General features: G+C 53.1%; 6 protein-coding genes across 11 annotated transcripts; 4 read left to right on the top strand and 2 right to left on the bottom strand.

Annotated features, from left to right (window-relative positions):
- Nucleotides 1-7,171: 7,171 nt before the first annotated feature.
- On the top strand, nucleotides 7,172-33,707 carry ASIC4 (acid sensing ion channel subunit family member 4). Its single transcript, XM_064286652.1, has 9 exons — nucleotides 7,172-7,795; nucleotides 28,601-28,745; nucleotides 28,843-28,970; nucleotides 29,128-29,290; nucleotides 30,719-30,872; nucleotides 31,935-32,026; nucleotides 32,108-32,187; nucleotides 32,549-32,653; nucleotides 32,861-33,707. Exons 1-9 carry the CDS (start codon nucleotides 7,214-7,216, stop codon nucleotides 32,972-32,974), a joined length of 1,563 nt encoding a protein of 520 aa, XP_064142722.1. The 5' UTR covers nucleotides 7,172-7,213; the 3' UTR covers nucleotides 32,975-33,707.
- A 386-nt stretch (nucleotides 33,708-34,093) lies between these two features.
- CHPF (chondroitin polymerizing factor) lies at nucleotides 34,094-39,575 on the bottom strand. The gene is made up of 4 exons (XM_010601769.2): nucleotides 38,946-39,575; nucleotides 37,372-37,945; nucleotides 36,089-36,268; nucleotides 34,094-35,790 (listed from the first exon to the last, which is right to left on the bottom strand). The coding sequence occupies exons 1-4, from the start codon at nucleotides 39,257-39,259 to the stop codon at nucleotides 34,531-34,533; spliced, it is 2,328 nt and encodes a 775-aa protein (XP_010600071.2). The 5' UTR covers nucleotides 39,260-39,575; the 3' UTR covers nucleotides 34,094-34,530.
- Nucleotides 39,576-39,776: 201 nt separating this feature from the next.
- Nucleotides 39,777-45,657, top strand: TMEM198 (transmembrane protein 198). The gene is made up of 5 exons (XM_003406046.4): nucleotides 39,777-40,086; nucleotides 40,372-40,576; nucleotides 42,715-43,290; nucleotides 44,345-44,547; nucleotides 44,881-45,657. Exons 2-5 carry the CDS (start codon nucleotides 40,411-40,413, stop codon nucleotides 45,016-45,018), a joined length of 1,083 nt encoding a protein of 360 aa, XP_003406094.1. The 5' UTR covers nucleotides 39,777-40,086; nucleotides 40,372-40,410; the 3' UTR covers nucleotides 45,019-45,657.
- Nucleotides 45,658-46,520: 863 nt separating this feature from the next.
- Nucleotides 46,521-68,955, bottom strand: OBSL1 (obscurin like cytoskeletal adaptor 1). 2 transcript variants are annotated; one of them, XM_064286650.1, is made up of 20 exons: nucleotides 67,817-68,955; nucleotides 65,786-66,055; nucleotides 65,451-65,702; nucleotides 64,987-65,289; nucleotides 64,569-64,865; nucleotides 62,955-63,227; nucleotides 61,377-61,649; nucleotides 58,794-59,066; nucleotides 54,456-54,728; nucleotides 53,076-53,351; nucleotides 52,714-53,001; nucleotides 52,266-52,541; nucleotides 51,342-51,611; nucleotides 50,913-51,185; nucleotides 49,673-49,939; nucleotides 48,697-48,809; nucleotides 47,980-48,136; nucleotides 47,653-47,814; nucleotides 47,232-47,336; nucleotides 46,521-46,935 (listed from the first exon to the last, which is right to left on the bottom strand). In XM_064286650.1, exons 1-20 carry the CDS (start codon nucleotides 68,826-68,828, stop codon nucleotides 46,658-46,660), a joined length of 5,691 nt encoding a protein of 1,896 aa, XP_064142720.1. In that variant the 5' UTR covers nucleotides 68,829-68,955; the 3' UTR covers nucleotides 46,521-46,657. The 2 variants fall into 2 exon arrangements, with proteins under 2 accessions (XP_064142720.1, XP_064142719.1); XM_064286649.1 differs by lacking the exons at nucleotides 46,521-46,935; nucleotides 47,232-47,336; nucleotides 47,653-47,814; ... (7 more) ...; nucleotides 53,076-53,351; nucleotides 54,456-54,728 and adding an exon at nucleotides 57,385-58,424.
- A 193-nt stretch (nucleotides 68,956-69,148) lies between these two features.
- Nucleotides 69,149-73,001, top strand: INHA (inhibin subunit alpha). Its single transcript, XM_003405885.3, has 2 exons — nucleotides 69,149-70,194; nucleotides 71,574-73,001. Exons 1-2 carry the CDS (start codon nucleotides 69,924-69,926, stop codon nucleotides 72,431-72,433), a joined length of 1,131 nt encoding a protein of 376 aa, XP_003405933.1. The 5' UTR covers nucleotides 69,149-69,923; the 3' UTR covers nucleotides 72,434-73,001.
- Nucleotides 73,002-85,699: 12,698 nt separating this feature from the next.
- Nucleotides 85,700-111,578, top strand: STK11IP (serine/threonine kinase 11 interacting protein). 5 transcript variants are annotated; one of them, XR_002784265.2, is made up of 26 exons: nucleotides 85,700-86,008; nucleotides 88,166-88,371; nucleotides 88,559-88,633; nucleotides 88,911-89,006; nucleotides 89,348-89,455; nucleotides 89,632-89,703; nucleotides 90,068-90,194; nucleotides 90,461-90,564; nucleotides 90,696-90,791; nucleotides 91,015-91,056; nucleotides 91,252-91,398; nucleotides 91,582-91,666; nucleotides 92,211-92,570; nucleotides 92,780-92,985; nucleotides 93,305-93,412; nucleotides 93,522-93,699; nucleotides 95,926-96,147; nucleotides 96,264-96,367; nucleotides 97,452-97,549; nucleotides 97,643-97,821; nucleotides 98,041-98,122; nucleotides 98,375-98,445; nucleotides 98,995-99,242; nucleotides 99,932-100,114; nucleotides 101,098-101,256; nucleotides 101,465-111,578. XR_002784265.2 is itself a non-coding variant. In XM_023541195.2 (25 exons), exons 1-24 carry the CDS (start codon nucleotides 85,948-85,950, stop codon nucleotides 100,079-100,081), a joined length of 3,225 nt encoding a protein of 1,074 aa, XP_023396963.1. In that variant the 5' UTR covers nucleotides 85,700-85,947; the 3' UTR covers nucleotides 100,082-100,114; nucleotides 101,098-111,578. The 5 variants fall into 5 exon arrangements, 4 of the variants coding, with proteins under 4 accessions (XP_023396963.1, XP_023396969.1, XP_023396955.1 ...); XM_023541195.2 differs by having other exon boundaries at nucleotides 101,098-111,578; XM_023541187.2 differs by lacking the exons at nucleotides 101,098-101,256; nucleotides 101,465-111,578 and having other exon boundaries at nucleotides 85,708-85,736; nucleotides 85,923-86,008; nucleotides 99,932-101,089.
- The last annotated feature ends 9,086 nt before the right edge of the window (nucleotides 111,579-120,664 follow it).

Raw genomic sequence — 120,664 nt, 5'->3', positions numbered from 1 at the left:
GTGGGGGTTCTCCCCACCAGAGGCCTCGTGTGTCTGTCTCCTGCTTCCCTGGCAGGCAGGGAGGACAGGATTGGTGCCAGTCTCCGGAAGCACAGTGGGAGGCACTCAGTTCTGGGAGGGCCCCGGCCACCTCTCGCCACCTGGGCTCAGCCCTTTGGGAGGTCTCAGCCTCCTGTTCACATTCCAGAAGCCCCAAAGAAACTCACCCATCTATCATGTGTGCCCATGACCCCCACGTGCCCCTTTTGGTGCCCCCCCCTTTCCCCAGCTGTGGGTGCAGAGCATCCTTGCCAGATGAGCTAGTAATGATCGTAATCTGCTAATTGAGAGGAATCTAATTACCCGGAGAGAATGGGGGGGCAGGGCGTGGGTGGGAGGGAGAAGGGGGTCCTGGCAGCAGGCAGAAATGGCAGGCAGCAGGGTGCTGGGGCCTTGTTATCAGCACCCTGGGTTGGGGTAGGACCCAGGATGTCACAGCTTTGTAGCGGGGCTGGGCTGAGGGGAAATGGGCCAGCCCTGTTCAGGCCCTGCAGGCTGGGTGAAGCGTTGTGAAGTGACCCAGGGCTGAGCAGTTGTGACCTCTAATGTGGCCCCCCTCCCCTGTGTCCTTGCTCCCACCTCTAGGCTAGACCTTCCATCATCTCCCTGCGGGGGTGGGAGGGGCTGCAGATGCTGGCTCGGGGCCTGGGGTCTCCTCCCAGAGGAAGGGGTGGGGAGAGAGTAGGCCATGGGGCCAGGGGCTGGATCCCTTCCTCCTCCTCCCCCACACCTGACCCTTCTGTTCCAAGTGGTTGGCAGAGGCCATGGCAGCTCCATCATAAATATGATAATTTAATTATTTTCTCAGCAAAACACCGTGAAATCCAATAAGTCTGTGTCAGGCCCTGGCCCCTGGGACCCCCCTCCTAGGCCTGGGGGCAGTGGGGACTGGGTGTGAGGCACTAAAAGGGGAAAGGGTCAGTGTTTGGGGGAGGGGGCAATAAAGCTGAGGTCTTCGTGACATGATCCCCCCCCAGGGTGGTAGAGTCACTGTTGTGTGTGGAGGGGTGTCTAAGGAAAAAGGAGGTTGTAGTCCCCCCCCCATCTCCAGCTCTTGCTGCCCTGGGAGGGCCCTGGAGTCTCATCCATCTCTGAGGGGACAACCAGGGCCCAGAATGTGGAAGTCCTGCCTCTGGGGAGGGGACAGCAGGGGGCCCCCCTCCACCTCAGGGACCCTTCCCTCAACTTCATTGGCCCTGTAGGGGTAGGAAGGCGCTGGCCCCTGGAGGGGGTTGAGGTGGGAGAATCAAGAGGGAACTGGGGTGGAAAGTGGGGGTTGAGCAGGGGGAGGGATGCGGGGGAGGGGTGCGCTCCTGCCATTAGCGCTTTTTTCGGTTTCCATAAAAAGATTATTCTGTAAAATCAGCCAGGGGGAAAGAGCTGGGGACCGGGGAGGGGGCCAGGTCCCTGGCACCAAGCTGGATGGGGCGACAGGGGAGGAGCGCTGGGGAAGGGGACCTAGTATGGAGAGCGATTTGGATGGGCTTTCAGGAGCCAAGAACGCATATGGGGGAGGCTGGCCAGGCCCGGGCGGGGGTGCCCGGGGCCCCGGCCCCATCCCCAGCTGGCTCCCCTCCCCTCCCCCGGCACTTAGCAGCCATTATCGGGGGAGCAGATTGCAGCCCCCCCCCCACTCCGGGAAGCAGGCACAGCTGGGGCCCCGCCACATCTGCCTCATCAGCACAGAGCACAGCTGGGTGTGCCTAGAACCAAGCTCCCCAAAACACAAAGGAGGGAGGGCGGGGACCAAGGAGAGCCCAGACCCCCGAGATAGATACACTGACGCCTCTGCCAACAGACACGCACTCCTCGAGGCGCAGCTACACCCACCAATACACACGCTCCCTCGTGCGCAGACAGGAGAACTGACAAACACGCAATTACTCTGCCCCGCCCGCCACCCCCGCTTCCCTTTCCCCACCCCTCTCCTCCTCCCCTTCCTTCCCCTCACGCTCCCCACCACCAGCATGGCCACCTCAGAACCGCCGTCGGCTGTCATCTGGAGGGAGCACGGGCCTCCCGCTTCAAGCAGACCCTTTGGGAAGGCTTGGAGAGCAGGAAGGCAGGGCTTGGAAAGAGGCACCCATGTTCAAGGCACAGGCCCTAAGGAAGCCACGTGTCCTCCCTCCAAGCCCACACCCGTCCCCACAAAGACCCCTCCTCGGGAACTCCGACACTCGCCACAGCCTGGCCAGGTGGGCTGGGCGCCCTTCGCTGTTCTCTTTGACCCGCCTGTATACCATGGGCCACCTCAAGAAGGCGCAGCGAGCCATCGGTCTCTAGCCGTCAGCTGCCGGCCGGGGCACCACCCCTGCCACGCCCCCTCCCACTCCCAGGTACCCTGCCTTCAGGAATGCACCCCTCCGCTAGGCTCTGCTGCCCGTGCCATGCACAGGGCTTGGGGGCTCCGTCAATGGCAGGAAAGCCCACCTCCCACTCCCTGGAATAGGGCCTCCCCAGAACAGACGACCAGGAGTTCCTTCTTTCCTCCCTCTTTCCAGTCAGTGGTCACGTCTTGGCCGCCCGATTCCATCCCGTCGCCTTTGCAGCCCTCATTTTGCCCACTCATCTCCTTGGCCGTGGTGTCTTGCCCTCAACTCTCTCCTCCCTGTCCCCCCACCTTGTGTCCCACGCTGCGCCGGCCCCCCTCCCCCGCCCCTCGGTGCTTTAATCCCTCCGCCGCTGTGCGGCCTTATCTGCTCCCAGCAGCTTTAGCTGCAAAAAGCCCTCTCCCCCTCCTTCCCGGGATCCTCTCCCCCTCCTTTTCCAGGCTCTCTCTGCTCCCTGACCACCCCACATCATCCCCGCTGGCACTCAGGTCCTATCCTGGCTCCTAGCTGCCACCAGACCTGCACCCCAGTGCCCTTTGCCGCAGCTCATAAGATTCACCCAGGCCCACCTGGCCTCCTCTCACCCGCCCTGCCCCGGCAGATTCAGTGTCTGGCCTCTACAGCCCCACAGACGTCGTCGTTCTGTCCGGCCAAGATTTTTCTTCTTTCCTTGCCCTCCTTTTCTGGCCCCCTCCCCAGTTCTTCTGGACGTCGTCCATCTTAGGCTTGGTCCTGTCCCTTCAGTCCCGGTGACCATTACCTTGGCTTGGGAGTATATCTTAATGGGGGCGTGGGGGTAGAAGCCACACACAGGAGAGGTTGCTGGGCTGGACTTGCCCTAGGGAGACCGGGTGGGGGGTGTGCAGAGTGCTGGCGGGTAGTGGGGGCAGGGCCTGGCGCAGGACGCTAACCCTCTCCAGCCGCCTCAGATCACGTCCGGGCCTCCCCACCCCCTCTTGCTGGGACTCTCATTAACCGCTTCTCCTGACTCGTCCGCGGCATAAATAACCCAGATAAATCAGCCACCGTCCGCCCCCCGCCCCTCGGCCCCCGCACAGCCCGTTTGTCACAGCCGCTCACTCACCAGCCAGGCCTGGCCCAGCCCCGGCCCCCCCCATCTTTGTCCCTGCCAGCCTACGTCTGCCCCACACTGGCTCATCCCCCTTTCTGTACCAGGGCCAGGTGTCTGGACTGGGGAGGGTGACAAGTGGGTGTCCCCCGGGAGCAGGGGAAGGCTGGGAACTCTCTAGGGCAATGCTGTCTAGGTGTTCGGGGTTCATGTCCTTTATGAGTCTGGGGCTCACAAATGGCACAACGGGCTGGCGCACGGGTGGCGGGGGTCCCAGTACTGGGAGAAGAGGCACAGACCCAGAGAGAAGGTTGCTGGGGCTCCCTTGGAACCCCAAGCTGAGTCCTGGGAGGTCTGTGGTCTCCCTTTGGAACATTTTGCCCCAATAAAACCTCTAGACCTCTTCCCAGGTACCCCGAGCCAGCGCCATACTGCCAGTCTCCCCTCACCCTCAGCCCCCCAATTCCCACGCTCTGCCTTGTCAGGCTGTGCCAATATCACCCTAAAAGCTCCGCTCCCAGTTCCTCTTCCCTTCTGTCAGGAAGCCTAGGGCATCCCTGGGGGAAGGAAAGGCAGAGAATTGGACTGTGAGCAAATCTGGGGAATGGGGACAGTTGGAGGGCAGAGGAACCCTGGCTGAGGCTTCACATCCTGACCCTGCAGGGTGTGAAGACCGCACCCCCTCAGCCCCAGGGCCATCTACCCCTACACACCCAGTTTAGGTTGAGGCCAGCCACACTTGGCCCTGATACTTCACTAAAGGGGCAGCTGGTCCCCTGAGAGTGAGGGGGAAAGCAGGGAGAGGATGGGGGAGCCTGGGCATAGGGTTGGGGATGGGGGTGGGGAAGAAGCTGGGCCGGGCCCCAGGGACCAGCTGGGCAATGAGCCGGGGAAGCAGCCGGGAGGCTAAATGAGGGAGATTATCACCCAACTGCAGCCGGGCAGAGAGGGAGGCAGGCAGGGAAGCGGGGAGAGGGAAGGGAGTGGGAACGGAGGCCAGAGAAGGGGGTGTAGAGAGACAGGCTGGCAACCAGAAGAGACTGGGGAGGAGTGAGGGGAAAGGCCAAGAAATGGGCTGAAAGGGTAAGGGGGACTCCCACTAAGCATAACCAGATTGCTGGGGGCCTGGGAGACTGGGTAATGGGGACTTGGGGACAATCAGAGACAGTTGGCTGCGGGGCAGTGGAGGGGGTGGGTGGGAGCAGGTAATTGCTGCTCCATTTCCTAGTGGCTGGAGCTCCCTCCCCCCATACCCGGTTGCTACCCAACTTTATTCCTGGTAGAGGTCAAGGGCTCCCTGCCATTTCCTCAGGAGGAAAGAGTGTGATTTGGGCTCATGATGGAGGCCAGTATGTGGGTGGGACCCTGAGATCTCCATACGTGGCAGGAAACTTCAGGGGCATGTGTGGACTCCAGGGCAGCAAGGAGTGCTGGGGAGAGCTTGGGGGGCAGCTCCCCATTTTCTTGGCAGAGCCCCAGACCGAAGTAACCTTAAAAAAGCAATCAAATCACCAAAAAAAAAAAAAAAAACCTAGTAAAGAAAAATCAATACTAGGAAAAAGGAGAAGAGAGAGAAGGATAGGGAGGAGGGGAAAGTGCTAGGACTGCTGGGGAACCTACCCGAGGGGGGAGCTTGGGAGGGTGCTGTTTGGGCAGGGGGCAGTGAGAGGGGGCTGTCTGTGCCACTTGTACACTCTTAGCGCTAACTCAGCAGCTGCTTCCCGTTCCAACCCCACCTTCCTCTGGGGGAGGCTGAGCCCAGCTGGATGCCACCACTGACCCCAGGGGTCTCATTCCAGCTGGGGGAGCCGATGACCAAGGCTCATCCAGAGGCTTGTGGGAGCCCCGATGTGGGACCCCTGGGGAACAGCCACTTCGCTGAACACTTGGAGCAACCCAGGCAGGGTGCCAAGCGTGGCCAGGGCTGGGTTGCATGGTGAGTGCCCCCTGAGGGGGACCTGACCTGGCCTGAAAGCCAGGGTAGGCAGAGTGGCTCCCTGCCCCCCAGAGCCACCCCTGGGCCCCTCCCCCGGGGCCAGGCCAGGGCTGCGGTCTCGGTGAGCCCAGCCTTACGTAGGGGAGGGGTGGCCGTTGGGCAGCGGCGGGTAGACCTCAGGCTCTAATCCCCAGCAGCTGCCGTTTTCCTCAGATCGATTCCCTTCTCCCTTTTTTTTTCAGCTGCTGGTTTCGTGGCTCCGATCGATGGAGCCGCCTCCCCCGCCCCTCCGAGCTTCCTCTCCCTGCTGCTCATTAGCGCCCCGATTAATCAGCCCCCCTTTCCTCCAAGGGACAACTGCTTCCTTCCCCTGGAGGGCTCATGCTCTCACGCCGGTCCCCCAGAGCACAGCTGTTCACTCTTTCTGCCCTCTACCCTGGGGGCACCGATGTCGCCCCTCCTGGCCAGCCAAATGGGCTCCCACCCCTGTCTGGGGTAACAGTCCCTGGACCTGCTTCCCCCTCCCCAGGAAAACACAGCCTGCCAGGGCTTCCCTGCCCCACTCTGCCAGGCAGCCAGGCACCCCTACGTCTGGTTCCTTAGGACAGTGCCCCCTTCTGGGAAAGCCCAGCACCTCTCCCCACTCTCCCCAGTGTCCCCACCTTGTGTCATTCCTCTCCCTCCATTCCACATCTTCTCCTCCCCATGTGTGAGGGCTCCCCTACGTCTTTTCTGCTCCCTGGCCTGTTTCCCTGACACCCTCCCCAGCCTGGCTGTGACAAGCAGTTTGGGGACATTTGGGGAAGCAAAGTGGCCACAGACATGCAGGTCAGCCAGACAGCCCTCTGTCTCTGATGCATAAGTGACTGAGATGGGGGTTGGGGGCCAAGTTGGAGAGCAGGAGGCCAGCCTCACTGAGGGGCAGGGGTATATGGTAGGTGTTGAAGTCGGTAGTCAAGCTCTAGAGCAGCTGAGAATCTTGGTGGAGTCAGAGTTGTCCCCTTGTCTGTCTTGCCTGCTCTCTTTTCCCCTCTGCACCCTCATTCAAACAAGTGGCTCTCCCAAGGAGTTTCTGGAAGCTGCTTTGAGCGGGCTAGTGAGCTGAGATGGTGGCTGGGTGCTAGTGAGGAGTCAGGGATGCCAGGAGGTGTGGTGGGGGGTGGAATTGGCTGACCCTCATAGGGCGTGGTCCAGAAAAGTGGCAAAGAGGAGCCGAGGACTCTGGGTATGGCACTCTTTCCTGGGTGGCCTGGGAATGGGGCCAACTGGGGTCCCCATGAGTGGCTAGGGTATAGCAAGAGTTTTGGGGGGCAGCCCGACAAGGTCTTGGGCAGGGATGACCTGGGATCCCTGTGCTGGGCTGGGGCTGCCCCCTCGCCAGCCAGGCTCCTGCAGCCCGTGCCGCCGGTGAAACGCTGTTGACATGTCCTGAATTATTAAGCATGGGGTGGGCTCCGGAGCACATGCTGAGTGGAGCGGCTGGGGCTGCGCGGCGTGGCGGAGCAGCGCTCTCGCTCCCTCGCTCGCTTGCAGGGACACACGCAGGGGCTGACAGCTGTGCTGGTGCTGATAAGGGAAGCCACAAGGAGACGATCGAGGAGAGAGACAAGCGGCAGCAGAGGCAGCAGCGGCAGAAGCAGCACCAGGGCTGCGGAGCTGTTGGGAGTGGGAGTGACTCCCCCAGCTCAGGCCCCCACCCTGTCCCCATCCTCCTCACGCTTGCCCTGAGTTTAGAAGAGCAGCCGCTGCCACCACCGCCACTCCGGAGGGCACCGGCGCTGCTGGCCAGGGAGGGACAGGGGCAGGGTGGCTCTGGCCAGTCCCAGCAGCCAGGGACAGATGCCGATCGAGATTGTGTGCAAAATCAAATTTGCTGAGGAGGATGCGAAACCCAAGGAGAAGGAAGCAGGGGATGAGCAGAGCCTCCTGGGAGCCGCACGGGGGCCCGCAGCCCCCCGGGACCTGGCCACCTTCGCCAGCACCAGTACTCTGCATGGGCTGGGCCGGGCCTGTGGTCCAGGCCCTCATGGACTGCGAAGAACCCTGTGGGCACTGGCACTACTCACCTCTCTGGCAGCCTTCCTGTACCAGGCAACCAGCCTGGCCCGGGGCTACCTCACCCGGCCTCACCTGGTGGCACTGGACCCGGCTGCCCCAGCACCAGTGGCGGGCTTCCCAGCCGTCACCCTCTGCAACATCAACCGCTTCCGGCATTCGGCACTTAGCGATGCCGACATCTTCCACCTAGCCAATCTGACCGGGCTGCCCCCCAAAGACCGGGATGGGCACCGTGCAGCCGGCCTGCGCTACCCAGAGCCTGACATGGTAGACATCCTCAACCGCACTGGCCACCAGCTTGCCGACATGCTCAAGAGCTGCAACTTCAGTGGGCACCACTGCTCTGCCAGCAACTTCTCCGTGGTGAGTCCTGCCAGCTGGCCCTCCCTGCCCGGGGTGGCCAGAGACTGGCGGGGAGGGAGGGTGCGTGGGAGCATCCTCAGCAGGGCTTCCCTTCCTTCTGCCACCAGAGGCTGGCCTCGTGTCTCCCCCAAGTCTGGTGTTTCCCTCTGGCTTCCCAGCCATGGAGCTGGAGTTGCTTGGAGGGGCTTACCCTGTCGCTGCTCCACGTCTTGGTCCTGCTGCTCCTGCAGTGCCAGGTCTGGGGGCCTGGGGGATCCTGGGAGTGGGCCCAGGGGTCCTGAAGCTGGTCAGTTTGCAGGGAAGGGGTGCACCCTCCCAAGGCCAGGCCAACGGACTCCCACCTTCCTCTTGCTCCCTTTTCTTCTGCAGCTATGGGATCCCTCTCCCCACCATGCAGAGAGTGATAGAGAGGGCGTATCTGGGGGGCTTTAGCTGGGGAAGGAGTCAGGGCTGCCCCGACAGGCAGGGTGGCTAGAGAAGACCGTGGTGGACACTCAGTGCCACTGTCTCTTCTGTCTCTGTGGGTCTCACAGCCCCCTTTCACAGACTCCCGCACACATCCCTCTTTCATGCTGTCCCTCCAGCTCTCTGCTTCCCAGTCCCTCCCTCTGGCTGCTCCCTTGCCCGTCTCCAGCTCTTACACTGAGAATCACTCATTCACTCTCATGTGCATAACTCACCCTGGCTGCTGCCCAGTGCTGGCACATACACATACACACACACGTATACACATCCTGCTCAGGGACAGTTTCTTGCACACTGCCTCTCTCATACACTCTCAGTGTCCCTGTCACTACACTCATGTGCATACCTGCACACCCACACACCGCACACCCGGAGAGCTACTCATCTCCATGTTCACATCCCAGCTCTGACTTCACTGCCAAGGGTAGGGCTGCACTGTTACTATCCCCTCTTGTGACACCCCCGGCTCCCCATGCAGGGGTTGCTGGTACCAGCTGCCACACACGTGTGGATACAGCATACACCCTCTGCACTGGGAACGAAGTGTCAGCTTGGGCTGCTTGCCTGTACACACCTCACACCTTCAACAATTGGGCCAGGGCCCTCACCCATGTGTGTGAGGGTGGGTGTGTACGTCTTCTATGTTGTCTATCTGCCAGGGCTCCATTCACCCACAGTTACAGGGCATCTATTATTCATGGTGCTGGAGACGCCTGTCCCCAGCCCAGTTTACTCCCACCATTGTGTATGTATGGGTGTGTTTGCATCCTTGTCACCATTGCCCACTGCATATGCAAATATGTGGCGTCAACATGGTGCCCACTTGGGCCCAGCCTCCAAGGCCAGTCCCAGAGGTGGGAACTTTACCTGCTTTCTGCCCAGTGCCCCCTACCCCATCAGACCCCAAGTTCTCACTCACCCACTGCCCCAGCTTCACCAGGAAACAGGCTCCAACTAGGTTCCTTGCCACCACCATGCCTGCCCCTCTGGGGCTTCCTGACACTGGGTGGGGGGAGTTAGGAGAAATGGAGGAAGGGAAAGGAAGGAGAGGATTTGCTGGGAGAAGAGTCAGCCTGTTGTCCAGCTGTACTCATACTCCCTCTTCTAGGAAAAACCACCGTTCCCCAAAGCCAGGGCTGGGAGAGTCCCCAGGGAGGTGGTGTGGGGAGTATGAATGTGGCCTCTAGGATCCCTAGGCTCTCTGTCCCACATTCTCACCCCTCTGAGTTGGGAGGGGGCAGAGCCCAGTCTCAGCAGGTGCTGATGGGGCAGAAATCAATGAGATCTTTGTGTCCCTGAGCAGGAGTTTGTGTCTCAGGCCCCTGTTGGGGGTGGGCAGGAAAGGGGAAGGGTGATGAAACCTCAGTGGGAGAGGAGGGGGGAAGAGATGGAGGAGAGCAGTGAGGGAGAGGGTGAGAGAGTCAGGGGTTTCCTGCCTAGCTTCTAGGAAAGGAAGGGGTGTCTGGAGGATGTGGGAGCAGGGATTCCCCAGATCAGGCTGGTGAGTCCCTCTGCATCTTGGGGGTGGCTGGGAGGAGGAGGGGGACTTCCCTTTGATTCTCTGGGAGCTGGAGAGAGGAAGTTTATGGGGCTCAGCTCAGGGGATCCCCTCTGGGAATCCTGGTCTCCCACCTGCCCTCAGCCCAGCCTAGTCCCCTTACTCTTTGCCCACGTCCCTTTCCCTATCTGCTGAGTGTCACACTCCCTTGGACCTGGCATTCTTGGGCTGAGTCTGCTGCAAACTCAGAAACTGCTGGAATCAGTGGGCTAGGACGAAGGCCCAGGAATGGGGAAGATGGGGTGTCTGATGGGGTGAGATTGGAAACGGGGTGTAGAGATGAAGGTCTGGGGTCTGACGAGGACACAAGCCCATGATAGACTCTGTGATGAGGAGCTGGGGTCTGTGATGGGAAGATGGGTGCATGAACCGTTTGGTGGGGAATCATCCAGAACGTGGGTTGTGAGCTAGGCAGTGACAGCGACAGCTTTGGGTAAGGGGCTATTATGTTTTCTCTTGCTTTCCCCTGTTTCCTTCTCCCCACTCCCCACTCTGCTGTGACCTTTCCTCCAGAATCCAAGTTAATAAATGTCACATTTTCCAGCCTATTTTTACTCTGGGTAATGCACCCTCCCCCAGTCCCCTAAGCTGCTGCTCTTGCTTCTGCTATCACTGCAATCACTCTCACCCCCACACTCCCTAATAGCCCCATCAGACAGTCAGCCAATCAATCAACATGATGCTCAGCGAGCCTACTATGAGCCAGGCTCCCTGCTAGGTACCGTGGGACAGAACAAAGAAGGGAAAGCCCCAGTCCCCCATATGTCCCTGTCTTCAAGCAGCCTACAGTCTTGTGGTAGAGTGGGGACAGGGACCCTCAGAAGCTTAACCAACCATGCAAGAGTTAACCAGCCATGCACACCATGTCATAAGGTGCCAAGATTAATTGCCAAACGAGGTGCATGGTTCAGAGCCTGAGTTCAGAGACAGAGACCACTCTGGGCTGAAGAGAGTTGTGAAGGCTTAAGGGAGGAGGGAGGCTGGGGGAGGCTTGAAGAGGAGGAGAAGGAAAGGGAGAGAGAGAGAAGAGGGCTCCCAGTGATGGGGAAGGATGGGGACGTGTTCTCTCTCCCTCTCTCTCCACCCATGCTCCCCTCCACCCAGGTCACCCTAGCTATTCCTTATCTCTTTTTCTCCTCCTGTTTCCCCTCCTCACCTAGCCTCATACTGATCCAGTCCTACCTACACCCCCTACTCTCACTTATCAGTGTCTCTCCCTTCCTTCCCACCCTACCTTCATCTGCTCCCCTACCCCAATGCTCCAAGCCCCATCTATTCTTTACCCAACTTGAGGCTTGCTCTCAGTCTGCCCACTTAAAAAAAGAAAAAAAAAAAAAAAAACCCATTGCCTTCGAGTCGATTCTCATAGTGACCCTATAGGACAGGGTAGAACTGCCCCACAAGGTTTCCAAGGAGTGGCTTGTGGATTTGAACTGCTGACCTTTTAGTTAGCAGCCGAGCTCTTAACCACTGTGCCACAAGGGTCCACTTACTAGAAGGCAAAAAATTCCTCTTTCTCCCTAGGCTTAGTTTCTTCAGTTGTAAAATGCAAGAGTAGCCCTAAAATTCAGCACTTCCTCTCAGCTGGAATCAGTACAGCAAGCGGGCTCTGGAATCAGACTGTCTGGATTTGAACCTCGGCTCTTCCCTTTAAGCTGCGTGGCTTTGGGAAGTCAAAAGGCTTCCATGAGCATCCGTTTCTGCAACCGTTAAATAGGATATTTGCTGTTAGCTGCTGTTGAGTTGGCCCCTGAATCATGGTGACCCCATGCACAATAGGTTTTTGTAGGCTGGCTTTTGGGAAGTAAGTCACCAGGCTTTTCTTCCTAGTCCTTCTCAGTCTGGAAGCTCCACGGAAACCTTTTCAGTATCATAGCAACACGCAAGCCTTCACTGACAGGTGGTGGCTGCACTTGAGGCACACTGGCCAGAAATCGAAACCAAGTTTCCAGTATGAAAGACGAGAATTCCACCACTGAACCCTTAAACCCATTGCTGTCAAGTCAATTCCGACTCATAGTGACCCTACAGGACGGAGTAGAATTGCCCCCTAGGGTTCCAAGGGGCAGCTGGTGGATTTAAACTGCCAACCTTTTGGTTAGTAGCCTGAGCTCTTAACCACTGCACAGCCAGAACCTAACAAATCCGGGTTGTTGTGAAAATTAAAGAGAGGATGCCTGTAAGGGCTGAGCACACTGCCTGACATGTAGTACACACTCTGTAACAAGTACCACCGCCCCAGCCCTGGCTATTGTTAGCCTGACTGTTCTCAGCACCACCTACTGCTTTCTGACCCATGCACTGGCATCACCTGGTCTCTAGACCCACCTCCTCTACCCTATCACAGCATTCCTATTCTATCCAGCTATCCAGCGCTCCCAACTATTCATGCACATGTGCGTACGTGCAGGCGTGTGCACACACTCTAGCTCAGTGCCATCCGATAGAACATTCTGTGATGATGGAAATGTTCTGTACCTGTGCTGTTCAATGTGGTAATCACTAGCCACATGTGGCTATTGAGCACTTGAAATGTGGTTTATGTGAATGAAAATCTGAGCTTCTCATTTAAATGGCCACATGTGGCTAGTGGCTACCATATTGCACAGTGCACCTCTAGGTGGTCCTGGGAGTGAGACCCCAAGTGCTTGGGTTGGGCGGGGCTAGGAATTACAACTCGGACCAAAGGGTATAAGGCGATGACCACAGGCTGTGACTGGAATTTTGGGCTGAGGTCCCCATTGGGCTAGGATCAGTACAGCCTTGTCTGGGGAAGGGGGTTGAGGTATCCGGAAACACCATGTGAGCAAACACCCTCCTTCCCAGGTGCAGGCCATGACCTTGGTCTTTTTTCTTGTATTCCACTGTCTGGAAAATTGAGGCGTGGAGGAGGTAGAAAATCCCTGAAGGGGGAGCGAAGGGCAGGACCCAGCCCTTCTTGGTGTGGCATTCAGGGGCCCAGGCACCCCCTAGTGGGGCAGGGGCCCAGGGAACAGGGACCTGTGGGTGCCTCACTGTCTCCGTCCCCTCTTGGCTGTCAGGCTCTCGTGCTTCTCTCCCCCCGCCCACACGCTGGTGACTGCCGTGCCTATTAATCACTCGCCCTGTTCTCTTCCTCTCTACTAATCAGGCACAATTAGACAAGGCCTCTTCCAGCTGGGCAGTCCCCCTCCCTGCCCTCTTCTCTCCTCACCAGCCCCTCCCAGCCCTCATCCACGACAGCTCGGAGGAAGCGGAGCAGAATGCCCGTTATCACTCTCTGCCCCCTCCCCTACCCCCAGTCGGGGCTACTCCGCAATCTCTTTCCTTCCCTCCAACTTTGCCCTTGGCCCCTTCTCTTCCCTGGTGTGGTCAGGCCAGGATTGATAGTCTCAGCCCCTCCTTGGTCATGGGAGGGGCTACTCACACTCCACCCCAGCTCTATACCTTTCCCATTGGGTCAAGGGTCTGAGGGCTGCCCCTTGCCCCTTTGGCTCTGGGAAGAAGGGAGTTCCCACTGAGGTTGGTGCAGGCCTCTTATTCGCCAGATGACCCCCACCCCCTGTCCAGCCCTCTATTCCCTTTGGTCCCCATCTTCTCCTGAGACATAAATCTTGAGAACATTTAGTTCAACATCTAGTTCAGGGTTGGTTCTGCCTTCAGGGGACAGGCAATGAGGAGCCAGGGCACATCATAGGGGGAAAGGTGGGGTCTGAGGAGCTGAGATCACCCATCCTTGAAGGGTGCAGCTGCTCCTTAGCTCCAGCTAACTGTTGCCCTATGGTGAGGGATGCCCAATGTTGGCAGGCCTTCCAATTGGTCAAGAGAAGCCTCAAACCTTGATTATTTTAAAAACACTTTTCCTCATTTGTAAAATACTCTGAGGGCTGCCTAGAGCTCAGACCAGGCTGCAGTTCTGCGTCCACACTCTCCCCACTGCCTGCCCTGCCACTGGCTGTTGCCCTTCAGGTCACCTGGAGGGGGCGCTCTTACCTCTGGATGCTTCCAACTTGGCAATGGAGTTGATGGAGGGGCATTTATCGTGTGGCCCAGCAGGGAAGGTACGGCTGTTACTGTCACAGAGGGCCAGTCTGCAAGGGCAATGGGGAGGGCCATGAGGGAGGTGCCCTACCCGGCCCCACTCAGCAGCCCTGTGGCCTCTTCATTAATCAGGAATCGGCCCCGAGCTGGGCTCATTATCAGCTCAGCTTCTGGAAGCACTGCCGGAAGATGCTGATTAGCATTTGAAGAAATGGCCCCCATGTCCCCCTCCCAGCCTCCTACTTTCTTCTCTCCTACCCGTGCTCCTTCCTGGACCCCTACCCCTGCCCTCCTGTTCCCAGGAGGAATCCGTTCCCTCTCGGGGCTGCCAGGCTCAGGCGGAGGGCAGAAAGGACATGGAATGGCAGGCAGGGAGGCAGGGGCATTCCAGGGAGCTCCAGAAATGCTGAGTCTCAGGCTGCTCTGGCTGAGGCCCCTGAGTCAGTGGGGTCCTGCTGGGTGGGAGGGGTGAGTGAGCTGGGTGGTCCAGGTGAGATGGACAGCCAACCTAGCCAAGAGGTGAGAGGGCAGGCTGGGCTGTGAGTTATCAGTGCTTCCCTGCCCTTCAGCCTCTCCGGCAACCCCACCTCCTTAGAGCAGCTGGACAGAAGGGGGTGGGGACAGCGGGAACAGCAGACTGGAGGACTGAGAGGAGGAGACCTGCCTGTTTTTGGCAAATCATGGTGGAGGCTTAGGGTACTCAGAACCAGCAGGTCCAGCCCCGATGGATGGGGGCGAGAAGGCAGGAGGCCAGAGACCCCGGGGGTGGAGACAGGAGGGTTCAGAGTTCTTGCGTTTTCCAGGAAGGGGGAGCCGGAGTCTGCACTTCTTCCCTGGGCTCCCAGGCAGGAGGCGGGGTGGTGGGGGGGGGGAGCCCTGAAAGCCAGCCCCCCTCCCAATTTTCCCCATGCCCTTGGGACTCCCATTTTGGGTCGGAGGGGGACAGTTCCAGAGAGATGGGCAGAGGCTGCAGCAGCCGAGGCGGCAGCCAGAGAGTTCAGAGAGGAGCCACGGGATGATTAAGGGGAAATGGAGGATTGATTTAGGAGGAAAGATTAAAGGAGCTAAATCCGTGGCGCTTGGCTCAGCGGTGACTAAGCGTGGACAGGATAATAGCTTACAAATGTGTGAAAGGTGTAAATACCAAACGGGGGGAGGGGAGGCGCTTGGCGGGCCCGGGGAGCCGGCACTGGGGTTGCACAGGCCCCCCGGGGGGCTGGGGACCCCTGGGCGACTGCCCGGGAGGCTGGCCCTCTTCCCATTGGGGGCGTGGGGGAGCCGTGGGCTCCAAGTAGGGGTTTCGTTCCCGGGCCGCGGCTGCCCTGGCCTGGCGCTGACCTCCACGTCTCACTCCCGCCTGCCTCCTCGGAACTGAGGGCCTGGGTTCAAGTCCCACCCCGAGTCTCTCAGCGCCTCTCCACACCCAGGCCTTTCGGCCGTTCCCCAGGCCCGCCGGTCGCCCTGGCTCGGCACCCATCCCCTCTAGGCCCCCGCCCTGCGCCGGAGCCCCCGCCCCGCGCCCCTCCCCAGCTGTGGCGGGCAGCGGTGTCCCCATCCGCCGTGGAAGCCTCTGGCGCTGCTGTGTGCGGAGGTCACTTTGCCGAGGAGCCGGGAGCCGGGGGAATGCAAATGAGGCAAACCGGGAGTGGAGAGTGGTGGAGCCCGCGGAGACAGAGGGAGGGCGCGCAGCGCGGTGATGGATGCCTGCCCCGCGGGAGGGAGCGGGCGGCGGGGAGCGAGCCGTGGGTGCGGCCCTGGGGTGCTGGCAGGCAAGGCCGGGCTGCCGGGGGATGCGGGTGGGGGACGCTGGGGGGCTCCCACTCACCCACCAGCACCGCTACCACCACTGCAGGCCGCAGACCCTGAACTCCCGCCCGGCCATGGGGGTGAGCTCCACAGTTTTAAGCAAAACTCTTCCCCAAGAACTTTGCATCGAGGGGCGGGAATGTCAGGGAGGGACTCTGTTGTAAATTAAAAACATTCCCGCCTGGAAAATTGACTTTCTACGGTTTGAGGCCTAAGCGGTCGCTACCTAGAAGAGGCTTGGTTGTTTACCTGGGGGCCCTGAGGGCTTCTCCTCGCCTTTGGAGACGCTGCTCAGGCCTGAAACCACCGCCTTCTTGGACGCCCCAGCCCTCCCCGGTTCCCAGCTCTGGCCTCTGCCAGAGTCACGGACACTGACCCAGCCTCCTACTTCTCTTCTGCCTCCCCTCCCCTGGCCACCACAGCTCATACATTTACATTTGAACACCGCCACCATTTCCTCTTAGGCCCACAAGCACCACCCCCGCCAAAGGCACGCAGGTGCCTGTGGGGTGGAGGCTGAGCGACTGCGTTGATCCCTGGCAGAAGAGGGTGGGGAGATGTATGCACGTGTAGACGACAGACCTGCTGGGGAGGGGGCATCCCCACTGTCCTGACAGTGGCCCGAGCCCATACCCTTCCTGGGTGGGCAAGGCCACTTGCTGAGGGAGGCTTTTCCTGACCTGTTCCCGTTATCACAGCACAGATGGAAACTGGTAACCATCCATCTCTTTGTTAGTTTTGTGTGTTTGGTTCCCGGCTGTATGCCCAGCACTTAGAACATGCCTGGCACATGGTGTAGATGCTCAAATAGCACTTTTGAATGAATGAATGCCTTGGCAGCCAGACAGCACATGCCTTGAGGGCAGAGACGGGTCCATTCTGTTCTCTGATGCATCCCCAGCAGCGAGCATGGTGCCTGACACGATACACAGACTCAAAGACAAGTAAGTATTGTTGGAACAGTCATGATTTCTCGAGCACCTACTATTTGTAGGTTCTGTACTAGGTTCGTATCGCACAATAGCTGTGAGAACAGACTCCAATGTACCTACGGTATAGGGTTTTTGTGAGGATTAATGAGTTATTTTATATAAAATGCTTAGGACTGTGCCTAGCGCAGAGTAAAAAAAAAAAAACCAAACCCACTGCCGTTAAGTTGATTCTGACTCATAGCGAGTCTATAGGACAGAGTAGAACTGCCCCATAGAGTTTCCAAGGAGTGCCTGGTGGATTTGAACCACTGACCTTTTTTTAGTTAGTAGCACTTAACAACTACGCCACCAGGGTTTCCTAGCACAGCCCAGTAAAACCCAGTGCCGTCGACAGAGTAGGCACAATATAAATGTTGTGTGCCATTAAGTCGATTCCAACTCATAGCAACCCTATATGACAGAGTAGAACTGCTCCACAGGGTTTCCTAGGCTATAATCTTTTTTTTTTTTTTAATTTTTATTGTGCTTTAAGTGAAAGTTTACAAATCAAGTCAGTCTCTCACACAAAAACCCATATACACCTTGCTACACACTCTCAATTGCTCTCTGCCTAATGAGACAGCCCGCTCCCTCCCTCCACTCTCTCTTTTCATGCCGATTTCGCCAGCTTCTAACCCCCTCCACCCTCTCATCTCCCCTCCAGGCAGGAGATCCCAACATAGTCTCAAGTGTCCACCTGATCCAAGAAGCTCACTCCTCACCAGCATCCCTCTGCAACCCATTGTCGAGTCCAATCCATGTCTGAAGAGTTGGCTTCGAGAACGGTTCCTGTCCTGGGCCAGCAGAAGGTCTGGGGGCCATGACCACCAGGGTCCTTCTAGTCTCAGTCAGACCATTAAGTCTGGACCTATGAGAACTTGGGGTCTGCATCCCACTGCTCTCCTGCTCCCTCAGGGGTTCTCTGTTGTGTTCCCTGCCGGGGCAGTCATCAGTTGTAGCCAGGTACCATCTAGTTCTTCTAGTCTCAGGATGATGTAGTCTCTGGTTCATATGGCCCTTTCTGTCTCCTGGGCTCGTAATTGCCTTGTGTCCTTGGTGTTCTTCATTCTCCTTTGATCCAGGTGGGTTGAGACCAACTGATGCATCTTAGATGGCTGCTTGCTAGCGTTTAAGACCCCAGATGCCACTCTTCAAAGTAGGATGCAGAATGTTTTCTTAATAGATTTTATTATGGCAATTGACTTAGATGTCCCCTGAAACCATGGTCCCCAGACCCCTGCCTAGGCTATAATCTTTATGGGAGCAGATTGCCAGGTCCTTTCTCCAGCAGAGCAGCTGGTGGATTCAAACTGCCAACCCTTCACTTAGTGGCCGAGCGATTAACCATTATACCGCTATTCATGTACATTCTCTTTCCTCTGAAGGGTGCATATTATTATTCCCATTTTACAGACGGAAAATGGAGGCTCAGAAAGGTTAAATCCCACAGACAGTAAAGGGCAGGGCTAGGGCATGAACCAGGTTGGGCTGCAGGCCTGCGCCCTCTGTGCTGATTCTCATTTGGTAGGAGAGCCATGTCTCAGAGCCTCAGGCTGTCGTCTGCCAGAGCTCTGTCCTCTAGGAAACACCAACCAAAACCAAACCTGTTGCCGTCGAGTTGATTCCTCCTCATAACGCCGCTATAGGACAGAGTAGAACTGTCCCATAGAGTTTCCAAGGAGTGCCTGGTGGATTCGAACTGCCCACCTTTTTGTTAGCAGCCGTAGCTCTTAACCACTACACCACCAGGGTTTCCTTAGGAAACACAGTGGCGCTCACACTACAGAGAGGCTTTACCAAGGTGCACGATGCCCTAGGGGGTTGGTGCAGTGGTGATCCAAGATCAAAATGGCGGCCTTATCTTGGCAGGAAGCTCTAGCCCTCAAATGGGCTGCCCTCTCTTAAGCATCTGCCATACACTACTTTGAATTTATCTCCAATCCTCACAACTCACCTTAAAAAAAAAATGAAAAAACCATTGCTATCTTTTTTTTTTTATCAAGTCGATTCCTACTGATAGCAACCATATAGCACAGAGCAGAACCACCCATAGAGTTTCCAAGGAGCACCTGGTGGATTCAAACTGCTGACATTTTGGTTAGCAGCTGTAGCCTCTTAACCACTAGGTCACCTGGGTTTCCTCACTTACCATTTCCCTTTTACAGATGAACAAATGGAGGCTCAGAGAGGTTAAATCACATAGCTAAGGTTTTTTAAGGTTAGCTAGTGGCAGAGTTAGAATTTGTTCCCCTTTTGCTGTATCACCTATTTCCAGCACACATCCGATGGTCAATCTCTGCCCAGCTTGGTTCTCATCATTGGTCTCCACAACACCCTCGTCACTAATATTGAGACCTTGTATATGGGATTTCAGTTTGCAAATGCCTTTCACAGACTTGTCTCTTTTGAGACTTACAACTACTTTGTAAAATAAGTCAGGAAGGAATTTTTATCTCCACTTGACCGATGAGGAAACTGAGGTCCAAAAGAGTTAATAAATCACTTGGCGCCCTGGAGGCACAGCAGTTAAAAGCTTGGCTGCTAACCAAAAGGTCAGCAGTTTGAATCCACCAATTGTTCCGTGGAAACCCTATGGGGCAGTTATACTCTGTCCTATAGGGTCACTGTGATTTGGAGTTGACTGGATGGCAACTGGTTAACCAAGGTCACACAGGCCATCACTGGTGGAGCTGGAGCTGGGACCTGGGTCTACTGACTCCCAGGGAGGAGGGCCCAAGGGTAGTGGAAGATGTCTGGGACAGTGGGAAAGGGAGCTGTGTTCTATTTCTGACCCAAAAAAACAAACCAAACCCGGTTGCCTTTTGGTTAGCAGCCTAGCTCTTAGCCACTATGCCACTCTTCCTGAAGTTGCCCCTATTTTCTGTGTGCCTTTGGATATGTACCTTGCCAACTCTAGGCTTCAGTTTCTGCCTTTGCACCACAAGGGGTGGGACTGAGTGACCTGGAAGCTCTGACCAGTGTGGACACCCCAGGTGTTCAGAGTTGCTGTTGCCTTCTTCCTGGGCCCTTGGAAGAGCAGGAGGAGCCTTTGAACCTGGGCTCCAGGCTACATCTGAGTAAAGCTGGGAGGGAGCTGTCCAACCCCAGGGGTGCTAGTCACAACCCAGGGTGGATGGAAGTGCACCCCCCTCCACTGGCCCACCCTGGACCCCTGGCACTGCAGGGATACCAAGGAAAAAAAAAAAAAAACCCTTTGCCGTGGAGTCGATTCCGACTCATAGCGACCCTATAAGACAGAGTAGACCTGCCCCATAGAGTTTCCAAGGAGCACCTGGCAGATTTGAACTGCCGACCTTTAGGTTAGCAGCGGTAGCCCTTAACCACTAAGCCACCAGGGTTTCCACTGCAGGGATACAAGGGTTCATTTCAGGGGCCCCAAGTGAGACACGTGGTGGACCAGCTGTTGGATTTGGGGGGTGGTGCTGCCATGGAAAAGCGGGGTGGGGGGTGCCAGGCCTTGGCAGAAACAGGGTGCACAGAAGGAGGGGAAGATAAAACCCAGGCCGGAGATTAGCTCTGGGATTAGCCCAGACTCGGCTGCTCCTGGCTGCTTCTTATCTCCTGGCAGCCTGGAGCCCTCTTCCCCTACCACTTCAAGCCCTGGTCCTGCTAATTGCCTGTTAACCCCGTGGGCTCCAGGACTACAGGGAGGATGAGGTGGGGGAGGTGGGGAGAATGTAAGAAAGGCAGCCAAGGAAATGGGAGCTGTGGATAGATGGAGCCCAGGGGACTGAGAGGAGCCACCAGCGGGAGGAGCGAGGCCTGGACAGATCTCTTCCAGCCCCTTTGCCCTAGAGGAGGGAGAGGGGGAAGGCGAGGGAGAGCCCCTGAGAAGGGCCCTGACTCTGGAGGACAGGGAGACAAGAGACAGAGACTGGACACTCAGGCTAAAGGACATAGAGATGCAGGGGCAGAAATACTGAGAGGCCAGAGGCAGCCAGGCCAATGGGAGAGAAGAACAGAGGCCGGGGGATAAACAGAGTGACAAAGAAACAGAGGTGAGATGGATAATCAGATGTCAGGGGACAGACAGGCCAGGGGAACAGAGAGGGGCTTGAGAAAGGATGAGATTAGGCAGCAGAGGCTGGGGGGTGGACACATACCCAGGCGGGGTCCAGGGCAACCTTAGAAGGTGGTCAGAGAGCCTGGCAGGGGGCTGGCTGGAGGAAGGTGGTGGAGTGGATTGAGGGCCTATTGCTGCGTCCACAGAGTTCTGTCTAGAAGCTGCCCAGCCTGAATCCAGAGAGCTCTGGGAGGCCACATGCTCAGGCTAGGGCCAGGAGGGTGGGCCTGGGGGCTAAGGCACAGGGCCAGGGAGGGCTGGGAAGAGGGGGGAGCTGAAGTAGGGGTGAATCTTCAGGTGAGGCTGGTCTAAAGGCAGAGGGCCTATGGTGGTTGACCTGGAGCTAGCCTCTCAGCCCATGAGCACTCCCTGGACTGGGACCTGCTGCTTTCTATGACTGGGTCCTAGACTCTCAACTCCTGCCCACACCCCCTCCAGGCCAGTCCATGGGAAGGGAGCAGCAGTGGACAGCCAGTGGGACCTTGTGGCTGAGCGGCGTGCCGTCTCCATGGAAGAGGCTGTGGGCTGTGCTGCCACCAGAGTTCTGCCACTTAGGAGCTGGCGGCTCCACCCGCCGCTGCCTGCTTGGCCCAGGGACCGTCTCCAGGGCAACAATGTGCTCTGCCCAGCAGTAGGGCCTGACCTGGGCTGTGCAGGTGGCCTGGCACCACAAGGCTGTCCTGTCTACTCCCTGCCAATTGTCCCTCAGACCCAGACTACTTCCACCCACCGCCATTTGTCACTCCCATGCTCCACAAACCAAGGGTAGAGTGCTAGGTAACCCCTTCCCCCAAAGTCAGGCATTCCCCATTGGCTCTGGACTCATGGGTCTGGGCTCAGTTTCATGCAGCATGTGTCTGTGTGTGTCTGTTGGAAGTAGGAAGTGGGGAGGCAACTCCAACCCCACCCAGGGCCAGGAGCCTACCAAAGTCATTCATTCACTGACCACCCATCAAGTGTTTTATAAGCACCAACTGTATAAATGATCTTTGGCATTGGGCTCAGTCCTGTTTGAGTGTCAGCCTTCACTTATTTGCTGTGTGCCCTCAGGCAAATCATCTTCCCTGTCTGAGCTTTAGTTACTTCATCATGAAATGGGGGCAACAGTACTCACGTCACGTGGTTTTCTGGGGAGGCTCAAAAGAGAAAATAGATAAAAAGCACCTTGGGCAGGGCCTGGTACAAAGCATTTGCTCCATGCTCCATCCCACCTCTCGCCTCTTTCTGCACATCGTGCTGGGCTCTGGTGGTGCCTCAGGGAGTTCCCGGTCCTGTGGGTGAGGCTAAGCTGTGGAGAGGCCAGGCCCTGTGGTCAGGGCCCATTGAGGTGGTGCTGAACGCTGAAGGGACATGAGATGGCAGCTCACAGGCCGTGTTCACCATGCAGCCCAGGCCTTGTTTAGCCTCTCGACTAGAAAGTACACTCAAAACTGGTTGTATCAGCAAGTGCTGATTCCAGCATCTCCTCGGCCTGGAATATGAAGACGGTGAGCATTTTGAGATTTTTGACAAATATTTGTGTATCCCCTCCATCTTCCTTTCCCACACCAATAGGGACCCAGGAATCCTGCACCCAGCCCACCTCAGAGTCCTCCTCTCTCCCAGTGATGTGTTGTGAGAGCACACACAGGCCTAGAGTTGGCTGTCTCCCTGGGCTTTTACCTTTTTATCTAGGGCCTTTCTACTTAAAGTGGGGTCCCTGGATCAGCAAGTTGTTAGAAATGCAGAGCCCTCTGCCCAACTCCCATACACATCTACTGAATCAGGATCTGCATTTTAGCAAGACCCCGAGGTGAGTCATGTGCGTATTAAAGTTTGGGAAGCATCGATCTTACAGACCTTGGCAGATCAGCCTCTCTGAGCCTCCATTTAGTTTCCTCATCTGTAGAATGGGGAGAAAACACCAACCTCCTAGAGTGGCTGTAAGGATTCCATTTAATTAGGTGTTGTGCATTTAGCACGTGCCTGGGGCATAGCGATGCCCACTCCTGTCCACAGGTGGACCCAGCCTCACTGGCTGCAGATGCTGCTGTGAATGAGGTAGAAGGGGTGACAATGTGTTCTTCTCTCCAGCGGGGCCATGATGGACAGGGGCCTGGGGCAGGGGCAATTCAGACAGGGTCAGGGACTAGAACCCAGAATCTGGTGAGGGTGCAGTGGGGAGGAGGGAAGGGCAGGTGAGGAGCTGAGAGGCAGCAGATACGGAGACGAAAGAGTGAGGAAGGTACAAAGGAGTGGAGTGGAATGGCAGGGGAAACAGGAGCAAAGGCGGGGAAGGTATTGAGCCACACTCCGTGCTGGCTTCAGCTGGATGGCCGAGGAAGGAGCTGGGTTTGGGTGAGGTAGGCTGCAGTGGGGGCTGCCAACAAAGGGTTGTGGAAAGGGCTCTGGAGCCTTGCATCTAGGTGAGTTCCAACTTTCTCACTTGCTGTGTGACCTTGGGCAAGTCATTTCACCACTCAGCTTTGGTTTCCTCACCTGTAATAGTTGGGATAATCATCAAACCTACCTGATACCAGGATTGTTGAGTGGATGAAATGGGGTAGTACTAGATGGGGACACATTTTATAAGGGGCTTGTTATGCCTGTGGTTTTGTTTTAGGGGTCTCAACAGGATGCTGGGGGATAGAACTGTATGAGTGGGGAGGATCCTGGTCGCTAACTCAGCGGGGGGTGGAAGATTTAACCCTATCCCACAACAGAACTCCTCACCCCCACTGCCCTCAACTCAGCCGCTCTCCCTTCTACACTGTCCTTCAAAACCTAGGCATTTAGGATATCTTTTCCCTTCAGCGGAAACCCTCGTGGTGTAGTGGTTAAGAGCTCCGCTGCTAGCCGAAAGGTTGGCAGTTCAAGTGCCCCAGGCGCTCCTTGGAAACCGTATGGCGCAGTTCTACTCTGTCCTACAGGGTCGCTATGAGTCGGAATGACTCGACGGCAACGGGTTTGGTTCTGGTTTTTCCCTTCAACACTGCCCCAAGCCGTTTCTCCCAGCTTTTACCAGAGTGAAAATGTTCCCGAGGAGAGGGGAGGAGGAGTGAGAGAGAGTGATTGAGTGCGCCAACCCCTGGCCCCGAGGGAAGGTGCTGCCTGTGATGGGTTTGACCCGGGGCTTGTCTCTGCGGGGGTGCGGCTGGCTGGGGATCTAGCATTCGCCTCTCCCCTCAACCTCTTCCCACCCCTGCTGCTGCGCAACTCTCCGGCCTGGAGCCTCAGCGCCATCTCCTGGGCCCCGGCGCCATCTGGTGCCCATGGGGGAGAACTCTCCACCACGGAAAAGGGAGCTATGCCGGTTCCATTCAGGGTTGTAGTAGCCTCTTAAAACCAGAACCACCTTGCCTTGGAGTCAATTCTGACTCATAGTGACCCCATGTGTGCTAAGACTAGAACTGTGCTGCATAGGGTTTTCTTCTCCTTCCTTTTTTAAAAAGATTTTTCCGCTTCCTGTGTTTATTGACCATTGAAAATTTATGTCATGACAGAATCAATTATCAGGGTAATGTGAATCTCTCAACATTTTAAAAAATAATACTTTATTGTATTTTTGGTGAAAGTTTACACAGCAAATTAGGTTCCCATTTGACAGCTTCTACACAAGTTGTTCAGTGACATTAGTTATCTTTTCCACAATGTGTCAATATTCTCGTTAATTATATTCTGGTTGTTCCTACGTTTTTTTTAATTTTAATTGTGCCTTAAGTGAAATTTTACAGATCAAGTCAGTCTCTCATACAAAAATTATATACACCTTGCTATATACTCCTAACGGTTTTCCCCTTAATGAGACAGCACACTCCTTCCCTCCACTCTCTCTTTTCGTATCCATTCGGCCAGCTTCTGACTCCCTTTGCCCTCTCATCTCCCTTCCAGACAGCAGCTGCCCAAATAGTCTCATGTTTCTACTTGATCCAAGAAGCTCATTCTTCACAAGCATCATTTTCTATCCCATAGTCCAGTCCAATCCCTGTCTGAAGAGTTGGCTTTGGGAATGGTTCCTGTCTTGGGCTAACAGAAGGTCTGGGGACCATGACCTCTGGGGTCCTTCTAGTCTCAGTCAGACCATTAAGTCTTGTCTTTTTTAGGAGACTTTGAGGTCTGCATCCTACTGCTCTCCCTCAGGGGTTCTCTGTTGTGTCCCCTATCAGGGCAGTCATCGGTTGTAGCCAGGCACCATCTAGTTCTTCTGGTCTCAGACTGATGTAGTCTCTGATTTATGTGGCCCTTTCTGTCTCTTGGGCTCGTAATCGCCTTGTGTCGTTGGTGTTCTTCATTCTCCTTTGCTCCAGGTGGGTTGAGACCAATTGATGTACCTTAGATGGCCGCTTGCTAGCTTTTAAGACCCCAGATGCCACTCTCCAAAGTGGGATGCAGAATGTTTCCTTAATAGGTTTTATTATGCCAATTGACATAGATGTCCCCTGAGACTATGGTCCCTAAACCCCTGCCCCTGCTATGCTGGCCTTTGAAACATTCAGTTTATTCAGGAAACTGCTTTGCTTTTGGTTTAGTCCTGTTGTGCTGACCTCTACGGTATTGTTTGTTGTCTTTCCCTTCACCTAAAGTAGTTCTTATCTACTCGACAGCACTGGGTTTTGGGTATCTAATTAGTGAACATCCTTCTCCCCTCCCCCATAACCATCAAAGACTATATCCTTCTGTTTAAACTATTCCTCAAGTTCTTATAATAATGGTCTTACACAATATTTGTCCTTTTGCAACTGACTAATTTCACTCAGCATAATGCCTTCTAGATTCCTCCATGTTATGAAATGTTTCACAGATTCCTCACTGTTCTTTATCCATGCGTAGTATTCCATTGTGTGAATATACCATAATTTATTTATCCATTCATCTGTCGATGGGCACCTTGGTTGCTTCCATCTTTTTGCTATTATAAACAGTGCTGCAATGAACATGGGTGTGCATAGATCTGTTCGTGTAAAGGCTCTTATTCCTCTAGGATATATTCCAAGGAGTGGGACTGCTGGATCTTATGGTAGTTCTATTTCTAGGTTTTAAGGAGGTGTCAAATCGATTTCCAAAGTGATTGTATCATTTTACATTCCCACCAGCGGTGTATAAGTGTTCCAGTCTCTCCACAATCTCTCCAACATTGATTATTTTGTGTTTTTTGGATTAATGCCAGCCTTGTTGGAGTAAGATGGAATCTCATTGTAGTTTTGATTTGCATTTCTCTAATGGCTAATGATTGTGAGCATTTCTTCATGTATCTGTTAACTGCCTAAATGTCTGCTTTAAGGAAGGGCCTGTTCGTATCTTTTGCCCATTTTTTAGTTGGGTTATATGTCTTTTTGTCGTTGAGTTTTTGCAGTACACTTCGTGTAGATTTTAGAGGTCATACGCTGATCAGAAATGTCATAGCTAAAAACTTTTTCCCGGTCTTTAGATAATCTTTTCACTCTTTTGGCGAAGTCCTTGGATGAGCATAGGTGTTTGATTTTTAGGAGCTCCCAGTTATCAAGTTTCTCTTCTGCATTGTTAGTAATGTTTTGTATACTGTTTATGCCATGTGTTAGGGCTCCTAGCGTTGTCCCTATTTTTTTCTTCCATGATCTTTATCGTTTTAGATTTTATATTTAGGTCTTTGGTCCATTTTGAGTTGGTTTTTGTGCCTGGAGTGAGGTATGGGTCTTGTTTCATTTTTTTGCAGACGGATATCCAGTTACGCCAGCACCATTTGTTAAAAAGACTGTCTTTTTCCCATTTAACTGATTTTGGGCCTTTGTAAAATATCAACTGCTCATATGTGGATGGATTTATGTCTGGAGTCTCAATTCTGTCCCACTGGTCTATGTGTCTGTTGTTGTACCAGTACCAGGCTATTTTGACTACTGTGGTGGTATAATAGGTTCTAAAATCAGGTAGAGTGAGGCCTCCCACTTTGTTCTTCTTTTTCAGTAATGCTTTACTTATCTGGGGCCTCTTTCCCTTCCATATGAAGTTGGTGATTTGTGTCTCCGTTTCATTAAAAAAAATCTTTGGAATTTGAATTGGAATTGCATTGTATCTATAGATGGCTTTTGGTAGAATAGACATTTTTACAATGTTAAGTCTTCCTATCCATGAGCAACCTATAGGCTTTTAATAGCTGATTTTTCAGAAGTAGATTGCCAGGGCTTTCTTCCGAGGTGTCTCTGGATGGACTCAAACTTCCAACCTTTCAGTTAGCAGCCCAGTGTGTTAATCGTTCACACCACTTGGGGACTCCAACTTCATACTAAAAAAAAAAAAAAAAGCGCCCCTTTAATAAGGGATTGGGCAAGGTGCTCATTGCACCTGGGCAGCACACACTGTAGTGAGTGGGGGAAGATGGACAATGAGGGAGGAGGTGAATAAATGGGCAACAATCTCAGGTGGTGAGAAGTACTTTGAGCAAATCAACAACAGGAGGAAGAATGGAGGATAACCTCATGAACGCGTATGTCTGAAAAAGCGACACATGATCTGAGGCTTAAAAGATGAGCAGCTTGCCATGCCCAGGGTGGTGGTGGTGGGACCATTCCAGCAGAGCGAACAGCATGAACAAGAGCTCCGAGGAAGGCAGAGAGCAGCCCATGGGTTTGGATTGTCACAGAGATTTTGGGCTGAGTGACTCTCCGTGAAGCAGGAGAGAGTGGCAAGAGTCACTTCTTGTGGAGACTTTCAGGCCTTCATTCTGAGGGCAATGGAAAGCTGTTGTTAAGTTTTAAGTGGGTAAGTGACTTGACTGACTGTAAGTACTTTAAGGGAAGTCCCTGGGTGGCGATAATGGTTAACGCTCAGCTACTGACAGGAAATGTTGGTGGTTGGAGTCCACCCAGAAGTGTCTCGGAAGACAGGCCTGACAATCTGCTTTTGAAAGATCACAGCCTTGAAAACCCTATAGAACACAGTTCTACTGTGCACACGTGGGGTCGCTGTGAGTCAGAAACAACTCCACAGCAACTAACAAGTACTTTCAGGAGTCCCTGGGTGGCACAAAGGGTTAAGTGCTCAGCTACTAACGGAAAGGTTAGAGGTTCAAGTCTACCCAGAGGTGCCTTGAAAGAAAGGCCTTGTGATCTACTTCTGAAAACTCTATGGAGCACAGCTCTACTTTGACATACACGCGGTCGCCATGAGTCAGGATGGAATCGATGGTACCTGGTGGCGTAGAAGCGCTTTAAAAGGAGAATGGACTGGGGCAGAGACAAGAATGGGAGAAGGGAGGCCAGTTAGGAGGCCACCACCATGATCCAGGTGGAAAATGATGGTGGTTGGGGGCTCTGGAGATGGAGAGAAGGTGGATGGATTCTAAATATATTTCTGGAGTAAAATTGTTCCAGATAGCTGTTGTATCGGATGTGGGGGTGAGGGAGAGTGAAATTTCAGGGTTTCTAGCTTGAGAAACCAGGTAGGTAGAGGGACCCTTTACTCAGAAGCAGGAGACTGGTGGGGGACAGGGTTTGGAGGGATATCAAGAGTTCTGTTATTGATGTAATTTGGAGATGTCTTTTGATCATCTCAGGGAGGATGAAGGAGCCCTGGTGGTGTGGTGGTTTAGTGCTCCGCTGCTAAACAAAAGGTTAGTGGTTCAAATCTACCAACTTGCTCCTCGGGAGAAAGGTGTGGCAGTCTGCTTCCATAGTGATTAAAAATATTACAGCCTCAGAAATCCTATGGGGAAGTTCTCCGCTGCCCTATAGGGTCACTATGAGTCAGAATTGACTCAACGGCACAGAACACACACACAAGGGAGGATGTCAGTAGGATAGATGGCAATCAAGGAAGAGGCTGGGATATGGGACATGGGTGTCCAGGTAGGTCTGGTGGAGGCCTCTGGGAGCCCATAGGGAGATAGAGAACGCTGAGATGTCCTTAGCTCCTCCTTCCATCTCTCCCCCTCTTCTTCTTACCTCCAGGTCTATACTCGCTATGGGAAGTGTTACACCTTCAACGCAGATCCACAGAGCCCACTGCCCAGCAGAGCCGGGGGCATGGGTAGTGGCCTGGAGATCATGCTGGACATTCAGCAGGAGGAGTACCTGCCCATCTGGAGGGAGACAAGTATGCAGGCGGACAAGGGACAGGACCCACCTGGGGGCTCAGTCCCAGGCCCTCTGCCTGGGATGGGTTTCCACAGGTCTCCATCTCCCCTGTACAGACGAGACTTCGTTCGAGGCCGGCATTAGGGTGCAGATCCACAGCCAGGAGGAACCACCCTACATCCACCAGCTGGGCTTCGGCGTGTCCCCAGGCTTCCAGACCTTCGTGTCCTGCCAGGAACAGCGGGTATGCACCTCCCATTGGGCCCTGGGTTGGTTGCAACCAGACCTTCCCTCCAGAAGCCCATAGTCCACCAGCTCACCCATCGACTCTGCTGGGGCTGTGGATGCTGGAGGGCTGGTGAGACTTCTGGACATGACCCCATCCTGCCCTGCCTCTGCAGCTGACCTATCTGCCCCAGCCCTGGGGCAACTGCCGGGCGGAGAGTGAGCTCTGGGAGCCCGAGCTTCAGGGCTACTCAGCCTACAGCGTGTCCGCCTGCCGCCTGCGCTGCGAGAAGGAGGCCGTGCTGCAGCGCTGCCACTGCCGGATGGTGCACATGCCAGGTGGGCACCCAACCCCAGCCAGGCCTCTGGGCACCGGCTAGGCTCAGAATCTGGGGGAGAGCACTGCTGATGTGCTCAGGCAGGTGCATAAGCACAAGAACGTGCGTGAGTGTCTATACACGTGTGCATGCATTTGTGTTTGGGATTCTATGCATGTTTCACATACGCATATGGGAACGCACACATGCATGTGTTTGTGTGCATGCTAATACGTATTTTTGCACACATGTGCTGTGCACTTATGTGCTTGTATGTGTGTGGGGGTCGTGCTCATGTATTTGAACACCTGTATACAAATGTGTGTGCATACACATATGCATGAAATTGGGTGCGTGCTGTCTGACAGATCCATGTGTACATTTTTGCGCTTATATGCATAAGTGTGTACAAGTTCATCTGTGCATGTGTGTGTGTGCCCACATATGGGCGTGTGGTTGGGGAGGGGGAAAGTGACCATAGAGACCCCAGAAATAATCTTCTCTTTCCTTTCAGGCAATGAGACCATCTGTCCGCCCAACATTTACATCGAGTGTGCTGACCACACACTGGGTCCGTGCCGCCTGCTCCCTTCCCTCCCCCTCCCTCATCCTCCTCTTTATCTCCCAGTCCACCTTCTCCTCACTGCCTTGGAGCCTTTCCTCCCAGTCTCCCCTGGAGGGTTCTTCCTGGGTGGGGGGAGAGCCTTATCCCATAGCTCAGGGGGTCTGAGGACCTGGGCCTCTGCAGGTGTGGACACTTAGGTAAGTGGAGGTGGGGGGGTGGGTGGGCAGCAACCCAGGTCTGGGAGTGAAGGGCTGGGCTTCTTGCCTTGGTTCAGCAAATGAGCTTGCCCTTGCTGGGGAAATGGAATCATTCCTTTCTTGATCTCAAGAAAAATGCAGTGCTGGCTATCCATGTGGGTAAGGCAAACCCCTCTGTCCACAGACCTCACCTGATCTGCCATCCACCCACCCACCCACCCATCTACCCATCCACCCACCCACCCACCCATCCATCCATCCATCCGTCCGTCCGTCCATCCATCCATCCACCCATCCATCCATTCATCCTTTTATCCTTCTATCCATCCACCTAAGCCCCCTACCTGAGCCTCCTTGTGTGTCTGAGGCCTCATGTGGTGGCTCTGGTGGATGGGCTCTACCCTCTCTCTGAGCTGTGAGGGCCTCCCTGCCCCAAGAGGGCTGCAACTGCAGAGGAATAAGCATGGGAGGGTGCTGGCAGTTTCTGCCTGCACCCGCTCTCTTGGGTAGTCTGAAGCTGGTCCAGGAAGGGCCCCCAGCCAACCTCTGTAGGCAGTACCAAGGCTGTCCAGTAGAGGCCCTCAGTGTGGACGTGCCCGCCTCAGGGCAGCCACTGTGCCTCCTCCTTGCAGCTAGTGGGCCAGGACTCCTTCCTCCCGCCACTGCAGTTGGTGTCTCTGTGTTGCAGACTCCCTGGGTGGGGGCTCTGAGGGCCCGTGTTTCTGCCCTACCCCCTGCAACCTGACCCGCTACGGGAAAGAAATCTCCATGGTCAGGATCCCCAACAGGGGCTCAGCCCGGTACCTGGCAAGGAAGTACAACCGCAATGAGACCTACATACGGTATGTGTGCATGTATGTGCGCATGCATGCATGTGTGTGGCAGAGACTAGGGGTGGGCTGCACCTTTCTTCACGGTGAGTCCCTGACAGGAATGCCTTTCACACTCCCTTTCTTCTGAAGAACCCCTACTGAGCCTTCACATCCAGGTCTTCACCTCCAGGAAAGATCCTTTCCTCTGAGCCCCACAGCACCCTGCACATATCTCTGTCACAGCTGCATTACCCCATTTAGAACCCTCTGCTTTGTGTCCCACCCCAGCAACTCAGGAGCCAATAGATGCAGGTCAAGTGACAGCGGTGCTGGGGGAGGGGATCCGGATGGGATGAGGGTGGAACAGAGTGGTGTGCAGGGCCGCGGGAGCCCTGGGTTTGGTTCCTGCCACCAGGCAGCAGATGTGGAGCATCCTCAGGCTGCCTGGCCAGTGCTGGGCCCTGTGGAGACACGATTAGGACCTCAAGCCCATGAACAAACCTACTTCTGATGGTGCAGGACTGATTCTCAGACTCCAGGGTGGCGCAGAGGATGTGGGGGAGACATGAGCTGAGGACCCCAGGTTTAGATCTGTGAGAGGAGGAAGGAGGGGAAGCATCTGGTTAGAGAACTGTGGGATGGTGCAGAGACCAGCCTGAGCAGAGGGCAGCAGAGAAGAAAGCACTTTGGATCAGAAGGAGCAATGGAGCAGGTCAAGGGCAGCCTTGAAAGTTTGGAAGAGACACTTTGGAGTGGACTGTTGGGCAACAGGGAGCCACTATATGTTCTAAAGAGGCGTAAGGATGAGACAGAGTGAACACTATTCGCTGCTTTAGAGAGGAGGCAGAAGGGAATCCTTCAGGCCCAGGGGTTTTACTTTGCTCTCGGGCCCTCTGCTTTGACTCAAAATCTGAGGTGAATGTGCATCTGGGATTGCCTCCCCTCACAGCCTCTGGGAGCCTGAGGGGGTGATCACCAGCTTCCTGGCCCAGGGTAGGGGTGTCAGACCAGGATCTGCTGGACCTGGGATGCCCGTCAGCCACTTTCTAAGGAAATGTAGTCCCATTGATACCCTGTTTCTGGCCTCCATAGGGAGAACTTCCTGGTCCTAGACGTCTTTTTCGAAGCCCTGACCTCTGAGGCCATGGAGCAGCGAGCAGCCTATGGGCTCTCAGCCCTGCTAGGTGAGACCTGGCCCCTGTTCTGACTCTCCTGGGGGTGGGTCAGCCCAGCCTCCTCCCTCTGACCCTGCTCTCCTGCTCCAGGTGACCTCGGGGGACAGATGGGCCTCTTCATCGGGGCCAGCATCCTCACGCTGCTGGAGATCCTTGACTACATCTATGAGGCAAGGGTGGGAGGTCTGGCATGGGCCACCCAGCCAGGGGTGGGAGGAGGAGTGGAGAAGGGCTGTGGGAAAAACCAAGGGGGCAGGGCAGGCTTCCTGGGCCGAGCTGGTCTGAGTGGGAAGTCAAGCTCAGGGTCTTTGCCAGGGTCCCCTGACTGGCTGGAAGGGCTGGGCCCACTTCACTTCCATGCTAAGGCCTGAGGGCTCTGAGGAGCCAGGGAAAAAGGAAGGGCGGGAGGATAGGGGAGTTAGGGTGGGGGCCTGCTGGGGTAGCAAGTCCTTTAAGGTAGGCCTGGAAAGGCCCTCCTTTCTCTACCAAATTCCCTGAGCCCCTTGCCATCCCCCCACCCTGAACCCCAAGGTGTCCTGGGACCGACTAAAGCGGATGTGGCGTCGTCCCAAGACCCCCCTGCGGACCTCCACTGGAGGCATCTCCACCTTGGGGCTGCAGGAGCTGAAGGAGCAGGTGAGGAGGAACCTGCAGAGTTGCAGCCCAAGCCCCCTCCCCAGGATGGATACCCCCACTCTCCCCAGGACGGGATCCTCCCATCCCTACACCAGAACCAGCCGGGGGGGGGGGGTCCCTGGCCTCCAAGGACAAGGAAGGCTGGCTGAGCCAGGCTTGGAGGCACCTCTTGAGCTCTCCCTGTTCTGTTTCCTCTTGGCCTTGCAGAGTCCCTGCCCAAGCCGAGGCCATATTGAGGGTGGGGGAGCCAGCAGCCTGCTCCCCAACCACCACCACCCCCATGGTCCTCCAGGAGGCCTCTTTGAAGACTTCGCTTGCTAGAATGGTGCTGTGTCTGAAAAGACCCAGGAGTCTGGGACCCCTCCCCAGGCCCCCAGCATCTACTCTCACTCCTGGGACCTTGAAGGCCTGGGGGCAGCCTAAGGCTGTGGGGGAGGGGAGGTGCTCACTGGGAGGGTGGGGACTCAGTTCCTGTTCTCTCCCCCCTCCCTCCGCCAGCTGCTTTGCACAAGGGTCCTTCTTGTCTGCACCCCCCTCCCCCAGGCTGGTGCCCAAGGGAGGGCTGGAGATCAGGCCTTGGGCCCCATGGAGGGGATGAGAGGAAAGGAGAGGGAGGTGGAGGAAGGAGCCCACCCCAGGAGGAGTAGAACCCTCTGTACATTTGTATATATTTAGGGAGGATAGGGTGGGGGTGGGGTACAGATGTAGAAGGCTGGGTGGGGCTGCAGGGAGGGGTGATTCAGGGACAGCCAGGGTCCCAACCTGAGTGTCAGCAGGGGAGGGTGAGCCCCCACGACTCAGGAGTGCTGAGCCACCCTGCTTCCTGCCCCTCTCTGAGCCCAGCTCCCCTCTTGGCAGGGGGAGTGGGTGGCCCAGCAGGCCTGGCCCAGCTCCCAGTTCCCCCTGCACCCACCCCACCTCATCCCAGCATCCCCTCCATAAGGAGCAGACAGAACTTTCAGAACCTGGCAGAGCTTGAGGGGTGGGGAAGGGTGCCTCCTCAGGCCTCCCTCCCTCCCGTCTGGTTTTATAAAGTGCTGATGAAATTGAGAATAAAGAGGCATAAAGAATTTGTGTGTGTGTGTGTGTGACCTAGCACGTGCAGGGGCAGGGCTGGGAATACACATGATTTCCTGATAAGAGGAAATCCAGGCCCAGAAAGGCAAGTGAGCCTCCATCCTCACCCCTGACCCCACCTCGACTAAAACCAAAATACCAGACCTTATAACCACCAAATTGACTCCGACTCATGGCAATCTCATCTGTTACAGAGAACTGCTCCACAGGGTTTTCTTGGCTATAATCTTTACGGAAGCAGATCACCAGGCCTTTCTTCCCAAGTGCCACTGAGTTGTTTTGAACCACCAACCTTTATGTTAGTAGTTGAGCACAGACCATTTTTGCCACCCAGGGTGCCTTCCACAAACTCAGAACCACTAGTCCACGCTCAGCCTGTTTATTCAAGGCAGGGAGCTTCATCAGGGGTACAGAAGGGAGAAGTTCAAAAATACACCTACTCTATTCTCTCAGCTCCCCCTTCCCTTACAACTCATCTGCAGCCCAGCCCCCAGGGCCGACCCAGGAGGTGGGCTGGCGTTAGGCAGACTGAACTGCATAAATACGGAGACCACAGCCGGAATCAGCAGTGTCAAGGGGCAGGGAGGTCGACTGGGGTGGGAAGGGGTGGCTCAGAGGGCTCCTTCCCCAGGTCTTGTCCTGAGCCTGGGGACCCACAAAGCCAGAGAGAGGGGGCTAGTGGCCGCCCTGGGGTCTGAGGCTGGGGCCAGCCCTGTCCGGCGAGGCTGGCAGGGGGCTCCAGGATGTTGGGGAGGAGCTCGGCGGGTGTGGCTGTGCCAGGGCCTGGGGGCCTGGCGGGGTCAGGTGCTGTTGCCCTGTTCCTGCTCAAAGAGCAGCATGGCGAGCTGAGTGCGGGAGCCGAGGCCCTCAAGCACACTCTGGCGGCAGCGGTGGTACAGGTCCTCGCTGAGCCGTGCACTGCACGGCTGGGCCCGGTAGCGCTGCAGCAGTGCGGGTTCCACCGCCCGCAGAACGTGCAGGCCCGAGAACCGCAGAAACAGCTCATACACGTCCAGGCTCTCCACCAGCTCCTCCTCCTGTTCTGCAGCTGCCGCCAGCCGACTGCGGGCTGCCACGTAGTCGGAGTTGTAGAAGCAGGCCTCACTGGCTGCCTGGTGATCGAAGCGGCCTGTGTCACGGCCCAACTCTGGTGGCCCAGGACCCTGTGGTGGGGCCACGGCCGGGTGGAAGGCCTGGAAGTGCATGGGAAAGAAGGCCTGCCAGCCGGAGATGGCATGCATGCGGCAGCGGTTCAGGAAGTCAGGAGTGAGCACTGTGTCTGGCCCGGCCAGCAGGAACAGCGTGTCCAGTGGGTGCTTCTTGGAGAGCAGGTCCATGAGGCGCAGGGCTGAGGGGGCTGCTGTCTGCACGCTGAGCCAGGGCACCCGGGCACCAGGGAAACGCCGCTCCAGCTCTGCCACATGGGCTTTGACAGGCGCAAAGACATCTGCGTGGGCTGCCCGCTGGGCCTGGCGGGGCTCGTACAGCAGCAGCAGAGTCAGGGCTGCTGCAGCATCGCCAGGCTCCAGTGCTGCAGTGGCAAAGGCCTCCAGGAAGCCAGGAGCCAGGTCACGCTCAGCTGCAGCCAGGGGCAGCAACACAGTGAGACGTGAGGCCTCAGTGACATAGGGTACAGGCAGGATCTCCACGCGGCTCAGCGGCCGGAGCAGCTGTACTCGGCGGGTGAGGGGCCAGCGGCCACCCTGGGGAGTCAGCGCCTCTAGCTGCAGGTCCAGTGTGTACTCCATACCCCGGGCAGGATCAAAGCGTCGGTAGCCATTAACCAGCTGCTGCTTCTGGAGCCGCAGTGCTGGATGGTAGCGGCGGTTCAGCTCCTCCAGGGCTGCCCCGAGAACATCAGCTACGTCGGCTCGGTCAACCCCACGGAGCGGGCAGCGGGGCGAGCCATCAGCACAGGAGAAAGCATGCTGTTCTGTGAAGTATTCCCAGCGCAGGACCTCAAAGCGGGAGGCCGGGCGGGAGGGAGCTGGAATACCCACAGGCCAGGCAGCTGCTCGTTCGCCATCGGCTGCCAAGCGGCTGGTGTTCTGGATCTCCCACTGTGTCAGAGAAATGGGCCATGAGCAAGGCAGAGGGCAAGGAGGCCAGGCCACGGGTGTACTGGGCAGTCCGCAGGTGCCACTCAGGATGGCTCCCCAGTCCTCTGCCAACCTCTACCCAGCCAGACCTTCCACCCATCCTCCCCCTAAATGGAGGCAGCCTAAGGGCAGGGGTAGGGGGGATAGTTCTGGAGGGGGTCCTCAGAGGAAGGTGGAAACACACAGGGGCTGAGAGGCAGGTTTGCTCTGTGATTCTAAAGCTCACTTTGTATCTCCCTGGGGTCTGCCCAGACCATACCTGCAACTCCTGGATCTCCTGGTACGTGCGCTCCAGCTCAGCTCGGGCAAAGGCCTTGTGCAGTTGGTACATGTGCACAGGGTCACGCACAGGATGGGCTGTCAGGGTACTGCGGAAACGAGGGTCCCCCTCCTGTACAGGTTCCCCAGGGCTCAGCTCCAGATAGCTATAGTGCACCCCCTGGGAAGAGGAAGGGAAGGGGTCCATAATGGGAAGAACGATAGGACATGCTTTCTCCTTGCCTCATGGTGAGTGTTTCATCTCCATGACCTGTTGTGGACTTGGAGTCAGAATTCAGTTGGATTAAGTTTACCTTGATCTGTTGTGAGCTTGTGTGACCTCGGGCAAGCCTCTGCTAGCTCATCCGTGAAATGGGCGTGCATACACCTAACCTATCTCACAGACACATCGAGGGGCTTAAATAAAATAACATCTGACACCAACACCTACCATGTTGCTGTTCTTAGGTGTCGTCAAGCTGATTTTGACTCATAATGAGTCCATATGACAAGAGTAGAACTGCCCCATAAGGTTTTTTAGTCTGTAAATCTTTACTGGATCAGACGCCAATCTTTTCTCCCTTGGACCTGCTGAGTGGGTTTGAACTGCCAGCCTTACTGTTAGCAGCTGAGAGCTTAACCATTGCACCACAAGGGCTCCTTGATACCTACTATACCAAAACACCAGAACCACTGCCGTTGAGTGGATTCTGACTCATAGCGACCCCACAGGGTTTCCAAGGCTGTAAATCTTTTTGGAAGCAGACTGCCACATTTTTTTCCCATGGAGCCACTGGTGGTTTCAAACCACTGACATCTTGGTTAGCAGTTGAACGCTTTAACCACTGCACCACCAGGGCTCCTTGATACCTACTATAGAACCAAAAACCAAACCCAGTGCTGTCGAGTCGATTCCGGCTCATAGCGACCCTATAGGACAGAGTATAACCGTCCCATAGAGTTTTCAAGGAGCACCTGGCAGATTGGAATTGCCGACCCTTTGGTTACCAGCTGTAGCACTTAACCACTATGCCACCAGGGTTTCCGATTCCTACTATAGGCCCCTTTATTTCCTTATAACAACCCCAAGCAATAATTAATTCTGTTGGCATGGATGAGGATACTGAAGCTCAGGAGATTTAATCATTGGCCTGTAGTCACAGGGATAGAAAATGACAGAACCAGCACAGAAATCCAGGCCTGTATCTCCACTGCCCTTTGCCTTTGAGGGGGAAGTATACAAGCCCAGCTAGGAGGCACCAATGGGGCAGCTTGTCGTCCCACCTCGTGGTCTCCTGTGCAGCCCACGCCGGTGGCATCGAGGATGCAGCGTCCCAGCCACTCGTCTGGGCGCGCACTGACGATGTCGTTGCGGCAGCCTTCCAGGTGGGGGCGCAGCTGCTGCAGCAACGTGCGAGACAGCAGCACCCCAAAGCTGCCGTGGCAGTAGCGGCCTGGGGCGGGCTCCCCGCCAATGAAGTCCTGGGGCCGGCCCAAATAGAGGTGCGTAGAAGTGGCCAGGCTGAGGCGGCCAGCTAGGCGCACCAGTCCATGTGCCTCGGTGTAGGTGGCATCGGGCACTAGGAAGAACCAGTCAAAGTCGTCACTGTGCTGATCCAGCAGGTGGCGCAGTGCCAGGTGTAGGTGGCCAATGGGCCGCTCCTCACCCAACGTCACCACGGCCATGCCTGGAGGTGCCCGACGCCCCCGAGCACCGGTCAAGAACACCACACGCTCTAGCCGATGCCCCAGCGTGCGGTTCACAGCCACACCCAGAGTGGGCAGCGTGGCCTGTGAGGTCAGCACCGCCACGAGAAGCCTCTGTCTGATGCCCAGCTCTGTGCTGATGTAGCGGGTCCTGGGAGAGGAGACAGCACAAGGTTATGAAAAGGCAACAGGGCAGGCAGGAGGAAGTATACATGGATTCTGGCCTGGGGCAAGTTACGTCCTCTCTGGGCCTATTACCTCGCCTCTGAGTAGGGTCATAGAATTTAAATAAAATATTAGCCTTACCTACATAGTGCTTTGCATTTGGGATATGGAAATATTCATGCGGATATGAGAAATATGGTGTGGGTTTAATTTTTGGTTTCACTACTTAGTAGTTATGCATCCTTGAGCAAGTTATTTCACCCATCTGAGCTGCGGTAGTCTCGTTGTAAAATGTGGATGACTGTTAACTACTTAAAACACTTAGCCAAACTCTTGGTGCCTAATAGCTACTCCATATACTCATCTCTGTATAAACATACCATTATACCATAAATGCACTGCATAAATGATATAAAGGGATATATGGCACTGAATATGTTCGGGGAAGGGGCAGTCTGAGGCTTAGGGGGTTCCAGCAATTTACCTGCCATAAGGCAGAACGCAAGTTGCAGAACTGAAATTTGAACCCAGTGTTACTTAGGAGAAATTATTTAAACTCATCAGGAGAGACATGAATGGGATGGGTACCACCTCCCCTTCAGGTGGCCCTTGTAACCTATCCAGGTACAAGAGCTATACGTAAATCCTAGGCTTTTCTTTCTCTCTCTATACACCCACCTTATATACCGGTAATTCCTCCAGCCCAACATTCCAGCCAGGGAGCTAAGAGGATTTGGGGGGCGGGGGGACAACTGAGGTCCAGCAGATTTAGGGCAAAGGCGGCCAATTTCAGCCCAGCCCGGGACAGAGCCTCAGACGGGTCCCACAGTTCCCGGGGAAGCAAGGCATCGGAAGTTATCGGAGCCCAAAGACTTCCTGGCTGGCCAGCCCCTTCCTTCCGGAGCCTGACCCGGCCTCGATGGCCTCCCCGGCGCGCGCTCGCCGGCCGGTGCCCAGGGGGCGGGGCGGCCGGGGCTGACCCCTACCTGACGGCCTTTTTGGCAGCCTGGCCAGGCTGAGCAGGGTGGTAGGGCAAGACGCGCGGCTCCCAGTTCTCCCCGGCGCCTGCGCCGGCCCCGGGCCTCTCACGCTCCCCGCCAGGTTGCACAGAATTGGGCCGGCGGGCCGCGTTGGTGTTGCCGCGCTGCGGCAGCTCGGAGTCTCCAGGCTGGGGGGGCCCTGGACCGCAAGGCTCCTCCACCCAGGTGACACTAAGCAGACTCAGAGTGAAGCCCAGGGAGATGCCCACGGCCACGGGCCCCGCGGGCCGCAGCACCGACAGCAGCAGCGACGCCCGCATGGCGCCGGGACCGCGGGCCCCTGGCCCCGTAGCAACCCCAGAACAGCCGGGGGAGGCTCCGAGGGGGCGGGACCGGGGAGGGGGCGGATCCGGGGTCCGGGCCCAGCGGGCGGGCCCGCTCCCTCCCTGCCGAGCCGAGCCCGCGGCCCGAGCCGGATACACCGCGTCGCGCTCCGATCCCCCTAGCTGCCACTCTGTGCCCGCGCGGTCCTCGACTCGGCGCCCCAGCCGCCGCCGCCGCTTCTGTCCGACGTGTCACTGCGCGAACCCCGCCCCCGGGGTGGGGTCTCGGGCTCCGGCTACCCGGGAGGGAGGAGAAGGAGGAGGTTAAAGGCGAAGGGCCCCCGGAAGTGCCCCCTCCCCAGTGAGGGAGAGGGAGACGTCGGGGGTGGAGTTCCCTACCTCCCCCTGCGTGGTTGGTGCGTCCCAGGTGACGTCAGAAGCAACCCGCCCCTGCCTGGATGGTGCGCTCCGAGTGACGTCAGGAGCAGCGGCCGGAGCTGTTCATCAGCACCAAAGGCCGCGGGCGGGCTCAGGGCATGGGGCCGCGGCTCTGGGGCAGCCCGAGCCCCTGCTCCTCTTCTTTTCCCTTCGCCAGGAGCCTGAGTCCCCGGACGCCGCGGGACTGGAGTGCCAGCCGGTGTTGGAGGCGGAGCAGCGACGCCGCCCCGCAGAGACCGGGCCCTCTGGCCCAGCAGCCCCTGTCCCAGCACGGTGGACTTTTTCCGGACCCCAGTCAGTTGGGGGTTCTGGCGCCCCGCATCCCCGGACTCTCTGGCCCCTGCACCGCCTCTTCAGCTCAGAAGCTCAGGTCACCTCCAGCCCAGGTAGATCTTGGACAATCCCAGACCGAGCCGCCCACGAGTCTCCCAGCTGCACACTACCCTCATCTCCACCACTCTCAGTTCTCCTTTTAACTTCTCTGCCCAGCTCCCTCTAGCCAGGCACTTCTGTTTATATTTCTTTTGCACCCACTCCAGGGATGCTTCCAGAACTGCATGATGTGGGCACCCTTCCTTTGTCCACCGGGCCCTGGCCTAGTTCTCCCACTCCCACCCTCATCTCAGTGGAGACCCAAGACTCCTCCTTAACCCCAACTTCCTCTCTCTCAGGTTGACCTGGGAGGGTGACTCCCCTCGGTTCCCAGCACTATGCCGGGCACTGTGGCGACACTGCGGTTCCAGCTACTGCCCCCCGAGCCAGATGACGCCTTCTGGGGTGCACCCTGTGAGCAGCCCCTGGAGCGCCGGTACCAGGCGCTCCCAGCCCTCGTCTGCATCATGTGCTGTCTGTTTGGAGTCGTCTACTGCTTCTTTGGTGAGATCCCCATCTCAACCCTTACCCGGGCTCCTCACTGCTTCCCTGAGTTCTTTTTCTGGGGCACCCCAATCTTCTCTGGAACCACCACCACCATGAATAACTATTTCTTATACATATTTATAGATCAGGTAGGCCCTAGATTCTAGAGAACACAGGTTTTCTAATTAGACATGCTTAAGTTTGAACCTGGCTGTGCACTTTACTCATTGTGCTACCCTGAGCACATTAACCTCAGTTTTCTCATTTGAACAGTGGGAACAAAATTTGTCTCACATAAGGCTGTTGTGAAAATTAGCAGGTGCTCAATAAATAGTAGCTACTATGAAGAAGATAATAGTGTTTGGGTCACTGCACTAGATAGACTCTGAAACCATTTAGCAGACTGAATAAACATGGCCCCTTACAGGGGGAAAGACTCCTGCAACATTCACACCTGTGATACATATTAGACTGGGCTGGTTGAGGGCTGGATGACACTCACACACATGGAGTTTGCCTACAAGCAGGCTCCAGTAATCACGGCTGTCGTGAACAGTTGTACAGGATGTGTACCGCACAAAGGAGCTCAACTGATTAGGAAAGTGGGGGCAGAAATCCAGCCCATGCTCCACTCGCCAAACTCTGGGTCTTAGCACAGGGCTTCTTTGGCCTAAAAAAAGGCAGCTTGGGGTAAGTACCCAGTGATTCTACAATAGGGGAGTGAGTTCTATAGGTTAGAGACCCAAATAAAGCCTCCAAGAGGAAGATTATGGGCTACTAGACGCACTGGCAACAAAAGAGGATAGGAGGTTTGGGTTTCAGGCTGGGCAGAGGTGGGACAAAGCGTGTTCTGCAGCCTCCACATCTCCCATCCCCCGGAATGGCTGAGTAGGCAGGAATGGAAGCCAGATGGTCCCTCCCCTCCCACCCCCAAATTCTGGGCTGAACAACTGCAAAGTGGGCAGGAGGAAGTGCCTGCCCAAGGGTTTGGGACACATTCTGGGCCTCCAAGGACTGTGTATCACCTCACCCCTTCCATTGTCTATACCCAGTACCACTACATGGTGCTCAGTGCAGCCTCATATTCCCTCTCCTGGGCTGCCCTGACACCCCAGCCCTCTTGGATGCCCCCACTCCCAGACTCTTGGACTCTGACCCCTGATTCATGCCCTGCTCTTTCTCTGATTCCAGAACCTTCTGGATTCTGATACTTCCCCTCATTTCTGGAACTGAATTTCACCTTTATGATCTTTCTTTGGCTATCCCTGACCCCTTGGTCCCCATCTCTGACTTCCATCTTCCCAACTGCTCTGGATCCTTTCCAGGTACCTCATTAGCCCCATAACTTCCATTTTTCTGAAACTCCACAACCACCATTTGCTCTATAAACCTCTTTGACTGTCTACGACCCCTTGTAAGACCTAGTCACCTCCAATTTCCCCTGCACACTTATCTCCTTACTTTCCATCTCTCTGGCCCCCTCTGTTACTCCTATCTCTGATCCCTGGTCACTCCTAACTCTCTGATCCCTATGACCCCACTGTCTGCCCCTCCTCCAGCATGATCTCCAGTGATTCCATTTCTGACTTCAATGTTCCTCTCTCTCAGAAACCCTTTAATACTCTCAATGATTCCACCTCCGTCAACCCGCCTGACCTGCAAAGACCTTATCTCCCAGAACCTCTCCCCAGTAACCTTGCTTCTCTGTTTTCTAACTTTCCAATGATGCCAACGGTCTGAACCCCTGTGACTCATCAAAGACCCCATCTTTCCGACTTCCAAATACCTTATCTCTCTGAACACTCCCTCCCCAAAGACTCAACTCTCTGACTCCTGTGATCCCAAAGACCCTATCACCCATTCACGCTTGACTCCAATGATCTATCTCTGACTCCTCTGACCCTCAACGACCCCAATCCTCTTGTCTCAATGACCCTGTTTTCCCAGTGACTCCTAATGATCTTATTTCTGTGACCTCCTCTAACCTCAATGCCCCCATCACCAATGCCCCCATGACTCCAATGACCCCCAAGTCTCTGATCTTAGTATCCTTGTCTCTGATTCCTCTGTGACCCCATGTTGCTGACCTCTCTGACCTCTTCCTTCCAGCTCGGTGTCCTTGTTTTGGCCCCTCACTAGCCCCTGTTCCCCTCCAGGTTACCGCTGCTTCAAGGCAGTGCTCTTCCTCACGGGGTTGCTGTTTGGCTCAGTGGTAATCTTCCTGCTGTGCTACCGGGAGCGGGTGCTAGAGACACAGCTGAGTACCGGGGCCAGCGCAGGCATTGCTCTGGGTATCGGGCTGCTCTGCGGGCTGGTGGCCATGCTGGTGCGCAGCGTGGGCCTCTTCCTGGTGGGACTGCTGCTCGGTCTGCTGCTTGCTGCTGCCGCCCTGCTGGGCTCTGCACCCTACTACCAGCCAGGCTCCGTGTGGGGCCCACTGGGGCTGCTGCTGGGAGGCGGCCTGCTCTGTGCCCTGCTCACACTGCGCTGGCCCCGCCCACTCACTACCCTGGCCACCGCTGTGACTGGTGCTGCGCTCATCGCCACCGCTGCTGACTACTTTGCTGAGCTGCTGCTGCTGGGGCGCTATGCAGTGGAGCGGCTGCGGGCCGCCCCCGTGCCCCCACTTTGCTGGCGGAGCTGGGCCCTGCTGGCACTCTGGCCCCTGCTCAGTCTGATGGGCGTCCTGGTGCAGTGGCGGGTGACGGCCGAGGGGGACTCCCACACAGAAGGTGAGAGGGCACAGGTCAGGGTGGGCATGAAAGGAGTGGATGCCCAGGGATGGGTGGGGGACTAAGCAGTTGGGAAGTAGGAAACAGAGGCCTCAATGGGGTGAGATAGCTGACTCCTCAGGGCCTGGGAGGATAGGACAACAACATACGGAACTTAGGCTCTGGGCTGACCCTATTCCAGGCACCAGCAATAGAGCAGGCAAAACAGAGAAGGTCCCTACCCCTGTGGACTAACATTTGGGCGGGGGGCGGGGGGGAGACAAAGAACTCAACTCCTACGTTGCCACATAAACAAACAAAGTAATTCCCACTGTGTGGAGTGACATGAAAGAGATGCACAGTATACTGTGAAAGAATGACCTATTATAGGTGGGTGGTCAGTGAAGGCTACCTGGAGGAGGTGACATGTAAGCAGAGATGTGAAAGATGAGGAGTCAGCCATGTAAAGAGAACAGGGAACAGCAAGGGCGAGGGCCCTGAGAAAGGAATGGGCTTGGCTTGCTTGAGGAGGTGGGGCTGGAGTGTAGTATGTGAGGGACAGCAATCGGGCCAATCATCTGACCCCTCTGGGCCATGATGAGGACTCTGGATTTTATTAGAAAGGCAATAAGAAACCACTGGCCGGCTTAAAGTAGGGGTCGACAGAATCGAATTTAGCATTTGGGATGGTCATTCCAGCTGCTGAGTGTAGAAAGAATTGGAGGGAGGCAAGTGTAGAAGGGGGAAGTAGGAAGTAGGAAGCAGCTGTAGTTGATCAGTTGAGCAGTGATGGTGGCTGGCCCAGGTGAGTCACCTATGGCTCAGGCCTGGAAAAGGGATAACAGCCAGGAAAGAGGTGCCTGGAAGTCCAAGGATCTTTCATAAAGACCTTCCAAAGACAGGAGTGGGTGCAGAGAGTCCCATTTAGAAGGTGGGAGACCAAGAAGGGGCGGGTGGGGGAACAAGGACAAGGGGAATGTGGGAGCCTGGAGCACCAGGTAGGAAAAGACATGGAGGTCTGGGGGAGATGAGGCCCATGGGCTTTGAGACCCCTGCTCTACCCATCCCCTCAAAGTGGTCATCAGCCGGCAGCGAAGACGTGTGCAGCTGATGCGAATTCGGCAACAGGAAGAGCGCAAGGAGAAACGGCGGAAGAAGAGACCCTTGCGGGCCCCCCCAAGAGGTCCCCGGGCTCCTCCAAGGCCCGGGCCCCCCGACCCTGCTTATCGGCGCAAACCGGTGCCCGTCAAACGCTTCAATGGAGATGTCCTCTCTCCGGTGAGTGCCCCAGCCTCTTCAGCCCAAATCAGCGAGAAGGGACTGGCTGAGCTCTGTCCAAGCAGGGCTAGCCTCTTCTGGGGCTGGTCACTGTCTACAGTCAGCCTAGTGTTTGTGCACCGATCGTCACCCCTATACCAGGAACCTGGTGGGTCCAGGTCTGGGGCTGGGGGAGAGGTGTCCCAAGTATGAGTTTTAAATGGGGTGTGGCGTGTGGTCTTGGGGATGTGGACTACAGGTGTAGTGAGGTACTGGGTCTATGGCTGTCTGCTTTATGGCTTTCAGGGCAGGGTCTGCAGTCGGACTCACACATCTGTGTTTACTTCCCCACAGAGCTACATCCAGAGCTTCCGGGACCGGCAGACAGGGAGCTCATTGAGCTCCTTTATGGCCTCACCCACTGATACAGACTATGAGTATGGGTCCCAGGGGCCGCTGACGGCCTGCTCAGGCCCTCCTGTGCGAGTATAGCAGGACAGATGCTCCCCACCTGCTTAGACTCTTGTTACCAGCTCTGCCGGACTGGCCCTGTGGCCCTTGGCTGTCCCTCTCCCTAGACTGGAGAGGATTGGCCTGGCTGCAAGAAGGAAGACCAGTCCCAGGCGAGGCCTGGCCAGAGGTGACAGCCCCCTCTAAAGCTCCTGAGGGGCTCCCGAGGGATGTGGGGTGTGAGCCCCACTGGGGTGTGCTCAGGGTTCTTAGTGTGTTGCCTGTGTGTGTGTGTGTGTGGAGAGGGTGGGCTTGGAGGGGACACTGGGACCCTTGCCTTAGATTTCTGATTGGTAGGGCCTCTCCAAAGTTGGCCTGCCTCCTCTCCCCCTCTGGGGGCCATGGGCCACTCTCCTGCATGTCTATGTGGAGGAGACCTGCCTTCCCCCCACTATCTCCCACCTCTCAACCAGACTCTCCATCTAGGGGTTCTCGTCCTTGTCCATGGGACAAAACTGCAGCACTCCTCACCTGATCCTGTCCTCTGCAAAGCTACCAGTCCCAGAGGGCAGTGGCAGGGGATGGGTGTGGGGGTTGCTGCTCTGGGCTGGGCTGGGGAGGGGGGCTGGAGGGAGAAGGGTTCAAGTGCACGGTGCATGTTTGGTGTCTGTCGTGCCACCCTGGACACCTCATGCTTCTGTCTTCCCCTGCCCCACCCTCTTTTACATCTTTTATAAATGTGCCAAACTGCATGGCCTTTGCCAGTAGTGGTGGTCTTTGGTGGCTGGCCAAGCTATAAGCACAGCAACCCTTGATCCCTGTGTCCCATACAAGGGCTCTGGACAAGGTCTGCCTTCCCATATCACACAGAGAGACAGGAAAGGAGGCTGCACCACTTTTATTGTCTCTGACACCTCTGGCTCCCCTGCCACCACCCCCCCCCCCCAGGGTAAGGGCCTCTCTTTCCAAGTTGTCTGAGGCACCGCCTGGCCAGCTTCAGTCTTCCTAGCTCCCTACAGAGGAATGACTCCATGTGGGGCACAGAACAATGCCCCTTCCTGTCCCCTGGCATAGCCTGGGCACCCACGTGGGAAGTGCTGGCCCTTACCCTCTTCCACACCCTTTCTGCGCTTTGAGTTCTGTCTGTGGGGATCAGGAGGTGGGTCAGGTGAAGGGTGGGGTGAGGCCCAGCATCTGGAGAGATGTGGGGTAGATGGTGGGGCATATCCCATGTTTAAGAGAAAAGACATGGAACCACTTCAGGAGCCCTCTGCCCAGGCCGGTGTGGAACTAGCGGAGATAGGCAGAAGCCAGCTGGGCAGAGAGCAGGAGGGAGGGGAGGGACAGGTGAGGGGTATAGGCCAGTGGGGGATAGTGTGGAGGAGAACTGGGGCATAAATGGGGAGTGGGGTTGGAGGAGTTCAGGAGAGACAAACCGGAGGCAGGAAGGGGCCTAGGAAGGGTGGCTTGGCCAGGACAGGAAGGGGCCTAGGAAGGGTGGCTTGGCTAGCCTATAAACAGGGCTCCCTCCTCTCCTCAACCCTACCCCCAATACATCCCAGAACAGACCTGCCTTCCAAAACCTGCAAAACTCCCTTAGGTGTGTCTCAGCCCACCCGTTACCAGGTGCCCTCTCCTGCCGCCTCAGCGGCCTGCCCCTCTGACCTCTGCCCAGACGGTTTTACTCACCCTCCACCAAGAGTCGAGTGTGGGCGCTGTCCTGGCCGGCCTGGCAGCAGTAAGTGCCCTGGTCCTCGGGTCGCACGTCATGGATGACCAGGCTGTGGGTGGGGCCGTGGCTGCGCAGCTCATACTTGTCTCCAGGGCACAGCTCAACCCCCTCCCGCAGCCAGCACACGTGGCCCCCCAAGCGGGACACAGTCACCTCCAGCACCGCCCGGCGGCCGACCAGAACGGTCTTCTCGCGAGGGGGCCGGCGGCACATCTGGAGAGGCAGTGCTAGGGTTGGGGGGCGGGGGCTCAAGTTAATGGGACACGCAGGACATCCAGGAGGAGAGGCGTATCTTCCCTCCCTGCGACCTCCACTTCCGGCTGCAGGCTTATGCCACCGGCCGGTTCCTTCGTACCTCAGTCCCAAATCTTTCCCTCCCCACCTCTGCCTCAGGAAGCGCGCTGCCCTCTGCGAACCACCCTCGAGGGCAGGGAGGCTGGGCTCCTAGGACCCACTGCCAGCCGCCGGTCTCAGGGCAAGAAGTGATGGCCACTCCCTGGCCGCCCCCGCCCCGGTGGCTTACCCTCCACCTCCAGCTGAGCCGCGGACTGGGCGGATCCCGCCTGGAAGCGTACTTCTCCGGCGTCCTCAGTGCGCAGCTCGCTCAGCACCAGCATGTGTTTCTTCCCTGGGTGGGAGGGGGGCGCTAACAAGGCCGGAGCCGCCTGGGAGAAGGGCTGGGGGACGAGGGCAGGGCCGGAGCAGACCCCAGCTAAGCGTACGCTGGAGTGGGCGAAATGGGGAGACTGTGGGGGACCTGGGGGTGAGGAGCGGTCGGGCGCCGCAGGCTCAGAGCCGGGGGACGTGGAAGATGGGAGATACGCTCGTGGGTCAGGGGCGGAGCTCATTCGAGCCGCAGGTGGGGCTTATCCTAGTGGGGCGGGGTCTGCCTGAGCCCTGGACCGGGCAGCACCGGGCCTGAGAGGATGGAAAGGCAGGCAGACCTTCCTGTCGGATGCGGACGCGGCCTCCAGGTCTCAGCGAGCGGCCTCCGAGCTGCCAGCGCCCCGTGGTCTCTGCCTCCGACACAGTGCACTCGAACGTGGCGCCGTCGCCTTCCCGGGCGCACACCGACCGGAGTTCGGAAAGGACTGCCACTACGCGCTCTGGGGCGGAGCCGAGGGTGTGAGAGGCGGGGCGGGGGCGGCACCCACCACTCACCACGCCCACGCCCCGCCCCTCTCCTGTAAAAGCAGGGTCAGCCCCCGGGCAAGTCTCGACCGCGGCTCCGCGACCCCGCAGTGCCCGGCTCCCGCATCGCCCATACCCACCGCGCACGGTCAGGCGGGCGGGCCCGGCGCGGGCCGTCCCCACCGCGCAGCTGTAGGTCCCAGCGTCCGAGGGGCCGCAGCGCCGCAGCTGCAGAAGGCGGCGCGCGCCCAGGGCCTGGAGCCGGAGCCGGGGGCTCGGGGCAAGTGCGCGCCCGTCCTAGGGGCGGGAGTGGCAAAGGGTGGGCGCCCTGTAAGGCGGCGGCGCCCTCTGTTGGTGCCAAGCGGCTTCGAGGCGCTTTTTCTCGTCTTGTGTCCCCCAGGCTGGGTTCGGGCCTGCCCAGGGTTGGGTCCGCCGGCCATGGGCCGTCCCGCGCCTTCAGGGCCGCTCCAGGAGCCTCATTGGGAAGATGTCACCCTTCAGGGTCGAGATGGGGTGCCATGGGCGCGGGAAGCCCAGAGCCATGTCTCGACGGCACGGGCCTAAGTCAGGATGCTGGAGATAGGCAAGCCTGGGTTCAAACATGGGCTCTACCCCTGTTGTCTGGCCCTGGGCAAGCAACTTCACAGCACTGAGCCTGTTTCTTTATCCCTAATATGATGATAGCAAGATCTACTTCATAAGATTGTTGTAAGGATTAAAGGATTAAATGTTATGTACATTTAGCACAGAGCCAGGCACATCGTTTTCAATGAGTGTTAGTTGTCCCTGTTCCAGACCTTACTATTGTTGTTACTGTTATTATGATGAGGTGGTTTGGGCTGGGGCTGGGCTCTGACCTTCTCCCAGGTGACATCAGCCAAGGCCTGGGAAAGCTTGCACTCAAACGTAGCTGTGTCGCCCTCAGTCACCTCTAGGTCCTGTGGTCCCCACATAATGGTCACTGGGGCCTCTGGGAGTGGGAGGAGGACAGTGCAGAAGGAGCAGGGGTAAGGACAGGTGGGAATACAGTGAAGGACAGATGTAGACAAGGTGATCATCGGGGGACATGCTGGACCAAGTGGTCCAGGAGGGTGTTGGTCACTGGGGGACACAGCAGGATCAGAGGGGTCAAGAGGACGAGAGTGGCCAGCTGGGGGGTTCCACTTTAAGGTGGTCACAGGGGGACATGCTGGGGCTACAGGGGCATAGGGGAGACTGGAGCAGAGAGCCCGGTGGACTATTGGCAGGCATGGACAGTGGGGGCCACACCTGGCACAGTGAACAGTAGAAGACACAATGTCCAGTGGGGTACACAATGGGTTCAGAGGCACAACGGGGGGACCCTAAAGCAGGTGTGGTCTGTGGGGAACACAGTGGGACTGAAAGCAAAAACTGGGGAGACTGGATAGAGCAGAGCTGCTGGTGGAGCCCCCCTTAGGCAGGCAGTCAACAGATCACAGGAACAGGAGTGGCCAAGGCACCACACTCAGGCAGGCAGCAGGCAGCAGGCAGAAGGGGTCATAGAGGGCAGGCATGGTCAGTGGGGCCACACTCAAGTGGTCAGTGGGGCGGTGCTCAGGAAGACAGACACCAGGGTCCATGCTGGCACAGGCATGCCCACAGTGGCACTGTCAGTGGGTCCCACAGGGATGGAAGTGATCATATGGCCACACTCAGGCAGGGCTGCCACTGGGGGGGGTCACCTGGGGTTAAAGGCTCAGGGGAGTCCCACTCTGGTAGGGAAGTAAGCAAGGGCCACAATGGGACAGGCATGGTCAGTGTGGACAGACGGGTGGGGTCAGTAGAGTCACACCAGTCAGCAGGCAATCGCACCTCTCACAGTGAGTCTGGCTGCACAGCGTAGTGAATCCGCAGTGAAGGACACGCAGCCAGAGTCGGCCCGGCCCAGGCCACTGAGCACCAGGCGGTGGCTGTGGCCCTCTGCGTGAATGTGGCACTTGGGCCCCGGCTCCAGCCGGACTCCACCCCGGGCCCACTCCCCTGCCACGCCCTCCTGGGACAGCTCCAGCTGGAAGGTGGCACTGCCCCCCTCGCTAATGGTCACATCCTCCAGAGGCTGAAGGGCTCTCAGCTGCTTCGCTGGTGGGGGAAGGCAGGGAGAAATGGAGGATGAGGGCTCTGGCTCAGGGTGGGAGGCTGTGGGGGAGCTCACCACCCCTTGGCCCTGCCTGCACCACCCCCAACATCCAACCTGCTGACAGGAGTTCAGAACCAGGGTGCAGGAAGAAGGGAGCACAGTATATTGGGGTTAGGAGAGGACAATGAAAGGGTGAGGTGTGGTTAGGAGGCTGGGGAGTTTGGGGAAGGGGGCTGTGACTCTGGAAGGAGCACGGAATTTGGAATCGGGCACACCTGGACTGGACCTTGGCTCTGCTGTGTTATCTATATGCTATGTGACCTTTGGCAAACTGCTTGACCTCTCTGGTCCTTAATTTTCCCACTTGTACAAGGTGAATGGTGTTGAGACAGGTTTATTGTGAGGATTCAATGAATGAAATAAACGGGCGGAGAATACATATCACCACCAACAACCATTTACTAGGCTCTGTGCAGGCGTTTTTCATACATTATCTCAGTTAATGTTCCTAAAGGCCCTTGAGGTAGAGGTCAGTCCTTGTTTCAGGCAACAAGACTTGGCTCAGAGAGGTTAAGTAACTTGCATGAGGTCACACAGCTAAGGGGGGGGGCCCAACTTAGGGGCCAGAGGGTGCTATTTGCCTGCTTCTCAAATGGGCACGTGAATTCCTGAAGGCAGAGGGTAAACAGAGCAGGTCTCTCTGGAGTAGCGCATTTATGTTTATAGCAAAGCCAACTTAGAAATAGGAAATGGAATGCAAAATCCACATGGACTTCGAAGGCAAAGTAGAAAACATTAGAAAAAGACAAGTTTTGCTTTGGGTAGGCAGCGTCGGGCCACACCCCTGGACCAGGACGGCCAGGGCTGACTGTCCTCAGCGCTGAGGGGCACTTTGGTGGGGTGTGAAGGGTCCTGGGCCAGCCGGGCAGGGCTGTGCCTCAGGCAGGCGATGTTAGGAGAGGACAGGGCACTCACGCCTCACGCTAAGCCTGGCCAGGGTGCGGTCGTGGTGGCTCTCGCAGCCATAGGTGCCCTGGTCAGCCAGCACAACTCCGTGAATGAAGAGGCGGTGGATGTGGCCATCCTGGGCCATGGACAGGCGAGCATCGTGGGGCAGGGGCTCCCTGCCTCGCACCCAGCGCACAGCCCCAGCTGCGCCCACCCGGCCTGTCTCCACCTCGAGGCACACGTCCTGGCCTTCCTCCACTCGCACATCCTGCAGCCGCCGAAGAAAGAGCAGCTCGGCCTCTGGGGAAGGGAGGGAAGGGCCATGGAGTCTGGTTCGGGCTGAGGCTGACCCCCCCAACTCACTGATCTGTCCTTGGGCAGAAGGGTCACGGCTAGGGCCAGGGCTGGGAGTACAAGGGCGGGGAGCAGCCCATTCTGTCCCCATCAGGACCAAACCTCGAACGTGAAGCCGGGCACTGGTGGCCATGCCCCCTGCCCGGGCAGTCACAGTCCCTGCGTCTTGGAGCTGGCAGCCTCGCATGGTCAGTGTGTGGCTCAAACCATTCTGGGTGATCTCCAGCTGCGGCCCTGGGGTAACAATGGCCCCATTGCGCAGCCAGGTGACATCGGTGTCTGGTGGGGAGACTTCACAGCGGAATGTGGCGTCATCGCCCTCATGGACAGTTAGTGGGGTCAGCTCTGAGACCAGCTTCATGGGTGGCGGTTCTGGGGGTAGATCAGGCAGTGAGCTGCCTGAGTACCCGCCTTCCTTCCTTTGCACCCTCTCCTCAGGTCTGTACCCTCCTTCCTGTCACTTAACTACTGTGTGTCAGCCATGAGGGTGTCCCCAAAGTACAAGATGCCAACTCCCTACCACCCCTTACTCAACCCCCTCAACCCTGGCTTAGCGCCCACCCCAACTAATAATAATAATTTACCATGGACCCTATTTATAGCATTTAATTGTCACCATAGCCAATAAGACATGCACTGCCCCTGATTTCAGAGCTGCGGCTCAGAGAGGTGAGGCAACTGGCCCAATGTCACACAGCTACTGGGTAGCAGAGTCAAGATCTCAATCTATTTTGAAACTGAGTAGGTCACCATGAATCAGAAACGACTCAGTATCAGTGGGTTTAGGTTGACTTCAGGGACCGGTGTAGGTGCCTGGCTTGGTGCCTGGGAAGGTTCCTGCTTTTAACTACTGGGCTATGCCTCCTCCTATCTGAGGGTTCTGGAAGGGGAGCCCGAGCCTCCTCTGAGTAATCCTTGTGCATGCATGGGTTGGAGCCAGAGGCAAGGAGGAGACGAGGGAGTGCAGGGATGGGGCATGGTCCTTGGGGGTGTCAGGGCCCAAAAGGTGTGGGGGTGCACTGTTACCTTCCACGCTGACAAGGAAGATGCGGCTGTCCTGAGGTGCGTCGCACAGGTACTCCCCTGCATCCCCAGTCCGTGCCTCCTGCACCCGCAGCACCTGCCTGGCCCCGGCCTGCTCCAGCTGCACCCGCCCGTGGCTCGCCAGGCGCTCCCCATCCTTGTACCAGCGCACAGGGCCTCCTGGCCCAGAAAGGTGCACCACCAGCTCTAGGTCCCCACCTGGGGTGCTGCGGACTCTCGTCTGGGCTGCCTCGGGGGCCACCACCCGGACGGGGGGCTCTGTGGGGTCAGAGTTGGGGGTCACTGGGCAGGGAGAGGCTTAGGGGCTGCACAGAGGGTGAGGAGGAGGGATGGGGAACAGTACTGAGAGAAGTGGGGTGAGGGATGGACAAGGCATGCTAGACAAGTAGGGAGACCCATGGGGTCTGGGGTGCTGCTCTCATAAACTTACCAGCCACCTGGACGGTGAAGCTGAGGCTGGGGGCCCCTGGGGCTGCCCTGCACTGGCAGGTATAGAGGCCTGCATGGGCCAGGGTAGCAGCCCGGATGCACAGGACACGGCGGGGGCCCTCTGCCTGCAGCTCCAGGCCCTCGCCCTCCTGTACAGGCCTCCCGTTGTGGCTCCAGAGCACGGGGGCGCTGGCCCGTGACAGCTCACAGCTCAGCACCACCAACTCCCCGGGGGCCACACAGAGAGGGCTGGGGGCCGTCTCTGGGGCTAGGAACTGTACGGGGGGCTCTGGACAGAGAGAGGAAGGTGTCAGCCTGGGTTGGCTCCCACCTCTCCCACCCGCGCTGGCTGGGATCACCCACCAGCCAGGCTGACGTTGAAGGTGACAGCCTCATCGCGGGTCTCGCACACATACTCCCCAGCGTCCTCAGGCTGGGCATGGGGCAGGGTCAGGGTGCGGGCGGGCCCCTCAGCGCCCAGCTGCAGGGTGTCCGATGCCTCCACCTCCAGCCCATCTCTGTACCAGCGCACCTGTGACCCAGCTGGGGCCACTTCACAGCGCAGCTCCACACGCCCTGGAGCCCGGAACTGCAGGTCCAGAGCTCGGGCTGCGGGGTGCACGATCCTCTCTGGGGGGGCTGGCGGGGGTGGGGGGCAGAAAAAGCGTGTGTGAACTCGGCCAGCAGGCCTCTCCCTGCCTCCTCCACCCATTCTCTGACCCCAGCAGCATGGCTCCCTTCAACCTTGGGACCAGGACAAACTACAATCCCTGGGCACGAATTGTATACCAGGTGCTGTGCTGGGCTCACTGTGGCCCTTTTCTTGATGGCTCCTGACCACTCCCTAAGAAGGGCATTGCTGTTGGCTTCACTTTCCAGATGAGGACACTGAGCCTTGCCTCTGCCCAAGGCTGCAGAGACAAGGAGGTAGACTCACACCCAGGGCTATCTGACCCCAGTGCATGGCTTGCCACCCCCCCCACTCCCTATCCCCTTTCCCTTCTTTTGCTCCAACAAGCCATGCATTTTACTCATTCTTTTTGTAACCTACGTGAAAACAGGAGGTTTGGTCTTATTAGTTCACTACTGTATCCCCAAGGAGCCCTGGTGGTGCAATGGCTAAGCATTTGGCTGCAACCGAAAGGTTGGTTTGAACCCGCCCAGTGGCTCTGCAGGAGAAGACCTGGTGATCTACTTCTGGAGATTCACCTCCACCACCCGCTGCTGTCGAGTTGATTCCAACTCATAGTCGCCCTACAGCACAGAGTAAAACCGCCCCCTAGGGTTTCCTTGAGTGTAATCTTTACAGAGGAGCCCTGGTTGCACAACGGTTAAGAGATCAGCTGCTAACCAAAAGGTCGGCAGTACAAATCCACCAGCCACTCCTTGGAAACCCTACAGGGCAGTTCTACTCTGTCACGTGGGGTTACAACTGTAACTACAGCCTCAAGAATAGTGCCTAGCACATAGTAGTTGCTCAATAAGTTTCTATTGAATAAATGAACGAATACTGAATGCTCCTAATGGCTGGGCTCCCTCCTGCCAGACGTCTTAGCACTGTCCCAACCTGGTTTGAGCAAGGCAAGGCTCTCTGATGGCTGAGAATGAGGAGGCTGGGAGCAGGGCAGGCTGGAGAAGGAGAGGGCTGTGTGGGGCAAGAGGCTGGAGGAGTGGCTATGGGAGGTGGGGGAGAGCTTGGGCCCCTGCCTTTCTGCCTCCCCGGGGCACCCAGAGGATGCTCACCTGTGACAGTGACAGTGAAGAAGGCTGAGTCATCTCCAGCATCACACACGAACTCGCCCCCGTCCCCGGGCTGGGCAGCAGGCAGCACCAGGCGGCGGCGAGGCCCGTCGCTCTCTAGGACCAGGGCCTCGCTCTCCTCCACCTCCAGCCCATCCTTGTACCAGCGCACAGGGGCGTTGTCCCTCGACAGCTCGCACAGCAGCACCACACACTCCAAGCTCACAGCAATCAAGGTCACCTCATCCCGGGGGTATATGATCCGCACCGGGGGCTCTGCAGGGTGGGGGCAAGCACAGCTGTCACAGACTCATCACCCTCCTCCCCGGAGGCACACGGTTACAACAGTGATAATGACAATAATAAGAAATAATAGGTCCCCAGTTCAGTGTTTGAACTCCCTGAGGCCAGATGTGTTTCAGACTGTCCTGGGTTGCAGGAATGGTGCATTTATCATGTGTCACATACCACCCTCAGCCCCCACCAGGACACTCCATGTTCAATCACATTAACATTTCAGCAGGGTAACATAGAGTCACCCTAAGCAGGACAATTAAAGAGAATAAATACCTTCATGTCGGTTAAGCTCAGGTTTTACCAAAATGACTTTGGATACCAAACTTACAAAAAGTCTTTTGATTTTGAGAGATTTTTCGATGTTGGAATTTGTGGATAAGGGATTGTGGACCTGTAATAGCAAATGAAGGAGCCCTGGTGGTGCAATGATTAAGCACTTGGCTGCTAACTGAAAGGTCTGTGGTTCGAATCCACCCAGTGGCTCCACGGGAGAAAGATGTGGCGATTTGCTCCAGTAAAGATCAACCCGTTGCCGTTGAGTTGATTCCGATTCATATAGTGACCCTATAGGACAGAGTAGAACTGCCCCATAGGGTTTCCAAGGAGCTGCTGGTGGATTTGAACTGCTGACCTTTTGGTTAGCAGCCGGTCTCTTAACCACTGCCGTCACCAGGCCTCCCCTGTAAAGATTACAGCCTTGGAAACCCTATGGGGCAGTTCTCCTCTGTCACATGGGGTTGCCAAGAGTTGGAATCGACTTGATGGCACCTAACAACAACAACACCCATTGTTGTTGATTCTGACTCATAGAGACCCTAGAGAACAGAGTAGAACTGCCCCATAGAGTTTCCAAGGAGCAGCTGGTGGATTCAAACTTCCGACCTTTTGGTTAGCAGCCATAGCACTTAACCACTACTCCACCAGGGTGTCCACAACAATAGCACACCTTTATTCACAGCTTCCCAAGGAACCTGGCACAGTTCGAAGCACTTTGTTAACTCATTTGATCCTCACAACAATTTTGTTGCTGCTGCCCAGTCGATTCCAAATCGTGGTGACCCCACGTGTTGCAGAATAGAACTGTGCTCCACAGCGTTTTCAACGGCTGTGCTCTTTTGGAAGCAGACCTCCAGGCTTTACTTCCGAGGTGTCTCTGGGTGGGTCTGAACACCAACCTTTCATTTAGTGGAGCCCTCATGGCACAGTGGTTAAGAGCTCGGCTGCTAACCAGAAGGCCAACAGTTCAAATCCACCAACCGCTCCTTCGAAACCCCATGGGGCAGTTCTACTCTGTCCCGTAGGGTCGCTATGAGTCAGAATTGACTTGACAGCACACAACAACAACTTTGGTTTAGTAGGCCAGTGCTTAACTGTCTGTGCCACTCAGGGACTCCTACAGCAATCCTATAGCAATCCTAGGAGGTATGTATTGTCTTAACCCCATTTTTCAGACTAGGAAGCTGAGGCAGTGTTTCAGCAACTTCCTTAATGTCACAGGTAGTTACACCTACTCTAAGGCAGGAGGGAGAGTCTGGCCTGTTAAAGCAGCTTTGACTGTGCTGGCAGTAGCGGATTCCAAGCCAAGGCTCGCAGAAACTCAGTCACACTCTTCGCATCTGGGTTTGTGAAATGCCTACACCTGTCTGAGAGCTCCCCAGGGATGCGAATCCCTGATCCTACCGGCTCATTTCCAACTGTTCAAAAGTGGCTCACCCCTTCACAGAAAGGGAGCCGTGTCAATATGGGCAGTGACCAGCACACTGAGCCCCCGGGGCCTACCCGTGCTCCCACCCACCTGGGAGGTATCCTAGAATCTTCAAGCTCCAGGACACTTTAGAGCTCAGGTTTGTTCTTTTTTTTTGGTTAGCGTTTGGCCCCCTTGTGGCCAGGCTGGGGAACTGCTGGATTCCCAGGCTTGGGTTTGACAGGGGCACGCACCAGAAGATGGGCACGCAGGCCCACATGGGGCCTTCGGCAGAGAGCCCAGGAACCCCACCTCCCTAGCTAAGCTTGTTCTAAGATTCTGGAGGTTCCAGGCTGGTTCTCTGGGGCTTAGCAAGGCCTGGGGATTGCAGGAGGCAGCTGGCTGAGGTGTGAGGCAGGCGACCAAGGCAGTGGGTGAGAATAGGGGGTACAGCCGGGGTGGATGACCCAGTAAGCAATGTAAGTACAGGCTTACTTGTGTGTACTTAGTAATGTGTGGTGAACAATTTCATGGTGAAAAATGTGAAGTTGTTCACTACAGATTAGTCAGTAAGCATAAGTAAGTCTGTGCTTACCTCGCTTACTGGGTCATCTGTTCCTGTCAGGGGCCATAAATTTGAAAAGAGGCTTTGATTCTGTAGGAAAGTGCTGTGCGATTGGGAGAGAGACAGATACCAGCCATACCTAGAAGCAGAATCTTGATGTGGTGAAAAAAAAAACGTGAAATTCTTCACTACAGAGGATTTGGTAAGCAAGGTAAGCACCATGCTTACCTTGCCTATTGGGTAGTCTGGCCCTGGGTGCAGCCATGGGGCTGGGGTGCCCTGTACAACCCTGGGACCTCAGCTTGGCATCAGATTTGACTCTCCCTGGCCCACAACCGGAGTGGTGTTTGTGTGAACTTCTCCACAAAGAGCCTGGTGTTTTCTGGGGAGGCCAAGTGTGGGCTGGGATTTGTGTGGTTATGGCCCTTACGTCTGGCCAGGATTTGGAGAGTAAGTGGGTAAAGGTGACTCACTCTGGGCAAGAACACATGTAGTGGCCTTTCTGTGGGCTGTGTGTGCCAGGCTGCATTTTCTGGGGCACGGGGGGTGGCAGGTCCCTAAGAAGCGCAGCCTGAACTGGGCGCTACTCCTAGGGCAGGGTGGAAGAGAGGTTGACAAGACTGTCACAGCAGATGGCCACTCCAGTGCAGCAGTGGGTTCTTCTGTGCCATTTAGAGCTGCCTAGGTCCTCCCCCAATCCCAACAATGGAATGGGCGCTGGGGGTACCATGCCACTTTTACTTCCACAGTCGTCCTGTGCTTTTTCCACTTTGAACATCCTCCCCGCTACTGCCACCACTCCCACCCCACTTAGCCAGCTCAGCCGTGTCCTATGTACCAGCTCTGAAGGCACTTCCTGTCCCCTTGACCACGTCAGCAGCCCCACTGCACCCTATCATGACCCTTGACACCCCATGCTCTAAGACCTTTTCCTGTGTCTGGCTTCCTGGTGGACAGTGTGCTCCAGGAGGGAGGGGCTAGGTCTGTCTGTGTGCTGCTCAGTGTCCGCAGCACAGCCGGGCCGCTCCTGTGTGGAAAGGCGGCTTTCTCCAAGGCCCTCTCTGCCCTCTCCTGTTCTGTTCTTTCGAGCCCTCTGCCCCTTCCTTCGCAGCGCTTTTCACGAGGTGTCACTGTACATTTATTTGAGTGTTTATTGGTTTAACACAGGGGTCGCAAACTCAAATGCCCTTAAGGACCTGGGAGGTAAGGTCAGTGGCTGAAGCGGTCTGGTGAGAGACAAAAAGGAGTGGCGGGGAGGGTGAGGACTGTGGAATGCGGGCCCCATAGGATGGGGGCAGCTGCTACTCAGCGCCTGCTGTTCGTCGCCAAGGGGGGAAACGGGACCAGAGGCGCCGGGTCTTCGGCTTTTTCAAGAGGACGCATAAATCCGGATTGTTATTTGAACTGTCCTGACTTTGGTAAGACTCTGCAGGCCAAACACAACACATCTGCGGGCTGGAAGGGGCCCTGGGACTGCCCATTTGCGACCCCTGGTTAACAGCTGCCTCCCCAGCTAGACTGTAAGCTCTGAGGGCAGGGACCACGTGTGCTCAGCCTCCTGCACCTGGCCCAGCTCAGCACACAGAAAGTGCTCAGTGAACGAGCCAGGGGAATGTGGCTGTTCTCGGCCTTGGGCCCTGGGGAAGAGCCACTTACTCAGATAGGCCCTGGGCCTTCTGTGCAGGGACCCTGGTGCATGCACCCATGAATCTGCCTCCCTCCTCCCCGTGTGCCATTTCCCCCAGGGCTCAGGAGTGTCCTCGGGTGGGGCTGGGGGTCTGGGGTGGGCCCACACCTGTGACAGTGACAGTGAAAGAGGCCGACTCGTCGTCGATTTCACACAGGTACTCGCCGGAGTCCTCGAGCTGGACAGCAGGCAGCACCAGGCGTCGGACTGTGTCCTCCTTCTGCAGGAGCAGCGCCGGGCTCTCCACCACCTCTTCCCCGTCCTTGGTCCAGCGCACCTCAGCCCAGGGCCGGCACAGCTCACAGGTCAGCACCACGCGCTCCAGGCGCACGGCAGCCACATATACCTTGCCACTTGGGTACACGATCCATGAGGACACATCTGAAGGACAGGGACAGCCACCACTGAGTGTGAGGGGCTGGGCCTATGTGCCTGTCTGCCTGCCCTGACTCAGGCCTGTCTCCTACCCCAGGAAATGGGCCATGTGTTGAAGAAGAGAAATCCCCCCGCCCCGCGACGGTCTCCCTGCAGCTCAGTTACGCACAGCTGGAGACACACTCTCCCCAGGGAGACACAGCCATAGTCACCCCCAACACACACCAGATATGCTGGGCAAGGTGGGGACCAGTCTCAGGTGTGGGAACACTCCATATTCTAGGGGTTGGCCAGAGAAGGGGGGAGCTGGGGAAATGAGGGTTGGATCCTCAGATGGAGCTGGGGTCCCTGCAGGGAAGAGCCAGGTGCTCAGGCCCTGATATCTCCTGGCCTCTCTAGTGCCTGGGCCTACCCACCGCAGACTCTGCCTTGAAGTAGAACTGCCATGCCCAAAGAGTGCCCTTGTAGGGTATTTTGAGAGCTTGGGAGAGCAAGGATCCCCTCATGCATGCTAGCTGTGTCCAGTGTGTTTATGACAATGCATTTCTGGGGGTTGGGGGGGGTGGCTGAGCCTCAGGGTACAGACTATAGGTGGGAGAAAGGAGGGTGTTATGAACTGTGTCCCCCAAAAATGTGCTGTAAATCTTAACCCCTATACCTGTGATTGGAAACGCTAGTGGCATAGTGGTTAAGAGCTATGGCTGCTAACCAAAAGGTGGGCAGTTTGAGTCTACCAGGTGCTCCTTGGAAACCCTATAGGGCAGTTCTACTCTGTTCTTTAGGGTTGCTATGAATCTGAATCGACTCCACAGCAATGGGTTTTGGTTTTATACCTGTGATTATAATCCCATTCGGAAATGGGTTTCCTTTGTTATGCTAATGAGGCTGTATTAGCATGGGGAGGAGCCCTGGTGACTCAGTGTTTAAGCACTCAGCTGCTGACAGAAAGGTCAACGGTTAGAACCCACCAGCCACTCCTTGGGAGAAAAATGTGTCAGCATGTTTCTGTAAAAATTAAAACCAAAAAACGGTTATGAAAGCAGAGACTGGAAGGAGGAAGCGGGCTGACTCATTAGGGGGAGAGTATGTGGGAGTATGTAGTAAGGCATATACAAGTTTACATGTGAGAGACTGACTTGATTTGTAAGCTTTCACTGAAAGCAAAATAAAAATTATGAAAAAAAAAAGATTCCATAGACGACGCCTGATCAAAAGGGGGGAGATGTAGAACAGAATTTCACATTTTTATGAACTCCAGGCTTCCTGTAGCCATAAAGGTTGGATGAAAACTATTGAAACTATTGCCCTTAGATAACCTTTAAACCTTAAGCCAAAAATATTCCCTGATGTATTCTTAAAATCGAAGATGAGTTTGGCTTAATTGGTAAAAAGTAAGCCCGAGTTGAGCATTATGGTCTTTTAAAAACTATCAATACGGGATCAAATTGACAATAGCAACTTAAAAGATTAGATAGGAACCTTAGAGGGTGGTGAATCTATACTAATGGAGTAGGAAGTACTCAGAAAAGGAGGGTGGAAATGGTTATACAACTTGAAAAAAAATGTAATCAGTATCACTAAATGGTACATGTAGAAACTGTTAAATTGGTGTATGTTCTGCTGTGTATATTCTCAACAACAACAAAATAAATAAAATTATATTAAAAACAGATAAAAAAAATAAAACCACACCCACTGCCGCCAATTCCTACTCACAGTTTCTTGATGGAGGCAGACTGTCACATCTTTCTCCCGTGAAGCGGCTGGTAGGTTTGAACCACTGACCTTTCAGTTAGCAGCCAAGCAATTAACCATTGCACCAACAGGGCTCCTTTCCATAAAGATTACTATGGGGAAGTCAAAATTGACTCGGCAGCAACAGGTGTCAGTGTAATATGTGTCTTGAATCAATCTCTTTTGAGATATAAAAAGAGCAGATTGAGCAAGCAAGCAAGCAAGTAAGCAGAGATGGGGGAAGGCAGATGCCAAGCCACATGAAGATGACCAAGGAAAGAAGCTCAAAAAGAGACAAGGACCTTCCTTGAGGGCTATCAGAGAGACAAAGCCTTCCCCTAGAGCCAGCACCCTGAATCCTAACGTCTAGCCTCCTGAACTGTGAGAAAATACATTTGTTTGTTAAAGCCACCCACTTGTGGTATTTCCGTTATAGCTGTGCTAGGTAACTAAGACAGATGGGGTCCAAGCAGCTGGTGGAAGGGAACAGAGGTTAGGAATTGTGACCAAGGAGCAAGAGCACAGCAGCTACTCAGGCGGGACACCTCCCTCCTTGACCCTCCAGGCCCTCCGGACCCCCACCTGTGATGGTGACAGTAAAGTAGGCACGCTCCTCCCCAGCGACACACTGGAACTCCCCGCCGTCCGGGGGCTGGGCGGCGGGTAGCACCAGGCGGTGATGGGGCCCTTCGTTCTCCAGCACCAGGAAATCGCCCTCCTCCACCTCCTGCCCGTCCTTGTACCAGTGCACCTCGGCGTCCTCCCGGTCCACCTCACAGGTCAACATAACACACTCGGAGGTTATGGCGTGTACGAACACGTGCTCCTGGGGGTCCAGGATGTGCACTGGGGGATCTGGTGGGGGGGGCAGAGAGGGAATCACAGAGATATCACACACATGAGAGTCTAAACTGGCTGCTTGGCCAGAAGACACTCTCTCCTTGTGGTGGGGGGGGGTGGGAGGGTTAAGGCTGTGCTTTGCAGGGGCCACAGGGCAAAGGCCTCCCCCCTCTGCACCCCCATGGGACTCCGAGGGCATGGCAGGAGGCACAGCAGGAGAGCAAGTGGCACCTGAGTGCTCGCTCGCTGGGTCAGAGAATCAGAGGTGGCTGGGTGGGGACATGGAGGGAAGGGAGGCACAGAGAATTCACACAGTGGCAGCGGCCGTTTGTTTAGGCTGTGGGAAGTCATTCCTACAAGCCCCATCAGGGCCATGCTTGCTGCTGCTTTTATAAGGAAGCCCATGTCTACTGTCCCAGGATGGCAGGAGGTGCAGCAGTGGGATGGCCGATGCCTATGTGGTAGTGAGCTCCCTGTCCCTGGGAGCATCCAGGATTTCTAATAAAGTTAGAAGTTGAGCTAGATCTATGGTTCCCTAAGCTGCCCACTCAGAGTCTGCGTTTGTGAAAACAGGATCCCCAGGCTTCATCCTGCATGTTCTAGTTCTGCAGGTCTGGGGGTGGGGTGGCCCTGGGATATACATTTACAACCTTCTGAGGCAGGTCTGAAGCAGTCAGACCATGGACCAGCTCCTGAGAACCACTGGCCCACTGCACTCAACACTTCTAAACAGCTCTGCTTCAACTGGAAAGCTGCAGGTGCCAGTGCCAGCTATTGTTTGTTGGCTGCAAGACGATGGGGAAGTCACATATCCTCTTTGGGACTTGTGTCCTTATCTGTCACCTGGAGCTATCATGCCCTTCATCTAGTGAAGATTAAATAAAAGAGTGTATATTTGAAGTACCTAGCATAATACTTAGCATAGTTTGAGCAAAGGGCTCAAACATATGGACAACTATGAAGATGATGCAGGATTGGCCACCGTTTTGTTCTGTTATCCGTAAGGTCGCCATGATTTGAAGCCAACTCAACAGCAATTAACAACAAGGTGCATAGTACTTGGCTCACTGTAGGCACTCAGCAAATGTTATTCCCACCTCTCGTTCTCTTAATATAGGTCCCTCCCCTACATTCAGCAGATGGTATGTATGGGGAAGTGTGCATGGGAGGGTTAAGAATCAAGTGCAGAGTGACATAAAAACATGTCCCCTGGCCACTAGGTCCTCCCTGTAACGACCCCCAAGCAGGCAGACCAGGGGCAGGGCATGCACAGCCCTTAATCAGCCTCAGCTGGAAGCGCCCAGGCCACATGATCCTGACCTTGGACAGTGACGCTGAAGAAGGCTGAGACCCCTTCTGTCCTGCACTCAAACTCGCCGCTGTCCCGGACTTCGGCTGCTGGCAGGATGAGGCGGTGTTTGCGCCCATCCACCTTCACCACCAGTGACTCGCTCTCCATCACCTCCTGCCCGTCCTTGTACCAGCTTGCAGGGAAGTCCAGCCTTGAGAGCTCACAGGTCAGCACCACCCGCTCTGAGGTCGTGAAGGTCAATGATACCCTGTCCTGGGGGCTCAGGATGTGCACTGGGCTCTCTGCGTGGGGAAAAGCATGGTCACACGCCTCACTGCAGCACGCTCTGGCTCGGGGAGCACCCCTACTCTGGTGTGTGCTCTCAGCACAAGAGCTGGGCACATCAGACCAGACAACTGCTATCAGTACAGGGGACACTGGTCAGTTTTAAAAAACAGGTTTGTGCTTACACACCAACTCTCAAGAACAGTGGTTTCAGTGTGCATAAGAATAGGGGAGCCTGCTAAAAATGCAGATTCTAAGATCTCGAAGTATAGAGGTGCCAGGGAATCTGCAAGATAAACCAGCCCCATGTGATTCTGATGGTGGCGATCCCCGATCGATTTTGGGAAAGCTGCACTCATCGCTGGGTATTTCCAACCTGGCCCTTGGCCTGCGGTTCTGGCAGCTAATGGCTTCAAGGCCTGCGCTCAGGTGCCAGTGAACTCCTCAGCTAGTCTTACCAACTCCAGTGATGGTGAGACGCAAATGCTAGTGTCCCCCGAACCTTCAGGCCCCATCCCCACTCTTCTTCAGGGTTGCCTCCTTCCCTCTCCTTCCCCGTTTCACCAGGTGGCACGGTGTAAGACTTGGGAGCCAGACTGCCTGGATTCATAATCCAGCACCACCACTCACTAGCTATATGGCTTTGGGCGCATCACTTCGCTACTCTGTGCCTCCATTTCCCCATCTGTAATATAGGGACAACAACAGAACCTATCTTACTGGACTGCTGAGAGAATTAGAATAATCAGTATAGGTAGAGTGATTAGAACTGTACCTGGCTCGCAGGAAGTTGCAATGTAGGTGTTAGCTATTTAGACAATAAGGCAGAAAGCAGGCAAGGACTAGGAGTCAAGGACCGAGTCTCTCAGATGAAACGACAAACGTGATAGAATTATGTAACCCCTAAAAGCACTTCAGTGGTGCAAACGGTTAACGTGTTCACTGCTAACCTTAAGGTTGAAAGTTTGAGTCCACCCAGAGGCTCCTCGGAAGAAAGGCCTAGCAACATATTTCTGAAAAATCAGCCACAGCAAACCCCATGGAACACACTTCTACTCTGACACACATGGGCTCGTCACCAAGAGCCGGGGTTAGCTTGACAGCAACGGGTTAACATTTTTTTAGAAGTGCTCCAGAGAATTTGGATACCATGCTGACGGAGGTAACAATGGGTCCCCTGGCTCTTACATGTGCATTGAAATAGCCCCTCAGGACCACGGGGTCCTCGATCTCAGCCCACCATGGATGCCCCATGCTCTCCTGGCCCAGATGTGAGGAGGGGGAATAGCACCTGCCTGTTGGCCAACAGGACTTGAGTCTTGACCCCACCTGTGCACCCTGGTCCTCCCTGTACCCACCTTGGATGGTGAGGGCGGCCGAGTCCTGCACACCAGGGCAGCTGAAGCCAACCAGGGCCCCGCTGTCCTGGTGCTTGACAGATTGGAGGATGAGCCTGTGCTGCAGGCCCTTCTGCTCCACACAGTACCGCAGGGCCCCAGGCTCCACCTGGCCCTCCGGCTCATCACTCTTGAGCTCTTGCCCATTGAGGAACCAGGTACCCTGGATGATGGTGGAGAGATCCAGGGAGAAGACGGCATCCTCCCCATCGTATACCTGCACATCTTCCAGACCTGCCACCAGGCGAGCTGTGGGCACTGGGGAGGGGACAGAGGGCACAGGTTGGAAGGCATCTAAGAGGACTGGGGGCTGGGAGTGCAGAAGGGCTGATGGGGAGGGCATTACGCTGGTGGGCAGGGTCTGGCAGGGCCAGCTCACCGAGGTGGGCAGAGCCCTGGAACACCACATGGGAACTGCGGCCGTGCTCGCTGACCGTGCAGACACGGAAGCGGTAGTCGCCCTCAACAGGCACACAATCTCCTGGCACCTCCACGGCGCCAGCTTTCTCAACGCTGAAGCACTGGACCCAGTCTTCAGAGCCCACCTCCTGCCGCTCCAGCCTGTAGATAAAGGGGGTCTCGGGAGCCGGCTCGGGAGGTTTCCAGGTAAGCAGGACCGTGTTCTTGTGGCCCTTGAACATCTCTGCCAGCACAGGAGGGCCTGGTGGACTGTGCTTGACGCCTAAGACAAAGACAGGGTTTGCGTTCGGACCCCGGGCATACCTCCCACAGCCCTACTACCTTAATCCACTTCGCATCCCATGCTCTGGCATCCAGTTGCCTTCTTGCCCTCTTCCTCCTGTCCCACCCTGGAGAACTCTGCCCCTGCCTCTATACCCTCACATTTGACTCTGAGCAGAGTGGTGGTTCGGGAGTTGCCCACGTTAAAGGTGACCTCGCCAGCATCCTCTCGGGTGACCCCCGGCAGGACCAGGGCATGCATGTGGCCAGAGCTGCTCTGGCAGGTGGCTGGCAGGTCCTCCCCGTCACGGCTCCAGTGCCCCTCGCTTCCAGCCTCGCGTGTTTCCACCAGCAGTACTGCGTTCTCTCCTTCCAGGACGTCGAGCTTCCGCGGCAGCCGCTTCAGGATGGGCCCTGGGATGCGGACAGGACTCCATCAACCCAGGGTCTGGGCACCTGCCTGCCTCAGCCTTGCCTCCTCCCACTGGCCGGCTGACCTTTGACCGTCACGTTGGCCACAGAGCGCACGCGGCCGCGCATCTCGCACAGGTAGACACCATCATCATCGGCCTTTAGCCGGTGGATGATGAGGCGCCGGACGGTGCCCTCCTCGATCTGCTCGTACTTGCGGCAGGGCAGCAGCCGCTGGTCCTCACGGAACCAGGCCGTGGGGATGCGCGAGTTGGGCACTTTACATTCCAGCACAACAATGCCGTGCTCCCGGCCCTCCACATCCTGCAGGGGCCTCGTGAACCGGAGTCGGGGCTCTGTGGAGAGGGTGAGACAAGAGAAGGCTGTGGAGCAGGGCCAGACCCGAAGGAGGGCTCCTCCTGCATCACCTAAGCACACACCAGCTCACGCTGTTGGCTGTGTTGCCCCAGCCAGCTGGCACTGTGGAATCACAGCAAACCCCCATCAGAAGGCCCCGACACTGACCAGCTGCATCCCCTTGAGCTTGTCCACTTTAACAATCCTGGGCCTCAGTTTCCTAACTTGTAAAATTGGAAATGGGAGGGTAAAGGGGCCAGACCAGGGATTTTCAAACCATTTCCTAGGTCCCTCAGATGTTGTTGGTTGCCATCGACTCGATTTCGACTCCCGTGTGTGCACAGCAGAACCACTCCATAAGGTTTTCAAGGCTGTGACATTTCAGAAGCAGACTGCCAGGCCTGTCTTCTGAGGCACCTCTGGGTGGGTTCGGACTGCCAACCTTTCGGCTCGCAGTTGAGTGCTTAACCATCTGTGCCACCCAGAGGGCACCTCAAATTCTGTGAGGGTCTGAGTTGGATTTCATTTTTGAAGTATTTTAATCATTTTCAAAACTGCCTTTAAAAAAGAAAGCCTGATGGCAGAGATGCTCAGTGGGTTAACCTGAGCGGCTGGAGAAGCAAGTTTTTACACAGCTCTGGGCAGCTTCGCTTGCCTTCCCACAGGGCAGCACTGGCCTGGCGAGTTTGCATACATAAAGGTGCACCAGGGAGAGCATACGGCATAGGTGCAACACACTTGACTACGTGCCGGGCAGGGCGCAGAGGAATCTGCCAGCTTTTTCTCCTCCGAGGGAAAAAATCTGGCAACAACTAGTGAAGGTATAATCCTGTGATGAAATTCTATTAACGAAGGGCTTTAACTTCGAGTGTGAGTTTTCGGTATTTCTTCTCTAAACATTCTGCTTTTAAGTAATACAAGCATTTATTAGACATAGCTGGTGATGCAATGTTGAAATGTAAGTTTCTTTTCCTCTGACTTCTTTCAAACCTGGGAAGCAGTTTAATTCTATAGCTTTAAAAAAATGCAGGATAGTTTCCCTTTTTCAACGTTTCTTTTACTATAAGGAGCCTGGTGGTGCTTGGCTGCTAACAGAAAGGTTGGCAGTTCAAGCTCACCCAGTGGCTCTGCTGGAGAAAACCCTGGTGATCTGCTCCCATAAATATTACAGCTTAGAAAACTCCGTGGGGCAGTTGGATGGCCACATGGAGTCACTATGAGCAGGAATCGGCCTGATGGCAGCTAACAACAACCTTTAGTGTAAATTAGGTATTTTTCCACAGGATGCTATGTAGTCAGGCCTTCCCCACAGGGGTCAGAGACTAAATGGGGTTATGGAGGCAGCCTCCGTTTAGAATGTTTGTATTCAATAAAATAGCTCCTTTGTTCTGACTGATTAGCTTTACAAGTATACGTTAGAACTGGGACATATATTTACACCCGTAAAATGCTCCTTTCATCTGTTTTGTACATTGGGGCTCCAGACAGGATTTCAATGGGGCAGGGGGAGAGTAAAAAACAATAAGGTTGGTTGGAAACCACTGGACTGAAGAGGTCTATCCCCTCTCCGTTTGCATAGCAACCACTCCTCCAAGCCGTTTTTTTCAGAGTGGTTTTGCACTTTCTGCCTCAGACTCCCTTGAGGAGCTTGTTAAGAAGTTTCCAGAATTCCTGGAAGGCTTAGTCTCCTGCGGGTTGGGTGGAAGACAGAAAAGGGTATGTTAGCATTCCCCTCCCGTCTCCCGGGGGCGCCGCCGCACCTTTGACGTGCAGCCGCACGGCGCTGAGCGTCTGGCCCGCGGAGTTGCGCGCGGCGCACACGTAGAGCCCGCGGTCCTTGGCCTGACAGTAGAGGACCTTGAGCACGAAGCCGCCGTCGCGGTCGCGGTACATGAGGCGACGACGGTCAGGCAGCAGCGGGCGGCCCTCCCAGTGCCATTCGATCTCGGGCTCGGGCTTGCCCATGACGTAGCAGCGGAACTTGGCGTGCTTGCCCTCGTTCACCCAGAAGGTTTTGGGCGCGCACTTCAGCGGCTCCACCACGGGCGGGGGCGCCTCGTCGGGGTCCGCGGGCGGGCTTTCGGGGGGCTGGTGCACCTGCAGCAGCGCGCCGGCCTGCGCGTGGCCGTGCGGGTTGCGAGCGTGGCACACGTAGACGCCCGAGTCTGGTAGCCGCGCCGCCAGGATGCGCAGCGCCAGGCTCACGCCTCGGCCACCCTCGGCGCGGCCCGGCACGAGGGCGAAGTGGCTGCTGTCCCACACTTCGTCCAGGGCCATCCCGTCCTTCTCCCAGTACAGCGTGGGCTCAGGCAGGCCCCCCACCTGGCACGTCAGCACCACCTCGGCCCCCCGCAGCACCCACTGCGACCCGGGCCCCGTCAGGAACACCGGGGCGCCCTCCCCGGCCCCGGGCTGCGGCAGTGGGCGCTCGGCGGCCTGCGGCTCGGGCTCGGGCGCTGGCGGCTCGAGCACGGTAACGGCGGCCGCCGCGTAGGCCTCGCCTGCGGAGTTGCGGGCGCGGCACACGTAGACCCCCGCGTCGGTGGGCAGCGCGCCGCTCAGCAACAGGCCGTGCTCGGCGCCGTCGACCGGGAAGCTCAGGCGCTCCGATGCCGCCAACGGCTGCCCGCCCTTCTCCCATACCACAATGGGTGGCGGCTCGCCCAACACCACGCACTGGAGCTCGGCCTCGCCGCCGCTCACCACCCGCACAGGCCGCGGGAAGCGCAGGAAGCACGGAGGGCTTCCCTGGTCCCCCGAGCCCGCCTTCATCGCGGCGGCCTGGGACAGCCCGCGGGGACGCGGAGGACTCGCGGGCGGCTAGCACTGGCCTGCAGACGCGCGGAGCCCGGGAGGCGGGGCGCGCGGGGCCCGGGGCGCGGAGACCGCGGAGCTCTCCCTGGCCGCCGCTCCCGGCTCGCCTCCTTACCCTCGGCCCGGAGCTGCGTTTCTGCGCGGAGACTCCCAGGCCTGAAGCTGCGCTCAGGGGGGAGTGTTTCCTGTTTGCCTGTGCAGCGGGGGCCCGCAGCCTCCTCTGCCCGCGGCCTGGCTTCCTGCTCTCGCAGCCTCTCTTCCCAGCCCCCTCCCACAGCCGGGGCCTCTTTCCCCTCCTCCCTCCCACCTCCAGCCTCCAGGTCCCCAGCGGCCCGCCTGCCTTGGGCCTGAGTGGCAGAGGCGCCTGCAGCTGCCAATCCCAAAAATATTCTCTGATGACACAGCTGGAGGACAGGAGCCCAGGCTGGCTCCTCCAGGCTAAGTATAGAGCAGGCGGGACCACCTGCGCCCCCCTCTCCCTCCACGGCCTAGCCCCAGTTCCAGGCCTAGCCCCAGTTCTAGCCCCAGCTCCAGCCCCAGCCCCAGCCCCTCCCCCCAGGACTGGCGGAGCAGCTGCTTGGTTGCAAGGGGCCCTCAGAAGGTGTGAGGGGCTGGTCAGTCTGTCTCTCTGACAAATAACACCTTCAGGAGCTGGCAGACCCCACCTCCCGGGCTCTTGTCCCACTCGATGTCACCTGTGTGCTGGCTGCTGGCTGCTCACACCATCTGTGTAGAGGGGGAGGGGTTGTATGTGTCGGTCAGGTCACTTGGGGTGAAAACCCTCACCAGCCCCCTCCCCCACATTCCTGTCCGGAGTGGGAGATAAGGCTCAGGGCCACAGACGTCTGTGTCAGAGATAGGAGGTCTCAATGCCATGGGCAAGGGCAACTGGGACAGCTGGGCGTGGGAAGGACTGGGGAAGACTGGGGTGAGAAGGGTAGAAGAGGGCGGGTGGTGGGATGGGGAGGGGAGAGTGGGAGGCCCTGGGCAGACCCTGACAAAAGGGGCACAGGGCAGGGTGTGGGTTTGCAATTGGCAGGAGCCAAGTGAGCCATGGTGCCCCCAAGGCCACTGCTCTTCCTCTTGCTACTGGCCCTGCAGGATGGGGACGGCTGCCATGGGCCAGAGGTAGACCGGGAGCTTGTTCTGGCCAAGGTGAAGGCTCTCTTCCTGGATGCCCTAGGGCCCCCGGCAGTGACCGGGGAAGGTGGGGACCCTGGAGTCAGGCGGCTGACCCGAAGACATGCCTTGGGGGGCTTCGTGCGCAGGGGCTTGAATCTCGAGGAGGAAGATGTCTCCCAGGCCATCCTTTTCCCAGTCACAGGTAACGAGGATGGGGAACTGGCAGCGCGACTTTGAGAGGCAGCGTGGTATGGGAGCCAGGCAGACCTGGATTTGAATCCCAGCCCTGCCACTTCACTGGCTTTGCAGCAATGGGCAAGTTACTGATCTCGCTGAATCTCTGTCTCCTCATCTGTACAATGGGCTGTAACACCTACCTCTCAGAATTAAATGAGACAGTGTATCTAGAGTACATCTGGGAGCTATGTGGAAGACCAAGGGTCTCTAGAAAAAGAGCTGCCTGAGGTTGGGCCCCTTCCTGCCACCTTTTCCTCCTACCTCTGCCTCTGCTCCCTGCCCTAAACCCTGTATTTTCAGCCCCAGGTGCCTGAGACTTGAGAAGACTTTAGGGATGCAGGAGAAAGAATAGTTGGGAAACTAATCTACCTCCTCTTCAGCTCCTGTCCCACCTCCTTAAGTATTTCCCCATGCTCCACTGATTGCACAAAGGAAGCTCGCCTCTGGGTGAGATTCTTGTATCTGGCCCCCATTTCCCTGGGAGAGATTCCTTGCTTCCCTGCCCTTCAGCCCCATGTAGCACAGTGGTTAAAAGTGTGGTTTGGGGGTTTGGCAGAATCCCAGCCTGGCCACTGAATAGTTGAATGCCACTTCACCTCTCTAAGTCTCAGTTTCCTTATGTGCAAAATAGACAGTTGTGAGGATTCTAATGAGAGAATTCGTTTAGCCCCATGTGCCAGGCCTTTGGCTGGTGCTGGTCCATGGTTAAGTGTTCAGTAGAGCTTTAAGAGCTTGGCTGCTAACCAAAAGGTCAGCAGTTCAAATCCACCAACCACTCCTTGGAAACCCTATGGGGCAGTTCACCTCTGTCCTGTAGGATCTCAGTGAGTCTTACTTGACTCGCTGGCAATGGATTTGGTGGGTTTTTTTTGATGTACATGCCAGAGTAAGGACCCAACTGCACTTTCTTGGAAAGAACTGCCTTCTACTCTGAGTTATATTTTTTCTACTTTTTTTTTTTTTTTGGTGTTAACATGTGTTTTTAAACATGGAGTTATCTTAAATAATTTATCATGCAATATTTCTGACACGCAAAAAGATATTATAAAGAGTAAGATAAGAAGCACCTACGTACACATCATTCAAGTACCACTGTATGCTATCAGATGGACAAAAGAATAAGTCCAACAATTGTCAGTGTTGGTGAAGGTTGAGAGGGCCAGGGCCTCTTAAGTCCTTTAATGATGAAATAAATGATGGGTAGCTTATGTCATTTCCCCAGGACCGTGGAGTCCCCAAGTGTGGTGAGGTGTTTAGCAGAATGCTTGGCACATGGTCAGCACTCGGGAATGGAGAGGTCCCGGGCCCCTGCCATCAGGGCTGTCCTCTCCCTTCCCTCTGCAGGTTCCAGCTGTGAGGATGAGCCAGCTGCTGGAGAGCTGGCCCAGGAGGCTGCCGAGGGCCTCTTCACGTATGTGTTCCGACCATCCCAGCACATACGCAGCCGCCAGGTGACCTCGGCCCAGCTGTGGTTCCGAACCGGGCTGGACAGGCAGGGCCCAGCAGCCTCCAATAGCTCTGGGCCCCTGCTTAGCCTGCTGACACTGTCATCTGGGGGGCCCATGGCTGTGCCCATGTCACTGGGCCAGGCGCCCCCTCGCTGGGCTGTGCTACACCTGGCCTCCTCTGCTCTCCCCCTGCTCACCCACCCAGTACTGGTGCTCTTGTTGCATTGTCCCCTCTGTTCCTGTTCAGTCCGGCCTGAGGCCACGCCTTTCCTGATGGCCCACACTCGGGCCATACCAACCAGCGGAGACAAGAGAGCCCGGCGCTCGACTCCCCCACTGCCCTGGCCTTGGTCTCCAGCTGCACTGCGCCTGCTGCAGAGGCCTCCAGAGGAACCTGCTGCCCATGCCAACTGCCACCGAGCTGCTCTCAACATCTCCTTCCAGGAGCTGGGCTGGGACCATTGGATCGTGCATCCTCCCAGCTTCATCTTTCACTACTGTCATGGGGACTGTGGGCTGCCCATCCCACCCGGCCCGCCCCTGCCAACCCCTGGGGCAGCCTCTACCCCTATCCAGCCCCTCTCTTTGGGACTAGGGGTCCAGCCCCTCTCTTTGGTGCCAGGGGCCCAGCCCTGCTGTGCTGCTCTCCCAGGGACCATGAGGTCCCTACGTGTCCGCACCACCTCAGATGGAGGCTACTCCTTCAAGTACGAGACGGTGCCCAACCTTCTCACGCAGCACTGTGCCTGTATCTGAGCGCTGCCTGCCTCCTGACCCCTTGGCTGCTGGATGAGCCACATCATCCACTGGGAGGCCACTCTGGAGGAAGTTCCAAAGATGGATGCTTCCTAGTTTCTCTGTCCTTCCACTTGTCTGCCTGAGGGCTCACCTTGTCCCTCCCCCATGCCCCCTGTCCCATTGGTAACGTGACAATAAACAGCAAAGTGCATATGACTTGGCATGCATTCTCAGGCTTCTTTAATGTGGGGTGGGACAGTCTAGGACCCAGGAACATAGGACTGTGGGACCTCAGGACACCCAGCCTCACCTGACCTCAGAGACCTGGGGTTCAAGAGCTGCAAATGGATGTGTAGCTTTTGGGAAGCTACAATGCTTGGGGACAACACAGATGTCTTCCAAGCACCCCAGACAGCCACTCTGTAGACAGAACTGGCCCCGTGCAAGCCGAACCTGACATGACATTCAGATGGCTTCCCCTGCCCCTGCCACACCTGAAGGAACTGCTTCACGCACAGTGCCCACACCCAAGGCTTCTGTCCCCCCTCCCTGCCATTCTCTGCTCTAGCTGATGGACACCCAGCCCAAGGTCAGCAGATTCAGAGACTGGCCAGAGATGGTGGCCTTTGGGGCCTATGAAATGGTCAGATTTTGGCATCTCTTGGGAACTCAGGTGCGGAATAAAAAAAAGATGCATGAATCGCAGGGTCAGAAAGAAGTCTACCAGATCAGAGGTGGCTTTGTGTTAAGGTCAGATCACCAGGTGAAGACCTGTGAATGTCAACTTGCCGAGGGTCCTGGGACTTCTTTGAATCTATCACTGGCTCCTGAGGTAGTCTGCGTGGGGCCTTGTTGTCCTGGGATTTTGATTCTCGAGCCCTTTGGCTCCCTCGATGCTCCATGTGTGTTGTTGTAACCCCTTAATGTGAGGAGGGTGGAAAGGCAGAGTCCATTGCCAGGACAGAGCTGCTCCTTTGTGATTATGTACTCAGAGAGTGAATAGGGTGCAAAACAGTGCTTTTCTCTTTGCATTTCCTGTCAATCCAGTCTGTCTCCGCCTTGATTGGGGATCTCTCTTCTCTGACCCTAAACAACAAAGCTAGTTGCCGTCAAGTTGACTCCGACTCATGATGATCTCATGTGTCAGAGTAGATCTGTGCTCCACAGGGTTTTCAATGGCTGAGTTTTCCGAAGTAGAACAGCAGGCCTTTCTTCTGAGGTACCTCTGGGTGGACTTTCAGTTAGCAGCCTAGCACGTTGACCGTGTGCACCATCCAGGGACTCCCTTTTCATTCTCCTGCCCATCCTAAGGTCCTGGCTCTCAGTCAGTTGGTTCTAACCTATCTCCCATTAAGGAATGTGGGGTGGGGTGGGGTGGGGGTGAGGATATTCAGGTCCTTCAGACCGAAACTTTAGGAGTACTTTCTGAGACTGACTGCACAGCTCTAGTGTGTATTTATGCTAACAGGGTCTGTGACTTGTCAAAGAGTACCTTCTATTAGCCAAGCTTGCTGGGGTGGGTGGGTGGGTGAGGCCTGCCCCCGGAAGCAGATGTGGGAGGGGAAAGAATCACATCCAGTCACATTTGCGATAACACCCTTTCCCCCACTTGAGCTATCCTGAATGAGGTACTGTTCTTTGCAGCCACAAGAGCCAGCCAGAGCAGCCCCACACATGCCACAGTCTCTGTTGACACTGAGTCCCCAGGGAGGCTGTTGCTGCCCTCGAAGAGGGAACGTGCCTGTTGGCAGCCCTGAGGTCCCCCAGCACCTTTATCCAGACCCTGTGTTGGAAGCTGTCTATGCTCTGGGCTCCTGGGGGCCCCAGGCAGGTGGTGAATGGGCAGAGCACCAGTTGGGATGGGCAGTGGTGGGATGAGAGATTTCCTTCTAGACAGCTTGTGTTCTGCTATTTCTGCCCGGCTTCCCTTGCTGGATCCTCCTACCCTAAGAGTGAGGCCTTTCCCTGGGATCTTCGATCTTTTTATGAGCCATGGAATACGCATCCTGCTGGGACCCATAACTGAGGGCTCTGTGTTGTCCAGATGTTCTATGTCCCAGGGATGTGATGCAGTCTAAGGCTGGGAGCACTCCAGTGCTGAAGGAGTCTCCATTTGGCCACTTAGCAGATTGGCGTTGGTAGTAAAAAATTTTCACAAATTTGAGACCCAGGGAGAAAAGCAAGTACAAAGAGAGAATCCTTCACAAAGCCAAATGTACTCATTTTAAATGGCTGTCCTTTATACCAAAGTGATCCCTTTTTTAGTGTGTGTGTGTGTGTGTGTTTGTGTGTGTGAAAGTGTTATTTCTTTTATGATATTGTGGTGATGGTGGATGGTAGTATTTTGTTCTGGTCTTTAAGTTTTCACTTAACAAAATTAAAACTTGGAAATTCTAGTTTGGACCCTAAGATTTTTCTTTGAAATTTGGCTGCTTTGTGAAATCCTAAAGCCTGGGAGTCACCGGTCTGGCTCACCCCTCCGAGGGTCTCTAAAGACTTATTGTTGGGTGTCATTGAGTTGGCCTATAGTGACCTCATAAAACAGAGTAGAAAGCTGCCCTATAGGGTTTCCTAGACTGTAATTTTTAGGGGAGCAGATCACCAGGTCTTTCTCCCATGAAGTCACTGGGCAGGTTCAAACTCCTGACCTTAGAGCCACCAGGACTCCTAGCTCTAAAACCTTTAGGTTCTGCTAGATTAATAACTCAGGAAGCTAAGTCGGCTTCCCACTAAGACAGGCCCTTTGCCATGAGACTAAGAAGAGTAGGCTTCAGAGACGCTCCCCCTTCCCAGTGTTGATCGTTAGGGGTACTCTGTGAATACTCTCAATTCTGGGTCTCTCAGAACTTAGACCAAAAAAGGAAAAAAAAAATCACTGGTTCGTCTTAAGTCCATGGGCACAACTGGCTAAGGCTTGGCTTGGTTCTGGGCTCTAAAGATACTACCAGGGTCCATTTACAAGCTCTGCTTCCCCTGCGTTGGCTCCTCTTAGGACCACTGTGGCCCTGGGTGGCTCCAGGCTCCCATTATCACACCACCTGGTCCAGCAGGAAGAAGTTTGTTTACAAAAGTTCCAGGAGGGTCTTGATGGCCTGATACGCCTGATTAGGGTCATGTCCTTCTCCTTAAAAGGTGGCCTGTGGAAACTCTATGGGGCAGTTCTACTCTGTCCTACAGGGTCGCTATGAGTTGGAATCGACGGCACCGGGTTTGGCTTGTTTTTTTTTGGGGGGGGGGAACAGAATGAATTAATGACTTAGTCTAGATCGTGTGTCCTACCCCTGGAGAACAGGGCCTAAAACACAAGGACTAAAGGCAAAAGACAGTGGTACCCCCAATGTAGGGTACAGCTACTACAAAAAGTTGGGAAAGGGTAGATGCTGAAAGGGAAGAACTATTAGTTCCACTTTCTAATTATCTCTTAAATCATGCTTTTTTTCTCCACCTACATAGACACTTTTTTGTCGTCTAGGGACTTACTCTTGATTCGGCAACTCAACAGCCTCCTTAACGAGTCTCCAAGCATTCAGTCTCCACTCCTCCAGTTCATCCTCCACATGGCTGCCAAAACCACCCGTCTGATATGATCATATCCCTTATACCCAAACCGAACTAGTTGCCATTAAGTTGGTTCCAACTCACAGCGATGCTCTATGACAGAGTAGAACTGCCTATAGGGTTTCCAAGGCTGTGTGTCTTCACGGAAGCAGACTGTCAAATCTTTCTCCCGTGGAGGGGCTGGTGGGTTCCAACCACCAACCTTTCAGTTAGCAGCTGAGTACTTAACCACTGTACCACCAGGGCTCTTTTAATGTCCCTTAGGTGGCCTAAAAAAAAAAAAAAAAATCATCCAAGCAAAGTTCAGCCTTCTTCGTATGGTACAAAAACCCTTTACAATCGACCCTAAACCTATCCTTGCAACCTTATCTCATATCCCATTCCTCCCTTCCTCTCCCTGCCAAACCACACACACCCAAACTATGTTGATACAAATTCTGGCCATTGCTCAAGTACATCATTTTCTTCTCAAGCTGTCATATCTTTACCATGTGTTGTTCCTTCTCCTCCTTCCCCGGCAATGCCTCCTTCAAGAACTAGTTCTGATACCATCTCCTCTGTGTTTCTTTCCTTCACTCCCAGATGGCAAATTTAGCCACTCCTTCCTCACTGCTTCTTGGAACCTTATTTTACTTGTTGTTGAGAATATGCACAGAAAAACATTCACCAATTCAACAATTTCTGCATGTACAATGCAGTGACATTGATTACATCCTTAGAGTTGTGCAACCATTCTCACCCTGCTTTTCTAAACTGTCCCTCCGCCATTAACATAAACTCACTGCTGGGCCCTTGGTTTTTTAATTTTCAAAATATGCTGTTTGTATAATTTTATAAGTAACATACAGATACATTCTCAAAGTAAAGATTAGAATAGTAAAGGTAAAGCTGAGGCTCCGCTTGACCATTACTCCAATTCCAGTCCCTTCCAGAGACGTATGTATCCTGCCAGACATATTTCTATGAGTTTATGTAAATATATATCTTGTAGAAAGTCTTTTTTTCTTCCACAAATGGTATCATACCATATATATTGTTCTGTAACTGTTAGCTTATATTCTAAAAAGTTCGTTTGACTTTGTTTTCCAGTGCGTATATTAGATTTTCTTTTTAGCAATTACACTTTTAATCTCTGAGATTTCTTGTTATTTTAATGCATCCCCCCCCCAATTTTGTCTTACTGTGTAGTTTCAAAAATTTACTAAGGTCTTTGCTAGCCCTTTTTTTTCTTTTTTGCTTTTTCTTCCTCTTGGATTCCTTTTTCTTTGTGCTGCTGTGTCTCTTTCATTGTTTCTTTCAGAGCAGGTCTGTAGGTGATAAACTTTCTGAGAACTCGCCTAACTGAAAAATCCTTTTTATTTTCACATTTGAATGGTGATTGGGCTGTGTATATAATTCTAGATTCAAAGATATTTTTCCTCTGAAATCAGAAAAAAACCTCTTCCTTTTCTTCATGCACCTCGTTTCTCAATGAGAGATTTAATGTCAATATGACTCTCATACCTTCATATTTCATCTACTTTTTTTGCTTATTAGAAGTTTTCAGGATTTGCTCTTAATGTCTGAAATTGCATCGTGATAGGTCTATGTGTTTAGCAGGTTTAAAATATGGATCCTGCTTTAGTATTTGCTGGGCCTTTTTCAAACTGAAGAATCATAAAAAAAAAACATAGTTTTCTTTAATTCAGGAAACGTTTCTTCTTTTATTTATTTGAATGTAACATCCCCTCACATTCTTTCGTTTTCTACTCAGAACTTTTATTAACTGATATTGCAACTTTTAGATCAATTCTCTGCATATTTTATCCTTTTATTTTTTAATATGTTTTGTATTTTGTCTTGTGCTATGTGCTAGAAAAATACTTTTTCTCAATCCTCCAGATCACGCATTGCGTTAGTTACCTAGTGCTGCTACAACAGAAATACAAGTGGATGGCTTTAACAAAGAGAAATTTATTCTCTCACAGTCTAGGGTGCCAGCTCTAGGGGACGGCTTCCTCCCTCTGTCAGCTCTCGGGGAAGGTCCTGTCATCAGTCTTCCCCTGGTTGAGGGGCTTCTCAGTGTAGGAAACGGGTCCAAAGGACGCACTCTGCCCCCATGTCTCTGCTTATTTCTCTCTTTTATATCTCAAAAGAGGCTGGCTTAATACACAACCTAATTTTGTAGACTGAGTCTTGCCTCATTAACATAACTGCTGATAATCCCACCTCATTAACATCATAGAGGTAGGATTTACAACCCGTGGGAAAATCACATCAGATGACAAAATGGCGGACAATCACACAATACTGGCAATCATGGACTAGCCAAGTTGACATACATTTTTTGGGGACACAATTCAATCCATAACATACACTGTCCTTTAGTTGTATCCATTCTGATAACTGAAGGCTTTTGTTGTTTATCACATTTGATTTTTCAGTTGCCTTTTTTTTTCAAAGATTATAAAAAATCTTTTTGCATCTGAGAATATTAATTATAATTATTCTAATGTCCTCTTCTTATTCTATGAACTGTTTCACTGGGTGAAAGTTCTTCCATATGTATATTTTGGATTTAATGTCTCTCTTTCACAATGTTGACATTCTTCAAATTTGGGTAATTATTGGCTGGAAGCTCAACCTTTAGCTGAGACTGCCTGTTATGGACTGAATTGCATTCTCCAAAAATATGTGTTGAATTCCTGGCCTTTGCACCTGTGGTTATAATCCTGTTTGGAAGTAGGGTTTTCTATGCTATTTTAATCAGCCCCAACTCATGGTAACCCCATGTGACTCATTGCAAGCCCATATGCAACAGAAGGAAACACCTATGCCAGGTCCTGCACCTATGGTCATCGGTATGTTTAAGTCCATTGCTGAGACCACTGTGTCAATCCACCTCACTGAGGGCTTCCCTCGCTTTCACTGGCCCTGAGATGGAAGCTGTGCGGTTGATATTTCAAATACCTAATGGCAGGGTAGTGGTGGACAGTTTCAGCCAAGCTTCTAGACTAAAACTAGGAAGAAAAGCCTGGAGATATACTTCTGAAAATTAGCCAATGAAAACTCTATGGATTGGCTCAATACCAAGTAGGAAAAAAAAAAAAAAAAAAAAACCCTTGCTGTCAAGTTTACTCCAACTCTCTAAATCCAATCATTTCTAAATTATAAAAAAAAGCAGATTAGACACAGAGACAAGTACACATGGGAGAAGACAGGCGCCATGTGAGTATTGCCTATAAGGAATGTAAGGAACCAAGGAATGCCTGGAGCTATTGACAAGGAAGGGATCCACATGGCCAAGACCCTAATTTGGACTTTTAGCCTCTAGAATTGTGAGAAAATAAACTGTTCTTTAAAGCTACCCATGTGTGGTATTTGTGTTATAGCAGCACTAGGAAATGAAGACATTTCCTGTTAGACTGTTTGCCCTCTCTGTGCACTGCTTAGTGGAAGGGGTGTGCGATAATGCCAAGGCATAGGTCATGGTCTATTGTCAGTAATCATTGGAAAGAAGCAGAATATGTTGCTGGGTGGGATACTTTGGAAGTTCATCTTCTGAAAGCAGTGCTTCCATTTCTTCTTAGGTGTCACCTGCCACCAGGAACGCTGTCTTTTCCACTTCAAAATCTCATATCCATTGCTCCCATCTGAAGACAACCATATTGCTGGAAGGCAAGAAGGCGAGTGTGGAGTGGTTGACATGCTTGGTGGTACCTGGTATGGAACGCTAAGTCATCATCGCCCTCTTGGTTTCTCCTGAGCCTTCCCCTGCTCCCTTTGGGTGTGTGGTACTCTTGGTGGTGTTTCTGTTGCCTGTGGCAATCTACTCCTAGGCACATTTTGGGCTGTGGGTTTCTTCTCTGATCAGTTTCCACCTTTCATCCATCTTTCAGGGATTCCTCATGGCTTCTGGTTCACCAAAGGCTCCCTTTGTTGTCCAGAAAGTTGTCCAGAGTGGTTATGAATTTATTTTTGGATCTTTTCTGTTATTTCTAAGCATTTGGGGGTGGGAAGGAGAGGTTGCAGCATGCACTCAACTTTCAGTCTTGGACTGGAACCAGATCCCACAGTGCTGTCTCTACCATAACACGCATCATGTTTGTGGTAGGCAGTAACGCCCCCCACAGATGGTCACATCCTAATCCTATCCTACGTTAGGTAGGTGGTAAAGGGGAATTAAGATAGCATCTGACCTTCAAATAGGGAGATTATCCTGGATTATCCAGGTGGGCCCAATATAATCATTGTTCTTGTTAGCTGCCGTGGAGTTGCCTCCGACTCACGGTGACTCAATGCACAACAGAAAGAAATGTTACCTGGTCCTGTGCCATCTTCACAATTGTTGGTATGGCTGTGGCCATTGTGTATTCTGAGTGCCTTCCAATCTAGGGGGATCATCCTTAGCATTCTATTGAACAATATTCTGTTGTGAGCTATAGGGTTTTCATTTACTGATTTTTGAAAGTGGATTGCCAGGCCTCTCTTGCTAGTCTTAGTCTGGAAGCGCCACTGAAACTCATCTGCCATAGGTTACCCTACTGGTATTTGAAACATAAGTGGCATAGCTTTCAGCATCATAGCAATGCACAAGCCACCATGATATGACAAATTGACAGACAGGTGGTGGAAATGTAATCACAAGGGTCCTTAACTGTAAAAGAGGAAGGCAGCATTGTCAACGTCAGAACATCTCCATGTAAGGAAGACCTGACCAACAATTGCTGGCTTTAAAGATGAAAGGGTGCCATGAGCCGAGGAATGTAAATAGCCTCAAGAAGCTGGAAAAAGCAAGAAAAGATTCTGTCCTGGAGCCTCCAGAAGGGAAAGCAGCCCTGCTGACACCTTGATTTTAGCTCAGTGACGCCCATTTCGAACTTCTGACCTCCAGAGCCGTAAGATGATAAATGTTGTATTAAGCCACTACCTTTGGAAATTTGTTTCAGCAGCAATAGGAAACTATGACAATGTTGCAATGTGATTGTTGGTGCCTGTCTCTCCCTCCAAACTGTGAGCTCCTTTGTCTCCTTTATTGGCCCAGAAGGTAGCACAGGATCTGGGTACTAGTCAGGGCTCAGTAAATATTTGCTTAAATGACTGAAAGAATTAAAGACTGCCCTGATTTTGAGCTTCTACAGAGACTCTTAAGATTTCAAATTCCTCCCCCAGCCCTGGAGACCCTAAATCCTGTGAGCTCAGGTTTCTCCTGCTTCCTTTTCCCCACTAATTCATGTTTCCCGTTGCTGGTCTTTCTCCTATTCATTTGCAGCTTTCTCCCTCCTGTCTCCAGCCCTGTGTGCAAGGAAAATTGACAATGGAAGACATGTGTCACATATACATCTATGTGACTTTGCTCACAGGCCTTCTGTGGGGTATGCCTGGAATGGTGTCTTTTTCTTCCTCTCCCGAGTTCTGACTGCTTTCTCTTTTTTCCCTCCACCTACATTTCCTATCAGAGTCTGCTATTTTCACAGCAGCTTGGATGGGGAACATAGCCTTCATCCCTCTTCCTTTTCCTTTTTGTGTCCTGAATTAAGCATGCTGTCCTGGTCTTTCTTATAGCCCTTCTTGGCCCCGGATTCTAGAATAGACAAAGAAAAGGTACTCTCAGGTTACCTACTGCAGGTTTATTGTAACGACAGTCAGTAAATCCTTCAGCTTGTTTTGTGCAGAATGGCAAAGTCCTCTCAGATTGGGTGACCAGAGCTACAGCTGCCTCGGTGTGATACTATCTCGTAGCTGCCTTTTCAGCCAGCCATTCTCAAGCCCCCGTTTTTCTGCTTTCCCAGTGCACGTGGCTTCAGCCTCTCCTGCTTTCCCTCCGCAGGCCTCGTGTTCAGGCTTGCCAAGAGCCAGGCTCAGGGGGACTTGCTCAGTTACAGTCTAATGCACAGTTCACGTGCTAGACTTCTCCAGTGCTGCTGATGCGGCCCAGATGTTTGACTTCAGTGACCGGCTAATTCCTGGGCTAATCTTTGATGGCCGGTCCTGGTGGCAGAGTCAAGAGACACAATGTTTGGTAACTTATGTGGAAAGAACTGCTCTGGCCACTCAGCCCTGGGGCTGTGAGCGTGCCAGGTACATGGGCTTCTCTACAACAAAACCTCTTACCAAAACTGTTTGGAGGTAATAGTCGTACCTCTTCATTCCCCTTGTACCTGCCTGCTTTTCCCACTCCACGAAGATAAACCTATTGATGAAACAAGTAGATCATTCAATTGCATCCCCCGAATCCAAACTTAAGTGGGGCATTTTCATTTGGGAAGATCCTTAGGTCTCACTCGGTATCTGCTGTAGATGGCTGTAGCACCAGTGTGGTGAGGTCCAGACCCAGGACAATGGCTCATGTCCTAAAGCTGAAGTATCACTTCTGTTCTCCCATGGGCAACAGTCCTGGGCCTAACACCCCCTGAGATATCAGAAACAAAGAGGCTTTCGAGCTGGACTCTGAGAACTCTGAGAACATCTATTCTCCTGCAGGTGACTTTGTCATCCTTGTATGATGATAGGCCTTCTTTCTATGCCTGCTACCTAAGGTTAGTAACCAGCATACCTTTTCTTACTCTTTGTATCATAACCATTTTGCAGAGGTTTTTTTTTTACTCCAGGGAACTTAGGGGTGGCAGGGAAGCTACCAGTGGCAGGCTGCTTGCAACCCCACTCTCTCCTCACATGACGACATGGAGGTGGAGCCTGAAGCAGATGAGTTGATCCACTACCTCGCTGGGAGGTCTTTGTTATGTGATTGGCTGAACCAGCAGCTATTTCTAATCTGAGGTGGAGTGTTACTCCTGGGGAGTAAAATTCAGAAGAGTGTTTAAAGTTAAGAGCATAATATCATAACATTTCTTTGAGAAACACAAGTTAATTCATGATATTAAATTATACAATAACAGGGAATACACATTGTTACCTTCTAAAGACAGCATTTTTTGAAATGACATTGTATGTCCTTTTAAAAATGGTAATTCTTTGAAAAGTGGATTTGAACTTCAAACTTAAAGAGTGTTTAGATTTAATTAAAACAATGTTTAGCTCCTTAATCCTTCTGGAATTTAATGTGCATGCTGTGAGGGAAGGAATTAGTTTTTTTTTTCCAAACAGACAGCTTGTTGTCCCAAAACTATTGAATAACTCATTATTGTTTCCTTATTTTGTCTCACTGATGTAGCAGTATTTGTCTATTTCTTTGCCAGTATCACGCTGTTTTCGTTACTGTGGCTTTAGAAGACATTTTGCTATCTGGTACGGAGGTCCCCTGTTAATGCCTCTTGTTCTTTTTATTCCTCAAAATCTTGCGGCTGTGCTCATGTGTTTAGTCTTCCAGATGAATTTTAGAATCAACTTGTCAAGTCCCAAAAATCTTCCATTGGGATTTTGGTTGAAACTGCATTAAGTTGACATCATTCCCACTCAAAAACATGGTATCTTTTCATTTATTTAGATCGTTCTTTAAAAAAAAGTCTTTAAAGTTCTCTGGTGGTCTTGAATATTTCTCAAAATGTTTTTTATATATTATATATATTTTTCTGTTATGGTAAACAGAATACTTTCTCAGACTTCATTTTTTCATGATTTTTATCTTAGGCAAGGTTCATTCTTATGATAGCAACTCACAAAAATAAACTCAATCTAACTTAAGCAAAAAAAAAAAGACAGTGGGGGAGGGGGGAATTCTTCGGAAGGCTGCCAAGGGCTCTCCTGGAGGCCAAAGACAGAAAGGGGAGTGGGCCTCCAAAGGGGGCTGGAAACAAGAGCCCTTCAGTCTCCTGCTGCTGCTTCTCAGCAGACCTGTTTCTCTCCCTCTGCAGTTCAGCTTTCTTTGCTGCTTCCTTTGTCCCACTTTCACATTCCAGGAAAGCAAGGGGATGTAGAACAAACCTGGCTACAGGGGCCCATCATATGATTGAAGCAATTCACTGGGCAGGCATGCCTGAAACAGGTTTCAAAGCACTGCAATGTCAGGAACTTCCAAAGAATCTGTTTCTTTCCTGAGGGGTAGAGTTGGCAGTTAAATTATGGTAGGAATCGGCCCCAATTCCAGGTGATTGATAAACATGGATTGACAATCATCACGGTTATGGGATTAGTTAATTCAATAAAAATATATTGTGCCCCTGCTCTGACTTTACGCTCGTATACTGCTTTGCTGTTCACGGAAGCCCAGGTGGTATAGTGATTAAGAGCTACAGCTCCTAAACAAAAGGTCGGCAGTTCGAATCTACTGGCTGCTCATTGGAAACTGTACGAGGCAGTTCTACTCTGTCCTATAGGGTCGCTATGAGTTGGAATCGACTCGATGGCAATGGTAACGGGCTGCTGTTCACGATGTGCATCCACTTACTTAATTTAACTTTCCTTTAGGCTTTTGGCTCAGATCATATTATGTCAAAAATGCTAAATTATCTAGATTAAGGGCATAAATTGTCATTTCAAATATTTAGTCATTAGGAAACGTTGTTGTTGTTAGTTGCTGTCGAGAAGATTCCGACTCATGGCGATTCCACATGTACAGAGTACAACTACTCCATAGGGTTTTCAAGGCTGTGACCTTTTGGAAGCAGATCACCAGGCCTGTCCTCTGAGGCTCCTCTGGGTGTGTCTGAACCACCAACCTTTCAGTTAGTAGTCCACAGTTTAACTGTTTCACCCAGGGCCTCCCACCAAGAAATATGATCCTCCAAATTTGGCAACTTGAGATAAAGATGAATAGGACCCTACTCCTACCCTCAACTGGCTTACCATATGATTAGTTCTGATTTTCCTCTTAGAGTAGCACCTCATAAAAGAAACTCTCCCACGAGAAATTCTGTTAAAAGGCATTCGTCTTTACTTAACCTAGTTCTGTAGTTGATGTTAGTATTTGACTGCGAAACTGGGAAAAGTTACAATGGGAACTTAGAATCATGAACTTGGCAGTCTTGGCTCTGTTGGTTACTAATTAAACGACCTTCACAAGTAATCTAACCTCTGTGAACCTGCTTTCTCATTTTCAAACCCGGGATAATACAGGTGTTATGAGAAAACACAATAAAAATAAAGGACTAGGTACGCACACAGCATTCTCAATCGCTGATGCGGGAGCCTGATACTACATACTAGTTTGGACGAGACTAAGAAAAAAGAGGAGCCCCGGTGGCGGAGTGGTTAAGAGCTTGGCTGCTAACGAAAGGTTGGTAGTCCGAATCCACCAGCCGCTTCCTGGATAAACCTATGGGGCAGTTCTACTCCGTCCTATGGGGTCGCTATGAGTCGGAACGGATTCGACCCGCAACGGGTTTGGTTTTTTTGGTTTAAGGAAAAAGAGGCAAAGGGCCCTCAAAGGTGACACCCCTGCCAGCTTCAGCTCTTTCACACAGAAACTGAAAAACTCCTCCCTATGGCAGACACGCTCTCCTTGGAACACTTGGAAAACAAGTGTTCGCTTTGGACGTGTCTTTTCCTGAACATTCCATTTCTCCAAACTCTGCTTCCCCACCCAGTCTACTAACAACATGTCAGGTTTTCCTCACTGCCCAGGGGGCCTCCGCGAGCCGAGCAGGCGCCCAGGCGCTGCGGGGCCCAATAGGCGGGGCTGAGGGGTCGGGGGCCCAGCTCGGGGCCTGAGTTCCGGACCACAGCAGCTGCAACAGCCGAGGGACCGCCCCCATCCGCCACGTCCACATGACTTGGGCGTGGCTTTCGGGAGCGGAGGCGCGTCTTCCGGTCGCGCATCCGCCTCGACATTTTTCCGGGGCGGGATTTCCTGTCCATCATTGTTAGTCGCCCGGCTGCCGAGCTGGTAGGAAGGTCAGACGGGAGGGTCAGTCTGGCTGGCGAGGCTTCATGTCTCTCTAAAGAGAACCCGGGAGGACGCTCTTCCTCACTCTCTTGCTTCTGCCTCCCCTCGAGGCCTCGGTTTGCGCGGACGCCCTGCGTTTTTGGCACTACCACTCACCCGAGGTCCTTCCGCTTCCTCTTTCCCTAGGCTCCGCCCCCAGCGTCCCGTGGCCATGACGACGGCCCCGAGGGACTCCCTGGTGTGGAAGCTAGCGGGGCTGCTGCGGCAGTCCGGTGAGTGGACTTCCGGTTGGTCTGGGGCGAGGTGGGATGCTCTCTTCCTTCCGGAATCACGCCCCCATAAGGGTCACGGAGTTACAGCTTTTTCGGGTTACTGGGGTCTGGGTGTCAGAGTTCACTTATTTCTTTAGTTCTCCCCGGTGTGTTCCTGTGGTCCAGCTGCCAGCAGTGTTCTTTGTCTTTGACATTCTGAACCATAGCTATCCTTCGAGGCCAGACTCCGGTGCCACTTTTTCTATGCATTCTCTGGTACTCTCAAAGGGAAGTGATTATTAGTCCTTTACTATAAACCACTTGGAGCCAGGAACTGCTCATAATTACTGTTGGGTGGGAAGACATTAAATATAGCATAGTTCAAAGTAATAGATCTGAACTCTGACCTCCCTGGGTTGGAGTACCAGCTCTTTCAAACTTGGCCAAGCTGTTTAAGTTTTTGGAGCCTCATTTTTCCTGAGCAGACAGATGGCATAACAATTTTTTTTTTTTTTTTACCTCAAGGGTGGCTGTGGGGATTGATTTTAATTCACATAAAGCATTTAGTACAGTGTTTGCAGTATAATGAGGGTTACCAAATTGCTAGCTATTGTTATAGTTTCTGCCCTCAGTGCCCGGGCACAGTGGGGCCTTGGTAGTTGATCAGTCAGTACGTGGTCGGTATTAGTTGTGGTAGAACAACCCTTGACTTTTGAGTTAAGACGGAAGTAACAACTGCCTACTAGCTGTATGATCTCAATGGAGATTCTTAACTTCTCTGAGCCTCAGTTTTCATGTCTTTCAGAAGGAATTAATAGTGCTGGCCTGTCAGAGATTCTGATGAGGTTTAAATGAAGAAACATGTCAAGCTGCCTGGCAAATAATACTCAGTTAATGTTAGCTGTCTTCCACCACTCTGCACATTGGTCGTATCTGTGGAATTCCTTTTTATAGCACTTTTACTTTTTGGCTTGTATTATATAAATGTGCACATGTTTTATCTCCTTTTGTAGACAGCAAGAGTCCTTGATCCATGTCTGTATCTGCCATACCCTAGTGTCTAGTGTGTAGAAAAGTCATTCACACAAGGTCATAAGATTTGTTAACTTATTCAGCAAAAATCTGACATGGCTCCAGGGGCAAGGGATGGTGAGAGGAGAGTGTGTGACTATAAAGGAGTAGCCTGAGGGAGATCTTTGAGGTGATGGAATAGTTCTGTACCTTGATCGTGGTGGTTACAGGAATCTACACATTTAATAAAATGGCATAGAACTATACGCACAGGTATCAATGCCACTTTTTTGCTTTTGGTGTAGTGGTATAGATATGTGAAATGTAATCATTAATGGAAACTCAGTGAAGAGTATATGAGATTTTTCTGTTCTATTTCTGCATTTTTTGGCTCTATAAATTTTTTTAAAGCTAAAAAAAAAAAAAAAATCAGACATGTCTACCTTGTACCTGTATTCTTAGGTGCAATAATGTCTCCCAAGGTGACCAAAAGATGAGCTAAGGGATGGCTGTCTCATGAGAGAGCAGTTTTAAGCAATAACAATACTTTAGTGCTATAATCTGTAGTTCTATCCGTGATATGTTTTTTAGTATTGTTTGAAAGTTTCGGTAAGTGTGCATATTACTTTTCTAATTAAAAAAAAAAAAAGACAAAGCATCTAGTCAACTTTTATGTAAAGTGAGTGAATACAGTGTAAAGATTGAGCATGTTGGCTATTGAGAAAGCTTTCTGGAGGAGGTAGCTGTTGAGCTGGTCAGAGCAGAAGGAGATGTATCAGAAAGTGAAGGAGCTGTGAACCAAGCTGACTGTATTTCCAGCACTGGGAGTAGATCAGACTCTCTTTAGCAGAAGGTTCATGTTGAGGAGAAAGTAGGAGAAAATTTGGAAGGGGCTGTTGAAATCATAATGAAGCAGTTTCATATATCAGCTAGGATTCTTTTTTTTTTGAAAATGAGGGGACCTATTGAAGACTTTCGAGCAGGGGAGGGATGGAAAGTTTGATCCTTCAGGGGAATATCTACAGTATGGGTTGGAGTAGCTAAGTCTTGGTCTTGCAAGGTCTAGAATTAACGTAAAGATCAGCTGACAGGCTAGGATGAGGTCCATGGCCATCCCATGATGAAGATCCATTATGCCCTCCTTCCGCACTGCCCCTCTCCCCTCAGGGGATGTGGTCCTGTCTGGCTGCAGCACATTGAGCCTACTGACTACCACCCTGCAGCACCTGAACCACGTGTTTGAGCTGCACCTGGGACCATGGAGTCCTGCCCAGACAGGCTTCGTGGCTCTGCCCTCCCACCCGGCCGACTCCCCAGTCATCCTCCAGCTTCAGTTCCTCTTCGATGTGCTGCAGAAAACGCTTTCACTCAAGGTTCTGGGGTTGGGAGTGGGGCAGCATGTGTAATGGTGGAGGCAGGGGGTAGGGCTGGGGGGGGTGGGTGCAAGAAGTCGTGGGGCCAAGGGCTAGAAGCTGTCAGAGCTACAAGTGGTGGCTCTAAGGAAGGGATTCTAAGGAGAGAAATCTGGTGTGTCCATGACCTGAGTGCTGTTTCTTTTAGCTGGTCCATGTCCCTGGTCCCGGCCCCCCAGGGCCCATCAAGATTTTCCCCTTCAAGTCCCTTCGGCAGCTGGAGGTATGGGGGCCTTGGGAGCTGTTGGTGCACAAAACCCGGCTTGAGACAGCCATTTGCGGACGGGGAAGGAGAAACAGCCTCATTCTCTGGGGAGGCCAGGCCTGAGTGTAGCTGTTGCCCTCCCATAATGTGGTGTCCACTTCCTGTTCCGATTACTGCTTCCTTGAACTGTGGCTGAGCTTTGCCATCTTCTTCCTACTCCCACCACCTGGGGGCGGGCATGAGGCCTTTGTCTTGTGTGGCATTCTGCCTGCCTACCTTCCTTTCCTTATGCCAGCTCCGAGGTGTCCCTGTCTACTGCCTGCGTGGCCTCCGTGGCATCTACTCCCAGCTGGAGACCCTGATTTGCAGCAGGAGCATCCAGGCATTAGAGGTAAGCAGGGTGGGGATGGGCCCAGATGCCTCGTCCTGAGAGACACGTGGAACCAGGCTCTGACGTTTCCCTCCCCTGTAGCCTCCGCTGCCTTCTGCCTCCCTCCTCTGTGCTTCCATGGCACTGGTACCCTGTACCTCCCACATATTTTACCATAGTGTAGGAAATCTTCCAGCATCTGACTCCCCATTTGGGGTCAGGCATCTGGGCTTTCTTTAAGCCTGCACCTCCAGACCAAGCCTAGTACATGAAGAATGAGTGAATGACTGGGTGATTGAGCAGGGCCATGGTGTGGGGAGGGCTGAGAGTGGAGGTGGTAAAGCCCCCATCTGCCCGCTCAGGAGCTCCTCTCTGCCTGTGGTGGTGACCTCTGCTCTGCCCTCCCCTGGCTGGCTCTGCTCTCTGCCAACTTCAGCTACAACTCCCTGACCGCCTTAGACGGCTCCCTGGTGAGTGCCACGGTGGCCGGGCTGGGGGGGGTGCGGGCGGAGGGTTGGAGAAGGGGCCCCTGGGGGGATGGAGAAGGTCTGGGATAGGCCTTTGGGGAGGCAGCAGCTGGCTGCCTGGGAGTGTCCTTGCTGCGAGACCGAGACTGGTTCCCCACCTCCTCTTCCCTTCCCCTCAGCGTCTCTTGTCAGCTGTGCGTGTCTTGAACCTGAGCCACAATCATGTCCAGGACTGCGAGGCCTTCCTGATGGTGAGTATTGGCAGCCTGGCTGGGCCTGTGGACCTGGGCTTTGATGGCTCTAACCCTCTCTCCTGGGCCCAGGATTTCTCCCACCCTGCCCTTGCCACGAGTGTGGAGCCACATCTAGGAGATAGTTCTGTTTGGGGGCACAGGCTCTAGCATAAGACAAACCCGGGTTTAAATCTCAACTTCCAATACCTGTGTGATAAATAAAAGTACCACTTTTTTATAGTACTAAAGTGATTGTAAAGAGAATTTGACGCTACTTGTGTAAAACGTTGAGCCCAGTGCCCAGCTCAGAGAACAGTAGCTTTTGTAATGGCGGTGAAGGACCCTTTTCTCATCCCCTGACCTCCGGCTCTCTACCTGCCAGGACTTGTCTGAGCTCTGCCATCTGGACGTCTCCTATAACTGCCTGCATTTGGTGCCCAGGATGGGACCCTCAGGAGTTGCTCTGGGGACCCTGATACTGCGAGGCAATGAGCTGCGGAGCCTGCTTGGTGGGTGGGAGAGGTGGGAGTGGGGTAGGGGGATGGGACAGGGATGGGACAGATGTGGAGGGGCGTGGGGGGAGTGTGCGACTCAGGGTTGGGAGAAGTGGCCTGGAGTTCACATGCCTCTGGAGCCTCACTGGCCTTCCAGGTGGAGATGAGGGGCTCAGGTGTGACTCTCTGCCGTGCCCGTGCCCTCCTCCACACCACACCCCGCCACACCCATGCATAGCCGTTGTCACACGCATGCCTTCCTGTTTTCTCACCACCCCCAGGCGTGGAGCAGCTGAGGAACCTGCGGCATCTGGACGTGGCCTACAACCTGCTGGAAGGACACGGGGAGCTATCGCCACTCTGGCTGCTGGCTGAGCTCCGCAAGGTGACACGGGGTGGTTCAGGCACCTGGGAGCCAACTTTGCGGGCTCTCCCTTCATGCCGATTTGGTCCGTGGTCCTTCTTCATAACAAGAGGGCCCCGGACCCACCTTATTGTCCTCTTCCTGCCCTGCAGCTCTATCTGGAGGGGAACCCTTTGTTTTTCCACCCTGCGCACCGAGCGACCACTGCCCAGTACTTGTCACCCCGTGCCAGGGACGCTGCTCCCGGGGTGAGTGACTTCTTGTGTCCACTCTGATTCCCCTTTCCTGCTAGTCCCACCCCCACCCTGCAGCATGTTGCCTCTCCCCTGCCACATCCCTTATTATACTGTTAATGCCTGCCCAGCTTGGTGACCATAGATGACATGGAGGGCTCCTGCCCCACCTGGGAGCACACACAGGGGCCTGCTCTCCACTGTAACACTCTCTCTCTGCCTTTTGATCTTTGCCCAGTTCCTTCTTGATGGCGAGGTCTTGTCATTTACTGATTTTCAGGTCAGTGTGGAGGTGTGTGGGGGTGGGAGGGCAAGGATTGATCTGGAAGGATGTGAGGGAAATGGAGGGATTTGGGGCTAAGGCTCTCCCCGGTCACTTGGAAAGTACGGTGCCCCGTCTTCTGGCCAGCTTGGGCAGGATATAGGTGCTTCCCCGCTCCCCAACCTCTTTTTTCTTCCTGTTGTTACATGCCAGACCTCCACTTCCTCAGGGCTTGGCCCTGTGGCCCCGCCTGTGCCCTGGCTAGTTGGGAGTACCACTGAGACCTCAGGTGGCCCCGACTGGAGTGACAGTCCCTCCTCTGGGGGCATCGTGGTCCGTCCCTTGCTTCGGAAGGTTAAGGTGAGTGGTGTCCCAGGCTGCCCGTGCAGGGTCTCCTTGGGCCTCCTTACAGGGGTTCTGCGTTGCTGATGGGCTAGGAATACTAAAGCCTTCCCCTTGCTCGTTTGGTGGGTGTTATGGTGGGTTGGGTGGTGGCCACGGGCCCTGGCTTTCAAAGAGCTTCTCTCCTCTCCCCAAACTCAGAGCCGAGTTCGCGTGAGGCGGGCCAGCATCTCTGAACCCAGTGATACTGACCCAGAGCCCCGGTCTCTGGACCCTGCCCCAGCAGGTGAGTCAGCCCCTATCCCACAAGCCCCCTCTCCTCCCAGGTCAGCACATGCTAACCTTTTAGTTACTGTGAACGTATGAGAGGAGGAATCTTATCTTTGGTGGGATGGAGGGTCGTTAGGGGTCTCTTTGTTTCTCCTTTTCTCTTTTAGTTTAGGGAAAGGAAAAGAAACTACTCCTGAGCTGCCTGGTTGAAAGTGTATTTCAAGGACCTTTAATGTTGTGGAGTGTCAAGAGATTTTATAATAAAAGGGTTCTGTAGCCAGATAAGTTTGGGAAATGCAGGGTGAACCAAAATTAAACAGATTTCTGTGGGATTTCTTGGGACCTTAATTATGCTAGCGTGCATTGCGAATCTCTGCAAGTAGCCCGTGATGTGAGGTTCTGAATTGCATGTCATTGCAATGTTCCATAGAACATGCCGCCAGGGGAGCCTTTAGCCTTCCTCTGACCACCTCCTTACATGTGTAACACCCATAGAGTAAGGCTGAGGTCATTGGGGGCGGTGCAGGCTTGTTAAGCTGTGCGCTCCCCCACCTGCCCAGGCTGGTTCGGACAGCAGCGCCGGGAGCTTGAGCTCATGAACAGCTTCCGGGAACGGTTTGGCTGTGACTGGCTGCAGTATAGGAGTCACTTGGAAACCTCTGAGAACCCCCTTCCGACAACCTCCAAGACATCTGACCTCAGCACTGTGCCCCCGGATGCCCTGGGCCCGGAGCCTCCGCCCAGCCCTATGCCTTCAGAGGAAGCCGACAGCCCTGAGGAGTCAGTGCAGGAGGCATCAGAGGAGGTCAGGGTGGGGCCGGAGCCCCAGGAGGAAGAGGAGATGGAGGAACTGGAAGGAGGAGAGGAAGGAAAGGAGGACCAGGAGGAGGAAGAGGAGCAGGAGCAGAACGAAGTGGAAGGTGGGTGCTCTGTGGCTTGCTTTCCAACTGTGGAGGAACCATGAGGGGAGATGGGGGTTGAGAGATGTTGGTGTCTCTTGGGAGGGTTAGAAGAGCTCAGACTTGACAGTGGGGGCTGATTCCTTTTGGATGGAGGCCCACCCATGGGAGGGCAGGGTTTCTGGGCACCTTTCCCTCCCTACAGGGCACCTCCCTGGGTCTCTCTGCAGCGGAGCTGTGCCGCCCCATGTTGGTGTGCCCCCTGCAGGGGCCTGAGGGTGTGCGGGGCAGGGAGCGCTTCCTCCGGGTCACCTCAGCCCACCTGTTTGAGGTGGAACTCCAAGCAGCTCGAATCTTGGAACGGCTGGAGCTTCAGAGCCTGGAGGCAGCTGAGATCGAGCCTGCAATGCAAACCCAGGGAGAACCAGCAGCTGGCGTGAGTGGGGCTTGGAAGAGGTGCTGGGCTTTCTTCAGGAGCCAGCTCTGACCACATGCCCGGGTCCCAGACACTGGGCTGGGCACTTCCCACTCGGTCTCCACTGGTGCTTGGCGCCAGGAAAGGGAGCTGTGGGGAACAAAGGCATGGCCCCAGTGTTGTGGGAGGCCTCGGTAAGACAGAGCTTCTATGCCGGAGATTGGATGCCAGCAAAAGCCTTTTTGTGGGGCCCAGAGCTGCTGTTTGCCTCCACGTTCTCGTTGTAATCCTGACCTCCGACCCTCTTTTTGCCCCTTTTCTCCTTCCCCTTCCTGTGCAGGACTCAGAGTCGCTCCCAGTCCTTGTGCTGCGCTTCTCCTACATCTGCCTCGATCGGCAGTTACGCCGCTACATGGTGCTGGAGACTGATGCCCACGCAGCTGCCCAGGTGGGCCCGGGGGTCTCTGGTGGATTAGAGGATCCTGCAGGAGTGGCCCCCAGCCTGTGCGGGCTGGGGTGCCCCTGCTCACACTGCTCTCTGGCTCGTGCTGTTTCAGGAGTTGCTTGCTGTGTTGACCCCAGCCACCACCATGGCTCGGTGTCAGCTTGGGGAAGTGAGGGAGCCTCTGGGGGACAGATTCCAGTGTCTGCGTTGTGGCCATGAATTTAAGCCAGAGGAGCCCAGGTTGGGACCGGACAGTGAGGACGGCTGGAGGCCTCTGTTCCAGAAGACTGGTACGAGGCCGACCGTGATGTACCCACATTCCTGCCACCATTTCAGGACAGTGGCTTTGAGGAGCAAACAGGGAGGAGGAACCCTGGGGAGGAGAGGACGCGCGTAATAGGAGCAGCTTTCCTGCCTGAAGGCCAGTCTAGGAAAAAAAAAAAAAGTGCTTGCCTGCTACACTTACCAAAAAAAGAAAGAAATTATATCTCAGTCTTTTTTCCCCCTTAAAAGTCAAAATGCAGTCTTTGTAACTGGGCTTAAACGTGCCCATAATTTTTTTCATAATGTGAAGTCTCTTTTATACTTGGCTAATATTTCAGAAACTATGTAAGACCTAACGAATCCTCACTGCAGCATCTGGCCTGTAACGCTGCCTCTCTGAGCAGGCCTGGCTGTTGAGTAAGATACTTTGGCAGTTGGATTTGTTTGTCCTTCCCCAACTGTTTTTGCCAGTTCCTTGATGATGTTGAACAGTGTCTCATACCGTGTCTTCAACCTCTGTTCTTTACACCAGGACTTGATCCATCGTAGGTGAGTCAGAATAGAGCCCTGGTGGCGCAGTGGTTAAGAGCTCGGCTGCTAACCAAAAGGTCATCAGTTCGAATCTTCCAAGTGCTGCTTGGAAATTCTACGAGGCAGTTTTAATCTGTCCTGTAGGGTTGCTATGAGTCAGAATTAACTCCACGGTGATGGGTTTTAGATAAGTCAAAAAGCATTGTCTTTAGGTCTTGGATACAAAGAAATATTTTTGATGACATTTGTGTTGAAATGCATGGTTTTTTTTTAGCTATTTTTCTCTTCTTGGTCGCTGTTGGAGCAGGGGTCTCTTTTTTTTTTTTTTGTCGGAAAACAGAACCCTCCTGCGTTCCCCACCTGGCCCTGCCCCAGGCAGCTGCAGGCCTCAGCACACTGGGCAGCACAGCTTGTGGCCTCCATGGGGTTACTGTGGCCCCTGGGGTTCCTTCTTGGTGGCATTATTAATTAACGTTACTGTTTGCCAAGCTGTTTTTTTATTTGAGCCTGAGTTTTCTCATCTGAACAAAGAAGAGAATGAGCTTACCTTGTTGCGATGTTATGGGATTTAAATGTGACTGTAAGACGCGTGGAGCCCTGGTGGTGCAAGTGGTTAAGCGTTTGGCTGCTGACCAAAAATGTTGACAGTTCGAGTCCACCAGCCGCTCCTTGGATACCCTGTGGGACAGTTCTACCCTGTCCTATAGGGCCACTATGAGTCGGAATCCACTCAACGGCATCGGGTTTGGTTTTTTGGTTTTGGTAAGGTGCATGGAAGACGAAGGTCCTCCTTTCTCTCAGCTCCGCCATCTTGGACAGAGTGTGTAAATTATTTGATCTTTGCTTTCCTCATTTGCAAGATGGGAGGGGAGAGTTTTGATGAAAATGAGATCAGATAATATTGGCAAAGGAGCCCTGGTGGTGCAGTGGTTAAGTGCTCGGCTGCAAACCGAAAGGTCAGCGGTTTGAACCTACCAGCAGCAATGTGGGAGAAAAGACCTGGCAATCTGCTCCTCCTTTGAAAACCCTATGGGACAGTTCTACTCTGTTCTGTAGAATTGCTACGAGTCAGAATTGACCCGATGGCATACAACAACAACAGTATTGGTAAAATCTCTAGCATGTTCGCAGCACGTTGTGGCTGCTCACAGTGTATCTTCTCTCACTGCCTATTTGTGTCCTACGCTCTTTACCTCATTGCTTTCGTTTCTCATGACAACCTTGTGAGACTGACACCATCATCATCCCCATTTTTCAGATGAGGGACCAGGTGCAGAGAGCTTAGGTGACTTACCTTAATCGATGGAGCCTGGAACAGGACCCACCAGCATTCTCTCTGCCTTCCCCAGTCTTGGTTGCCAGTCTTTCAGGGATTGCTGGTAGAGCATCAAAGTACATGGTCAGCCCAAGGCTGTGGGGGCGGCCAGAGGAGGGCTTGGTTGAGTCTGGCCCTCTCTAAGAGAACCTGAAGTTAGAAGGTGGGGTGTATTTTGAGGAGACTGTGGGCCCTGGTCTGGGTTTTCTGCCCTCTCCCTGGGGAAGGGGACGGTCAGCAGCAGTGGCTGAAGAGGGAGCTTGTGGGTTAGGAAACGAGGGGCTGTGTGTGAAGCTGGAGATGTGGCCAGGGAGGTGTGAGAGTGGGTGGGGTGCATCAGGAGTGTGGCGAAGGTTGTTGGCACTGTTTTTGGGGGTTCATGGGGACTGTCCATTTCTTTCTGCAGATTCTCCTGCTGTGTGTCCAAACTGTGGTAGTGATCACGTGGTTCTCCTGGCTCTGTCCCCCACTGGGGAGCGGAGACAGGGAGAGCAGCCCCCAGCTCTCTGTCTGTCCCTCAGCCCTTTCTGTGACTCTTCTGGCCACAGTGACCCCCACAATAGAGTTGACAGTGTCCCATCTCAGGCACTGCTCTCCCAAGACCATAGCAGTTGGAGCCTTACTCCCCGTGAGTATAGACGAAAACAAGACAGAGATGGCATTTGGCAAAGGGAGGGGTACTGATGGGGCGGTGGTGCTGCAGCCACGGGCTCCCAGGGCTCACAGCCCACCGCTGGCCTCCAGCCCCTGACAGCTGTGGTCTCCGTGCTGTGGACCACCGGCTCCGGCTCTTCCTGGATGTGGAGGTGTTCACCGATGCCCAGGAGGAGTTCCAGTGCTGCCTCAAGGTCTGTGCCTCCCTGGCTCTGCCCCTGCCCCTCCTGACCAGGTGTCCACTGTCCCCACCACAGCAAATTGAGCCAGAGGACGTGCTCCACCGCCACCAGGTCTGGCTTCAGATTCCAATCCAGCAGCTACCTGCTGTGTGGCTGTACACGCACATTGTTATTTAAGTCTCAGTGTCTTGTCTGTGACAGAAATGATAATACCTGTGTGTGATAATACAGCATGTGGGGGGATGAGAGCTAAAGTCTGAAGCTGTCTAGCACAGCATCTGGCCCTTGATAATGGGACCTCCTCTTGTGATCATAAATACAGGATGTTACTACTGGATCCTCTTCTTTGATCGTCTGTTGTATGGTAGACACTAAGGATCAGGGCAAATCAGTCTTGCCCACGAGCTTATACTCTGGTGGGAGAGACTGTGACAGCTGAAAGTGCTGTCATAGGCTTAGGTCTGAGAAGGGACATCTAACCCTGCCCCAGCGGGCCAGGGAAGGCCTCCTGGGGAGGTGATGTCTAAGCCACGTCCTCACCCGTGAGTGAAGGAGTAGGGGGCGATGTTCCAGGTGAAGGAGGCAGCACGTATGTGTGCAGGGAGGAGAAGGTACAGCTCATGGACAAGGTGCCTGTGGTTGGGGGAGGTGGGGGTGGGGTCAGAGGTCCAGAGAGGAGTCTGAAGGGGCAGGCAAGGCCGCTCAGGAGCAACTGTAGACATCTGCCAAGGGTTTGGATTTTATCATGAGGGCTGTGGGGAGCCACCGAAGGATTCGAAGCAAGGGCAGATCGATCAGCTCTGTGGTTTAGATCAGCTGGCCTGGCCGGGTGTGGCATGTGTTGGAGGGGCCAGAGGAGAGGCAGGGAGACTGGCTGGGAGGGGAGGTTGCCAGGGGCTGAGTGAGGCAGGGCTGGGGCTGGAGACAGGGACAGAGGTGAAGGTGTCGTGCTCAGGGCAAACTTGGCAGGACTCCGATGGATTAGCAGTGGGGATGCCGGGCAGAGGCACCGTGACAAGTAACTCAGCTCTCAGCCTGGCACCTGCCTCCCTGGTTCTGTGTTCTTGTTTCTCGTCACGTTTCCTCTTCCCCTCAGGCGCCACTGGTGTTGGCAGGCCACACGGGTGAGTTTCTGTGTCTCGTGGTGGTGTCTGACCGCAGGCTTTACGTGTTGAAGGTGACAGGGGAGATCCGGTAAGTGGGCTGGGGCACAGCCGGGAGGGTCAGGACCCCTGCTGTCACATACCTCACTCTTTTCTGTCACTCTGCCCCTCACTTTCTCCCCAGTGGGCCTCCAGCTGGCTGGCTGCAGCCTACCCTGGCCGTCCCCCTGCAGGATGTGAGCGGCATAGAGTTGGGCCTGGCAGGACAGAGCCTGCGGCTGGAGTGGGCGGCTGGAGGGAGCAGCTGTGTCCTACTGCCCCGAGATGCCAAGCGTTGCCAGGCCTTCCTGGGGGAGCTCACTGGTGAGACAGGAAGGGAGAGACAGGGCGAGTGGGGTAGGGGCAGCAGGGCCCAGGGCTGAGCCTCCGTGTCTGCACTCGGCAGTGAGACAGATTTATGTCCTTTGAAGACATTTCTGACATCGGGAAATACAGGGAAGGGGCAGGTGTTGGGGGTGGAGAAATTGGGGTGGAGGCAGTCAGAGTCTTCTGGGGGCTCCCTCTCTTTACTGGCTGGCCCAGATGTCTTGCAGTCTCTGCCCCCCACCTGGAGGAGCTGCGTCAGTGCCACAGAGGAGGTGGTGACCCCCCAGCACCGGCTCTGGTGAGTCAATGGGAGGCTGGGGCAGTGCCCTGGTGGCAGCCCTGGGAGCACAGGCCCTCTCCCCACAGAGCCCCATGCCTGGTCCTGCACTGAGCAGCCCCGAGCTGGCCCTTTGCCATCACTCCCATACCTGCCCATAGGCCCTGGTGCCTCCTTCTGGCCCTGGCCCTGGGGTTTCCTGCCAGTTCCCCTCCCTTGCCCTACTTTCTGTTCCCAGCTAATGGTCCCTCCCATGACTGCTGCGTCCCCCAGGCCACTGCTGGACAAAGACTCTTCGGTGGAGGCTCCCCGGTTCTTCTACCTTCGGGTGTTCCTGGTGGAAGGTGAGGCCACTGGCTGCAGTCTTTGGGGGCCTCCCAGGGACTGTGCCTCTCCATTTCCTGTACCCATCTTGTCCCAGGCCACCAGCCAGTCCCCAGCGCCTCTGCAGTGTTCTTATGGCACGTCTCAGTTCCCAGCCCTGGACTTCCTCTAGCTCGCAGGCGTACCTGAATGATAGCTTGGTGCTCCCTGCCTCTCTAGGGGTGTGGCCTGGAGCTGCCCTGACTCAGTGCCCAGACACCTCCGCTTTCAGGCTCAGGTGGAACAGTTCGGGGCTGTTCTGCCTCACCCTGTCAGAGAAGGTGGGATTGGATCCTCCCATCTGAATGGGATGGGAAGTGGGCAGGTTCCCTTTTTTTTGGGCATTCCAAGCTTTGGGGGCTGGAGATCTCTGGAGTTTGGGAAAGGCCAGCCATGGCCCCTAGGGGGACAGGCTGCTCTGCAGCCCCCTCTGAGTGTGGTTCTCTTCTCTCCTGAGCAGTACGAACACTGGCCCAGAGACTGGGCTGCTCTGGGTTCTTCCACCACCTCATCTACCTGTCTTCCTGCAGGTCCCTCTCCATGCCCTGTGTCCCTGCTGCTGACTCTGTCCACCCTGTACCTGTTAGATGAGGACCCTGTCGGGCCCCAGGCAGAGGCCCCGCCTCCAGCAGCATCTGTCGAAGCTTCTGAGAAGGCTGCTCTCTTGGGGCCCGGCCCTTCTGTGGGTGTCAGGGAGCAGCAGCCACTCAGCAGCCTGAGCTCAGTGCTGCTCTACCGCACGGCCCCGAAGGACCTGCGGCTGGTCTTCTACGATGAGGTGTGTGGGGGGCTGTGGGTGAAGGGGCAGGTGGAGGTGTAGTGGGCAGTGAGGGCAGCGTGGGAAGTGGGCCTGGAGAGGCTAGGAATTGGGGGTATGGAACTTAGGGGTTGGTGTCATGGTAGAAGGAACATAGGAAGAATTGGGGTGAGAGGGAGTAGGGGCCTCACTGGGTTTGGACGAGCAGCAAGTAGAGCAGGAGGCAGCTGCAGGCAGTGGACAAACCCCGGATGGGAGCCCAGCCACGTATTGTCTGCGCGGCCTATAGTAAGGTACTTGGCCTCTGTGAGTTTTGGTTTCAGTCCTTGTTGTGCATCAGGCGTTTGAGCTTTACAAGCACCACATGGGGTTGGTACTGTTACTAGTCCCGTTTTACAGATGAGGAAACTGAGGCTTGGGGATGTTAACCAACTTTTCCAGGTCACAAGTGGTAGAGTTAGGATTTGAACCCATGCAACTTGACTGTAGAATTTACATTCTGTAAGACAGGGAAGTTGGGAGAAATAAGATAGTAATGTGAAAGCCCTTCGAAGGCCCAGACTCGGGATGTTTGATGGGGAGAAACACAGACTTGGGGGTGGGATGAGGGGATGAGCCAGGAGGGGCAGCAAGTCCCCCCTGAGCCCTCCCTGTCCCCATTCTGGTGTGGCCCCGGTGAGTCTCACCTCACTAACTGCCTGGCCTGCCAGGTGTCTCGGCTGGAGAGCTTTTGGGCACTCCGTGTTGTGTGTCCTGAGCAGCTGACAGCACTGCTGGCCTGGATCCGGGAGCCCTGGGAGGAGTTGTTTTCCATCGGATTCCGGACTGTGACCCATGAGGCTCTGGACTCTGACCAGTGAGGCTTCCACCACCACCCCTGGCCCTTGCCTCAGGTGCTGACTGCCACAGCTGCTGACGTTCCTCTCCTGGGCTTGGGGCCTGGTTCAAGACAGGTGGCGGACTTCTCCAGCCTTTGGGCGCTGGCCAGTGAGGCCCCGAATGACTCACAGCTCCAGGGAAGAGCAAGATTTCCCTTGCCCTGGGCTCCCAAAGATCTGGCCTGAGGTGACAGGCTAAGTGGTCCGTTGGAATGTTCAGCCTATACTTTTTCTCAGGTGTTAATAAAGTCATTCCCATTCCAGATATCAGGGGTGTACTTAGCCGTATCAGTTGTGAGGCCTGCTCTTCCTATAACCTCTCCTGACAAGCTGCCCAGCCATAGCTCTCCCAGAACAGGCAGATCCATGGAGCCTTGTTTTGTGCTGTGAGACCCCAGTGCCAGCCCACTCTGGCCACTGCTGATTGGATCAGAGCTGGACACCTGACCCCGGGCTATTAGATTCTCCCTCAAATTTCAGTTGGGAAACAGAGTCTCAGGCCACTGGCAGTGGGTGCTGAATCTGAAGGGTGTGTGGGAGAGGGCATGAGAGGAAGCGGGCTGTGGAGGAATGGTAGCCTGTGGTGATTTCTGCTCTCACCTCCTCTGTCAGCACCACCTCAGTCTCAGCCACGTGGTTTGGGTGGGCCTGACCCTTCCTCTACCTCTGTCTCTCTGGCCACGGTAATCACTTCAAGAGTGCTCGTGTGACCAGGTTTGTCCCATAAAGGCCTCATTCTGGGCTTTTGCTGGAGCAACCAAGAAAGAGGCACTTTCCTCATCTGGCACTTAGGAGAAGGTAAACCACTTGCTGCTGGCCCTGAAAGTAGAAGCATGCACAGAGAAGAAAGCAAGCCAAGAGGGGATGAGGGCAGGCCAGGTCCTGGTGATGCATGGGAACCCAGGATCCCATTGTGCCTGAAGCCAGATACCCTGGGATTTTATGTTATGTGAACTAAAGAATACCCCACCTCTCCCTTTTTTTTTTTTTGGTTTAAGGTGATTTGAACTGAGTTGGAGCCACGGAAAGGATCCTAACTAAACAAGCCCCCGACTCTGACTTGCACACTTGCGCCAGCCTGAGTAGGGTCTGTTTCTTGCATCAGGAACGAACACGATATCAGTAATACATCCATATATTTGTGTGGAGAGGCACTGGTAAGAAGGCTTGGGGAAGAGTACTGGGGGCTCCAGTCAAGTTGCCCTTGAGGAGCCCCAAAGCGGGGACTCTGGCTGAGGATGTGTGTGGATGGGTTTGGGCGCTAATGGCAGCTCACGTGGAGCATTTCCATGCCAGGCACTCAGGTGCCTAACAACAGTGGCTGTTCCTTAGGGGGGTCCTGAAGTGGGGGGCATCTCCTTACAGGTGAGGAAACGGAGGCTGGGAGGAATTAAATGACCTGTTCGAGATCACAGAGCTGCTAAATGGAAGAGATTTGACTTGTGTCCAGTCTGTGTGGCTCTATGCCCTGGCCTGTCTGCAAGCCGCTGGGCCCTGTGGGAGGCCTGTCTGTGCACAGGCCCTCTCACTGGGGCGAGAATTGCTTCACTGGATGTGGGGATTGCTGAGTGAGATGCTACACTTGTCCAGGATGAGCATATCCAGATGGACATTTTCAGTTTCTCGTTTCTCCATAGCATGGTGGGATATTAGGGGAAGTATTCATTCATGGGTGGTTTTCACCCCTCCCAGCTGAACTGGAGAGCTGCCATCGCTTTAGGGAGAGCCCACGGCAGCGAACGAAGATGCCGGAGCTCAAGGGGTAAGCCATAAGAAGAGATTCAGAAGGGGCCCTGAATGGATAGAGACTTCGGAGAAGACTGTTGGAAGCAGTGTAAGAGCAATTCCTTTTGAGGTTGGGGCTCCCAGGGTGGAAGAGACCTAGGCTGTACCCACTGTGTGGAACCATTGAGGACTGACCTGTCAGATGCTCCCCACACCACAAGGGCAGATGGAGAACCTTTGCATGGCAGTTTGGAAGGACAGGACAGGGCTGGTGACAGTCCACTGGGCTTCTCTTGATTGGAGGAGGGAGGTGGCTCAGAGAACCCCATGGGCCTCAGTGGGGCAGGGCAGTTAGCTGAGTGTGAGCTGAAGAGTGCAGGGTCACTGCAGGAGAGCCAGATGTGCCCAGCCCGAGGGGGGGATGTGGCCAAAGTGAATTGTTTCAAGTTTAGACCAGGTCACTGCAGGGCTCACCTGAAAGAGTTTTTTAGCCTCAGCTGTGAAATGAAACACTGTGAACCCTCCTTCCAGCGTGGATTTGTAGGATCCCTGACCATGGAAGAGTTCAAACTGATGCCTCTAGGTGGTTTAGCCAGTGAATCAGAGTCTGCCATGAATGCTGGGACAGAAAGGAGGGGAGGTGGGTAGGTGGGGTGGTAGTGTGGTGGAGTGGCAGGGGGATACATTGGAGGTATCCGGATACACAGTGTCTAGGAAATGGCTCTGTTAAGGGAGATTTGTCCAGCCAAGGAAGAAACCCTGGTGGCACAGTGACTAAGCACTGGTCTACTAACTGAAGGCTCAGCAGATTGAACCCACCCAGCAATTCTGCGGGAGAAAAGATCTGGTGATCTACTTCCATAAAGACTGTTGTTGTTAGGTTCCGTTGAGTTGGTTCTGACTCATGGCGACCCTATGTACAACAGAATAGAACACGGCCCAGCCTTGTACCTTCCTCGTAGTCTTTTATTATGCTTGAGCCCATTGTTGCGGCCACTGTGTCCATCCATCTCATTGAGGGTCTTTTTTTTTCCATGACCTACTTTACCAAGCATGATCCTTCTCTAGGGACTGGTCCTCCTAATAACATGTCCAAAGTGTATGAGATGAAGTCTCGCCATCCTTGCTTCCGAGGAGCATTCTGGCTGTACTTTTTCCAAGATGGATTTTTTCGTTCTTCTGGCCCAGTCCATGGTATATTCACTATTCTTTGCCAACACCATAATTCAAAGGCATCAATTCTTCGGTCTTCCTTATTCATTGTCCAGGTTTCCCATGCATATGGGTCAGATTCACCTTAGTCTTCAAAGGGACATCTTTGCTTTTTAACACTTTAGAGAGGTCTTTTGCACCATATTTGCCCAATGCAATACGTGGTTTAATTTCTTGATTGCTGCTTCCATGGACGTTGATTGTGAATCCATAAAGATTACAGCCTAGGAAACCCCCGGGGGTGGTTCTACTTTGTCCTATAGGGTCACTATGAGTCAGAATTGACAGCACACGACGACAGCCTGGGCTGGGGCTGGTGTTGGAAGGGGACTCAGAATTCAGAGGCAGGAGTGGATTTGCTGCTACTTGGTTTGTATAAACAGATTTTTCATAAACTTCTGGACAAATTTTAATATGTTAAGAATTAAACGAAAATATGACATTTAGGCAATAGTGCCTTGTATTATAAATCGCCAGTATTAGGAGATCAGGTAACTAAAAATAGCAGGCAAACAGTTTGACAGTGTGGGTGTGACCAAAGCCATGTTCTGTGTATCCTGTAATGCGCTCTCTCCACTGACTGATGTGACTTTAATCAGAATGGAGTGTATTCTTCACAGCACTTAAGCATAAGGATGGCGAGTTGGAGCCTGTCCTGGCTGCCACGTGGATGGTATTCATATAGGTTCAGGAGGATCTCCTGAGACCAGGGGTCCCCACTCCCAGATCCATCACCGCCTTTAAGATCATAGATAAAATCTACCTGTCTTAATCTCCTAGGGTGTTGTAACAGAAATACAAATGGGTAGCTTTAAATAACATAATTATTTTTTTTACAGTTCAGGAGCTGTAAGTCTGAATTCAAAGCGTGGCTCTAGGGGGAAGTCCTTCCTTGTCAGTAGCCCTGTGAGTTTCTTGGTGCTCTTTGGCATCCGCCTTCCCCCTGCGTGTGTGTCTTAGTCATCTAGTGCTGCTGTCACAGAAATACCACAAATGGATGGTTTTAACAAAGAGAAATGTATTATCTCACAGTCTAGGAGGCTAGAAGTCCCTATTCAGGGTGCCAGCTCTAGGAGAAGGCTTTCTTTTTCTCTGTTGGTTCTGGGGAAAGGTCTTTGTCATCAATCTTTCCCTGGTCTAGGAGCTTTGCAACACAGGAACCCCAGGTTCCAAGTTCTGCCTTGGGCACTGATTTCTTGGTGATATGAGGTGTCGTTTCCCCTCCCCCTCCCCCCCGCCTTTGCCCCCTTCTCTCTTTTATATCTAAGAAGACATTGACTTAAGACACACCCTACTCTTGTAGATTGCGCATAACCTCATTAACATAACTGCTGTAATCCTACCTTGTTAGCATCATAGAGGCAGGATTTACAACACATAGGAAAATCGCATCAGATGACAAAATGATGGACAGCTGTACAATACTGGGAATCATGGACCAGCCAAGTTGACACACATTTTTGGGGGGCACAATTCAATCCATGACAGTGTGTCAGTGTCTATTCTGCTTTTTATAACTCAAGAAGTGATTAGGCTTAGGACCCGCTCTATTCTGGTATGCCCTAGTTAACATAAAAAAAGAAAACCCCTATTCCAAACAGTGTCAAATCTAGAGGTGCAGATGCCCAGACTTTAATATATATGTTTAGGGGAACACAATCTGTAACACTACCCAATCACGTATTTCACAAAATTAGCATACTGCCCAAAGTGAAATAGGAGAAATAAAATGAAAATAATTTTTAGAAAAAATATGCACTCTGACATGTAAAGGGTCAGGCATGACTAAACTAGAAGACAAAACCCCACACCAGAACATTGTCTCTGTGAAGAGCCAGGTCTTTGAGTGCCTGAGGCTTGGGCCTGCAGGGCTGGGCCTGCACCAACTAGTGAGTCTCTGTCTTGTGACCAAGGGGCTGAGGGGAGTCCATGGGCTAGTGTAAAACAGGTCACTGTCAGAGAACCATAGTAGATGGTCAGTAAAGGTACGCTGCCCTCAATATATACACAGACACACACAAACATGCTCATACAGATGTATACACTCAGGCACACAGATAAACTCACGCACACAGACACACATTCCATCTCGTGTCCATCATCCACCCTCGATCTTGTACCCACTTTCCATCTCCACCTTGTGCACATTCTATATCCTGTGTCCACCCTCCATCTTGTGTCCATCCTCCATCTTGTAACCATTCTCCATTTCCATCTTGTATCCATTCTCCGTCTTAGGTCCACCCTGTATCCTCCATGTTGTAGCCGTCTTCCATCTTCCATACTCTGTCTTACTCATCCTCCACCCTGAATATTGGGTCCACTGTCCATCCGCCATTTTGTGTTCATCCTCCATCCTTCATCCATCCTCTATCTTGTGTCCACTCTCCATCTTGTCTCCACCTGCATCTGCCATCTTGTACCTGTCCTCCACTCTCTATCTTGTATCTTGCCTTTACCCTCCATCTTGTATCCACATTCCATCTTATATCCACCGTCTCTCTTGTATCTGTCCTCCATCTTGTATTCATCATCCACTCTGGATCTTGTGTTCACCCTCCATCCTCCATCATGTGGCCATCTTCCATCTTGTATCCATCCTCCGTCGTGTATCCACCCTACATGTTTTGTCCACCCTTCATCTTGTCTCCATCCTCCATCGTGTATCCGTCTTCCATCTTATAACCACCTTCCATCTTGTACCCACCTTGCATCCTGTATCTAACCTCTATCTTGTAACCCCCTTCCACTCTCCCTCTGTATCCTCCTCCGTCTTGTATCTTCCTCCATTTTGTCTCCACCCTTCCATCTTGATTTATTATATTAGCTTATGTAATTGCTAATGGTAAGGCAGTGATGGTTCAGTGATAGAATTCTTACCTTCCATGCGAGACACCTAGGTTCAGTTCCTGGCCAATGCACCTCAAATGCAGGCACCACCCATCTGTCACACGAAGCTTGTGTTTCTATGGTGCTGAATAGGCTTTAGTGGACTTCCAGACTAAGGCAGACTAGGAAGACAGGCCTGGAGATCTACTTCCAAAAATTAGCCAGTGAGAACCTTATGGATCACAATGGTCCAACCCATAACCAATTATGGGGATGGCACAGGACGAGGTAACATTTCATTCCATTGTGCATGGCATTGCAATGAGTCGGGGACCAACTTGACGGCAGCTAACAACAACACCAAACTTAAACAATTGCTCTTCTCCATATAACTTGAGATAGGGTTTTATGTATCCCCAATTTACAAAAGTAAACTGAACATGGCAAATATTAAGAACTGTTAAGAAATAAAGCACAAATTAATTATAAGGTATATAGTGTTTATTTGAGCACTTACTCTGTATGCATACAGGGAGATCATTTTTTCAAAAAAAAAATGAATGGCTCAATGCAAGCTATTTGCAGTGAGGCTTTTAAGGAGACGAGGAGGAAACAGAAAAAGTAACCATTGGCTAGTCTCAACAGAAGGAACCCTGGTAGTGTGGTGGTTAAGTGCTCAGCTGCTAATCAGAAGGTCAGTGGTTTGAAACCACCAGCTGCTTTGCAGGAGAAAGATGTGGCAGGCCACATCTGTAAAGATTATAGCCTTGGAACCCCTATGGGACAGTTCTACTCTGTCCTATAGGGTCACGATGAGTTGGAATCGACTCGACAGCAATGGGTTTGGTTTTAGTCTCAACATGATGGATTGAAATCATGCCCCGTTTTCTAAGATCAGTTGACATCACGTTACTAGGTGGTTTCTGTCGTCCCCAATCATTTGAAATTGCCTAAAGTTAAATTCTTTGTACAAGAGAAACTTTAAATAGATTTATGGTTCTCAAAGCTGTTTTATTCCTGAGGGGGTTTGCAATTATATGATTACCTGTCTCCCTGGTTGCTCAGTGGTTGAGAGCTCGGCTGCTAACCAAAAGGTCAACAGTTCGAATCCACCAGCTGTTCCTTGGAAACCCTATGGGGCAGTTCTGCTCTGTCCTGTAGGGTTGCTATGAGCCTGAATTGACTCTATAGCAACAGGTTTTTTTGGTTTGGTTTTCACAGTATTTCTTTTTATCTGCTCTTGGATACATTTCACCTTGGTCAGTAACATTTGTGAAGGTTCCCGTACACTCAGAGAATCTGTCAATTCCTGTATCTCAGTTTCTCTCTTTTAACAAAAGGTTCCCCAAGATTAGAGAGCCGGTTGTAGTAGGTGATGAAATGATTTAGAACGAGCTGGCTCCCTCCAAAATGGAGCTTCTCTTACTGTCCCTTGCCACCTTCTACAAAAACCCAGGTGTAGCGAGTTCACATGAAGTATCCCAATGAATCTTTATAACACCCTGTGAGGCGTGCTTTATCATTTCTACTTTAATGATCAAGTAATTAGCTCTCAGAGATGCTCATGATCACATGCGCCAAGTTCAGCAAGCGTGGGCACTATGGGTCTAAACTGTGATGTATCTCATTGCATAGAATTAAAGCGAAACCTGTGAGAGCCAAAACTTGATGGGACTGCCTTGTTTTTCCAGGTCTTGCAAGTTTTCTGCCTTTGACAGGGTGCAGTGTTACCACTTTTCCATCACTCTCTATTAGTGGAAAATATTTTTAGTTTTCCTTCTTTAACAGGTTTCCACCTTACACAGGTTTTACTGTAAATCCAATATCACTTTTCTAGCCAAACTTTGATTAATCTAAAAGTTAAACAGAACTAATTTTTAATCCCCAAGTAGCTTCCCATGCCCCCTCATTAGATGGTATATACTATGCCTTTCTCTTCACTGATACCTGCTTTCTCACAGGGTGAAAAGTCACCTTAATTATAAAGTAAAAGTGAAATATCCTACAGAGAACAAACCACAAAGTGTAGCATTCATAAGTATAAAATCAAAACAACTTTTAATTAATCACTTAGCAGTATATTCATTTCCATTCCTCATAGTTGTTTATATTTGGATGTTGTTTTTGTTGTTAAGTGTTGTCTTAGTCTAAGTTCTCTAGAGAAGCAAAACCAGTCAAGTGTGTGTGTGTGTATATATGTATACACACACACACAGATTTATATTAACGAAATGGCTCATGCGATTATAGAGGCTGGAGCGTCCGAAGTCTGTGGATCAGGATAGAGCTTCTCCTGATTCATGTAGCTGCAGGGGCTGGCTAACCCAAGATTGGTAGGTCGGAGAGCTCAGCTCTTGTTCACTGGCTGTGAAGATTGATGAATCCCAAGATCAGCAGGCAAGACCTCAAGGCTTCTCCTGATTGACTAGCTGCAGGGGCTGGCGAACCCAAGATTGGGAGGTCAGAGAGCAGGGCACTTGCTCACAGGCTGTGAAGATCGAGGAATCCCAAGATTGGCAGATAGGCTGTTAGCTCAAGTCCCAGGAACTGGAGGTCAGATGAACAGGCAGCAGCTGCAAGATCCAGGGCAGGCAAAACCCAGAATGTCCACTTATATTTGGATGCAGGCCACGTGCCCAAGGAAAATCCCTTTCAACTGATTGGCTACTCACAGCAGATCCCATCATGTGGGTGATCACACATAAACACTGAGAATCATGGCCCAGCCAAGTTGACACACAATCTTAACCATCACAGGTGTCATCAAGTCAGTTCCTACTCACAGCGGCCTTATGTACAACAGAACAAAACACCGCTTGGCCCTGTGCCATCCTCACAGTCATTGCTAGTTTGAGCCCATTGTTGCAGCCAGTATGTCTATCTCATTTTCTGCTGACCCTCTTTTCTGCTGACCCTCTACTTTACCAAGTATGATGTCCTTCTTCAGCAATTGGTCTCTCCTGATGATGTGTCCAAAGTAAGTAAGACTAAGTCTCACCGTCCTTATTTCTAAGGAGCATTCTGGCTGTACTTTCCTCCAGGACAGATTTGTTCGTTTTTCTGGTAATCCATGGCATATTCAATATTCTTCACCAACACCATAATTCAAATGTGTCTGTGTGGAACACCTGGGGGTGGGTGGGACCATGCAAATAAGGTGTATGGAACCCAAACGAGGGAACTGGTCAGTTTTGCCATCCTGCTTAGCTTTAAGGACAGCCAATCTCAGAGCAGAGAGGGGGCCTCATTATCAACAAGAAGACCCGGGAGTGAAGCACCTGCTTTGGACCTGAGGGCCCTGTGTTGAGAACCTCCTAGACCCAGGAGACAGAGCTGTAATATTGGAGACAGTGCAAGACAGCGAGAAGCAGTATCAGAGAATGGCAGCAGCAGAACCAGGAGACCGGTGTGAGATGGTACAGTGAGTAAGCTTCCTGGCCCATGAAGTGAGACAGCTACTGTGGGTGTGCTGATCCATGGAACGAAATAGCTGAGCACTTTCGGGCAGGAGGCTTCCTGGTGGAGTGGGGCTCCTCCAGGCATTTATTGGCATTGCTGAAGAGCTTTGTAACTTTTGCCTGAGCAGGGCAGAGGCTGGGCCGAGGAGTCGAGAGACCGAGGGCCAGAGAGAGGTCTTCCTGTGGTCACAGCTTAGAAGCTGTCCTGACTGAAGAACTGTATCCTGGGTCATTTCTGATCCTGAATTGTAACCTGTTACTTCCCTAATAAACCCCAAAACCGTCAGTATGGTCTGTGAGTTCTGTGTGGCCACTGCAACAAATTATCAAAACCCAGCAGAGAAGTGGAGAGTGCCATGGGAGGACGGCTGGTGTTGGAATAAGGTTGGACGTCGGAGGGCATGTCTGACCTCCACTCCATAGCAGTCAGCCTTGAGGTGTTGATGCTGATAATGACCCTCTTTTCCCCTGACGTCAGAGGACCTCTGATGACACCAAGCCGTTTTTACACAATTTTCATTGTCGTTGTTTGACTTTGCGTGCCTATGAGGTGATGGCATAGATCGTGGCTTGGGTCAGGTGCACCTTAGTCCTCAGTGTCATCTTTGCTTTTTAACACTTAAAAGAGGTCTTTTGCTGGAGATTTTCCCAGTGTAATACATCGTTTGATTTCTTGACTGCTGCTTTTATGGACATTGATTGTTTATCCAAGAAGATAATTTTGCTGATCCAAGAAGAATGAAATCCTTGACAACTTCATTCTTCTTGGGTAATAACTCAGCTTCTCCACTCCCCTCTGGACAATGAATAAGGAAAACTGAGGAAGAATTGATGCCTCTGAATTATGGTGTTGGTGAAGAATATTGAATATACCATGGACTGCCAGAGAATGAACAAATCTATCTTGGAAGAAGTACAACCAGAATGCTCCTTAGACACAAGGATGACGAGACTTTGTCTCACGTACTTTGGACATGTTATCAGGAGGGACCATTCCCTGGGGAAGGACATCATGCTTTGTAAAATCCTCACAACTGGACCAATAAGCAACATCATGATCAACGGAGAAAAGATTGAAGTTGTCGAGGATTTCATTTTGCTTGGATCCACAATCAACGCCCATGGAAGCAGCAGTCAAGAAAACAAACTATGCATTGCGTTGGGCAAATCTGCTGCAAGATATCTCTTTAAAGTGTTAAAAGAACAAAGATGTCACTTAAGGACTAAGGTGCTCCTGACCCAAGCCATGGTGTTTTCAATCACCTAATATGCATATAAAAGCTGGACAATGAATAGGGGCAACTGAAGAAGAATTAATGCCTTTGATTTTGGTGTTGGTGAAGACCACTGAATGTACCATGGACTGCCAGAAGAACGAACAAATCTGTCTTGGAAAAAGTACAACCAGAATGTTCATTAGAAGCAAGGATGGTGAGATTTGTCTCACATACTTTGGACATGTTATCATGAGGGGCAGTCCCTGGAGAAGGACATCATGCTTGGTAAAGTAGAAGGTCAGCAAAAAGGAGGAAGACCTTCAATGAGATGGATTGACACAATGGGCTCAAGCATAACAATGATTGTGAGGATGACACAGGACTAGGCAGTGTTTCCTTCTGTTGTGCATAGAGTTGCTATGAGTTGGAATGGACTTGACAGCACCTCACGTAACAACCATTCCCCCCTCTGCTACCTGGCTTTCTCACTTGCCTCTGGATATATCTTTTCTACATCCTCATCGCTGAGGTTTGTACCCCACTAGCCTCCCAGCCTTCTCAGCATCGTTGCCGGCCAGCCCAGCCAGTTTCTTGGCTCCTATTTCTGGATGAGGCAGTCTGGTGAATTCAGCTCATTTTTTGTGTCAGGCCACGGGCCTGAGGCATCAACCAGTTTATGGATTAACTGCCCTTGGGACTGCAGGAATGGGGCTACGTCACGGCTGAGGCCTTTCGTCAGGAAAGGCTGTGGGCAGGGCTGCCCTGGCCTGGCTAACTTACCACACCTCCAAATCCTTGAGGTTCAAGTATTTAAAAATTAAAAGGGGTCATTTAAAAACTTTTTGTTTGAAAATTAATAAACACACCCATTAAAAAATTCAAAATGTGTGAAAGGATATACAGTGAAAAGCAAGTAGCTCTCACATCCCTGACCTTCTAGGACACCTTGTCAGAGCCAAGCATCATTACCTGTTTTTGTGTAGAGATCTTTGTGCATGCACACCCGTATGTATACATTTCCCTCAGAAAAGGATAATCATTTAAGAAAAGACAGATTTCTAAGATCAGTGTCTCCCAGCAGGTCTGGCCTGGTGGAGAGTGGGGAGGAAAGAGTGTGATGCTGGGGACTGGCCGGCTGGGAAAGACTGGTTGGGGTGGAGGGCCTGGTGCTGCGCCTGCAGAGGGGCCTGAAGGGACTCTGCAGAGACATAGAAAAGTAAGCTCACCTACTTCTGTTTTGCTTAGAGCTGGCCTGAATTTTTAATGAAGCAAATTAAAACATCCCAAAAATATTAGTCCACTTTCTTGGCAATGTGCACACCCCCTTCCCTGGCAGTGGCTTTGCACCATCTGCAGACAAGAGGCAGTGCTGGTCCTGTGGAGAGCCCTCCCCAGCCTCTGCCCTGAAGCTACCATCACATAGGCCTGGCCCACTTACCATACTTTCCCAGGGGCCAGGGTGAGGCAGGGTCTAGATGGGACAAAATAATTTCCGGCCATTTTAGGGTGCTTTGGAGTCCTGGGTGGTGCAAATGGTTAATAAGCTTGGCTGCTAACCAAAAGGTTGGAGGTTCAAGTTCACCTAGAGGTACCTCAGAAGAAAGGCCTGGCAATCCACTACTGAAAAAATCTGTTGAAAACCCTATGGAGCACGGTTCTACCCTGATACACATGGGGCCACCATGAGTCAGAATCGACTCCCCAGCAAGAGGTTAATGACTCCTGCAAAGAGGTACGATGCCGGGGGAGTTGGTGCATTGAAAGAGGATCTTCTTCCATTTTCTTTGTGCTTAAAAGCTCAGTGAACATCTTCATTTTCTTTAACAATTTGATGAACGCTTCGGCACCCTTTGTCCTCTGGGTGTTCGTCCTTTGGTGACTCAGGAGATAGAGGGCTGGTGCTGCCAGCCTAGGAGGTGGTCCAGGGCGAGGCCATTTTCACTCCAGAGCTGTCTGACCTTGAGCATTGGGCCTCACCGGGAGAAGGTGCCTGGATGTACCTCCTTCTCAAGCCCTGCGCCCTCTGAGAGAACGTGACCGCCTTACCTCTGACACCGGTACACAGATGTCCATCAGTCAGGAGCTTATTCACACACACCTTGGACGGTCCCCACAGATTGACTCAGATTGTCCTTTTCTCTTCAGTCAGTGCTTATCGACCTTGTGGTGTCTGGCCTTGGGTTTGCTGGCAGGAGGGATGCTGAGGCTTGGGGTGTAGACTTGCCCCTGAGAAACAGTAAGGAAAAAGTACTCGCTCACCTGAAACTACAAAACAACACTGTGCTACATTTTCTGTAACAAGGAGAGGTGGGGAAGTGGGTTAAAATATATGTTCATGTTTGCTTGCATTTGTATAAATTAAAGGGATCAACAAGAACTTGGTAATGGGGGTAAAGGTGAGGACAAGGCAGAGGCAGAGGGAACGGGGTAGTATTGAGTTGTTTTACTTTTTACTGAAGAAGTTTTTTAAACACTCTGAATGTATTATTGATTCAAAAATTATATTTAAAAAATTATATGAGGGCTTAAGAGGTTAGTGGAGTCCCTGGGTAGTACAAACTGTTAAGCTCCTGGCTACTAACTGAAAGATTGGAGGTTCGAGTCCACCGAGGGGTGCCTCAGAAGAAAAGCCTGGCGATCTACTGGAAAAATCAGCTATTGAAAACCCTGTGGAACACAGTTCTACTCTGACACACCTGTGACTTGGCATCGATTCTATAGCAACTGGTTTTTTAAAGGGTTGGTGGCCAAACTGAGTGGTATGAACATTGATTCCTAATACTTTGAAACGGGGGGAGAGGGCCAGCTTCAAGGACTTGCCCCTCTCTCTTAATGCAAGAGGGTCCGTCTTTACTGATGAGTCATTTCACGTGGAGTGAGGGGGTGATATCCTTCCTCAACCTTTGCCAAGATGCTTCAGTGATTTCTGGAAGCCCCTACCAGATTGGCTAGCTGCAGTTGGAAATTCTACCACGATTCTGCGTTGTGCTTCGTCTGTCTCCGGGGGTGTGCAATATTTTGCATGTATCCACTCAAGAGCCAGCGTGGTGTCGTTGTGGTATAGTAGAAGGCAGCATGGATTTAGATCCAAAAGGCCCGGTTCTACAGCTCATGTTTAACCATGGGGAATAACTCATCCTTGCTGACCCTCGGCTGCCTCATTTACTACAGTGTGAGTATGACAGCAATTAATCACTTACCTAGTTCATCAAATTGTCGAGAGGCACAAGTGTAATAATGTATGCAGAAGTGCTATGTCAACTATAAAGCAGTAAATTAATGCTGGTTAGAAAACTGCTTGCTAGTCGTTAAAACCTGCTTTTGCTGCGTATGAATGCTCTTTGTAACTGGAACCGGGGAAGCCTGCGCCTTATTGCCCTCATAGAAACATGACTTCCCCACTGAGTCTGTGTGTTTATGAGCAGACATCTCCCAGTATGCTCCGGAAGCAACCTCAGGGCCCGTCGGGGACGTGAGTGAGCCATGGCATGTTTTTTCTTGGCCTGTCTTCTGTCATTTGAGCTTTTGGATTCAGTGACTTCTCTGTCCTCCACAAAAGCATTCTTCAGTTTATTAGTTACTATAATTACTTGCGCACTCGCCTAAATGCCACAGACATTTATCGAGCTCTTAAAATGTGCCAGGCTCGGCGTGAGAAGGTGGGGGCACTACGGGGATGAATCTAATAGGCTCCCTGCTTTCAAGGAGCTTACAGTCCAGTAAAAAAGAGGACGGACAGAGGCATCTTGCAGGATGAGTAAGATACAGTGGGAGAATATCAGGATAACTGCCATTTTTGAGCACCTACTTTGTGCCAGTTTTCATACTAATCATTGTATTGACATTATCTCAACACAATAACCCTGAGGGAAAAGCGCCATCCTCATTTTATAGATGAGGAATCTGGTGCTCAGGTTAAGTAAGGTGATTCTCACCAAGGGAATGCTAGATCTCACATTCTGACTGCAGAATTTGAGCTCTTTCCTCTAAGCTGTATTGCCTCTTAGACCTTCTAGAATGCCCATGCTGGTTCCTCCTCCAGCCCTTACATATCTGTCCCTTTGTGGGACCAGCTTCCAGGCCTGCCACATCCCAAGAGGAGAACACCCCCAGATCCTCAGTACCCGAAGTATACGTACAGATCCCACTCTTTGCCACAGGGCCTTTCTGGAATCTTCCTTCTGCCCAGAATGCTCTCCTCTCCTACTTCCCCAACCTATTCTTCACTGCTTGGCTGATTCTTTTGAATCCTTAAGGTCTTTGCTTAACCGTCACCCTGCTTACAGAGGACGACCTTAACTCTGCCACCTGCCAAATGTTCTCTGTAAGTGTGTTCTGCCTTTGTGGTATCTGCCATACTTCTCCATAATTGTATTTTTATTTGTTCATTGTTTTTAGGCTCTAAGCTGCCCAAGAACAGCTGCCCAAGGGCAGGAACCACGTCAGTTGTTTCACCAGTGTACACGCAGCAACTGGTGTAGGATGCAGGCTGAGTCTCAGTTTACACATTTAGATATTCATGAAATATAACTTGGCTACATTTTCAAAACAGCCTTTTATTTCTATGGGATTGGCAGGACTCACCAACCTCACTCTTTTCCTTCTGCTCCAGCCTCGGGGTGCCTCCTTCTGCATTGCTGATTGGGGAGGGCAAGGGGTCAGCTCCTTCACCCCCTTCTCAGCTTCTGGCTGTGTATACCCCTGCTAACCTTCTTTTTCCCTCCTCCGCAGACCTCTTCAGATTTCTTAAGGCGAGCAAAAGGCAGGAAGGCTTGCAGGCTATTTCTACTTGCCATCCTACCCATTCCCCTAAAACAGCAAAGTTCAAAGCAGGTGATCTGCTGGGGGGTGGGGGAGGAGGGGAGGAGGAGGAGAGTGAAGGACATAGATTCGTATCTCAAAATATTATCTTAGCCACCAATGAATCAGTAAGTTTGGAGCTGAAAGGTGGGCTCTGTAGGAGTGAGAGCACCGTCAGGGACAGGTGGCACTGTCTGATACTGGATTTGATTCAAAGCTGAGTCCAAGTTTACTGAGGGACACGTGGATTATGATGGGATAAACCACTGCAGAGTAACAACAATAGTAAATAAGGATGACATTTATGGAGCTCCTATTTTGTGCCAGGCATTGAACTGGCCTTTTATATATAGCATTTCTAACCCCAGAGTCTGGGCTCTTTCTCAGTGCCATGCTACCTCTTGTGAAAAATAAGATCTTACTCACCATAAGGCCAGTCAACAGCAAATGGCACTGGGTGCTGTGTTCATGAGGAGCTGGAACGACATGCTCTTGGTGATAGGGAATTCCAGACCAGTCTAAGTGACAATCCTACCCTCCTCCAGAAACTCTTTAGCCTGCTGAGTTAGGGTTCCATATGCAAAGACTGGCCCATTGGCCAAAGTCTGCTGGAATCTTCCCTGGTGGAGGTAAAATCAATTGCAGACCTCTCTACCCTCTTCGAGTTTGATGGTTAAAAAATCAGTTTGGCTCTTACACGTATCACCCTTTACAACATTTTCAAAACAACCTTACACTTATTTCATGTGTGTACATTTTATCGCTTTTCCTATTGCAAGCTGTCTGAGGGCTTTTTGGTACTTGCATCTCTAAGACGATTTGCCACAATATTGAAAATAGCTAACATTTATTGAGCACTTACTATGTGGTAGACACGGTTCTAAGTACTACTCTAAGTGTTGTCATGGATGAACTAATTTCATTCTCTCAACAACCCTGTGATGATCTCCACTTTACAGATGGAGCACCTGAGGCCCAGAAAGGGTAAATAACTTGCTGTATGTCATGTAATTAACAAGTTGGCAAATCTGGACTAGAGCTCAGGCCCCTTGGCTCCCTAGGTCTCACTTAACCACTCCCCTAGCCCTCCTTTACTAGCAAAGATGCAGTCTCCTTGGAAAATTCAGCTGGGCAGGTAGTGGTATATTTCAGCTCGTGTGCATGGTGTAGAAGGTTTAACAGTAGTGGGAAGACCTCAGGACCTCAGGGGGTGGGTGCTGAAACGTACAGGCATAGATATTAGATATGAAGCCAGAAGATGCTGGCTTCATGTCTTGGCCATGATGCCTACTAGCTGTGGACCTAGGCAAGTTGTGAAGAGCCAGTGGGAATATGTATATAAACACCCATTGCTGTCGAGTTCATTCCGATTCATTGCAACTCTATAGGACAGAGTAGAACTGCCCCATTCGGTTTTCAAGGAGTGACTGGTGGGTTAGAATGCCAGCCTTTCTGTTAGCAGCCTGAGCTCTTAACCACTGCACCAGCAGGGCTCCAAAGTGGTCTGTAACCTGGAAGCCCTGGTGGCGAAGTAGTTAAGAGCTTGGCTGCTAACCAAAAGTTCAGCAGTTCAAATCCACCAGCTACTCCTTGGAAACCCTATGAGGGCAGTCCTTTAGGGTCGACTCTTTCATTGCAAATACCTTCTTTCACAACATAAACAGCGACTATACACATGGACCTCACCAGATGGAAAACACAGAACTCAAATTGACTACATCTGTGGAAAGAGATGATGGAAAAGCTCAATATCATTCAGTCAGAACAAGGCCAGGGGCCGACTGTGGAACAGACCATCAATTGCTCATATGCAAGTTCAAGCTGAAACTGAAGAAAATCAGAGCAAGTCCACGAGAGCCAAAATATGACCTTGAGTATATTGCACCTGAATTTAGAGACCATCTGAAGAATAGATTTGACTCATTGAACACTAGTGACCGAAGACCAGACGAGTTGTGGCATGACATCAAGGACATCATCCATGAAGAAAGAGGTCACTGAAAAGACAGATAAGAAAGAAAAGACCAAGATGGATGTCAGAGGAGACTCTGAAACTTGCTCTCGAATGTCAAGCAGCTAAAGCAAAAGGAAGAATTGATGAAGTAAAAGAACTGAACAGAAGATTTCAGAGGGTGACTCGAGAAGACAAAGTAAAGTATTATAATGACATATGCAAAGAGCTAGAGATGGAAAACCAAAAGGGAAGAACACGCTCAGCATTTCTCAAGCTGAAAGAACTGAAGAAAAAATTCAAGACTTGAGTTGTAATAGTGAAGGAGTCTGTGGGGAAAATATTAAACGATGCAGGGAACATCAAAAGAAGATGGAAGGAATACACAGAGTCATTATACCAAAAAGAATTAGTCGATGTTCAACCATTTCAAGGGTGGCATATGATCAGGAACCGATGGTACTGAAGGAAGAAGTCCAAGCTGCTCTGAAGGCATTGGCGAAAAACAAGGCTCCAGGAATTGATGGAGTATCAATTGAGATGTTTCAACAAACAGATGCAGTGCTGGAGGTGCTCACTCATCTATGCCAAGAAATATGGAAGAAAGTTTCCTGGCCAACTGACTGGAAGAGATCCATATTTATATCTATTCCCAAGAAAGGTGATCCAACCGAATGTGGAACTTATAGAACAATATCATTAATATCACATGCAAAGAAAATTTTGCTGAGGATCATTCAAAAACTGCTACAGCAGTATATCGACAGGTAACTGCCAGAAATTCTGGCCGGCTTCAGAAGAGGACGTGGAACCAGGGATATCATCGCTGATGTCAGATGGACCCTGGCTGAAAGCAGAGAATACGAGAAGGATGTTTACCCGTGCTTCATTGACTATGCAAAGGCATTTGACTCTGTGTATCATAACAAATTTTGGATAACACTGTGAAGAATGGGAATTCCAGAACACTTAATTGCGCTCATGAGGAACCTTTACATAGATCAAGAGGCAGTTGTTTGGACAGAACAAGGGGATACTGATTGGTTTAAAGTCAGGAAAGGAGTGCGTCAGGGTTGTCTTCTTTCACCATACCTATTCAATCTGTATGCTGAGCAAATAATACAAGAAGCTGGACTATATGAAGAAGAACAACCTGCGTTATGCAGATGACACGACCTTGCTTGCTGAAAGTGAAGAGGACTTGAAGCACTTACTAATGAAGATCGAAGACCACAGCCTTCAGTATGGATTGCACCCCAACATAAAGAAAACAAAAATCCTCACAACTGGACCAGTGAGCAACATCGTGATAAATGGAGAAAAGATTGAAGTTGTCAAAGATTTCATTTTACTTGGATCCACAATCAACAGCCATGGAAGCAGCAGTCAAGAAACCAAAAGACGCATTGCATTGGGTAAATCTGCTGCAAAGGACCTCTTCAAAGTGTTGAAAAGCAAAGATGTCACTCTGAAGACTAAGGTGTGCCTGACCCAAGCCATGGTATTTTCAATCGCATCATATGCATGTGAAAGCTGGACAATGAATAAGGAAGACCGATGAAGAATTGATGCCTTTGAATTGTGGCGTTGGCGAAGAATATTGAATTTACCATGGACTGCCAAAAGAACGAACAAATCTGTCTTGGAAGAAGTACAACCAGAATGCTCTTCAGAAGCAAGGGTGGTGAAACTGCGTCTTACATACTTTGGACGTGTTGTCAGGCGGGATCAGTCCCTGGAGAAGGACATCATGCTTGGCGGAGTACAGGGTCAGCGGAAAAGAGGAAGACCCTCAACGAGGTGGATTGACACAGTGGCTGCAACAATGAGCTCAAGCATAACAATGATTATAGGGATGGCTCAAGACCCGGCGGTGTTTCATTCTGTTGTGCGTAGGGTCGCTATGAGTCGGAACTGACTTGATGGCACCTAACAACAACAACAACAACAACGACAGGGGTGCTATGAGTCGGGATCGACTAGACCACAACAGGTTTGGTTTTTTGTTTTTTTTAACTGGAAGCAGTGCCTAAATTTAAGGTAATGAGGTTATCATTGTTGTGTTATCATTAATGGCTGGAGATGATGAGAATGACATAATAATAAGAGACTGATTCTTGTCTTTCCAAGTGGAAGCTATCAGACCCAGTAATAAAAGGGCCATTCTTTCACATCTACTCTGCCAGCTCCCTGATGTCGGTACCAGTAATGCCTGCTGCCTCCTCAGCCTGGGCCCTGAACTCAAAGCCCATTTCCTGATTCTACTAGGACTCCTAATTGCAAACAAGCTGGAAAGGAATTTATTAAAGGAAATAATATTAGATGGTCTTTAGGGGAGGACTAGAGTTAGGAATAACAACTAGCCACTTGATGAGAGCTTCTCTAGTGGAAACACTACTATTGCTGAACACGAAAACCTCTTCCACTGCTGCACCCAGGAGAGCCGCATGGCCCCCCACTGTGATTGCAGAAGATTTTGTCCCCTGTCCACACTGTGCACTTCTGAATCCAGGCCTTGCACAGGTGCATCTGATTGGTAGAACCCAGGTCATGTGTCTGTACTCTGTACTCTAGCTGCAAGGGAGTCTAGGCATGTGTCTGGCTTCCGCTTGGAAAATGACCCAATGTGGAGAGGGTGTTCAAAGATTTGGGTGGCCACCTATGACAAATATCCACTACACCAATCTAGTTCCCAACAGGTTTGACCTAGAGACAATGATTCTAGGAGATGGCCGTGAGACGAAGTCCTTCTAAGAGGGCTCCCAGTCCATTTGTGACAATTCCAGAGAATGGTGTGCTATGTCACCTATTCTGGGTGGTGTGTGTGATGCCTTCTGCTCACTTGGACTATGGGATAGGACTTGGTGGGGCTACATGTCCCAGCTATGCTTTTTGGGGCCCCAGCATGGGGGGGTGGGCAAGTTCAAGTCAGACTGGTCTGAGGAGGAGGGTGTGAGGGAGTGGATACTGCTATGGGGCTGCCTGTTGCTGGATTCTGCCTTTGCTGTCACGATTTGAGCCTCTACAGGCTCTGAGCTGCGAGCTGACAGAATGTCCTTTCTCTCTCTTACACACACACACAGCACACATTCAGTGTTCATCTCTTGTGCATGCAACGAGCACTCTTTTGTCACCTGAATGAAGGCCCATCAGGGAACACACCATTGGGGGCTGACAATTACAGGTGACCTGGGGGCAGGAGAACACAGTGGAAAAGCCTCCAGGAGGCCAGCAGATTTGAGTGGGAATGTGAAAGTATACATTTATGTCTAATCGGATGCGCTAGTATGAAACAACTGGTGGATGTCAGCCTCTCCTTCTCCACCCTCACCCTGGAAGGAGATAAACATGGGCTGCTACAGGCCCTTTGAAA

This window comes from Loxodonta africana, chromosome 6 (genome assembly GCF_030014295.1).
Source record: "Loxodonta africana isolate mLoxAfr1 chromosome 6, mLoxAfr1.hap2, whole genome shotgun sequence".
Taxonomy (NCBI): Eukaryota; Metazoa; Chordata; class Mammalia; order Proboscidea; family Elephantidae; genus Loxodonta; species Loxodonta africana.
The sequence above is the reverse complement of the archived record's forward strand: the minus strand, read 5'-3'. Positions and strand labels throughout refer to the sequence as shown.

Coding starts and splice junctions, on each gene's coding strand:
- ASIC4 (XM_064286652.1), top strand. CDS start 7,214: ATGCCGATCGAGATTGTGTGCAAAATCAAATTTGCTGAGGAGGATGCG. Junction 28,746..28,842: donor GCCCATCTGGAGGGAGACAA/GTATGCAGGCGG, acceptor TCCCCTGTACAG/ACGAGACTTCGTTCGAGGCC. Junction 32,188..32,548: donor TCCTTGACTACATCTATGAG/GCAAGGGTGGGA, acceptor CTGAACCCCAAG/GTGTCCTGGGACCGACTAAA.
- TMEM198 (XM_003406046.4), top strand. CDS start 40,411: ATGCCGGGCACTGTGGCGACACTGCGGTTCCAGCTACTGCCCCCCGAG. Junction 40,577..42,714: donor AGTCGTCTACTGCTTCTTTG/GTGAGATCCCCA, acceptor GTTCCCCTCCAG/GTTACCGCTGCTTCAAGGCA. Junction 43,291..44,344: donor GGGGGACTCCCACACAGAAG/GTGAGAGGGCAC, acceptor ATCCCCTCAAAG/TGGTCATCAGCCGGCAGCGA.
- OBSL1 (XM_064286650.1), bottom strand. CDS start 68,828: ATGAAGGCGGGCTCGGGGGACCAGGGAAGCCCTCCGTGCTTCCTGCGC. Junction 49,940..50,912: donor GGCCAGGCTTAGCGTGAGGC/GTGAGTGCCCTG, acceptor TTCCCCCACCAG/CGAAGCAGCTGAGAGCCCTT. Junction 47,337..47,652: donor CGTCCGCATCCGACAGGAAG/GTCTGCCTGCCT, acceptor CCTCCCACCCAG/GGAAGAAACACATGCTGGTG.
- INHA (XM_003405885.3), top strand. CDS start 69,924: ATGGTGCCCCCAAGGCCACTGCTCTTCCTCTTGCTACTGGCCCTGCAG. Junction 70,195..71,573: donor CATCCTTTTCCCAGTCACAG/GTAACGAGGATG, acceptor TTCCCTCTGCAG/GTTCCAGCTGTGAGGATGAG.
- CHPF (XM_010601769.2), bottom strand. CDS start 39,259: ATGCGGGCGTCGCTGCTGCTGTCGGTGCTGCGGCCCGCGGGGCCCGTG. Junction 37,946..38,945: donor GCTGCCAAAAAGGCCGTCAG/GTAGGGGTCAGC, acceptor CTCCTCTCCCAG/GACCCGCTACATCAGCACAG. Junction 35,791..36,088: donor AGGAGATCCAGGAGTTGCAG/GTATGGTCTGGG, acceptor TCTCTGACACAG/TGGGAGATCCAGAACACCAG.
- STK11IP (XM_023541195.2), top strand. CDS start 85,948: ATGACGACGGCCCCGAGGGACTCCCTGGTGTGGAAGCTAGCGGGGCTG. Junction 89,007..89,347: donor GGAGCATCCAGGCATTAGAG/GTAAGCAGGGTG, acceptor CTGCCCGCTCAG/GAGCTCCTCTCTGCCTGTGG. Junction 89,704..90,067: donor ACTGCGAGGCCTTCCTGATG/GTGAGTATTGGC, acceptor TCTACCTGCCAG/GACTTGTCTGAGCTCTGCCA.